This window comes from Ctenopharyngodon idella, chromosome 16, assembly GCF_019924925.1.
Source record: "Ctenopharyngodon idella isolate HZGC_01 chromosome 16, HZGC01, whole genome shotgun sequence".
NCBI classification, from domain to species: domain Eukaryota; kingdom Metazoa; phylum Chordata; class Actinopteri; order Cypriniformes; family Xenocyprididae; genus Ctenopharyngodon; species Ctenopharyngodon idella.
The window spans coordinates 18,172,414-18,316,592 of NC_067235.1; the positions used below are offsets into that span (position 1 = coordinate 18,172,414).

The window sequence follows — 144,179 nt, forward strand, 5'->3', positions numbered from 1 at the left end:
TTAATTTGTGTTCCAAAGATTAACGAAGGTCTTACGGGTGTGGAACGCCATGAGGGTGAGTAATAAATGACATTATTTTCATTTTTGGGTGAACTAACCCTTTAAGGCTGTATAACATGTTTATGTTTTGCGATTATATATAGAATGTTAATCCAGTTATTATTTTAACCTTTTCAGGTAACCTAATTATCTGTCCTGGCTTAACGACAAAAACATTTAGCAGTGAATTCCTGCTGAAGTAATGAAGAAAATACTATAAGAACATACTAGGGGCGTTTTCAGACCCAAGCTTCTCAAAGCAGTATGCATTACTATTTTTAAACTCTTAAGAAGGACTATGATGGTTTTAAGACGACAGGTGGACATGTTTGTATTGCTGCTGAGTTACATCACTTTATGGGAGCCTTATCCCAACACCTCACGGGCTGCTTGCTTTTGGAACTGCAAAAATGTTCCTTTTAGGTGAAAGAATTCATCATTTACCATATATGTTATATCAAAGAAATTAAAAATATAAATATATGAAATCATACATGTATTTATAAGTATATAATAAAAATAATATTACACTGTAAAAACTGAAATTGTGCAGTCATTACCTTCAGAGGCTTCCGTCAACTGAAACCTAAAGTTACTTCTGTCATATTAAATAATATTTATGCCTTATAAATCCATAAAAACAGTTCATTTAGATATTACCACAGTAGACTAATAATACTGCTAAAAAAAAAAAAAAAACTCTGAAAACACTTAATTTGTGAAGAAAACGCTTTTCTATTTTGCAGATTGAGAATTTTTTTCCCACTTAATTGACATTCAAGAAAAAAAAAATTATAACCATATAAATCATGTCATCCATTTTCTTTCAGGTCAGTTAGTTCAACAAATCCAGGAAGCAAATATTGCTCCTTAATAAAAAGGTAAGTTTTTGACACTACTGATGAACTATGTAGTAGGCCTATAATTATTTCTTAATTACACATTAATATTTTTATTATTATAATATCATATAATGATATATACAGCCTATATCATATTTTAGCTAATAATATAGGCAAATACTCTGTTTCACAATGTAAAATTATATCCAAATATTCCTTTCAGTACAGTAAGTCCCCCTGTCTGTCTTTCCAGTGACATCACTGTGGTGTCCATAGGTGGAGCTGTCGAGGACAAAGACAGGGACCACACAGCCTCAAGTTCTCCAGCTCACACAACTCCACGAAAGACACACATGACGGTAGGAGATCAACCCATACCAAACGATCATCATGCCACCATCACAGACTTATATGCTGCTATAGAAAGCACGTTTCTCAGATCTGTCTGCGTGACCACAGAGAAAAAGCCATTGGATGATAATCTGCGCGGATCTGGAGGACACGAGTAAATAGACAAGAGGCGTAAGAAACAAACGGGGAGCGACTCATTGAACACCGTGGTTTTCTTTGAGTGTAACGTTTCGAGTCCACACCAGGATTTTGTTTCGTTGTAGACAACACATTTTGCACGGAAGGACCTGGATTTACCGGAGGGAGAGTCGGAAAGCTCCGTTTTATTGAGCCATGAAGAAGAACAGTTCAACAAAGCGGGTAAGACATCGAGTCCACTCTATTGTCAGTGAGGAGCGCCGTGAGCCTTTGTGCACTAGTGTGAAACACTGCAGCATGAACACTTCAGTTTACTAAAACACAATGTTTAAGAACATTTTCCAACGCAGCACATGCATTATAATTATTTTATTCTTGCTGTAAATGTAAAAGTCGACGTTATATTCTTCTGCACGCCCTTTTTGGAAGTAGTTGACCAGGCTTATAATAGTCAAAGGAGTAAAGTTTACATACGCATTTCCAAACGAATATAAATGATTAATAAATCATCCATTCTAAAAGCCTTAAAGAAATTTCCCAAGGGAACCCATGGCTTGAAAATGCTAATTCTCATCTGGGTTTTAGAACTACAAAGTGAACACTTAACATGCACTATTAATGAGTTGATTAAATTGTTGTCCATAATGACTAAAAAGCATGATAAATGGCATCTCCAATATTTCCAGACTAGAACAGCAGGCAAAGAATGTGCATGTTTCATCTAGCATATGCTGATCACATGCATATATAGCTGAGGAGCATTTAAACATTTTTCAGAATAAAGGCGTAACCAGATTTTGGATGTAATGTTTGTTTTTGCACTCTTTGAGTTCATCACTATAGAAAAAAGCTTTTTCTTTCCATTATTTTGCCTTTTAATCTCATCATACTCAGTCCAGACGGCAAGATCCCAAGGCAAATATTGAGGAAAAACTGGTGTGTGTGTCTGTGAGAAAAGTGAGTGCCAGAAATGTGATCTACATGACAAAGACAATGTCTTTAAGAAAGTCTCCCCCTTGCTAGAGATTACGACTGTCTCAAAAACTTGTGAAATGGCTTTCAGCATATTGTGCAGCATATTGTGCATAATAGACTTATGAAGGCCAAAAAATGCTTTGAAACATGCAATCATATCATAACTCACTGGGAACCTGAAGTCTCACTAGCATGCCGCTGTTTTCTGTCTGTAAACGCAGGGCCCTCAGGAAGCCAATCAACAGCCCGCGCAGCCTGACAAAACTGGCTGGATTCGCAAGTTCTGTGGCAAAGGAATTTTCAGGGAAATTTGGAAAAACAGATTTGTTATACTGAAAGGAGACCAGCTCTACATTTCTGAAAAAGAGGTAAGTTGTGGACTAAACTTTTTTCCTGTTCATGCTTTTCTCCATATCATCATAATTTCACTGATGAGATGCTACTTGTATAACATGATTACAATAATGTTCAGGACTGCCTTTCAGTATAGTGTGTGAGAAAGTGTGTAAAATGTGTTCCAGTTGCTTGGAGGCATGGACGAGTTACATGACATGCCCTCATCCTCGAAAACCATGAACAAAACTACACAACGTAAAAGAAAATATGATCCAGACTACAAAATAAGGGTATACTTCCAATGCAGATAAATATGGTTTGTACTGACCACAATGCATTAAAACTCAGGAGACTTATAGAAACCCATCACTCAAACTAAACTGTCAGTTTTCAGTAAATGGAAATAATAATAAATGTAAGTGTTTTCTGATTACCGATGAAAGTAGGCAGATTACATAACTTTGAGTTCATGTGTGTAATGGGTCTGTGATAATTCATTTTTAAAACTAGTGAGGCTATTCAAAAAAAAAAAAAAAAAACTACTTTTTTTTTTACTATAAACAAATAATTTACAAATATCTAGAGTGATCCAAGTCAAACCACATGAGGTGCATCTACTATCTTTAGCATTGCATATGCAGAGGTAAAAATCATATTGATTGCCCTGATTGTAATGATGAATGTTCTGGTGATGAATAATCTATTGTGACATACAGGAAGTCAGTTGCCACATAAAAACAAGAGTTCCTCTTGTTGTTCCTCACAGGAGCAGCACATAAATAAAGATATAGTTCAGCCAAAAATAAAAGATTTGTCATCATTTGCTTATGTTATGTCTTTCGAAACCCACATGACTTTCTTAAATGGAAATGATAAATTTAGCAGAATGGAAGTTGATGGGACTTTCTACACTATAAAAAAAACCTTTTGTGTTCCATGTAAGGAAAAAGTCATACAGATTTGGAAAGACATGAGGGTGAGTAAATGATAGAATTGTGATTTTTGGGTGAACTATCCTTTCAATATCCTGATCTGTTCAGGGGTGCGTTTCCCAAAGCGAACTATGGTCACAAGTTCCATCATTACCAATAGAGTTCAGTGGGACTTACGACCATAGTTGACTAACGATGGTATCGGAAATGCACCCCTGGTCAGGCTATATCTTAGTGCTTAACACCTTTATCCAATTGCAGACATCATTCTGAAATTAGAGCTGCTGGATGTGATGAAAGGCTGAACATGACGATATAAACATGTAAACATTCAATTAGCAGACTGTCATTTCCAAGTCCAATGCAACACATACTGTCAAGCATTGACATTGTGGCTTCCATACAGCGGTCCCCTTCACTTCTGGATGAACTGTTTCCTCTGAGAGGTTTAACAAGTTCAGTAAGCATGAAGGAATAGGAAAATAAAGGGCCTTTATTCGGGAGCGAGGCCGATTTACTGCAGTGTGGGAGGACGAAGGGAAGGGAAGCAGGATTGAGGTTGAGTCATGGTCACGCAGAAGACTGTTTGCTGTGCTCAGCATCAGATCAAACAATGCCGAGGCAGCATATGGGCTCTGGCTCACAGCTCAGAGGGAGGATTGACCCTTTTAGTGCTTAACAGACTGAGGTTTCATCATGCTGTCGTCTAGATGTTTCTCTCCAGCTGTCTAGACAGACAACAGATTTTAATGATCTGATGCTGTTGTTTTGGTATCATGTTTCCTAAGAGATAAACGGCAAAAATGATTCCCATATTTATATGGCAATCTGAATATCCCAGCTTAAGGAGTTAAATATATTTCTAAGACATATATACCATAAGCTAACAGGGCATATACTATACAAAATATGTTTTTAGATTTTTTATGCTGTCTCCTAGGTGTTGAATGCACAGTTCACCCAAAAATGAAAATGTCTTCATTTACTCACATTCATTCCATTCCAAAAGCATGACTTTTCTTCTGCAGAACATAAATATTTGAAGAAATTGTACTGAATAGTTTCAATAACTATTTCTGTCATGACAACTCTCTGAGCGTTTGGCATGGTTACGACAGTGTAGATATGTTTGGTTTTGGCGGAATAGATCTGCTAAGCTGCCGCTGTTATTGCTGCTGCTGCAGAGCAAGTACGGAACTTGCTGCTGCCAATACTTACACAACATGTTGCTGCTGTACAATATAGCATATATGAATTACCCATAGCAGATTTATACAGGTGGAGCTGGGGAAGGTGGAGGGTTTCGGAAAGCGCACTTTTATAGCAAATGCTGACCAAGTATTTGAAGGTTGAGCAGCAAGCCCATTGGCTACTGATACAGCAGGAACCAATCAGCTGTGCCCTATAGAGAATGCCGTGATTGCTAGCAGATTGAGTTAAGGATGTATCAGCCTGTGCCATCTAGAGTTTCATGACAGAACTTTGAATTTTTTCAATGAATAGGAATTAAGACTTTGAAAGTACCATAAAAGTATCAAAAAAGGATTAATTGGAGACCATTTTCGAATACGTATCATGGAAATGTCAGTGATAGTTGCCTATGCAAAACTAGCTGCCATGCTACAAAGGAGCTGTAGGTGGTTGCCAGGGTGTTGATCAGGAACTCTGATTGTTTTTACTGCATTGATGTGTGGCTGCTTGGAGGTTACTTAAAGTTGCAAACTTGCAATGAAACAGAAGTATCAGCAGATCTTTTCTTCCATATTGTGAATGTGATGTACATACAAGTGAATGGATTGGACTTTTGGAAAAAAAAATGTACAGTCGGACTTGGTTCTTTCAATTGGTTACTGATTGGAGGGAGGCAGATGAGTTGACTGTAAGCGTGCTGTCGATAGTAAGAAAGGGGTGAATTTTAGGAGTAGAGAAGCCCAGAATACATCACAGAAGAAGTTGTTTCACTGGGAGATTGAGTTATTACTTTTGGATTAAGTAAAAATGAAACAGGTGGATGAACTGTTAACAACATGATCAATAACATGCATTTTAAAATAGATAGAATGTATTTTTCTTTTCATGCCGACTTCAATGGCCAAATTAGTCTCTTAATTCTCTACATATTGCTCAGGTCTCTCCTTTAATGTAATTAAGCACATTTTATCATCTACCAGGTATAAACTGTTAGTCAAATAGCTCTGAAAAGTATAAGCACATCTCTACTCAACTAACTGCACAATTTGAGGTATCTGCAGGGTTAGGTGGGTTGTTGAAATCCCTAAACCTAAGAATGAGCAATTGTAATTGCAAGCACCACTAATAACCCACTGGCCGTTCATTGTATGTGATTCTGCTTAAATCAAATTCACATATTTCAGTCAGATGATAGGAGACTGAATGGTGGCAGTAAGCTGAGAACATGTCCTGCAAATCTCTCCCAGAACAGATGTCATGCGAGTGTTGTTTGGGGTCAGATTCCTGGGCGCCGATGTGGCAGATGTAGGGAGAGTGCACAGATATTAGGAGAGCTTTGTCCCACTCACCCTGAACTGTCTTCGTGTTCACAAACGTATCCTGGTACATTTCTTTCTCACGATTGCTTGAGACAGCCAATCAACAAACTCTAAAAGCATAACTTCATGTCTCTGTAAAAATGTTTCTTCCTCTTACTCTAAATGGCATCTACCAGAGCTTCAGCATGAAAGTAGAAGAAGATAAAAGCTGCCTGTGTCTTTTGTTTGCCAAATCAAGCCCAAATAAGGAAGCTGTGGTCTTTGTCTTATATTGCTCTTCTGCTTTTTGGAGTCATATGTATAGATGATCGACGTGGGTGTAGTGGTCACAACCTGTTCTGGAACTGACACTTCCTTATTTACAAAGTGCTTTTCCCCTCATCTGGTTTGCTTTTCTTAAATGACGCCACTAAAACTGCATTGAAATCATAACCCTTCCACTTAGGTGATTCACAATCAGTATCCACCCTAAACGGATCAGATCATGTTATATTGGATTTACAGTTTGATTCAACTTTACTTAGTCAAGTGCTTGAATTAGTTTATGCATCCCATTTACTAACTTCAGTTTGCTTGTCATATTTGTATTGATCTGCAGATGTCAGATGGGCCGAATTATTCTAGCAGTGTGAATTGGTGTAAATAGAAAACAGATCATGCAGTGTAATAGTAAAAGAAACATGTCTACGGACGCATTATATGTCATACATGTATAAATACTCAAGGAAAGACATGTGAAGTTTTCCTTTTACAATCGCTGTCAACGTTCTCTAGGATAATGGGGTGCAGTCGTTCAGCTACATTAACACAAGTGGAGTCGCAAATGAAATCGACGGATGAATCATTTCACACATCAGGGCCTGGCACGGCTCTGACTCACTTACTGGAAAGTGAGATCAGTGGAGGTTGTCATGCCCTGTATAGTCATCAAACCATTTCTTCTACATCTGGTTTCTTTAGGTGGTTTCTTTAAGGGATCTTGGTCACACTGTCAGATAATTATCATTGCAATTGCAAGTTGTTCAAATTTTTTTGAAAGGGCAGCAGGGAGAAATTCCTGTTGCAGGCTGGTTTTACCCTGAAACAGAAGTTTACAAAATAGCATCAGGATGTTTAAAATGAGAAGCTTGTTGGACTGAAATTATAAACTCTACAACAGTGGTTCTCAACTGATGGGTCATGAACCAAATATCTGTTGTGGTCAGAAGAATCAAACTAGGGGGCCATTTACACGACACAGTTTTCAACTAAAAACGGAAAACTTTTTATGCGTTTTGGCCGATTATTTATATGGCAACAACGTTTTGGGGGCCTAAAAGCAAACTTTTGAAAACGGGTTTCAAAGTGCAAGTTTTGGAAAACGATAATGTTATAGTCTCTATGTAAACTACAAAAATGCAAATCTGTGAAAATGGTGAAGTGTTTAGTCTATAGGTATACGCATTTGGTGTGAGTTCTCTGTAAAAGAATGGTGTGTAGACTTTCTTTACAAAGTGACATCGCCAACTACTGGCCTGGCATGCATAATACAGCGATTTTAGCCATTTTCGTGGATCCGTGTGAACGGGATTGTTTTGACAATGTTGCCAACTGTACAAAGAAAAAAACTTATGTTTTTAGTACATCATTGTGTAAACATACCCTAAATGTTTAGGAAAAAATAAACATCAAAGTTCAACTTCAAAATCATCCACCTTTTTTCTTAAACGCGGAAGTCTCACCCGACTCATAGCGGCATTATCCTTTACATTTCCAGTCTCCAGTGTTTTGAGCTGATAATGTAAAGTTAAACTTATGAAAATGGTTTTAAAAAAAGCACATGGCTCCATAGGCTCCATAGTGCCATCACTTTACAGTGTCGCAATGACTGTCTTTTGTCAGTGCCCCACCCATTAAAGTTTAATGAGTGCTAATGGCATGAATCTGCCCAAAGATAACTACATTGAAAACAGATGGGCGCTCATATCCATACAGCTCTCGATCAGGTGAATTTCGGGGTTTTGTCCTAAGACCGCACAAATACCTTTTATGGAGAGTATGGAGTGCTGCAAGCCGTGCTCGTATTCTCTTGTCAGTCTTTGGTATAAAATGCAAAGCATATGGCACCGTAAATGGAATGGAGAAAGGAGCAAATCTTTTCAGATTTGCTAGTGCTCAAAACAAGTACTTTCCAGGAATTTCTTAAGTTTATTGCTGTTTTTATGGCAGTTAATAATAGCACAGCTTAACCCTGCGCTCCTTTGAAATTTTAGTAATGTTCAACAAGTTTAATCAATTCAGTTACTTTTTTTTTTTTACCCTGTTTTAACAATGGGTTCCTATGGAGACCTGAACAGGACAGCAGCACACAAACGGAAGTTAGGCTACGTTCAGACTTTCTCATGCCACGTAAAATGTAAACATTAGACGTTGTTATAAGAAGCATGCTGAAAGTCAATAATTTTAGATCAGATTCCAATCGGATAGACAAATAATCAGATTTGGACTGACAGTCTGAACATAGCCTTAGAATTCATCATGGTAGCGCTCATTGTTCGCTCAGGAAAAAGGTGAATAATACAGAAAAATAAATAGGTTCCCATATCTTTGGTTCCCATATCTTTTGTTCTTCATGTCAAAAGCCTTGCAATTTTGTTTGATGTAGTGGTGACATGTTTTGTTTACTTTTGTATGGTAAACTATTAAAAATAAAGGTTCCAAAAGGGTGGTTTGGCATAGAAGAACTATTTTTGGTTCCCCAAAGAACCTTTCAGTGAACAATTCTTAAAAGAACCATGTTTTTCTTAGCGCAAATAACATTTTAGTACACTCAAAAGAACCTTTTGTGTATCGGAAAGGTTCCATGGATGTTAAATGTTCTTCATGGATGGAACCATCTATGCCAATAAAGAACCTTTATTTTTAAGTGTGTAAACAATTTTGTGTTGAGTCACCACTTGTGAAGCAAAACCAGTTGAAAACAACTGTGCTAGAAGTCAGAGAAACATCTTCAGTCTATCTTTAGTTTGTTTGCATTCGCTGATGAGAATTTGCCAAGCAGCTTCCCCTTCTCTCACCTGACCAAGCCAACATGCTGCATTTAACCCTGTGAGGTCTCTCCTGCAGCTTTCATATCATAAAGCAGCATTGGCCGTACCATTCATATACAGTAGTTCCACTTAAACACTTTGCAATGAATTTTTCATGTGGGCCGATGGGACACATTGCTGGGGAGTATTCATTTCAAATTCCTCTTCAGGGCATTTGGCTTCTCTGATTCACCCTCTCAGCTGCAATGCTTTGTGACCCTGATGGACGTTTATGAAAGGTTAGACTGGTTAATGGAGAAAGTAAATAGCTAAATTCAATTCAGACGGTACTTTGAATGACAGTGAAACATGAAACTATGACTATTTGTCTCTGAATTATACACCTGGCCTCAAATCGAAACGAAAGGACACCTGAACAGGAAATGCTCCATAATACAGTTATTTGTTGAATAACATGACTATGAATACACTCTGGAAACAATGCTGGTGAGCAAATGTTTCATATAACAAAAACAGCAAAACTTAAAGTATTTTCAATACAAGTTAAGTTCTAACTTTCTGCAATGTTGTCGATAAACAGAAAATAATTTTAACTCATACTGCAATCTAAATCTGGGTCAGTACATTTAAAAAAAAAAAAAAAAAAGAAATCAGTGCTTTTATTCAGAATGCATTAAATTGATCAAAAGTGACAGTAAAGACTTTTACATCAATCAAAGAATCATGAAAAAACTGTATCAGTTTCCACAAAAATATTAAGCAGGACAACTGTTGTCAACATTGATAACAATAAGAAATGTTTCTTGAGCATCATATCAGCATATTAGAATGATTTCTGAAGGATCATGTGACACTCAAGAGTGGAGTAATGGCTGCTGACCCCAAACTTTTGAACTGTGTGTATACATATTTAAAAAAGAAATGACAATTATGAAATTACAATGGAAGTCTATGGAGAAATGAGAATATTTTATTTTACTTCTTTAGTATAAAAAAAATGCAGGTTACACTTTATTTTACAGTGCTGTAGTTACATTGTAATTACTCAAATAAGTACTGAGTACTATTAATTAACTACATGTACTTACTATAGAGTTACAGTTATGGTTAGGGTTAGGTTTAGGGTTAGTTACTTGTAATTATGCATAATTTACTGTTATTACTATAGTAAGAACATGTAGTAACGTGTAACTACTGCACTGTAAAATAAAGTGTTACCAAAATGCATACAGTTGTTACGCCTAATCATCCTTTTTTCTCTCGATATAATCGATTTCCTTCCTACATTGTTTTCATTGAAAATCTGGTTTTACTCTGAAACAGTTGTGAACAGCAATTTATTTTGACTGAGTTTTGTGGCAATACTTTAGAAACATGCCCTATCATGCATTACTGTAAACACCAATGCATCAAAATGATTTTCTGTGGCATTCAACAGCACGCCACCGATGCTGTTTGTAGAGCTTACATTTTTTTGAGCTCTCTAAAAATCACACACAACAAAAATATTGTTTATAGCTCCAGACAGCTTTAGTTACAAAACAAAAAGGTAGCTTGATTACAGAGTACATTTCAGACAGCCTGGCAAGACTGTGAAATTATTCTCACAGTAGTACTTCTTTTTTTCCCCCCTTTGTTCTTTCGTTTGGGTAAGTCAACTGATTTTCTCTAACTGTCTTTTGGTTGTTTAGGATGCCATTTTTTGGCTATTCACACTTTGGCTATTCCTCTTCAAAAAGATGTATCTGTTTAAAGCTTAATGTACACAGTATCTCTTAATTTGCAGATAAAAGGTCTGGCATCTGCCAGTTCCTTTTTTTTTAAATTGGTGGTTTCAAATGTTAAGAAGTCCAAATAGAGCATAAAGACATGGTGTTAGATTCATATACAATCACTCAATCAGACTCAGGAGAGCTGCGCCTACTCAGTTTAAAGGAGCATAGAGCTAAACTACAAAAGTAGTAGTCTAGTTCACATTCATTCAATGAATCTGACCACTGTGAAGTTTTTGTTTCAGTATGATCTTGGATTACAGACTTGTACTGTGCCAGATGTGTTGTCAGATATATCAGGGTCATTTTACAGGCAATGCCAGTGAAATAAATTTCCTTTAATGTGATTTCCAAATCATCTTCAGATGATTTCCACTTTTCTTCTATGCCTCCTTTTAATTCACTATATAGTGCATTAGAAGTCACTACAGCAAACTTCAGTATAATCTTGAATCTAGTTGTATTTAGGAGTTTTTAATGTCCGGTATTGAGTGCAAATGTACTGTGCTCCGACTGTCCTCTCCTGGAAAAAACGGATTGGATCAGATTTCTAGTTAATTGCTGCCTTTGTACTGCTGGAACAGTAGATGTACTATTTGTACAGCCATTCCCTGTCGTGACACCCCATAGTGCACTGGGTGTGATGCCAATACTCTTAAGTACTGCACTGTAGAGCAGCTCTGTAGTTCAGCACACAACCAGATGTGGGCTTGCGTGGACAGGCAGCTTTTTTTGTCTTCAGTAGAACACTAATGGAAATTGATTGTGACTTAATGAGATCGTTTGGCAGGTGATACCAAATCAGACCATGGTGTTCACTGTGAATCTAGGTTAAAAAGTTCTCTTCTTTCATTCCCAATGATGTTTTCGGGCTATGTTTTGATGTCTGTCCCAGTTAAAACTCATCGGTCATCCAGATGTCCTGAACTTTTGTGGCTGCACCAACTGGACTAAAACACTGAGCTCAAACACTGTATACTTTTAAAATGCTATGCCATTTTTTTTTAAAGTAACTTAAGCTGTAAATACTTTAAGTATAGACAATAATCAGTACATTTTGAGTAATGATGCACCAAAATGACAATTCTTGGTTGAAACTAAAAGTGCTAAACATCCAGTGCTGAAACCAAAAGTAAAAATGGTAATTTTAAATTTTTTTGGTAATGGTAATTTTAAATTTTAAATGCCTTTGTAAGCAAATTATATTGCAGTCTACGAAAGTCTACAAAAAGAGCACCACTACACATACAGAGACAGATTGTGCCACATCAACCTTGTCAATTTATCATCCATCAGTCATTCATAATTCTGAATTAGTGACTGATTTGTCACTTAAAAAAAAAAAAAAAAAAATACTGAAATTTTTCATATATTAAAAAAGTAAAAAATTTAATGTATAATAATAATGCTATTATTATTATTATACAATTACAAAATTATTGATTTTTAAAAAATATAATAATACTATTATTATTAAAAAGTATGAACGGCATTAATTAATTAGCCATTACATGAAACATTTTAAAAACTACTGTAATGGCTATGGTTGTTCTGGGGAGAAAAAAAAAAATCATCCTTTAAATCTATTTCAGAACAAATACATAAATATTGAGATGTATGTATCGAATATATATTTAAAGCACAATATTGAAACCAAATCTGTACTTTATCCCACAGGTCAAAGATGAGAAGAAAATCCAGGAGGTGGTTGATCTCACTGACTACGAGAGGTCTGAGGAACTTCGCAAGGCCAAAAGCAGGAGCAAAAAGAACCACAGCAAGTTCACGCTTCTGCGCTCACGGCAGCCAGGCAACACGGTCAGTCACTACAGGAAGTTGGGTTTCACAGTAGAGGATAATAGCTAATGGGTTTATGCCCCAGTCAGCACAGGAGCACTGCTGGGCCAGTTTATTAGTCAGTTTGCAGTCATGCTGTGAGACAGTGATCACCTGTTGCACAACTCAAATATATGTGTCTCTACATACATTCACACATATTTGAGTAAAAGGAGACTGAAAAAGGGACTGAAAAAGGGGGTCTTAGGCCGCGGTCACTCTAGACTTTGAGCATGCGAAATTTCTTCGGACACTGTAACGGTCGTGATATGACGTCACGCTCTGCAGCGTCTTTTTTATAAACATAAATTCAACATAAATAGTAATACATTCAAAATGTTAAAATATACAATCTACTTGACTTTACTGCAAAAAATATTGCTTTTTTAATTCAGCCAAGGGGTCACGCCATGATGCATCGATCTTCTACTGGTCACATGTCTTCACGTGATGCGAATTTGCAACTTTTCGCATGAGCTTGCATATGAATGGAAGTCGATGGAACGAAAAGTGCAGTGACCGCCCCTTTAACTGGTTATTCAGTCATACAGATGGTATTCAAACTGCTCCTGTAATTTGTTATATGAAAAGGATAATTCAAGAGTCAGTTTGTAAATGCGGCTGTCAGTACCAAACACTGACTTTTGTTAATGCAGCTATTTAGACTCAAGTCTAAGACATGTTGATGTTAGTCTAAGAAAATATTAGACAATAAATCGTACTCCAGCATAGTTGGCATGTTGGTCTCTAAGCACAAACTTGGACCGCCCTCTGTAGTCATCCTATCCTGTGTAATTGGCTTTCAATAAGAACGGCTCAGCTTATTGCTTTCACTAGCAAACCACAGGCCACCACGAATATCCTTTATCCTTTAGACCAACACAAATAGTACATCTTACCAACTGCGTTAAAGCTCCATGTTTCTTAAAGGTGAAGTGTGTACATCCATCCATCCATCCATCCATCCATCATCTTTGATGCATTTTGAGTTTTTTAAAACTTTCAAACAAGTCTTTGTCAAGCCAGCATTCAAAAAGACAAACTAAAAATGACAGTTCAATTCATTTGTATTCTGTTTCCTTACATTAATTTGAACTACAATTCACCATCCTGTTTGCCACCTCAATTTAAAGTCCATTCAAATTGAGGCATTGAATTGGAATTTAAATAGAATTCTCAGTTAATTTCAGAAACAAACATTTCTGTTCTCCTGGCTCAACCAATTGCGTATGGGGGCGGGACTATTGATTTGTCCAGACAGTGGAACTTTTAATAATTTTTGCAAATCTGTTTGGTGGAAAAAAAATGAAACTCTTACATTTTAATTTCACCTCTTCTGAAATGAGTCCCAGAAGTACTGTGATAAAAGTTTATAGTTCAAATATAAACACTGATATCTATGGTAGCGATTAAAATAGAGTAAATCACCAAGATTGTATCAATTACATCGTTACACCAGTAGGTGGCAACAAGTGACTGATAAAAAATGTATTTGTCATTGAATCATTCATTTAATTCATTCAAAAGATTCGTTAAAAAACACTGATTCATCCAGTAATGAAACAAGTGAAGTCTTTATGAGCGAGTCGTTGAATTATTCATTCAAACCTATTTTTTTTTTAAATAAAATAATTGAATTAATTTAAATGTTTTTAAACAAACTGCAGCAAATTAACATTTGTCAGAACTTCTAGTAAATTATGTTATTTTAAGTTTCTGTTTAGAATTGTAATAGAATCGTGATCTCTTTTAAACAAAAAAAAAAAAAAAAAAAAAATGTGATTCTCAATTTATTCACACTCGTGCAGCTCCAGTTATTGTTGATTTAAAGCTTTTTCTGGCTGTCTAGACTCTATAGCACATTTTCAGGATTTCTGACAGCTAGGAGAAAAATAAGGGGTTACGTCAGACAAATCCTTTAAAATCCAGCACTGAGACAAGGGGTTAATCCCTAGGAAGCAAACATGGAGGGTCTTAGGAATATCCAGCAGCACCCGCCCTCCCAAACGCACCCCTCCACACACAGAAACACACCACTACATGGTTAATAAGTCCCTCTGCCCCACATACAACAGCTGTTCCACATACAGCTCAACAGGGGAGACACCCTACTACATGACCTCATGAAAATCATCATCTTTGTGCTTTTTTCTCTCGCCTGCCTCTTTTTTCCACCCTTAAAAACAGGCTTCCACAAGTAAGATTCGGCACCTAATTTTAATTATTACCAAAGAATTTAAAAGTCTTACAGAAACAGTATTCATTGTTCAGTTTTGTAGTACAATGCTCTTTTGTAGCATTACATTTCCCCTGTGATCCACCTACGAAGCTAGTCATAGTTACAATTAGTTACAACCACCCAAAACACCCTTGCAACCACTTAGCAACACACTAAAACATTCTGAACACCTTAAAAATCACACAACAATGCCTGAGCAACCAACCACCACCACAGTGACGGCAAGTTTTGCACAGAAAAGTATCACCATTGTAAACAAATCTTGATTATTTTGAGTGTTTTTGTAAGTTATGTTTTTAAAGGGGTGGTTTTTTTAGCTTTAGTTAGTGTGTAATGTTGCTGTTAGAGCATAAACAACATCTGCAAAGTTACAACACTCAAAGTTCAATGCAAAGGGAGATATTTCCTTTTAAAGAATTCTCTGTTTAAGGATTACAACAAACGGCTGGTAGGGACTACAACATGCTTCTTCCCAGGTGAAATCACTAACCCTAAAATTTACATAAACCCTGTCCCCGAGAACACGCAACAAAGGGGTGAGGCCATGTTGGGATGCTTTAGAGAAGAGGAAGAGTTGTTGTAGTAAAGTGTTGTTGCCATGCCGTCATTTTACGCCAGACTGCTTCATAAACGAGGGTCAATTCACTGTTGGATTTGCACAAAAGATTAACATGACGGCACATGATAGTCGATGAGTTGAATCAACTCCACAGCAACTACATAAATTACATTATCCACTAACCATTCAGAAACGTCCAGTTGCATTCTAAAATTTGTAACTTCTCTTGACAGTCGTCATTTTGGGTGCGTGAGATTCTCCACCTTTGTTGTTGTTGAGCAAACGAAGCGCGAGTTGTTAAAGCTCCGCCATCTTTTGGAAAGCGGGCGGGAGCAGCAGCTCATTTGCATTTAAAGGGACACACACAAAAACGGCATGTTTTTGCTCACACCCAAATAGGGGCAAATATGACAAGTTATAATAAATTATCTGTAGGGTATTTTGAGCTAAAACTTCACAGACACGTTCTGGGGACACCAGAGACTTATATTACATTTTGTAAATTAAATTAAGACCTCAGCGATCAGACTGACAAGATGTTTTTCTTTTTCACATGATATGTCCCTTTTAATTGCCAAAGTGATTTGTCAACAACAATAAAAATACATAGCATTGGGTGCATAGCAGAGTCTTATCTACACAGCTGCAGCATCAACAGAAGGGCCGAGCCGCCTGTCACGGCTCCAGCAGACTGTGTTTGGAAGACTTGCAGTGTTGTTGCCTAATATGGTGGTTTCTGCCTCACACTGTTGCTGCATCAGCTGTCCACAGAAAGAGCCATATGGCTGTACCTGCTCATTTATGCTTGGCTCACTACATGTTTGTGTCCACCTAGCACAAGACTGAAGGAATTTTCACCATGTTTGTTGGTGTAAAATGAAAAGCCAGCAGGTTTCAGGGCAACACTGGTCATACATCAAACTGTACAGTTACTCTATAACCTGCACTGGCCTGTATGTTTGTATTTGGATAAATGATCTTCTCAAATAGGACACGTTTTAAAGTATTTTTCATCCACAACATGCAGGTTCCAAATCTGGTGTTTTTGGCCGTCAGTCCAGAAGAGAAGGAGTCATGGATCAATGCTTTAAATGCAGCGATCACTAGGGCCAAGAATCGCATATTGGATGAGGTAAGCTAGACATTCCCATATCTTTGCATATAACATTGCACATAACAACACTCTAGCAGTGATTAGCATGGGCAAGCACCACTCTTTTTTCTTCAAAAAATGTAAAAACTGAACACAGATTGTCATTCACAAGTCCTTGGAGAAGCCACTTTTATAAAAACTTCTAATCCTGCCCTCTCATTCCCTGATCTTTTCACAGTTTGTTTGCGAAAGGGATTTGCTCAATTTAAAAGTGGGTCTATAATCACGCTCGACACACAGTGGGAGAAAATGAATCACCACCAAAAATAGACGGCAGTCACGACTTTCAGCGTTAAAGCAGCCATAACAGAGCCTATCTTCACCTTCAGCTTCCGCTAATGAACGAGATTTAATCTGGCCTAACCATCCATGCTGTCTGCTTTTTCCAGATCAACACTTGACATGTCGTGGGAACAGGTCATTGCTTAGGACCATAAACATGCACACAGGCCGCCTAACCGTGACACAGCACACTCAATGTACTAGGGATTCATTTAAATAAATAAGAGAGAGCGTGTGCTTTCCCTTTCACATGCGATTGTGGTGTGATTCATACCCTACATCTTGCTGAGTTAAACAGGCGAGGTCTCCCATACCACAACAGGAGAGGAAACAGACTGAGTCAGCACACAATAACAGCCGGTTATGTTGAGAGTTCTTCTGTCGAACCTTTCTCATAACTAGTTTGTTGTCATAGCCATTCAGTATTAGGGGTGTAAGGAAATATCGATACATGTGAATATCACTATATTATTTTTGGCAATACACTGTATCGATTTAAAAAAAACACTATCGATATTTAGTTGTTTTAGATTTGTGTCAGAGGCTTTGTGTTCGGTTTAAACCCGACCGCTAGATGGCAGTATTATCTCAGAATGTAAACTGTGGCGCGGAGAAGCGCAAGGGTGTATCGTTAGCGTTAGCATTAGCAAACCCAGCTCACAAGATGATAGAATTATACCAGCTCCCGCTGCGATGGACTCGTTTTCGCTTTTCCACTATAATTAAACCACTAAGGAGATCAACAAGAGTAGTGTTGTTTGCAAAATAAGCCATGCTTAAATCCAATACTCGGGAAACATATTGATCCCGAGAGCTTACTTAACATCCCAACGGCATCCGCGCTGCTGAGAATGGTGTTTCGATAGAATATGTAAACATGTACTGCACGCTTTCCTCTCAATAACAAAATAAACACAACAAAAATGACAGTGGTGAGAAAACAGCAGCAAGAAAGTATCTGATCGTAGCGATGTGGATATGTTTACACGAGCTTTGCAATTCAGCACTCAAGTGAAGGTACGCTTATTTATATAGCACTTAATACAATTGATGTAGATGCTTTAAAGTATTGTATATGTATACATAAAGTATATGCCAGTATCGCCAGATTCTTTTCAATTCTATTCAATATACCAGTTTAAAAATGACAGAATGGTACTAAATCACATTGTTTTTTTAGGGTTGTCAGGATACCAACATTTCTATATTCCATAGTAATACTTGTATAATTTTACAATTCTTTTCAATTTCAAATACTTTATTTATCCCCGAAGGGCAATTCACAAGGTCACGCAGAGTAACAAGCAATATACGTCAAAAACACAACACAGTAAATAAATAACACAATGTACGCAACATATGTGTATTCTATGATATGACATATAAACATCTAAGAAGCAGATCCAGACCCTATAAAAATATAACAAAAAAGTTTTTTAAAAATATGTAATCACAACATGGTAAGCCTGGGGGTCAGAAATTATTGATAATTTAGAAGCTGAACCACTTTAGGAATGAAGGTTGCCTTCCTCCTTTGTGTCCTACAACCTGGACAACGAAGTCGTCGCCCTGAAGGGAGCCACACAAATTCAGAAAACAGAACATGTGATGGGTCGTGTAAAATCCTACCAGCCAACTTCAGCATTTGCTGTTCACTTATAGTGGAAAGAGTCCTGATAGGAAGTCCAATAATTTTCGAACAAACTTTAACTGTACGCTCCAAGCGATTTCTGTTCTGAAGGCTGATAGAATGAAACCAGCAGACAATAGAAAATGTAATGACACTTTCAATGTAAGAGTAATAGAACAACGAGAGAATATTCTTATTGACCACAAAAGAATTGAGCTTCCTTGAAAGATACTGCCGCTGCTGACATTTCCGAAGTATCTCCTCTGTGTTGGAAGTAAATTTCAACAGGTTATCAAATATTGTACCCAAGTACTTGTACTCCTCGACGATCTCTAATTCTTGATATTACCACAAAATGTAACATGCTACAGAAGACAATATTAAATATTAACAAATTAAAAACAATTGAATGTAGTCTTTAAATATGGATCAAATCATCAAGTAAATGTTGCTCTAAATAAGTAATGGCATAAAAATAAGTAAATTAAAACAACAGAACAAAAAAAAAAAAAAAGGTCTTTTGTATTTTCCATTTTTCCCAAAGCTGGGTATCTATTCAAAGTTGATTCGATTCCAGTTGACAAGTTTTTGATTCTATTTGATTTTGATGTGTTTCGATAATAATTCACTTGTGATTATTTCACTTATAATGTCAACAGGCATACGTCAATTATTTGTGGAACTGAAAGAGCTAGAGAAGCAGGATGCACAGCAGGATGACTCGACCGTCGCTGACAGTTGTTTTGCACAATTTTCTATGTATCTAATAAAAAAAGCATAGATTAAAAGAGCGATCAATTTTGACATTTTAAGAATCAATATCAGACGTATTCTTTTTCTGATCTGGATGGTTTGGTAATTTCAGGATCTCAATGCACTGCTTATCCGTTGCCAAGCACTGCTGCATGCTGCAAGTGTGGGAAATGTGTAGGCAGGTTTAGTGCTTAGACAAAGAGAATATGCATTCACCAGCCACAAACACCACCACACACAAATATATACTAGATCTTTATATATCATGAGCTTACTTGTTTTAAACTCACCACCACAAGTAGGGTAGAGGTAGGGTACATGAAGTAATCACCATGTTGTAGCTAAATTAAGAAACAAGATGCTAGATGCTAAGAAACAAAGGTAATCTTCTAAACAAATATTTTGTTTTGTTGTGTACCAACCCTCCCTTAGTCCATAAACCCTTACCAAACACAGTAGAGATTAGACAAACACTCCACTGGCCAACAAACACAAGTCATCTCAGAACACAAAGTCTTGGATGTTAGCATTTACAGCTTAAGCTTTCTCGTAAACAGCAGAAGTGTGCTGACACGTTTAATGCATGTTGTTACTGTTCAGTGTAACAAATCCTCAGATTATTCCCTTTAGCGTGTACAAGCATGAGCATTTTGCCCAGAAATCAAACATTCATCCACTCTTTTCAATTGGTCATATGTCATTATTTGTACATCACAAACAAATAATAAACAGACTCATTGATTGTCCGGTCAATATAATACCCCTCCTCCTGCAGGCTAGCGTGAAACATGTAGCTGCTGATAGTTTCCATGTGACTGATTTGTTCAGTTGGGCTTTATTCCAGTACTCTTTGTTCGACCCCTTTAGGTGACGGTGGAAGAGGACAGCTTGTTGGCCCATCCAACGCGTGACAGAGCTAAGATACCCCACACTCGCCGTCTGCCCACCCGCGGGCACCTCATGGCTGTGGTAAGCAGTCCATTTGCTCTGAATGTCACCTCATTAAACGTGAACAGCCTGCTGGGAAAAGGCTGGAATGATACATATGATAGTATGTACTTTTTTCAGTGATAAAATACTTTGTCTTAAAACTGATAGCATAAAGAATAATTTAGGGCCCACAGTAAGGATTTTTTTTCAGCTTTCCAGGTCAGACCAGTAGCTCAGATTTCTACTTACCCTGCCAACATTTTCACTAGCCCCAATGGAAAAAAAAAAAAAAAAAAAAAAAATCTGAATATATATATATAAATAATAAAAAATAAAAAAATCATCAAATGTTAAAGGGTTAGATCACCCAAAAATGAAAATTCTGTCATTAATTACTCACCCTCATGTCGTTCTACACCCGTAAGACCTTCGTTCATCTTCGGAACACAAATGAAGATATTTCTGATGAAATCCGATGGCTCAGTGAGGCCTCTATTGCCAGCAATGTCACCGAACCCCTCAAGATCCAGAAAGGTACTCAAAACATATTTAAAACAGTTCATGCAAGTACAGTGGTTCAACCTTAATAATATAAAGCTACGAGAATACATTTTGTGCGCCAAAAAGTTCACTGTAGTCACATGAACTGTTTAAAATATGTTTTGAGTATCTTTCTGGATCTTGAGGGGTTCGGTGACAATTTTTGGGTGATCTAACCCTTTAACATTTGATGATTTTTTTTTTAATTATATATATGTATATCAAAAATATCTTAATTTGTGTTCCGAAGATTAACGAAGGTCTTACGGGTGAGGCTGAGTAATAAATGACATAATTTTCATTTTTGGGTGAACTAACCCTTTAAACTTTCTTTACAAAGAAAATGTGCAATAATAGCTGAAAATTATAATAATAAAGATAATTACTTTTGCTGCAAAACGATGCATATATTGTAAAAGATTAATGATTAAAAGATTAAAAGAATCGGTTTGTGTTTTTAAACCCATTTTTACTGATGCAACCAAGACTATTACAATTCATACTGAAAATTTTGATAATACCTCATCTATGCCAGTCAGATAGATAATATTACATCCTTCTAGTTGAGCCCTGCTATTTAAAAAAGGCAAACTCGGAGAACAGTGTGGAAGTACTTTTTCACCTTTTAATTTAATTTCAAATGTCATCACAATGAATGAAGCGGTTCGATTTTTGCATTTGACCTACAGAAAGACTTTTGTCTAAAATCTCCTCACCCTTTTCAGGCTTCTACCACAAACTCGGATGGCATGCTGACACTTGACCTCATCCAGGAAGAAGATGTCCCCGCAGCACAGGGTCAGGACTCTCATGAGGATACCCTCGATAAAGCCGGTTCTCAGCGTACCCTAGATTCCCAGCGCTCCAATACAGACACCTCAAAGCTCTCAACATGTAACGAGACCCCCGGAAAGTCCCAGAGTCTGCCGCGGAAAAGCGAGAGTGCCTTTGACTGGTCGGAAAACCATCGGACACCGCAGCTCCGCAAAAAAACACCTACATCCGAGAAGAACCGTTGCGCTTCCATGGACGAGATCCTCACACACTGCGAAACGCGGGCCCTTCCACACTGCTCGACTTCAGCGCCAGTGCAGCCCATCAGCCAGCTCCAGGACCTCATCACCCAGAAGCTGGAGAGAACGCAAGAATTGCTGACAGAGGTGCGGGCACAGGGCAAGGGGAAGGGATCGCCGCCTGGAAAGAGCTCCAGCCCAGAGGGTCAACGGATGGAGGCGGAGAGGCTTCTGGAGGAAGCAGCGTCCACTTGGGGGCAGGCTCGTGACGTACTGGAAGAAGTGAAAGAACTCAGAGCTTTATACAAGCAGCTTGACTCAGCCTCTTCCGCCACACCCGGTCCTTCACAGAACGGCAAACTAAACAGCCCTCAACAAGAAAACCACCGGAAAAGCATGATGTGAGGACACAGAAAGTCCTCTACGGTTTAATGGCGTCGTTTTTCAACAGACTCTTCCTGTTGACTGCTTTAGTATTGCTGGAATCAAATAACATGAGCTATACGTGTATGTATGAATTGTTAAAGAGCTTCCTAATATCAGCGTCAGAGCAAAAATACGAGGGACCGGTGGTTTTACCAAACACAGTCTGTTGCGTTGTACCCTGCGGTATCGTTTTTCACAGTGATGTCAATAGGGACAGTAAACGCACGGAGTCACCGAGCGGCCCATCAGCGTAAGACAGGGTGAGAAACACCACATGGCGGTGATGTTGTTGTCATCTCCAGCCTATCACAATGTGAATGTTTTCCTTCTGTTTCATAATACACTGGAAGAGCTTTGTTTCGAAATGGTCACAGACCCCGAGGTCTATTTTACTCCCTGGGTCATTTTTTTATGTAATAATAATAATAGTAATTCCCAGCACACTTGCTCTGCTGTTAACAAAAACCAAGCTCATAATAAGATGCAATCAGGGTGCAGCCAAAGGCTATTGGCGGAAAGCTCATGGATAATGGAGCATGTGCTGTGTCCGGCAGTGCTCTGTATCCCATCAGATGGGCTCTAATTGTGAACAAAGCCATGAACATTAACACAGATGACGTCTGGTGCCAGAGTTGCTGCGGAAAGTGGAGGAAGAAACAGCTGCCATTAAAGACGAGACTCCATGCAGTAAAGGAAACGATTAATAATAATTACACATTTGCACTATGGAGAATGCTGTAAAACGAGAGTGACACTGGCAAGCTATCTTTTCAAACCTAAGAGGCAGAACAGACAATCTACTGTAGGTAGGGAAATATGGGTCGTGTAGCTCCAAGTCTTTACACCTAAGTGGTATTTCCGAAAATGTTGGTATCTTTCAAAATCAAAAGCTGCCTTAGCGTATTTTCATAAGGGCACATGCAAACTGCATTTTGAACTCGTCAAAGACTCTGAACGCTTGTATATTTTAATTTTCGAAAAGTTCGCCTACAAGTTGCCTGCACCTCAAGAGAAGCTTTTGAAGCATGATTTTATTTTGCTTTGCTTTGCAGGATTTTTGTCTTTGGGGAACTATGCAAGGTTGCATGGGTGAATCTCACGAAACCAGTCAAAATGTCATGTGTCATATTTCACCCCAAAATTTCTTTGAAAGAAACAAGAAATTATATTTTGCTTAAAGAAAATTAAGCTTATTTTTTTTTAAAATTTGGTTTAGTTTATTTTTATGACAATGAAGCACATATCCCCACCCAACTGACCATTCGCAAAGACCCGCCCCCTTTAGTTACTGTTGCTACGTCCGACAAGCCATGCTGCTCTCACACCACACTTCATGTTCTCACGCAGTGAAAAATACATCGCGGAGCAAAGAGGACACTGACAACTCGTCGACAGACAAGACAGAGCAGGTTATTTTTTATATGAAACAAGGTCTCAAATTTCACATGTTTTCATTTTTAAGGAAATTTAAACAGTGGATACCATTTTATAGCTCTTTAATGTGTCGTGACAGATCGCTGTAGTGCCTCAGTTCAAGCAGCTCGTGAACCGATCATCTCTTCCTACTAGTTCATTTATAGAGTCAAATAAACATGAATGAACATCATAAGGAATGTTGTTTCAACCGCGGAAAGATGTCAGTACACACAATTTTTCAAGTTCAAGTCCACCGGCGTTAATCTACTAACTCCCCTGACTGCTTTGTCGGACAAAATGGCGGATTCTGCGTTATGATTGGTTAGATCGCCTGTCAATCAAACTCCGGCGAAGGGTCAATTCTCATTATCGTAATGCAAAAAATTGTCAAGCAAGTACTGTCGAGCTTCCTTTTGCCATATTTGAGTGCTCTATGTATGTTCACTGATTAACATTTATATGAGAATAAAAGCCTAAATTAAATCAATCGTGTGTCTTCAGAAGACTTGAAACTGCTCGATTCATATGGATTTCTTTTAGAATCTCTTTATGAACAGTTTAAACCATCAAGAGTTTTGGGTGCATAGACTTTCAATGGAGGGACAGAAATCTCTCAGATTTCATTAAAAACATCTTAATTTGTGTTTTAAAGATGAATGAAAGTCTTGAGATTGAGGACACAATTTAAATTTTTGGGTAAACTAACCCTACAAACATCATAATGCATCCATTTATGCTTATAAAAAAAAAATAAAAATAACTTTATTGTTATACTATAAAACAATTAGAATATAATGAGAATTATAAGTAGGGAAATGTGCATAATTGTCAAAGACGAAAAGTAAAAAATCATGGTCATTTTAATTATGCAAAATAAAAAAAATTTGGGTGTAAAATGTGACTTGGACATGTTTCATGAGATTCCCCCACATATAAGTTTGAAATAATTCACAGGTATCAGGATTCACTGGCAGTGTGCAGTACGGTATTGCGTTAAACGACCAAAGGGTATGTCTTGCCAGTATAAAACACCTTGTTTTACAGTTAGTAGCTAAATAATGTGTTTGCACAATTCTATGGGTACAGGTCAACCTGTTCTGTTACGAAGACTTGATTATAAACAGTGTTATATTTTTTGTACATTTTATTGTAAAGTGCTTTTTTTGTAGAGAAAGACTTTGAGGAGAGTTTTTGCTTTTAAAACGCTTGATTTAGAAAACCACTTCCCTGGAAACGCAACTCCACTGAACATTCCTCACTTCTGGAATTTTGTCATAAAAAAAAACTGTAAATCTCCATTTCCAAAGGTAATAAAGCACAAAGCCTATGGCAGTCCTTAGCTTTTTTTTTTTTTTTTTTTAAAGTACAGGTAAATGATTCAGTTTTATTCACTACCCCTCACATTTTAAGTTCTATTCTTATCATATTATCGCCACACAGATGCCAAAGGTTTTCTGTACCTCATACGCTCGTATCTCAAACAGAGCAATGTTGTGTGATCTTTTCAGGTTTAATCAGATGAACTGGTTTTGTTTGGTCAGCTGGCTGTGTTATGATCTGATTTTTCTGACAGTGCCAGCGGAAGGTGAATCTAATTACCCGAGCATCTGTCAGGTAGCCAGGATCAGCAGGGCTCATATTAGATTACCTCAAAACCAATCCTGACATCTTTCCTATCCCACAGGTCCTATCACATAGGATAACAGAAACCCAGCCAAATTACTCCTGTACTTTGATAGTCATACATTAAATTTGTCATTTATGACACGTTTACTCTATGTTGACATCATAAACCATGTGACTGCTTAGAGCCGATGTTTCATTCATGCTTTTTTGAACTATTTATGTATGCCATAAGATTGTTCATCCGTTGTTTCTATTTTAACTTCACCAGACCTTTGATAAAATGTGAATGTGAATGAAGAGGAAAACCTCTCATTTGGTTCTTGACTGTGTTATTGTGGTCAGACTAGTAATTTTGCATAGGGATGTTGAATTTGTGTGAGCTAGTGCGTCAGTGCTACAACTGCCACTGGAAAAAAGACTTATGCAATCAGAAAGGAACAAACAATTAATTTCACCTACTTCAAATGACAGACTCTGGCTATTTTAAGATTTGAAATGCACATTTATACAGAAGAAAACCTGAATGTTTTTGGAATTTTGCGATTCCGTCATCCTCACAAACACAATCTCTCAGATGGACATTTCATTACAAGCTGCTGGTAAACAACTCAGATACTCAATTGTCTTTTCTGCTCTTGCTAATCACATTTATATGGAAAACTGTAAATCTCTGTGTACATTATTTCATATTTCTGTAGCTAATTGTAAATGGGGGTCAGTTTGCAATGTGGAGAGCAGAACCCTGTTAGTGGGTGTTTGTAAGCTCAGGACTGGCGAATCTCTGATGTACTTGAGACACAACCACTTGTGCAATTAAAGTGATCCTCACGTAACATCCCTGAATTCTGAGTGTTCATACCATAACACAATTTAGACTTTTTTTCTGTCTCATTCGGAGGTCGACCAATTGATCGGTTTTGCCGATTAATCGGTGCCGATAACCGATTGTTCCATGCAGCCAACAGAAACATAAATCAGAAACACATTCAGTTATTTTGATTAGATAATCAAGTGTTCTAAAACAAAAAAGCGTATAACATGTGAGAGTATACGTACAATATACATGTATGTATACTAATTTCAATGCTATGGCCTTTGTGTAGGTATTTAAAGATGGCCATCTTTAAGCATGACTTTTTGGATTTATATAAAATGTTAACACTTTACAATAAGAGTCCATTTGTAACATTAAGGTTGATAAAAGTATTGTTAATTTGTTAATTTCAACATTTACTAATAAATTTTTACATTTTAAAGTTGTGTCTCTTAACATTATAGTTAATGCACTATGAACTAACATGAATGATCAGGGTATAATTATTAAATCTTTTTTATAATTTAAAAGTACAGTACATTTTCATGGTTCAGTACTGTTTTTCAATTTTTGTAATAAAGTTCAGCACTATTTTATGTCTTATGTTTGTTCATTCAGTATCCATTTTAAAAACTATCAATTGATTAATCGGTTATTGGCCAGCGTGGTCCAAACTAGTTATCGTTATCTGTAAAATCCACTATCGGTCGACCTCTTGCCATTCTTAAATTAATCAGAATTATTCATCAAAATGGCCACAGTTTTCTGCTTAAATATCTACCAATTAATTGGCCTGGCTGACATATCAGTCTATCACACAATAAGCAATAAATTGACTCCAAAAATGTGTATTTTCAGTCCCTAAATAGATTCTCAATAGATTATTCTTTTATTCAAGCCAACCTAGAAAGGGCCTAAAAATGTTAAATTAATTATATATTGAATTAAAATTTAATTGAATATGAAGATGTTCTTTATTAATTTAATAATTAAATACTATTGTAAATGAACCATAAATATTTAATTACAACCACAGTCCATGTGTGGTTTACGCACTGAAATAAAGCAAGCAACAAGAAAAACTCAATTGGTCCAAATACGGTGTACTGAGGGAGCTGTAAGAACACAGCAAAACTCAAGCAGGTGCTGCGTGTGTTAAACCGCATGTGGCCTGAAACATAAGCAGTCTGACAGACTGGTGACAGTAGAAGCTACTGATTGGCTATAAGCCAAGTAGGGTGTGTTGCCATGGCAGTATAGAAACGTTTCACCTGGTTAGGACTGTGTCAAGAGGTGTCAATGCATTCCTCACACCCCAAACAGAAATGAGAAGGTGTTACCAGGCTCTTCCTAATCAGCCAGTCTATAGCTGTATATGAGCCCCAGGCGTGCTTCATCTCAGATCAGGGTTATTATAGTTAACCAAAACCATACTTAAAATAAACCTTAACTGAAATAATTATATAAAAAAACTAGTTATTTTATTTTAACTAGTTGTCATAACAAGATTTCTCTTTTTCCATTTAGCTTACTTTGATGAATAGTACAAAAATAACTAAATCGGAAATAAAATTATTAAAAATTATATTGACATTTAAAACTAATAGAAAGACAACAAAATTTCTAAAACTTTAACTTAAAATGAAAATGGAAAATTTGAAAAGCTCATTCAAACCTATAAAAGTATGTCTAATATTAAAATAACACTGTCTCAGACAAATCACTCCTGTTATAGGTTTGTAAAAGCAGTAAACTGATGTAAAATCCAGCTTAAAGTTAAACTAGTAGCTGTTTTTTAAAACACGGAAGCTGGTTTCTAGCTGGTCTAAACTGGTCCTTAGCTGGTTATTAGTTGCTCCAGTAGCTGGTTGACCATCAAACTTGTTCCAAAAATTGCCTTAGACCAGACAATGACCTTGATTTTGATTTGATTTTAATTTATTTGACAAGTTTACAGACTGTACAAAATAACAAGTATCCCATACACTTTAAAAAAGCCTTCTCAGACCAGCTAGAAAACAGCTAATGGCTTGATTTCACAGACTGGGCTTAGATTAAGCCAGGACTAGGCCTTAGTTAAATTAGTATATTTAAGTAATTTTTATAAATGTGTCTTAGAAAAAAACAAAACCATTAGCATCTTGTGATAAAACAATGGCACTGAGATATTTTGAGATATGTCATGTGCATGTTCCTTCCAGTTAAAACCGCCCAAACATGCATTTTAGTCTGGGCTTAAACCAGACAAACATGTTCTAAAACACAGCTACCATCTTAAAACAAATTTTACTGAGAGATAAAACTAAATAGTTTTTATTTTAGTTATAAAATCTTCAGTTATCAACATCACATACAGAAAAACAAATACAGATCTGCTACTATTTGTGGTACCAAAATGCTTAGTGAACAATGTCACTGAACAAATGAATAATAAAGCCAATAGTATAAAAACATCATTTATACAATTCTACTACCAAAACCAGCAAGCTGGCAAGAAGGGTTTCCATGGCTACTTCCATGGGAAGTGATGCATTGGTGGTACCAAGCAGTAATTAATCTCAAGGGTCCAGTAGGGCTGAACCCCACAGCTGTTGAGCTTGTCCATATGTTTCCATAAGACACTAGGGGGGGCTGCTGGAGGAGGACATCAACAAGCACAGAGAGGAGATACAGTCCAAGTACTCTTTTAATTCTTTTTTGTCCACATTAGAGACTGTTTATAAATATATTAATTATGAAAAATGATTTGTGATCTGGAAAGATTTAATATGGACAGTTGTCCACTAACCTGTGACCTCTGTACTACAGAATTAAGCATTAATATAAAACCACAAGGTGGTAATGAATTAAAGTCATTTGTTAAATAAACTATTAAATGAATGAAAACAAACTAGTTATCAAATGGTAAATTACTAAGAAATAATTGTAGCTAAATACTTTCTCCTCAGTAAGGTATCTATATAAGGCATGAACTCAATGGAGAGTTCTGATTTGCTGAGAGGGCGGAGTCAGTCTGAGAGGGCGGAGTCAGTTCTGCAGACAGAAGTGTCACTCATGGGAGAGGCTGCTCACTGCAGAGCAAATAGGTGAAGCTTGAGGTCCAGCCACACCCTAACCCTACCTATAACCCTATCTCTCCCTGAGTCCCAATGTGAATACTATCCATCCTAAATAGTATGTAATGTGTCCCAAAGCATAATATGTTGAAAAGAGCATGCCAAAAGTCCCCGGATGGTCTACTATTTCCGGTAGATTTTTCGAAGCGTGGATCTGCGCACACTTTAACGACTAATATTGCCCACAATCCATTGCGTTTGGAGGAGGTTTATGTGTTAAAGTGTTAAATAACTACAAACATGGTGGATGTTTGTGACCGATGGTTAAGTAGAAAGGTATAAATAAAGGGGTTTGAGTGACTAATAATCAACATTTAACCTGATAAAAAATATTTAATCTTATCTGTGTTATATTTCATCTGCAACAACAATGTGAACTTTTATAAAGATCAGTTTGGCCATAAACTTTTAAATGCATCATACTGCAAAAATATGAGGAGAGTTCTCCACATGAAAGACCCACGACTGGCAGATCAATGTGCTGCTTACTTTTCTCTTCAATATGGTAGGACAATAAATTAAATGAAATGTGGAGGATGATTGACAAGATGATTGACAGGCCTATTTATGATGACAGAACTACGCGACAGAGCGTCCGTTAAAGAAACAATTTTATGATGTGATAGTATGTCCCAAAGCTTGCCTACTCTTCTGCTCAAATGTATTTTTTCTTCACAAAAAGAGTGCATACTTTTAGGATGTAGTACAAGTTGGCAAATTGTAGGTCAAGCTCCACCCATTAGGGTTCACAGAGGTGGAGCTGGACTTGAACGAACTCCACCCGTGACGTCCAGAGAGGGTAAGCTGGGCGTCATATGGCTCTGTTGCAGTGAGCACCACTTGCACTAATGACCTGATGGTGGTGACACTAGGACATTTCATATGATTCATGTATTTTTTTTATACTTCTGTCTTTGTATATCTATGTAAAATGGAGGATAAGATATATGAGCATATTTCCACATCATTAAATACATGTTTATCTTTCATAGTACAGGACCACCATTTGCTTTTGAGAGATGTTATAAATACACTGACTGCTTAACAGGCAACATACTATCAAATAGGAAAATTAATGGTCTGCAAATGAGAAGTGTCAGCATTCAAGTTTTTAACAGCAAAATCTGATGCGGTTTTCTAAACCAGCAGTTTATGGGCCCTGCAATGAGTTTAGTTTAAGTAATCTTGGTTGACAACTTGGCACAACAGCACTGGTTTACTATGTCAAGGCATAGTATTCAAGCGAATGCATTATTATTCATACAGTTTAAGTACTTCAAAGCTACTTCAGAAAACAGAACAATTGCCACTTGGACAGTGATGGGCAAGGTACAACATTTTTTTTAAGCTAAAACAAGTATGACAGCTAGCAGTTAGTTACTGCAACACAACTTAATATTCTGTATAAATACTGAATATTAAAAAAATAACCTGCTGTAATTTGACTAAAATTACATTACCAATGCTGTGTGTGTATACTAAATGATTACCACGTTCATTAACAACTATATTTACAAGGTAGGCCTGCACGGTGCCATGGTAAGGGAACGCCTTTCTATTTCTAGTGCTTTCGTCTACTGTTCGTGTTTTGATTTTTTTTGTGACTGGGAAATGTTTTTACCTGCAGTACTTCAAGCTGCACGTGCTTGCAGGTGTTGTAGGAACTTTTTCATGGCTGGAAACTGGCAAACGCATTTGCAGATTGCAGGTTCACACACCGAATTTTACGAAGCAAGAACAAACAAATCGGTATACGACCGAAATTAATCAGACCGTTTTGATAAGCCGTGAAGTCGATTCGTTTAAAGCAATCGAATCGTAAGAATGAATCTTCTCGAATCGGTTCAGATAATTTTGATAACCGGTGACTGATTTATTGAAAGCAAATGACTCGTAAGAGTGCTAATCGGGCGTCGCCAGTTCTACTAAACAGCCTGCTAATGCTAATATTATATATTAATATATTTGTAGTAGTAAAGTGCTCCCCAAAACTGCACCTGGGTTTTGCATATTTAAAAACGCATCTCTCAAATATACTAGTTTAACACTTCAGTATTTTTGCCCCACATTATCAAGTTTTATGACTGCCTAAGAAACAAAAGCAGTAGCCTAAAACTATTACTTAGATCATTATTTAATAAAACAAAGACATACATTAATTAAATTAGTTTGACTAGTTATATTGTCTCGTTAAATCATTTGGGGAAGCTTGAGGAAAAAACTACTGAGGCTGTTTTAGCTGGTTCTGCAAGAAATTGTAGTATTTAGCGCCATCTTGTGGAAAGATTCTTCCTTGACAACCAACACAGGCCTTGATTTTGTGTGCACCAGACTGTTATGCTTGAGGGCCTATAATCCTATAAGACACTTTAGAATTTGACTTCACCTGATTATTTTTCATTAGCACATTTAGCATTGTTTTTGAATTCCTTGCATAACAGAATCCTGTCCTTGGCACTAACGCACTTATAACAAAGTCAAGTAAAGTCACCATTATTTATATAGTACTTTTTACAATGTAGATTGCTTCAAAGCAGTTTTACAGTGATAACAGGAAAATAATGTAACAAAGTTTGTTTTGGCTGTACAGCAGCTCTAGAAGAAAACAGTGTCATTGTCCAGCTTAAGTAAGTTCAGTATTGATTCATTTCCATTGTAAAAACCATTAGTTATTAATTTAGTTAATTTATCTACTACACAGCAGCTCTGGAGAAGACAGTGATGTCATCGTCCAGCTAAGTTCAGTTCGCATACAATGGTGTCAATGCAGGCAGATCAGTAATACTGTTGAATAATAGGTGAATAATAATACTTTGAATAATAATTCTTCAAACGTTTACACAGTATGTCCTACGCCTACCCTATTCAACTTACGGAAAAAATTTAACTGGCGCTGCGTTCGTTCCGTAAGTAGAATAGGGAAGGCGTAGGACATACAGCGTAAACTTTTTGGAGAATACGGAAATGCGGTTTTGGCGGAAGCACTTAGAAGGCGAATATTTGTTTATATAAAGCATATACATTTACATTTTTTTTTTCGAAAATTACTGATCGTTTCGCTAGATAAGACCCTTATTCCTTGTCTGGTATCGTTTAAAGCCCTTTAAAGCTGCACTGAAATTGTAATTTTGACCTTCAACCGTTTGGAGACCATTGAAGTCCACTATAAGGAGAATAATCCTGGAATGTTTTCATCAAAAACCTTCATTTCTTTTCGACTGAAGAAAGAAAGACATGAACATCTTGGATGACATGGGGGTGAGTAAATTATCAGGAAAAGTTTATTTAAAAGTGGACTAATCCTTTAAGTACAGCAGTTTAAGTACATTATAGAAGTATACTTTTTTCACCTGGGTTGTAATTTAGATATATTTTTAAGATGGAGGAAAGCGGTTTCACAAATGCTAGAGCACACCCAAGTTGACGACAACAAAGACTCAACAGAGCAGCCATCAAGTGTTAGACAGTATTCTAGCTTATTACGTGCAGAGGTTTTTGATCCAATATTTAGAATCACTCTTTTTTTCTGAATTTAGTAGTAGGAAATTACTAGCTATCGAATTTTTTATATTAGCTATGCATTCCGTTAATTTTGTGAATTGGTAAGTTTCATCAGGGCGCGAAGAAATATAGAGCTGAGTATCATCAGCGTAACAGTGAAAACTAACGCCATGCTTCCTAATGATATCTCCAAAGGGTAGCATGTACAGAGTGAAAAGCAACAATCCTAGTATTGATCCTTGCGGTACTCCATACTGAACTTGTGATCGGTATGACATCTCTTTGTTTACTGCTACAAACTGATAACGGTCAGATAAGTATGATTTGAACCATGCCAATGCAATTCCACTAATGCCAACATAATTTTCGAGTCTATTCAAAAGAATGTTGTGGTCGATATGTCAAATGCAGCACTAAGATCCAGCAACACTAATAAAGAGATACAACCACGATCTGATGATAAGAGCAAATCATTTGTAACTCTAATGAAAGCAGTCTCAGTACTATGGTACGGTCTAAATCCTGACTGGAAATCCTCACAGATACCATTTTTTTTCTAAAAAAAAAAAGAACATAGTCATGAGGATACTGTCTTTTCTAGTATTTTTGACAGAAAAGGTAGATTGGCCTGTAATTGACTAATTCTCTAGGATCAAGTTGTGTTTTTTTAATAAGAGGTTTAATAATAGCCAGCTTAAAAGTTGTTGGTATAGTTATCCTAGTGACAAAGATGAATTAACGATATTAAGAAGAGGACCTATGACCTCTGGAAGCATCTCTTTCAATAGCTTAGTCGGTACAGGGCCTAACATACATGTTGTCGATTTAGATGATTTAACAAGTTCAGACAATTCTTCCTCTCCTATAGCAATGGATGAATGGAATTTTTCCTCAGGGATACTACAATGCACCGTCTGACGCGATACTGTAGTAGACAGTTGCATAGTCTCTCTAATTTAATCAATCTTGCAAGTAAAGAAGTTCATAAAGTCATTGCTGCTGTGCTGTTTGGAAACATCAGAAGTTGAAGCTTTATTTCTCGTTAATTTAGCCACTGTATCAAATACCTAGGGTTGTGTTTGTTTTCTTCCAAGACAGTCGAAAAATAAGCAGATCTAGCAGTTTTTAAGGCCTTTCTGTATGCAATAATGCTTTCTTTCCACAAAATGCGAAAAACTTCTAGTTTTATTTTCTTCCAGCTGCACTCCATTTTTCTGGCTGCTCTCTTTAGGGCCCCCAGTGTGCTCTATGTACCACGGTGTTGGACTATTTTTCTTAATCTCCTTATATCACAAAGGAGCAATGGAAAAGAGAGAGTCAATAGTTTCTGTTGCAACATCGAGTTCTTCTAAGCTATCTGGTATGTTGAAGAGATTAAACTGATCAGGAAGATCTTTAGTAGTAGAAGTGATAGCTCTACCATATTTGTAACAGGAAGTTGGTTTTTCAACCTTGGCTAAATGTAGTACACAGAATTTAAATCTGGTTTTAGCCAGGTTTCTGTCAAACACAGCACATCTAGGTTATAATCTGTGATCATATCATTTACAATAAGTGCTTTTGAAGAAAGGGATCTAATATTCAGCAACCCAAGCTTTATCATTTGTTTATCTATATTATATTTGTTTTTTATTTGTTGAACATCAATTAAATTTTTACCCTTAAATGTTTTTTTTGTTTTTTTTTACTTAGTATTAGTATTTACTAATTCGGAGAGCAGACACAGTCTCTTTGTGATGATTTCTTGGTGAGAGTCTCTTTGTGGACTCACCATATGAAACCTGATCAGTCAACATGCTGGTTTTGGTTGTTTGCAGTATTTAAATGAAATCTATCACAAACTGAAGTCATGGTTGGCAAGTGAAAGTGGTGACTTCAGGATATTTGTCAGAACTTGTCCCGTAATAGTTTCTCGGATAAAGTTTGCTAACAGGTTCACTGTGTAACTGTTCACAGCTATGAAACTTGAAAAGCAAATAGATTGCATTTAGATTATTTGAAAATACAAACATTTGAACAATATAGTACAGTTGTATTAGAGAAAGAGATGAGGATAAAATGAGAATAAAAAAAATCATCCTATCTTCTTACAATAAAAATGTAAGAAAATCCTTTTAAAAATAGAATATAAAAGAAAAACAGGAAAACAGAAATGGCCTTAGAAGTGGGTATCATTTGTGAGATTGTGAAAACAATCTTTACAAACTAATACATTTGATAAAAAGCCACCTGAGTAGAGCCTTCTCACCTTCCCAGAATCTTTTATTTTCATTCCAATGGGTGATTCTAATGTTTGTGTTAAGACAGTAACGCTCAGTCCATAAAAGTGAAATCTCATTTAAATCAAGCAAAACATGTCAAGATGAAACTGCTGATAAATGTCTAGAGCATGTATGGATTTGTCAGTATGCAAACCTCATAGCTTCATATTCTTTTAGTGGTACAAAAACTCTCAAGACTATAACAATAAAGAACATAAAAACTGAAGCAATGGAAAATATTAACCTTAACTCATCTATAAAGAATTTGAAAATATGCTCTTCATACTTTAAGGGAAAATAGCAAAGAGAATAAATTAAATAGGTTAATACTTTTAGCCTGAAATGTTATGCAATTGTTATGTTATGCAAAAAATGAATGACCTGTCTAACAATACTTGTGCTGTCACTCAGGAGTTTCCCGTAACCGTTTTCAAGCCCTTCCTAGTCTTGTCTCCCACCCTTTCACTTCAGCACATGCTCATAAACATAGATAGTAAGATACACAGCACTCAGTTCTCCTGTCTCCTCCAGCATGTTCACACGGCTGCTCTTTTTCTGGTTGACTGGGGCTTTACTGCTGCCCCTGAACTGGGGTAAGTACAAAACTGCCCCCCTTAACCTGTCACAGACATTCATGCATATTATAGGATGCCATTTTGTCTCTACATTTCTTCTGCAGAGCAAAATACGTCTTTCCCTTTGTAGCTCTTCAGCTTGATTTGTTTTCCTTTCTAAATGGATTTGCCTTAAGCCTACTTGGGTTTACTTAGCAGAAAAGTAGGCTACCGAAGAAATGTCAGGATGCTTTTATGCTGTTTTACTGTTTCTCTTAGCAATTTGAGGAACAAAATGTGACAGGGTGATCTGAAAACATGTGGTGAGCAGAGACTTCCTTTCAGTCATGCCTAAGAAATGTTCTATTATCACATATAGGAACTAAAATTGATGACTACTATCCGTCAAAAGTCTGGTCAAAAGTGACTTTGATTTTGTTACAAAAAATGTATATTTCAAATAAATGCTGTTGTTTTGAACTTTCAATTCATTCTATTCAAGGATCCTGAAAAACTGTATCATGATTCCCTCAAAAATATTAAGCAGCACAACTGTTTACATTGGTAATAAAAAGAAATGTTTCTTGAGCACCAAATGATTTCTGAAAGATCATGTGACACTTAAGACTGGAGGAATGGCCATTACAGGAATATATTACATTTCAAAATATATTAAGATAGAAATCAATTAATAATATTTCATAATTTTACTGTTTTTTTGTTTTTTGTTTTTTTTTACTGTATTTTTGATCAAATAAATGCAGCCTTGGTGAGCAGAGACTTTTTCAAAAACATAAAAAAATGTTACTGACTCCAAACTTTGAACAGTACCCCATACATAAAAAAGTAAACATTTTTATTTATAAGTGCAATTCTATTCTACAGTTGCTTCTGATGTGATAAAAAAAAAGTAGGTCCATCGGAGGGGTAACAAATGAGCCAGCATTGGGCCTTATCTGTGGAGGGGGAAATGACTGGCATTGTTCACATAGCATTTGCGGGGAATTTCCACCGCAATATTGCGGACATTATCTTCATCCTTAAGAATTACAAAGGATTTGAGAATGCTTGAACCCTGTTCTTGGCACATCAGAACTGAAGCCAATATGCCAACAGCACTCAACAGCAGTGCCCGAGCATAACAAACATGATATTTAAAGGAATAGTTCCCCCCACAATTGTCATTGTTTTTTCATTATTCCTGTATGACTTTCTGGGAGAAGTTTTGTATATAAAATAAAATATAAAATAAAAGTGAAAGGTGAATTTGGAGCGACATGAGGGTGAGTAAATGATGACAGTTTTTTGGTTGAACTATTCCTTTAAAAGGTGTTAACAGAGGTTCTGCAATGACAGTGTACTGGCCTCTGATATAACCAAGAAAACATGAAGAAACATATCCTCACTGGCTTCATCTTACACTCAACAAACTATAGCCCAAGGTAGTGTGTCTTAATAACAAAAGAGGGAGGGAGAGAGGGAGGGGGAGATGGAGAAAAGGATATCGGGGAAAAAATCATTGTTTAATCTTCTTTTAGGTTAGAGCACATCTATATCGTGTTTCTGCCTGTTGTAAAATGTAGGTAAAAGTGAGCAATAGAGTTTGCCAAGGCCAGTCTCATTTGTTTCTGGTGGGACAGACATTGTAAAGAGGTCTCTTCTATGGGACCATGTGTGAAGGCCGGTTCCACTGAGGTGTCCTTCCAGGAATAATGTAGTCCTTTTCAGTAATGAAATTACTGACAGATTGTTCGAGCAAAGTATTGCTATAGCTTGAAATACAAAGAAATAGAATCCTTTTTAAATAAAAAAGTAATATCACTGTTGAGAATGATGGAATTTGACACAATGGACTTGCATTGGCATGCTTAAAGGGATAGTTCACCCAAAAATGAAAATTTGGTCATGATTTACTCATCAAGTTGTTCCAAACCTGTATGAATTTCTTTCTTCTGTTGAACACAAAAGAAGATATTTTGAAGAATGTCGGTACAAACAGTTGATGGGCCCCATTGACTTAGTATTTTTTTTTCATACTTTGGAACTAAATGATAACAGGATTTTTTTGGGGGGTGAACTATCCCTATCTTTTCCTGAATAAATAAAATGGAAAAGCATCAATAAATGAAAGAAAGAAAATTAGAAGGACACAAATGTTCATTACCACAGAAAAGTCCATACAATTAGGAAGGTCGAGACTGTCCTCCTCCAAAAAATGACCCTATAGGTCGTTTTTTCAAGCACCTTATTACGACCTATATTTACGTTTTAAAGTCATGTGCCATCTAGCTGGCGTAAAAATAATGACAGTGTTGTGTTACTTCTGTCGTCATGAAATGACGTATGACTGTCATTACCAATCAAAATGCGTGTTCATTTAAATGCAATGTGTGGACTTTTTACACGGACCCTTACCCGCAATTTGTCCTATTTCCATTTAGCAAAACTCATTTTTTATTAACAACTACACCTATGGGTCATATTTCAGGGAGGTGACAAACGACCTATATGGGCGTATTGGTTGGAGGACATGTTGGAGTCTACATCCCATAATCCTACCCAATACCTAAACTTAACATCTACCTTACTAACTATTAATAAATTAGGAGTTTAAAGTTGTAGTTAATAATTAGTTAATAGTGAGAACTGGACCCTAATCTAAAGTGTGACCAAAAAGCCAATTCTGGACAGAATCTGTTTTTTATCTTGTGGGTGACCTATAAATTACAGACTCTACAGGCTGTTGCCCTGGAACATCAATCCTCTATCTGTTTTGTTATCTGACTCTTATTCTCTCACTGATCATTCTTTGGAATGAATAATAGCATCACTTGAACACATGCCCAGAACAGAGAAATCATACATTTTCCATTCTTGGCTGAAGTTAAAGATGTTATCAACAAAATGAATAATAGTTACCCAACACCCAAATAGTTTTAATTAATAAAGTTACATTGACAATAACATAATTCAAATTCAAAGATGTATTTATTATTTTAATTTCATGGTTCTCTGAGTACTTGATTGGTCACTCTTAGTATTCTTCATTTAAAGCTAAAATTTCTAAGAGAGCTGTCTAATATATATATGTATATATATATTTTAATAATGACCTAAACTTTATAATTTATCTTTGCCCCATTCAGGGTTATTAAAGTTAACTAAAACTAAAACCATAAAACACTTTACACGTTAACTGAAATAAATAATAATAAAAAAAAACCTTAAATGTAAACGTTCATGTCAGCTATTTACTTGACATTTTTTTTTAATTAGTTTAACTTGATGTACTAAAATAACAAAAACTACAATTTTATAGACATTAAAAAAAAAAAAAAACTTTAAAAATAAACTGAAAACAAAAATAAATAAAATCATTTTATTAATCAAAATATGATTAAAAATTATAATAGTATCTCAATGATACTAAAATAACACTGGCCTCATTCAAACAATCTACTGACAGGGTTCATTTTGCTATAAAGAATGTTTAATTGTACATTATCCCTTACATATATGCTTATTGTTGTAAGATTCATTCAAAAGAATCAGAAAGGCATTGCAAAGAATTAAAGCTCTTTCAATAGACATTTCCCATCAAAATCAATGAAAGAGAAATGATTTTGTCAAATCCTCTCAGGTACTGCATTTGTCAATGAAGAGGATGAAGACATGATACCAACACCAGACTATGACTACAATAACTTTACGTTCGACTACTATTCGTACAGTAAGTTACCATGTTATTCTTAACTACTGGTGAGTGCATTTAGCCAACAAGTCTTCTGAGGTCATTTTCAATAAGATCTGAGATTGCGAGTCTATCTGATGTGATACGATCATACGAAGTGTGATACGAGATACGAAGTACCAGATAGATGGTCTGACAAACATTATTGCCATGGACAACAGAAATATCTGACCTCTCAATGCCACGATTTTGACCAATCAGAATCGAGCATTCCAGAAGTCTGTGTAATAAAAAATTACGGATATTATTAACCAATAGTCAAAACTATTTAGACGCTGTTTTAGCAAACTAAGTTTTGGTCTGGCTCGATTCTGGCATGTGACACTTCGTTTTTATGATCCAGTCCTATACAATTTGTACAATTCCCAATGGATAAAATTCTATGCCTTACATTTTAGCAAAATACATGTATTGCCAAAAATGTAACTGTTTTTTATGGCTTGTTTCCATTTCAGACGAAACATATGAATCGTATGAAATTCTCCGGAATACTGGAAATCAAGGGAATACGGTACAGTGGCACACTCTCTATTAATGTTATCCAGGCATCACATTTCTAAAAGCCTAATTAACCACCTTCTTTCTTTGGTACTTATGACAATCGAACTGAATAGAACTAAATTGGCTATGATTGCCACTGCATAAAGTGAAGGAATATATAATTAAACAGACACATAAAAGGAATGATGACAGGAAAAATGTAAAGATTTACCAGAACAAAAAAATGGGTCAGAGGAAACTTAAGAACATCTCTTGAACAAGCAACTGCTTGATGGCTTTGTTTTACCAAGAATGCTGCAGGCCAAATAGGAAATCAAAGAGCAAACTGTCTTAACTGCGAGAAAATATTCTTACTGACTCCCTATTGAACTCTTGCTGTGTTTTTTTAGAATTCAGTTTCAGTGTATAAACACTATGGAATATTAGCAGGATTGCTGGTGCTGCAGATCTGCCAGCAAACATAAAAATGACAGTTGACAATGGTGAGTTGAAACAACCAATCACAAGTGCACTGTAAAAGTAATGTTTCATTGGCTCTTATTTATCTCTATGATTCTTTACAGAACATTCACAGCCTGGAATGAAAGTTAGTCTAATAGAAATGCACTGTTCATGCACAAATCTACATTTAGTCAAAGCTATCTATCACAGAGATTGAGGAAACTGAGTGCACCGTTCTGCACTGTTAGTAGACCATGATAGTCTAGATACTAGCAGCAGTGTGATGATCCTTTATTATTGTGCTACATGTCAGATAAGATCCTCACAATCATGTTTTGTTTTATATTTCAAAGATATTATGCTGCTGATGTCATCTAAGAGGAAGGACTGGAACATCCTTTCACTGTCTGCACACTGTGGTATCAATACCGACATTTTCACTGAATTAAAGTCTGGAGCTTTGAAAAAAAAAAAAAAAAAAAAATCCATATAGGCCTACTAAAAATTTGTGTGTTGTTGAAACTTTTATATCTGAATTGAAATAATCACAGATTGTATACTATTTTAGATGTCTATTCATTATCTACATTTTTCTAACAAATGTAACCTTTATTCTCACACTGTCATGCTTTTGCAAAAAATGTTGAAATAAATAATTTTTAATACATGGTGGCCTGATTTACACGTCTGCAACTTTCAGCTCTAAGTGTGAACTTTATTTATATATTTCAAAAATTCTTAATGAAGTATCAAAATAATAATTGAAGAACAATGGAGGTTATTTGGGCTTTGTCAACATTTTTGCAAAACGCAAAATACGTACATATCACTGCAGTTTCTAACAGAAATGAACACTAGAGGCAGTAAAACAGCAAGCACTTTTAATCGTTTTCACACAATTATGATTACAGGACCAGACTATGGATTAATTAAGACTTGTTTTTACGTGGCTCCTTGTACAATAATGTTATGACCTCAAAACACTTTTTACCATAGTGTATGATTTGCAAACGAATATACTTTGGAGTTTGGATCACTTACCCAGCTCCAGATGTTCAGCTTTACTGACAAGCTTTCTCTGCTGCTCAGCTGGTACAGAATTGTATTTGCGATGCGAAGAGTTCAGGTACGAATTCCGTGAAAGACGAGTCACGGTAAAAGAGCTCAAAGACAAGAGTTCAAATACAAGCTAAAATACCATGGTTACGATTGTGTTTTTAGGTCACATTTGCTTTTGTTAACACTATCGGGTAGGTTTAGGGTTTAGTGTAGGTGTACGTTATTAAACGTGACGGAGCATTAAGCTTTTGGCGCCACTCACTGGACAACCCGGAAGCAAGTTAGCATTTTAGGACTTCCGGTTCCATCGCACTAAAGTCTATGGGTTTTTTGAATGGGTTTTTGCTAAATCGCCTGAAATAAAGTCTGTGGTTAACAAAGCCTCTAAATATTTTCACGTTTTGATCTATGACATAAAACACACCAGTTATAACCTGCTTGTGATTTTTTTAAAACCTTTATTGTGTCTTAAAAACAGCGTTTCCTAACAAATTGCTAAAAGGGACTACTTCCTTTGTCGGGGACTTTAGACGTCATCATGACAAACAGGACATTTGGACAGCATTTCTCATGAAAAAGTGGATAAGTATTCATACACAGCGCAGATCATAATCAGCGAGCATGTTTTTTTAAATAAAGTTGTTTTTTTAATAAAGTTTGAGGAAGCTTAGTGGTGGTTACGTTGGTCCGCGACCATGCTGTGCTGTAGTCCGTTTATAGCCTAGCTTTTTATATCTAACGACTTTATTTAGGCTTCGAAATGTATAAATGTTGTGTTAACTTGTAAAGATTATCTTGATAGACAAAACGTGTCAGTGTCATAACCCTTTGTTAAACACAGAGCTTATTTTTTGCGATTTTCCAAAAGTCTGTGGGAAAAATGCATAGTCTTTCGATCGAGAGAACCCCGCTAACTTCGGGGTTGGCCTACAAAAACACATCATCCCTGAGGTACTCTATAAAACATTGTCATATTCACGTTCATCTGTTCTGGAGACACGATTTTAGCGCCACTCACTAGACATTTCACTTTGAAACTGTCGCGCAACGTGCACGACGCAACGTATGTTGCGTTTTGCAAAAACGTTGACACAGGTACGTTTTTTAATGAGCCTGGGCTGTATTATTTACATTTAATCATTTAGCAGAGGCTTTTATCCAAAGTGACTCACAAATAACAATGTGCAAGTTGACTCCCAGTTAGTCTAGCACAGTAGGCTACACGTTTTTTTTTTTAAACAAACAAAAAAAAAATAGAAAAGAAATATAATAGAATAGTATGTGGCAGTATTAACAGGTCAAGTGTTGACGAAAAGATGTGTCTTTAGCCATTTCTTGAAAGTGGATAAAGATTCAGCTGCTCGGGTGGAGTTAGGCAAGTCATTCCACAAGCAGGGAACAGTCCAGGTAAAGGTCTGTGAAAGTGATTTTGTGCCTCTTTGGGATGGAACCACAAGGCACTGTTCACTTGAAGAACGCAGGATTCTTGAGGGCACATAAGTCTGAAGTAGTGAGTTTAGGTATGAGGGTGCAGAGCCAATGGTCAATCTGTAGGCAAATATCAGTGCCTTCAATTTGATGCAAGTGGCAACCAGTGCAGATTTATGAAGAGAGGTGTGACATGCGCTTTCTTCGGCTCGTTAAAGACCACTCTCACTGCCACATTATTTATTAGTTGCAGAGGTTTGCCAGTACATGCTGGAAGGCCTGCCAAAAGAGCATTACAATAGTCCAGTCTGGATAGAACAAGAGATTGGACAAGGAGTTGTGTAGCATGCTCAGACAGAAGGAAAGGCCTGATCTTCCTAATGTTGTATAAGGCAAATCTGCAGGACCAGGCAGTTCTAGCAAAGTGGTCTGTGAAGTTTAACTGATCATCATTCAAAATCTGTTCCTGGCTGTCCTGGAAGGAGTTTTGGCAAAACTATAGCTGAATGGAGAAGTTGTGATGAAGTGCTGGGTTGGCCGAGATCACAAGCACTTCTGTCTTTGCAAGCTTGAGTTGAAGGTGGTGATCCTTCAACCAGTCAGAAATGTTTGTCAAAAATGGTAGATGCGAGCAGCTACCGTCGGATCATCTGGCTGGAATGAGAGGTATAGAGTTGTGTGTCATCAGCATAGCAGTGATAGGAAAAGCCTCGTTTCTGAACGATAGATCCTAGCGATGTCATGTAGATGGAGAAGAAAAGTGGTCCAAGCACTGAGCCCTGAGGCACCCCAGTAGCTGTTACGACTTAGACACCTGACACCCTCCAAGACCCTCTCAGGCCATACCTGAGAGGTAAAACTTGAACCACTGGAGTGCGGTTGATGCCCATTGTCATGAGGGTTGACAGGAGGATTTGGTGGTTAACTGTGTCAAAAGCAAGATGAGAACTATATTTAATGTAGCGTAATTAAAATAATGTATTCAACATCAACAATAATAATAATGTGAGATGTGAATATTTGTGATTTTTGTAAATTGTAACCATTATTGATTATTGGGTGCAGTTTATTAAACAAAACTAAATGTCTGACCTCTGACCTTTAGATGAGACTGTAGACTCTGCTTTAATTAGCATGCATCATAAAGAACATTTGTCTCAATTACTGTGAGACAAGTCCCAGAGCTCCAGTCCCAGGATTCTCATTAAGCATCAGTCTGCCTGCTGCACTAATGCACAAATATGCCTGACAGTTTCCTGAACAGGGTGCAGTATTCTCTATGTTCTTGTCTCAGCAACATAAAACAGGGTCACCTTGCATTTTCAATCAATAATTGATGCAGGAACAGCACACAGGTTCTTTAGATAATTAAAATGTTCTTCACATTAAAAAAAAAATGTGGTTCTTTTTGCAACTGTCCAATGAAAGGTTCTTTGGGGAACCAAATATGGTTCTACTTTGGCATCATAGTGAAAACTCTTTTGGAACCTATATTTTTAAATGTTGTAAAAAGTGTTGTAATTTTATGCCCGTTCAGGCCAGTGGTTCAAATTTTTACTTGCTCTGCCAAAATTTTCATTGGTCCCACAATAATATTAATAATAAAATAAAGTAAAAGAAAAGAAAAGAAAATAGGCCTATAAAATAAGCCTAGTTATTGTTTTTGAGACATGTAACCTTAATAAATAAGGTTATGACACCAAAATCTACTAGATTAACTCAATTAAATGTTAAATATTGTTAGACAAGTAAACAGTAAGTAATAAAATAGGAACAAATAATCAAATTACAAATAATAGCACAAATAAATACAACAGAATAAACATAAATGAAATAAACTGTGCTTTTCAGGTTATGTAGGCTTAAACAGGAGATTTTCAGGTACAGAAATTGTAATCTAATGTAAAACTATATAACTATAGATTAAACTTTATTAAAGTTTATCAGTCAAGAGCAGTTACAGATGCATAAATAATGTTTTGAAATGTTGAAAATATAAAACGTTAAATATTGTTATTTGAAATTATTTATAAAACGAAAAGATACTTTAAATGCGAAATTAAACCCGCCAGGAGGTGGCAGCGAATCACTGTTAATGAGCGAGTCATTGAGATTCAACCGATTCATTCAGGAAGTGTTGCTTAGAGACGCAAAACAATTCTGTGCACTTTGTTTGGAACTATTTTCGTTGGCGAAATAGAGCGAAACAAGCGATTTGGTGACTAAAATGTAAGTCACAATATAAACTGCTTGTTTAATAAACTGTATGTTGTATTAAATCAATATCACATTTGTAATCATGCTTATATTTAGATAAAAATGGCGCTCTTCGTGTAATATCAAGAATTACGATATCATAGACGATATGTAACGCACACCCTACAGCACTGGCCCGATCGTGCAAGTGACAGTTCCGTCAACTGCCCCGAGCGTCGTTCACACTGGCCCAGGTCCATCGGGCAGTCCTTATTGTCGAGCCCTGTAATTTGTGAATTAATCTGTAGTTTATATTGCCCAAAACACTGATTTGATATTTATATTAGCTTTTTCTTTTTGCATGATTTGTTTTGTATTTCTTTAAAAATTGTTGCCAAAGCACTCAAAAAAGACAACAATGGTGGAAATGTAAGTAGATTTTTATTTCTTACTGTTAAAAAGACTAAGGTATGTGACTAGAAAGAAAGAAAGAAAGAAAGAACCGCTCTCGGATGCCCCCCGAGGCGCGTGAAATCTCTCCATTCACACGCGAGCTCATGGATGAGAGAAATGCGTGATCTCATCATATATTCATTAGATTCTCTCGAGACCACAGAATAGGGGTGATACTTACAGAACGCCCACCTATACCTCATTTTTGTCTTGGAGCACGGAGACGCGAGAGGTTCGCAGGATAAGGATGAACTCATTGTCAGTATCGGTGTTAAAACAGCTGGTTTTGTTCTCAGCTCTGGATGCAATAGATAATTGCTGCGCTCGCGCGGACCGCACACTGACTGCTGTGAGGAACTGCAATGTTTCTTTCCCGAAGAGCTGTTATTATCAATTCTGACCTGTGATTTAGGATGCCGAGGTTCCAGTTTTTAAACAGTACTAGTATGCCAAATCATAATTATGAATGGAGCTACGAATACTACGACGACGAAGAGCCCGTGTCTTTTGAAGGACTCAAAGCACATCGATGTAAGTCTGTTTCTCTGCAGCTTTAAGTCCATTATAGCTTGATGTGTTTTATCCTGTTTTTTTTTTGTCATCTTTTTGTTAATTATGAAACAAGGATAAGATATAGGCTATGCTTAGAAACAAAAATGGCAAATAATGAGTAACAAAAGTTTTTCCAGCATACAGTGACAGACATAAAATAATGTAATGTTAATATATAGCATATATATATATATATATATACACACACACTGTGTGTATATATATATATATATATATATATATATAAATAAATATATACACACACACACACATATATATATATATATATATATATGTATATATATATATATATATACACACACACACAGTATGTATGTATGTGTGTATATATATTTTATAAAGCGTATACTGTATATATATATATATATAATTTTATTTATTATTTTATTATTTGTATTAACATTTGTATTTTAGCATTTCCATCTCATTTTTACACGCCTCGGCTTTGTTTCCTCCTGCAGATTCCATTGTGATCGGCTTCTGGGTGGGTCTTGCAGTTTTTGTCATATTTATGTTTTTTGTTCTGACTCTTCTGACCAAAACAGGAGCTCCACACCCAGAGTAAGTATCTTTAAGCACTAAACTGTGAAATACAAGCTTTGTGAATCAGCTGTGGCAAGGACAGAACAGAACAAACAAATGTCAATGCAGTACAAATTCCCAGTGGAATAATCTCTCTCACATCTGCACCACAAGCACGATGTACTAGAGCGAGTCAGCGTTTCAGCATGGTTTTTCTGTTTCCCGCTGCCTGCGCTTTGGCCACCTAGCTGCCTCATTATCCTTTGCTTCAGAGAGCCGTGTGTGTGTGTTTGTGCGTGTTTGCGGCCTCCCTCGCTCTCATTAGCTCTCTGCTAGGTCAGTGTCTCCGATGTTGCACTCCTTTAGACCAACAAAGAATCTTTTCAGAAACTTTGATTAAACCAACAACGATCTGCAATCTTGGCCCAATTAGCATGAAGTCTGGCAACTTTATCCTCGATAAACTCAAACATACAGCCATTTTATTTCATGCAATTTTAATCCAATCTATTCTTCCATTGGTGCATGCTCATGTTTATTAATGCGCACAAATGTACCCATATGCATGCACATACACAAACAACAATTAACTCTGTCTGTGTTCTGGTAGCTAACCAGAATTCATTTAATGATTAGTCCACTTTCAAATAAAAATTTCCTGATAATTTACTCACCCCCATGTCATCCAAGATGTCCATGTCCTTCTTTCTTCAGTCGAAAAGAAATTAGGGTTTTTGATGAAAACATTCCAGGATTATTCTCCTTACAGTGGACTTCAATGGCCTCCAAACGGTTGAAAGTCAAAATTACAGTTTCAGTGCAGCTTCAAAGGGCTTTAAATGATACCAGACGAGGAATAAGGGTCTTATCTAGCGAAACGATCGGTCATTTTCTAAAAAAAAAAAAATCAAAATGTATATGTTTTATAGGCCTTCCTTATTCAACTTAGGGAACGAACGCGGCGTAGGACATTTAGTGTAAGCTTTTTGAAGAATCTGGTGGAAGCACTTGTGATACGATCATTTGTACCTATAAAGCATATACATTTCTATTTTTTTTTTTTTTTTTTAGAAAATGACCGATCGTTTCGCTAGATAAGACCCTTATTCCTCGTCTGGTATCGTTTAAAGCCCTTTGAAGCTGCACTAAAATTGTTATTTTGACCTTCAACCGTTTGGAGGCCATTGAAGTCCACTATAAGGAGAATAATCCTGGAATGTTTTCATTAAAAACCTTAATTTCTTTTCGACTGAAGAAAGAAGGACATGGACATCTTGGATGACATGGGGGTGAGTAAATTATCAGGAAATTTTTATTTGAAAGTGAACTATTCCTTTAAAAGCAAATTAATGTCCAATAATGCCCTCTTTTTACACTCAAATATATTGGACAAATAATTTTGCAGGCGTTTATTGTTTATTGCATATAATTACACTTGGTTATAATAGTAAAGCACTATTAGTCCCCATCCTCTGGTCTAATGGAGCAGTGAGGAAGCTCATGGGTCGGACTCAGAGTCTGTTTAGAGCTCTTTTAATTAAACTGCTCTATAGATGTGAGTCATCCATTAACACAGCCAGCAGAAACCTCTTACACTCCAGATCATTGAAAAGAGGAAAGTGCGCTCTCACACACACACACACACACACACACACACACAGGGATTATTGAATTTAAGATGAGGGTACTCCCACTCTCCAGAAGCACCGTTGCTCATTCCACCTCTATATTAGAAAAGGGAAATAAAGCTCTTTAAACTTTGCTGATGAAGCTTTGAGTTCAATATTCCTCTCAATCCCACAGGGCCGCGGAGCCTTACGAAAAACGGATGCGTCTTACCAGCTGCGCCGAGGGTCTGGGACGCCAACGTGAGGCGGACACCCGAACGGGTCTCTCCCGCCCACTGCTGGAGGAGTCCCGGTCTCTTTTTCACTGTTATATTAATGAAGAAGAGCGAGATGGAGGCCGGGCAACGAGCAACGCTGGCGGTGCCGCCCACGGACGTATGGGCAGCGGCGACTCAAGAGGGCAGGTGGAAGCGGTCGGCCTTGTCGTCCAAAGCATGGGTATGGAGACCAGGGAGGAACGAGAGGCAGCGCTCCTGGCGCATTTCAATATTCCCAACTTTGTGAACTCAGAACTGAGCTCCGCTCTTGGAGACGAAGATTTACTACTGGGCGATCCACCGATCATAATGGAGGAGGCCCGTCCGCGCTGTACCCATCACATCATTGACTAAACCACCAGTTTGAAGATGGTCAGATGCCTTTAGTTACTCATTAGGGCTCCATCACTCTCCTCAACTCAGTCTATTATCCCTAAAAGTGGAGAGTGATGGGTTTCGCTTCAAAAGTGGAGCTTTTGAAGAGTGAGCTTTAAGGCTGAACTATTTTCTGACAACTGGGGTCTACAGTGAGGCAAGACGTCAGCCTAAGAGATGAAAAAGATTGGATGACACGAATGGGATTTAGCGAATGTGCTCTCGACAGCATGTTCAAAGACTGTGGGGGAGCCTGTGGTTAGATAGGAAGTGATATTTAAAGAGGTTTTCTGGTTGTAGGAAGACATTCCAGCAGATTGCAATGCCTTATTGGTTCATACTTCATTCCTATTATTAGCATTAATAAAAAAAATCTCTTTATGTGCAGTAGGAAGACGTTGACGCAGCATTGTACTTGTGTAGCCTAATGACAAAATTGCAGCAATTTGGTATCGCACTGCCTGGTTCTCTGGGCTTGTTGTGTGAGCAAATGCCTGAGTAGAAAATAGCTCGCTATCAGCACCTGTCAGCCGAATCACTGGCTTTCTGCAGAATATCTGCAGTATACTTGCATACTAACTCTCCGTAATTGTCTGAATACAGCTGCCTGAGCTGCTAGAGTAATTCAATACTTCAGTTCTGTCTCTCTTGTTTTATTGAACACCTATATGCCAATAAAATTCAGTGCAAAGTTTCCTGTGGTGATATTGGCTGACGCAAACAAACCCCTAACCTTAAGACCAAACATGAATGAAACCTGAAATCATTCAGCTTGTGTTATTACTTTTTTAACCTGGCGATTTTCAGCTGACAGATGATAAAATAGACCATATATACATTGAAGGATCATATATAGAGGCCAGAATGTCATAAAGACATTTTTTGATTTGGACCAAAAAGTTGCTACCTAGCAACCACTCAGAAACCATAGCAACCACATAGCAATGTCCTGGCAACCACTGAGAACACTCATGTGATTAAAAGTGTAAAATTTAGCTGAAAATACTGTTGTAGTTTATAGTGTAGAATTATGGGATCACTTACAATGTTTTAACCTTTAAAGACCCATAATATTATTATTATTACTACAGTATATAGCATTAGCAAATATAAAAATGAGCACTGATGAAAACTTTGCCTGAGGAAAAATTCTAATAGAAATGACTCCAGACCTACAGAGTGACATTATTAAACATTCAAACTTGCAGACAAACAATTCATAATTTAGACAGGTGACAGCTAAGGAGAGCTTTGAACAAAGTGACACTAGCTGAAGTTTAGGTTAGGTTCAGTACTGCATTTATTTTGACTCATTACTAAACTGCCTTTTTTTGTGATTATGCAAATCTATTTTTTGAAAAGCAATGATTTTGTAAATTTCCCGTTTAAATTTCTTTAAACTTAATGGCCTCTCCGCAAATGTATCCTATGTGCCCAATTAAATTATATTTTTGTCAGGACCCTTGGTGTTTATAAACAGTTCTGCATGCTGATCAGCTCTTAATAATCGTCACACAATGCAGCAGCTCCATCTCCAGCCACTTACTCAATTTATGTTCTTTTAGTAGTTCATTAGCATTCAGACCGTGTCCTCTGAGGCCAGCTCTAAGGCAAGTAATAAATCGTGACGTCTGCAATATCTGTTGTGTAAACATACTTTTAGGTTAAGCTTTTGAGATGCACATTTTTATAACTCTTATGTGGGTGGTGTATCAACAACTGCTGTTTGTTCAGGGGTTTTGGATTCTGCTCAATGTTGGATGTTGTAAAAACAACAGAGCAGCAAAACAGGACAAATATTTGTTCACATAATAATTAACTTTAATACAAAATAACATTTGGATTTATGCTACAATTACTAACATGTTACATACCCAGCATGTTCCTTGACAATAAATAATCTTTACAAAAAAGTGTTGCAAAGGCAGCTCAGGACTGTAGGGGCAGGTATGTGTGGGTGGTGGAGGATGTGTGTTCGGGGAGGGGGATGACTACACCCTGTCTCTGGAGTTCTCGGAGCACGTCCAGTATAGAGTCCAGCTCCAGTCTGAAGGCATCCAGCTCTTTAGCCCTGCTGTGAGCGAGTCTCCTCCAGCGCTCCACCTCACCCTGCTGCTCCTGTTCCACCACCCGCCGTGTGTCCGCAATCACCTGCAACACATCTAACATCAGTGTACTTTATCACAATATAGTGCAGAGGTTGTCAATCAGCAGACTGCTGCTGAGATCCATTATGAACAACTATATACTGTACAGCAACTGAAAAACAGACATGCACTGGTTGTTTTCTCTGTGTATGTGTCAAACTGCCAGTTAGTACACTACCTTTCAAAAGTTTAGGGGAATATTTTTGTGGAAACCATGATACACTATATTGCCAAAAGTTTTGGGACGCCTGCGTTTATGTGCACATGAACTTTAATGACATCCCATTCTTAATCCGTAGGGTTTAATATGGAGTTGGCCCACCCTTTGCAGCTATAACAGCCTCAACTCTTCTGGGAAGGCTTTCCACAAGGTTTAGGAGTGTGTTTATGGGAATTTTTGACCATTCTTCTAGAAGAGCATTTGTGAGGTCAGGCACTGATATTGGATGAGAAGGCCTCCGCTCTAATCATCCCAAAGGTGTTCTATCGGGTTGAGGTCAGGACTCTGTGCAGGCCAGTCAAGTTCCTCCACACCAAACTCGCTCATCCATGTCTTTATGGACCTTGCTTTGTGCACTGGTGCGCAGTCATGTTGGAACAGGAAGGGGCCATCCCCAAACTGTTCCCACAAAGTTGGGAGCATGAAATTGTCCAAAAAGTCTTGGTATGCTGAAGCATTAAGAGTTCCTTTCACTGGAACTAAGGGGCCAAGCCCAACCCCTAAAAAACAACCCCACACCATAATCCCCCCTCCACCAAACTTTACACTTGGCACAATGCAGTCAGGCAAGTACCGTTCTCCTGGAAATTGCCAAACCCAGACTCATCCATCGGATTACCAGACAGAGAAGCGGGATTCGTCACTCCAGAGAACACGTCTCCACTGCTCTAGAGTCCAGTGGCGGCGTGCTTTACACCACTGCATCCGACACTTTGCATTGCACTTGGTGATGTAAGGCTTGGATGCAGCTGCTCGGCCATGGAAACCCATTCCATGAAGCTCTCTACGCACTGTTCTTGAGCTAATCTGAAGACCACAAGAAGTCTGGAGGTCTGTAGCTATTGACGCTGCAGAAAGTTGGCGACTTCTGCGCACTGTGCGCCTCAGCATGCACTGACCCCGCTCTGTGATTTTAAGTGGCCTACCACTTCGTGACTGAGTTGCTGTTGTTCCCAATTGCTTCCACTTTGTTATGATACCACTAACAGTTGACCGTGGAATATTTAGTCGTGAGGAAATGTCACGAATGGACTTACTGCACAGGTGGGAACGGTACCACGGTTGAATTCACTGAGCTCCTGAGAGCGACCCATTCTTTCACAAATATTTGTAGAAGCAGTCTGCATGCCTAGTGCTTGATTTTATACACCTGTGGCCATGGAAGTGATTGGAACACCTGAATTCAGTGATTTGGAGGGGTGTCCCAATACTTTTGGCAATATAGTGTACATTTTTTTCAGGTTTCTTTGATGAATATAAAGCTCAAAATAACAGCATTTATTTGAAACAGAAATCTTTTGTAACATTAAAAATGTCTTTACTGTCACATTTGATCAATTTAATGGGTCTTTGCAGAATAAAAGTATTAATTTCTTTAAAGCTTAAAACTAGAGCTGTTGATTTAACCCGTTAATTTAATTGAGTAGTTATGGAAAAATAATGCGAATAAAATGATTTAACGCAATTAATGCACCTGCCTCACCCCAGCCCTACATAGGTCATCTTACATTTCATACAGTTGACTGGTGACATGAATCAGGGCAAAAACTCACTGAGTTATGAAGCCTATAGAATGCAATTATAATGCCTCTAAAATTCAAGATATCAGGGCAAAAACACCCCTGTATGAGTTTTTGTCTCATATTTATATCATGTGATAAAGTTAAGCAATATCACACTAGTGCTGTTTTTATCCTGAATAGCACAAGTGCAAATGTGATAGGCCTATTGATTTTATACAAGTTCAATAAATAAGAAGTTAATACTGTGTTCTATTTTAGACACAACATTGACTGTATTACCTGTAAAGCCAAAGCAGAACTGTTGTGCATCTCCGAGCAACACAATGAATCCGCGTTTTGAGCGAATCAGTCAGGTGAAAAATGATTCAATGGCCCATTCATAAAGAGAGCCATTTATTTCATTACTGAATGAATCAGCATTTTAAACTAATCGAATGAATGAATGAATGAATCAATGACTTACTCATTTAGAGTAATCACTTAAAGGGTTAGTTTACCCAAAAATGAAATTTCTGTCATGAATTACTCACCCTCATGTCATCCCAAACCCATAAGATCTTCGTTCATCTTTGGAACACAAATTAAGATATTTTTGATGAAATTCAAGGGTATCTGATCCACACATAGGCAGCAACGACATTGCAACTTTTGAGGTCCAGAGAAGTACTAAAGACATTGTTAAAACCGTCAACGTGACTACAGTGGTTCAATCTTAATGTTATGAAGCAATGAGAATACTTTTTGTGTGCAAAAACAAAACAAAAATAACAACTTTATTCAACAAATTTGTCTGTCCCCTGTCATAGTGCTGTGCTATTTTCGTTGCAGAGCTTCAGTGTTTATGTCTGAACGTGGGCTCACGCACGCGTCGTGCTGCTCACGTGACTAGAGCTGGCCAATACTGAGCCGCCGTATGGACATAAACACTGAAGCTCTGCAACGAAAATAGCATAGCAGTATGACAGGGGATAGACGAATTTGTTGAATAAAGTTATTTTTGTTTTCGCACACAAAAAGTATTCTCGTCGCTTCATCTAGTCACGTCAATGGTTTTAACAATGTCTTTAGTACCTTTCTGGACCTCAAAAGATGCAGTGTCATTGCTGCCTATGTGTGGATCAGATACCCTTGGATTTCATCAAAAATATCTTAATTTGTGTTCCGAAGATGAACGAAGGTCTTACAGGTTTGGGATGACATGAGGGTGAGTACTTAATGACAGAAATGTCATTTTGATGCTTTTCTTATTTAAAGGTGCAATATGTAAGATTTTCTGTCCGCTAGAGGCCTATTCAAAACAAAGGCGTTGCTTGATGACGCCAAGTTTAAGCGCAGAATCTTGGGACATGTGGTCTTCACATCACAGCTAGTGGAAATAATCGGGATAGGACTCGGGAAGAAATCAAGTTCATGGATGCGATTATTAACATTACTGTAGTATGAAGCAGAGCAGGACTGAGTGTTGTGGGAGCTGAACGAGGCCGCTGGAGCGATTGTGCAACACATGCCGCGAGCAGTGGAACTTTTATTATGCCACAGTCGCTGCAAATCAAATCAAAATATTCAGGTAGATGTGCACATCCCAAAAAAAAAAAAAACCCAAACTGGGCTCAGGTGCAGGACAACAAAAAAACTAATTAAAAAAGAAATGTGAAGTCCGCACACTGAAAATAACTGTTCCAATAAATAATTTATTAAATAATGCAACGTTTCGACCAACAGGTCTTCATCAGGCACAAACATGTGGCATACACTCAACTCTTTATAGACATCGGGTGTTCAGCTTAATCAACCTGACTCAAGAAACAGGTGACACCCAAAGGCTCATGTGGGAAAAAAAAAAAAAAAAAAAAAAAAAGTACAAATGAACCTCATAAGAATATACAAAGTCGAGAGAAAACTCTAGATACAATATATATATATATATATATATATATATATATATATATATCTTTTTTCCTCCCACATGAGCCTTTGGGTGTCACCTGTTTCTTGAGTCAGGTTGATTAAGCTGAACACCTGATGTCTATAAAGAGTTGAGTGTATGCCACATGTTTGTGCCTGATGAAGACCTGTTGGTCGAAACGTTGCATTATTTATTGGAGCAGTTATTTTCAGTGTGCGGACTTCACATTTCTTTTTTCTACAAATTTAAACCAGAAATCGAGGGTAAGGCGGGTGTGACACAATTGACAGGCGACTCCTCACACGTCCTGGAGCCTTGGTTAAAACTGCAATTTCCTCACGCTTTTCAAATAGTTGGAAAGATTTGGGATATTGTAAGTACTCAGGTGAACAAAATATATAACACTGGCCTAGTGGTTTTTGGATATTTTACTGCAAAATTCTTACATATTGCACCTTTAACACAATAATGACTTTAAATGATCTTTTGGGGGTCATTTCCCAGCCAAATTTAAGTGTGATTAATTTGCGAATAATTAGATTAATTAATCGGCACATCATGTAATTAATTATATTAAAAAATGTAATTGCTTGACATCCCTACTTAAAACTTTTGAATGGTAGGGTATATATATATATATATATATATATATTGTGTGTAGGTGTGTTACCTGCTGAAGCTGTTTCTCACGCTGATTGTAGCGGAGCTCCATGGACTGAATCTTCTGCTCCAGGCTAGTGAAGTGTCTTAGTTCAGGACTGTGGGCTTCTTTGGCCTGTTTCAGCTCTTCCAGAAGCTTTGATAGCTATTTATAACAGGAAATATGGAGAGAAAATTAAAAATCCTGTGTTTAAAGAAGAACGGTAACTGAATAACTGATTCACTACCTGATTCTGCAGGGTCTCCTCTCTGATTTTAGACACAGCCAGAGCATCTTTGGTTCCCTGGAGCTCCTTTATTTGCCCCTGTAAATGCTGCACTATAATCTAAATAGAAAAGTTACATGAATCCAGAATCCAGAATACACAAAGCTTTTATGTAAAATGACTTACAATGCAAGCAAAGTATTTAATTTTCTTCCCATGACCTTGGTGTTTCTAGTGCCAAGGAAACACTTGGCAGCAAATAAATGCACACAGCCATATAAATAGATATGTTGGAGAGACATAAACAGCTACAAATTAATTTGTTTAAGGACCAACCTCTTGTGTGTTCACTTGATTGGTGAGTTCAGCCACCTTGGAGGAGGAATGCTCAAGGGCATGGCAAGCTAGAAGGCGTTCAATCTCTTTTCGATGCTCAGCCTTGACCGAGGTGAGTTGCTCAGCATTCTGCTCCTGAATCCTGAAAAAAGTAATATTTGATAACGTTATTAATTTATATACGATTACACTGAATCATCATGTTAACTCTTTCCCCGCCATTTATGACACAACGCTTCCCCGCCATTGACATAATTTTCTGGCAATCCTTGTTTTTACTGTTATACGGTAGGGGGGCGCCATTACACATCTTCTGAAAGAGTACAGAATCTCCGGATCAAAACACAGGCGAAAAGCAGAAACAAGCAATAGAACTGCCTAACGTTACTAAATTAAATGTCAACCCAGGACGAGGTATAGGACTCATTCTACTCCATCTATGTTTTGATCATCTTTCTGAATCCGATCCAAATATAGTCTTGACAAAAACGTGATTTTCTCAGCTTAATGAAACTTACCTATAGTCAAGTGTTGATTAAAAAAAAGAATGCATTAAGCTAGAATAAAAGGGTTTAAATTACATCTTTTTTGTTTAAAAGCAGAGGCTGTGTTCTTTCTTTTGATATATTGCATGTTCAGATATTCATAAAACAAAATATTCTGGGGGCTGATCAAAAATACTGGCTCTGGCTGGCAACTTTTTAAAAAAAATGCTGGCGGGAAAAGAGTTAATGAAAATTATTTAAATGCTGTACATCCCACAGTGCAATACAATTCTTCAGTTTTTATTTCATTTTACATATATATTTTTTTATTATTGTATGTTAATAAAAAAAAAAAAAAAAAAAAAAAAAAATATATATATATATATATATATATATATACTGTATTACTGTAAAGTATGGAAAATTATATATTTTCTCATGATCACTTGTTGTACTGAATTTAATTGATGCTGATTATAATAATAATAATTCATAAGTAAGCAATAAAGTACGAGAGGCTGTGCTGTGTCATGAATAAGTCACGGCTGAAGGGGTTGCAATGCCCTTCAGCCGTGACTTATTCACGATATAGCACTAGCCTTGAGTACCTTATTGCTATTGTTATAAAATGGTTACCACACAATACAAATATTAAAGCCAAAAATATTTATCAATGCAACTTTCATGAAGTAAACTTTCACTAAAGCCTTCCTTCTGCCGGAAAAAATAGTCCCTGACCGTGAACAGCAACAGAAGTTACATTATTACGCCATTAGGTGGTGGCAAAGACTGTGTTGTTGTGAACACGGAACAAGACGCAACTGAATTGTTGTGAACATGGAACAAGACGCAAGTGACAAATGCTTTGACTAGCGCTGTCAGTCACGGGAAAAACCCCTAACTGTTAAAAGGACAGGATAATACATCGGACATTTAAACAGATCTTTTATTATGAACATAGGACTGACCTGAAGGAAAATGCTAAATCTGAATGCAGGTAATAAACTCGCTCATTCGTTCTCTTTCTCACAATACTCTTCTACATAATACAGTACGTTTCAATGAACAATATCTATTGAGAACATACAGTTTACGTTGCTAAGAGTGGTTGCTAAGGGTGTTGTGTAGTGATACACAGAACTGTTGGGTGAAGCGGTCATAGCCGTGTTTTATCATGAATAAAACTCAGCTATTGACCAATCAGAATCAAGGACAGGAACTAACCGTTTTATAATAATTCAATAATTCATTGTCATTGATAATTTTCATTACTGTTACAGTGGCCGACATTTTCATTATGAAAAATATAATTTCTCATTTCTTTCGATTGTTGGTTTGACAGGCAATCATGTGAAGAGAATTATAGGACTGTTTTAAGGTATCACTTCATAGTAGGGCCACTGTTGTTTATCTGTTGTTTAGAACATTTCAAGGGTGCTTAAAATGGTTTATAAAAACATGACTGAACCACTCCAAAAGACTTTACCTGAGGAGCTGATTCTGTGCATGTGTGACTGCAGCCTGCAAGGAAGCTTTTTCTTGATCTCTCTGTATCTCTAGTTGTTCCAACCTCATCTTCAAACTATCGTTCTCCAGTTGCACCTCTGAGATGTGTGATCCCGAGAACGCTCCGGGATGGTAGTCTTTCTCATCTTGGGTAGGGGGGAAAGTCTCGGCTGTGGGTTTTTTGGGCTCTTTGGCTGCACCCAAATGTCGCTTGGGCTCATCACGATCGAAGCCAGGACCTGACAGCATTGTTCTCCTCTCCCTCTGCAGACGCTCTACAGTGCGACTCAGCTCCTGAATGGTGCGGCTCTTTGAGCTCAGCTCCTGGGTTAGTCTCTCGATGCGTGCTGCTTGTGCCGCCTCTGCATTGAGCTGGTGGCGTGAGGGGCTGCGGGCAGGTTTGTCTGTTTGCGTCAGAGCTTGGGCCTGGCGGAGCTGTACTTGCAGAGAGGCCACCTCTGCCTGGAGGGTGCTCTCCTGCTTCTGACGGGCCATCTTCACTTCCTCCAGCTCCGCCTTTAACCTCTGAGTTTGTGATTCAGACAATTCTGATGAGGTGGCCTCATTGTTCTGATTTTTCTCAGCCAAACGCTGCTCCAGATCTGCGATATGCTGTTCATATTGGAGCTGAAAAAGAAGAGAACACCACATATGAAATGCAAACATTGTTAATTGAGCTGGCTCAAAATAGCATTTAATTGCATCAGTCTTTAAAGTCTGACTGCATCAGGGCTGGGTAATATAGCTTAAAAAAATGAATAAAAACAAAAATAAAATGTATATTACATTTAATTAATAAATAATGTTTATTATTTGTATATTTATTTGTTATATATGTTATTAATTATATTATAATATTATTATAATTATAATATATATTTATATAGTTGAATGAGTTTTGAACCAATTCACCTTATGAACTGATTCATCATAATGAATCAAACTTACTGCCTTGAGAGTCTTAATGAGTCTTGAGAGTCTTAAGCAAACTTAATGGACTAATAAAAGATGCATTAAAACAATTGCAATGTTCACATTCACAATATTGCTTTATTTTATATTACCATTTAAAAGTTTGGGGTCAAAACATTTTTTCAAGAAACGTATAATTATATTCAGCAAGGATGCACTGAAGTTATGAAAAAGCAACAGTAAAACTTTTATATTGTTACAAAAGATTTCTATTTCAAATAAATGCTGTTCTTTTGAACTTTCTATTCATCAAGGAATCCTGAAAACATGTATCACAGTTTCCACAAAAATATTAAGGAGCACAACTGTTTTCAGCATTAATAATATGAAATGTTTCTTGAGCACCAAATCAGCATGTTAGAATGATTTCTGAAGGATCTGGTGTAATGATGCTGAAAATTCAGCTTTGCCATCACAGGAATATATTTAAATATTTAAAATGCATTATGAAAGAAAACAGTCATTTTCAATTGTAATAATATTTCACAGTATTACTGTTTTTACTGTATTTTTGATCAAATAAAGTAATAAAATACAGCCTTGGTGAGAATAAGATGCTCATTTCAAAATATTAAAAAAAATCGTATTGACCCCAAACTTTTGAAGGGTTGTGTATATCAGCAAATATATAGTGAATTTTCAATATATCACCCAGCCTTACTTTGCTTCAGTTTCTATTTCTATTTCTATTTCTATTTCCAACATTCAAGTCATGCAGGGTTTAGAAATGAAAGAAATGCTGCCACTCTGAAAACATATTAAAAGCCCTGTGCACTTAAGACTTAAAATAGAAACCTCATTTTCTTGGCAAACTTGTTTTTCTGGAAATAGATTGATCCAGCTGTGGTCTCTGGTAAATAACATGCTTTGAAAAAAGAAAAGTAGCTTGAGTTGCTTTTTTCCCCATACTAATTAAGCACTTCAGTCAGTGAGCTCAGAGCCAACAAGTTCCAATAGTTCAAACTTGTTTCGTAACCTGGTCTCAATTTTAGATTAGATGTAACGTTCAATGCTTTTACACTAGGGGTGTAATGGTACACAAACATGACGGTTCTATACGTACCTCGGTATTGAAGTCACGGTTTGGTACGGGTTCAGTATAGCAGGGGGGAGAAAACTAAACATAAAATTGCTTTTTTTTTTATTTTTATTAAACAGTGGTTTATTGAACAAACTGGGTCTCTCTTTTTAAATAAATAATTATAATTAACATTTTCTTAAGGATAAAAGAATAATCTATTTTAGCTAATGCTGTAAACTATATACAGGGAGTCATTTCTTGCATATTACTATAATATTAAAGTTTACAATTAACAACAGAGCCCAAACTATTAAATTCAGTCGCTATTTATTTTTAGATATAATAATCACTATCACATAAACACTCAAAAAAAATAAAAAAATAAATAAAAAATAAAAATGTAAATTGCACAAAGGAGGTTTTGCAACTTCTAAATCTAATTATAAAATTATTTTTATACTCCAATTCATTTTTGAAAAAATAATCATTTAAAAAATAATAAATAATTAAAAAATAATAATCATACTGTCATAATTTGTTTTCATAAAAAATTAAACATTAAATAATTAAGACATTACTAACAGGTAAAGTAAATATAATGAATATATAAACTAACATAGTGTATATATTTTTAGTGATAAGCTCCCCTCTGGAGTGAACTAACATGTTGTGGACACTAAATGACTAGCCTGAGGTAAATGTAATGCTACGTGAGATATTATTCTCCAAATGTTTTATTGATGTCTTTCCGCGGTTGAAACACTGGTTGAGAGATTACACATAAACATATCTACGCATACTGTAGATCGTCTGTTCTTCTTCTTCTTTGACTTTTCCTGTTGTGGCAGTTAGCAAACAGCGGTGCATTACCGCGGGTGCCACCATCTGGTCTGGAGCGTGAATCACCTGTGACTGGCTGTATTCGTCATCTGACTGTATGCACTAAACCGTGACGGTTCGGGATGAATACATGTACCGTTACACCCCTATTTTACACAAAATTCCCTGTGACTTATTCAGTACTGAATCTGAAATAAGTACTTTGATTCTGTGATACTGTTGTTCCATTGCTCTGAGACTGCGTTTGGCTGCTTCATCGCGGCCCTCTAGCTCCGCCTCCAGTCGATGTATACGTCTCTCCAAAAGAGCCGCTGTCTGGGAGGACTGAGGGGCAGTTGGGGGATGGACATCCAATCCATCAACATCTGCGCCAGCAGATGCAGCAGCCAAAATCAGGGAGGGCAGGGAGTTTGGATGCCTGCATTTCAAGAGCTCTTCCATCTGTTTAAGCTGAGAGAGGAAATGGGAAAATGAGTGATAGATGGTACAGAATCTAAGAAGTTTACAAACAAATATTACAAAACACTCAGGAGGTGGAACTCAAAATCCAGTCATGAATTTTTTTAACATTATTTTTGTTGCTTTATTTTTAGATTGAGAAACAGTGACGGGAAACTATTAAGGGTTTGTGAGAACCAAACTCAAAGCTACATGTGCAACATGGCTCACACTGAATAGAAAATGTACGCTAACCACTGAGCCACTTCAATACAAAGTTGTTCATTTAGTTAATTAATGTACAATCTGTCAAAGAAAGGAGTTTAACATGAAGAGGAGGTGGTAAGGAGAAGGTGGTTGGAAAACTGACTATCCAGACAGATGGTCTGTTACTCACAGACACGGTTGGATAATTCCAGCTCTCAGGAAATAGAGCACAAAAAAGAACGTGCCCTGAATGAGATGTACCTGCAGAACAAGGCAACAAGAATATGTGGAGAGGGAGAAAGTTGTGTCTGACCTGTCGTTCCAGGTCCTGGATTCTTTTAGCTTCACCCGCCCTTTCCTTTGCCTTTCTCTGTTGCTCATTGGCCTTCCTGCTGACCTCCATTTTTAGCTTTTCCACCTGCTCAGTGAGCCTTTGAGTCTCAGCGGTGGCGGCTCGGAGTCTGGATGCATCTTTGTCCAGTAGCTCCTGATTCTCGGCATACCACTGCAGTCTCTTCTTCATCTCTGCAACCTCCTCCCGATGTTTTTCCTGGAGCATCTTTAGCTCGAAACCTTTATCACCTGTCAGATGCTTATTTCTGTCAATATGACAATTACATCGCCAAAAATAGACTGTCGCCATAACATTTCCATATCTGAAGCTCTTACCTGAAGTACAGACAGCCTGAACTCTGGCAAGGTCTCGCTCTTTCTTCATCATCTCCAGGTCTACATGCAGGGCTTGTTTCTCCTGTTTTAACCTGTGGATTTCGTCTTGCAGTCGTTCCTCCTTTTTCTAAACAGAAAGACTTTGCATCAGGAGTGCACCTAAAATGCTGTCTAAGTAGGCAGCTCACTAACAGAGCTGTTGATATTATGTAGTTCTCTTACCTGTGCAGCTTGTACCTGACTTGTCAACTCTGCAATGCTGAAGCTTTGGTCAGCAATGCTTCTCCCTCCGACGGTTCTTTGAATGCCGTTCATGTTCAATCGGTCCCTGGGAAATGAATATTCATTGCTTTTATATCAGCTGCTGCAAAGAACAGCATGAATAGTAAAAACCCACTGTGATATGTATTATAACACTACTGACAGACTTTTAGAGCACTGACCTGGTGAGAGCAAGCTCAGTGAGAAGTCTCTGGTTTTCCATGAACAAAGCCTCCTCGTTTTGTTTGCTTTGAGCTTGGAGTGCTTTCATTTGCAGATATAGCTTCTCATTCTCCTGTTAAAACCATCGGAAAGAAGTTTCACACATTTTGCTCTGAACCTATTTGTAGCATATATATACTAATGACCAAAATGCAAATATATCCAGTGCATGTATTACACTGAATATAGTTCCAGATAAGAATTAATTGGATTTGTTTTCTGGAAAGGCCACGAGTTCTTCTGTAATTCCAGGAAATGCGAGAAGTAATTACTAAGGTTATTCTAAATTCTGAGTGGTAATAGTGTCATTTTAAAAGAGCTGTGTTTAATTATGCACCTCATTATGCTGAAATGGTGTATAATGATCTAAAAAATGAGAGGCTACAGAGTCTTGTGTTGTATCATTCATTCATTGACATTTGTAAGGTCTCACCATAAGAAAAGAGATATAGGGCAAGGGATAAAAAAATAAAACCTAATTATAACAAATGCACATTCATGCCAGCCATGTTTCAGCATGCCTCATTTTAATATATGCCAGAAAATGAGCAAAGATAAGAGAGAGAGACTCACCTGATGGTAACCCTGAATCAGAGTCTCCTGTTCCTTCATCTCTTTCTCTATGAGCTTGAGTTTCTCTTCAGTCACAGGGTCCGAAGTTTCGCCAAAATTCCACTTTCGTCTGTTACTCGCCTCTTCGGCACGGTGTAGCTATGGAATTAGCATGTAACAGGTCAGAACCTAACTTTGATAAATGGCATGGATGCTACTAACTTAAATGCATTTTTCAGTAGTATGTAAATAGTTGTGTTTTTTATAATAGTGTAGCTTTTCCATTTAAAGCTTTTCTTTTTGTGACATTGCTAAATTGTTTTTTTTTTTGTTTTTTGTTTTTATGTAACAATTGCATAAGCCTTTCAACAGAGTGGGCTGTACTCCTCTCAGTCAATCTCAAGTAGCTTTGACAAATCCAAATCAGTAAGCCATGAAAATGAACTGGTTACAAAACAAAACAAATTTACTTGAATCATAATGTGTTTGTGTAGCAAATAAAATCTTTAGTTACAGGTAAATATGGTTGTTTATCACAATGATTTCACTATGTCAGGTAATTGTCATGAAAATAATTGTGATTAATGAAGGATTTTTTGTTCATGTCAGTTAGAATGTAAGGCTTATTTCACACAAAGGAAGAAAGCTGGAAAAGTCGTTTATTTTTCCCCTTATTCCAAATGTGAAGAAACAATTTCATCACCTCCTTTGAAGTTGGTAACCTGGCAAAAACAACTATGTGAATGTAAAACTGAACACAAAGCTTGTTGTTCTCTAAGACCATATCTAGAAAATCCAAGACAGTCAATTATGGGGCATTCACATAGCACACTACAGCACTGCAAAGGGCACATAACTCAAAGAATAGAGTGATGAACTAGCAAAGCCAGGTTCGTGGGTTTGATTCACAGGAAATGTATGAACTAATAAAACATCTAGTGAAAATGTAAGATGATTTCCATAAAAGCATTTGCCAAATACATAAATATAAATGGAAAGACATAAAAATGGTCTGTGTACAAATGCAGCACAAAGTACAAAGTTCTTTTTTTTATTTTGAATTACAATAATGTAATTGGAAATTAAAGTGCATAATGATTATGGCTATTTTAAATAGGTCTGATTAGATGTAATAGTCATGATTAGGTGGTTATTTAACAATTCTGAAAGGTCTAATGGTGTGGTTAAGTGGCTCTGGGCACCCTGTAAGGAGTAAGGAGTCATCTCTATTGTAAACACAGGTTGCTCGAGGCCAATTAACCATATGCATGGAACGTTCTTAAGAAGTTCCGCAATAATATAATGCCAGCTGTAAAACAGTGAAATGTCACTTGTTGGTGATTCGTTATCTTCAATGTCCTGAAGTAGCTTTAACAGCATCAGTAGTGTAATACTTAGTTTATAATCAGAATATAGTCACTTAAATAGTCAGGCCTAGTGTTTATTTTAGTTATTCAAATGTAAGACAACATAAAAAAAGAGACGTGTCTCAGTGTTCCTCCTCAGCAAAATTTAATTCGGCCATCAGTTTTCACACTTTTGTGTGAAAAAAAAAACGTCAACACACTGTAAATTAAAGATTTATTGTGCACTTTAGTTATTCACTGAACAAAATGTGAGTTTTCACAAGTGTGGAATAATCATTGAGCTTGCGCTGCACTGACTGACAGCTTCTGTGATTATAAAGGGAGACTATAGTGCTTGCTTTCTTTTTCATTCACAAAAAAAGTTATTGTTTTCCATGAGATTTTCTGAGTACTTCATACTTCACCTTGACAAAATGTATATTTAAACCTAGTGATTTTATAATGTTTAATATTCATTCAAAAGTGAAACTATTACAGCAAATGGCTAATATATGCGCAAATAAATGCTCCTCTGCTGCCATCTGCTGGTTATAGTGTTAATTAATGTCTTTTTTTATTTTTAAATAAAAGTGTTTTTTCCATCAAATGCTGGATTTCCTACATCTTGAAACATTCAGTTTTTACAAATGGGGACAATCTCAGAAGGATGATGAACAAAAAATATTTTTGGTCATCACATTAAAAATAACATTTGAAGTGCTGGAAAAATGTTGCCATCTTAGTAGTGTCAAAAAACAAAAAAAATTTGTGTCTAATTACAGACAATGCATTTTTTCAAACATTCCCATTAGCTTCGCCTTTATTGCAATCAATAAAACTGGTTTATTGGCAAATTGTGATAAAATTGGCAAAGTGTGATAACTGCATTAAAATATAAATACAACATTAAAAAGTCAACCATTGATGTTTTTGTGTTGATGTACAGCAAGTACAGAATGACAGCTAAAAGATCACCGGAAATGCCAAAGCTGGCTTAACGAAAACCAGGAAGTAACTATGCATATGGTCAATTGTGCTTGGAATATGTTTATGGTGCCATTGTATGGCAACACTATGTATAAATCATGAAAACAAATTCAGCCTCGGTCATGTGGTGAGAAATATTCTATGGTAATTAGTTCAAATGTAATTAATACTTCCTGTTTTCTGCTGTCAATAATCAATACTTCACCAGAAGGAATAAAATGTTGCATGCCCCCATGTGCCCTGTTTTACATTCATTTCCTGTTGAAAAGTTTAATTTTAAAAAGCAGACTAATTATTTGCCAGTACAACAAAAAGCACTTTCCAAATTAAAATCACAGCATGGCTTTTAAAAAAGTTTTTTTCTTTTTTTTTTTTATATATAAAACTTTGAGGGTATTCAAACAAATAACTAGAATAAACCTTACATAATGCACCTATACTAAAAGCACAATTAATCATCTCTAAGTGTATTTAAACGGCATACAAGTAAAATCTACAGTATGTACATAGGCAGAGCAGCCATTAAAATATACGACTGCCATAGACGTTTATGACTGCATTATCATTCACCTGCAAGTTCAGACGGCCCTTTTTACCAAACGTACTTACGCAGCATGTTACAAAACAATCAATTTATCCTACATTCATACTTAAGGAGAGCTACCAGACAGCAGAAGGTTTTCTATTGATCTTTAACAAGAAGCTCCCATGTGCTTTAAGGCTGGTTAAATAGGCCATGAAAATAGATTCACCCAAAAATGAAAATCGTGTCATCAATTACTCTTATGTTGTTCCAAACCCTTAAGACTTTTGTTCATCTTCGAAACACAAATTAAGATATTTCAGTGAAATCTTAGAGAGAAGTCTATTCACCCAAAAGTCTGATTTAAAAGGTTTATAAAGAGTAAATAAATAAATCCATATTAATCAAGCAGTTTAATCCAACTCTTCTTACTATCGCTTTATACGATAAACAGATTTAATTCAGCTTCTCTTTACCAAATTTGAGTGCTCTATGTACATTCGCTGAGCAATAAATGTTTATATGTGAATAAAAGTCTGTTAAATTATTAATAAAATAAAAAGTCTATTATAAATAAAAGTCTATTAAATCTGTTCATCATATAAAGCAATAGTGTTTCTTGGATTAAACTGATCAATTCATATGGATTTATTTTACAATCTCTTTATTAACATTTTGAAGCGTATTTTATTTTATTTTTTTATTAAAAATATCTTAATTTGTGTTCCGAAAGTCTTGTGAATGAAACGAAAGTCTTGTGGGTTTGAAATGGCATGAGGGTAGGGGTGGGTGATATGGCAAAAATATCATATCACGATTTTTTTCAGAAAAATCACGATTCATGATTTTTATCACAATTCTTCATGTTGTTTTTACTATTTTGCAAGTGACTGAGCATTACAGCCAAACTAATTTCCCTATTTTAAAAACAAAGCCTTACAAAATAACAAAATATAAAATAAAATTAAAAATGGCAGACATTTAGGCCAAAGTGGCGAAGATAAAAATCTTTGTCATTATTTTTTGTTATTTGTTATTAATTTTATCTTTGTTATAAAAAAAGAAGAAAAACATAGGCTACACATTATACAAATTAAATTAATAAAATGATTTATTTTTTCAGCTACAGTAGATGTATTTAACAGTAGCATTCAAGTAAAAAATTGAATGAACAAATATAAAAATATAACACTAGACTTCACTGTATAAATTATACATTGATTCTTAATAAAGCTAATGTATTAAAGTTCTCAGTCAAGAGCAAAAAGTTATTTTGAAGAATGTGACCAGACAGTTGCTGGTCCATAGTGACTATGTTTTTCCTACCATGGAAGTCAATAGAGACCAGCAACTGTCCAGCTAACCCACATTCTCCAAAATATTTTATTTTGTGTTCTACACAAGAAAGAAATTAATACAGTTTTGTAAACAACATTACAGTGAACTATCCCTTTAAGGACAAACAACCGCATGGTTAATATTAGGCTGCTCTGTCACTTTAAAGACCTGCACGTATATCTAATATACAGCCACGCATCCAATTTTCTCTCAAATGTTTACTTTCACTTTAGACATAACCAACTGTGTTTATGTAAACTTTGTGCGTATTTGACAGTATTAGAGCAATCGGACTCTAAAGATAACTTAGTAATCAGGCGCTGTTTGACAGGCTTTTAGTGCCGGTGCGCTTCGCGTGAACGCGCTCTGAAAAACGCATGTCAGAACAGCACATCAGCACGCGAAAGAAAAGTTTAACCGGCAAGGCACATGAAATAATGAACTTTTGTGGATTGAAGTGTCCCGCGAATATTACTCTCTACCGCTGCGTTAAAATGTGACGTGAATGTACGTCACGTTGAACAGTACGCTGAGACGGAGGCGCTGAAACTGCAACTAACAGAAAGCACTGTAGCACGATACTACGATATTTCTTCATAAGCAGATCGTGGAGACATTTTAATCGTCCACGATCAAAAATCGTTATATCGCACACCCCTACATGAGGGTGAGTAATTGATGTCAGAATTTTCATTTTTGTGTGAAGTAACACTTGAAGTCCTCAGTCATAATTATGAAGAGAGGTAGAACAGACAGCTCCCTGAGGTTTGAACCTAGTCTGAACACAAAATTACCCGCTGGTGATGTAGAGCCATGGCAAAACTATCCAACAAAGTACAAAACTTTCTTATATTAAAAAAAATTCTAAAAATATCATCTAAGCTTTACAACTACACAAGAGCTTACCTTGCTCTGTAACACATAATTCTCCTGCCTGAGTGCTGCCAGCTCTTGCTTGTGCTCCTCTTGTAACTGGTTTTCCCTCAGATGGAGCTCTCTTTCTTTTTGGGCGAGCTGAAGACGGAAACACTCCAGTGATGAGCGCTCCTGCTGAAAGGACGTGCCACCATCCATATTCTCTTGCATCACTTCAAGCTGACAGACAAACAGAACAGGTGGTTAATGAGCTGGAGGATTTGATCCAATGCTCTGATTCAGTCCCAATTAACTCACTCCTGTCACTGATTTGGGTGTGATCCTGTCTGCTCGGAGATGGCCATTATCCTTTAGACTGCTGGCTTGTACCTGATGCTGTAGGAATGTAGCAAAGGACTGCACAGATGTAACCAGTTCACTGCTTAGCCTTAAACTTGTGTCTAAACCTGTAAGGGATGCAAAACAGTAAAAAAAGACAGATGACCATTTATTATCAAGCACGCAAATATGGCTTTGAATTTACAAATAGTCAGATTTTGCATATTTTTAGGACCATTCTTTTCGATTTTTTTTCGCATTGTGACATTATTTGCATAAAAATGAAGACTATTTAAAGGCACAATATGTAAGACTTTTTTGGATTAAAATATCCCAAAACCACTTGAACAATGTTATATATTTTGTATTTGTACGAGTACCATGTTTTACCATGCCTAATACTGATCTAGCTTACTGCAGTGTGCAACAAGTGTCTCATAGAAGCCTCCGAGCAAATGTACAGAGTAGCATTATAACAACTTTCAACACACAAAATTATCTAATATGATAAAACAGCTCTGCGTTACCCCACATATGCATCACCAAAAGAAGCGGAAGTGGCGACTGCGGCATAATAAAAACTGTCGCATGTGTCGCGCTCGTCTCCCATTAGCAATCGCTCCAGCGGCCTCGTTCTGCTCCAGCGGCTTTCAGCCACACCCTACTTCATACTACAGTAATGTTAATACATCTTTAATACATTAGCTCATCCATGAATATGATTTCTGCCTGAGTCTCGTTGGATTTGTTTCCACTGGCTGTAGACGTGAAGACAACACCTACCATGATTCCGCAAAATCAAGGCGTCATTAAGCTACGCCTTAGTTTTCAATAAGCGACCTCTAGCAAAAATTACATATTGTGCCTTTAAAGTAATTATTTTCTCCCTTATTTGTCATTACATCACAAAACTCCAATAACTCAATAATTATCTTGTTATTGAGTTATTGTTATTGATAATAATTATCATTTTGGAAAATATAATTAAAATTGCCATATATATTATATATATATATATATATATGTTTGTATATTTATTACATTAAAGTAATGATCAGGAGTTTTTTGCATTATAGTAGACAGTATTTTAGTCATGTCAACTGTCATGAAAATGTAATAATTTTATGAAAATAATGAAAATGTATCAAACAAATGATAATAAAAAATAAATGAAAATCAGTTAAATTTTCTTTATGTTTGCACGTTTATGTTATTTTTTCTTCTCACAGTTTTGGTGAGGTTACCAGGTACCTTTGACTGCTTGTGTTTGACTGAGGTTGTGAGTCTTTTTTAGGGTCTGGTTCTGAGTTTTCCTCTGTGTTAGTGGAGATGGAGGTTTAGCAGCTTGGCTGGTTCTGCTGGATGCAGGTCCTCTGGGTATCAGCCTGCTCTCAGGTTTTTTGGCCCTTGATGGAACAGGAGTTTTTCTAGATGAAGCAGATGCAAATGCATTGGTTCTAACAGGAACCTGAGAGAGAAAGAAGTTAATATTCCATCATTATCTTCATAAATTTGACTATCATCACCATGTGAATAAAGAAGGCACTTAGTTACCCACAAAAATTATACCTCATTTACTTCGCAGAGTCTGTGCCTCTATCTTTCGATTTTCATTTCTCAAAACCCCAGAAATAACAGGATCTAATTTACAGAGAAAAAACATGAGGCAAATGACTCATAATAGCAGAGTCTCTGACCTGGTGTTTCTTGGGTTTGACAGGAGGTGGTTCCACAGAGGAGCTGTCCTGTTCCTGCATAAGCCGTTTGATCTCCTCAGCGATGCTCTTCTGAGTGTACTGAAGGGAGGCTGGATGTTCCCCTCCTGTAAGACTAGCTGTATTACCCCCTCCACATTCCTCATTAGTGAAACTGAAAGGGCTCTCATCTGAACATATCCTTAATGGACTATGATTTTCGCTGCCTCGAGGCACAGCCTCACTGAAAGACAAATACTTTGTTTAACGCTGCTGTACTGAGAATATATGACTCATAGTGTGTGAAGGCAAAAAGTGAGCTCACTTTATAGGCTGGAGAGAGAAGCCACGGGTGAAACCAGAGTCTGGTCCAATTGGCCGCATCAGTTCCTCAGCAGTGGGTAAATCTACAGTACATAAATGAGACCCTGGTGACAAAATTTCACTAAGGCTGGAGTTACACTGGCCGATTTACAGTCATAAGCTTTATTTAGAATTATAGGGAATGGTGTGATCAGATACAAACTTCCTCAGCAAATGCAAAGCCAATTATCACAGATTTTGTTTGTCATCCATGGCAAATTTAAAATCAAGCTTCTGATTGTGATTCACTTGAACTTAAATAACTAACAAATTGAGCATGAGTCATTGTATGGATGAACTGATTTTGTCCCATAGTCAATAAATGGATATTATAAATCCATCCTAGTGCTGTCAAAAAAGGAAATTAAAAACACACGAAAAACTCAAATAAACATTTTTTTTAAGCTGGAAAAAATATTTCAGACATCACAGCATTATAATGTAGAGTATGAAAAATCTATTCAAACATTTACACTTTTGTTCAAAAGTTTTTTTAATGATTTTCAATGTTTTTGAAAGTATTTTATGCTCAGCAAGGTTACATTTCTTTATCAAAAATGATTAAAAACTGTAAAATATTGAATATTATTACAATTTAAAATAACTGTTTTCTACTTTAATATATTTTAAAATGTAATTTATTCCTGTGATGGCAAAGCTGAATTTTTATCAGCCATTACTTCAGTCTTCAGTGTCACATGATCCTTCAGAAATCATTCTAATACGCTGATTTGGTGCTCAAGACACACTTATTGTTACAATCAATGTTGAAAATAGTTGTGCTGCTTAATAGTTTTGTGGAAACTGTGATACTTTTTTAATCAGGATTCTTTGATGTATAGAACATTCAAAAGAACAGCATTTATTTTAAATATATATATATTGTTGTATTGTACATCCTTGCAGAATAAAAGCATTGAAAAATCTTAATGACCCCAAACTTTTGAACAGTAGTAAATAGTTTATGAAGTAAGTAACGTTAATAAAGGTTGTTGTACTTTTTTTTTTTTTTTTTTCCAGAAAAGGAGCTCATTTAATGCTCTAATATTTGCTTTTTTAAAAGTAAAGACGTCTTTTCCAAGCCATCCACCCCCACCAGCCCACAAAGACAGCTGTTTAAGTCCATCACCCCCTTCCATTCTTATTCAGTCAGGGTGACAGACTTCCAACAGAAGACAGTGAGATTTCAGGAAAAACAGCTGGTGTGACACCAAAATAGAGTTGTTTAGAGTCGGCTTGCAGGGCTTCACCTAAACCGACAGCGCAAACAAAGTGGCTGGTAAAAACCTCACGTATTTGGTTTAAAGCAAAACTGGAAGCATTTGTGGGGGGGAAAGCTGCAAATCAAAAGGTTTGAAGTGCAGGCATGCCCACAGTGACTGGCAAAAATTAGCTAGGTGCTGAATCTGACCTGACTCCACAGTGGAGACAGGTTGGAGTGTAGTGAGAGAGAGGGGAGTCCTGCTGCCCTCGGCTCGTCCGTCCTCACACTCTCCCGCTGAGTTGCTGATCTGCCTGTACGCCTCCTGCAGCGCCTCCATCTCACTCCCTCCACTCTGACCGTATGATTGGACTTCAAAGATATGGAGGAGAGAATGTGTCACATCACCTGTTGGAAGTTTACTTTAACAATACAAGCTTTAAGAAAAGAAACTGGTTCTCAAACCTGCAGGTTCCAGTGCTGGCGTCACTGTTTGTTTGGTTTCTGGACATTTTTCTTTACCACCTGCCAAATTGGGAACTGCAAGAGGCAATGCTCCATCCGTAGAATTTAGAGAGTCATGCAGTGACACTGGGACATAAGAAGAGTTTTTCACTTCCTGATCTAAACTTTTACAACATTATACACTGTAAACTGGGATGCCGTTTACCTTTGGCCAGCATCCCATGTCTTTCAGGTTTCTGAAACAAAGAGGATAAAGGAATGGTTAAAATTAGGGACTAAGATTTTGCCATAAAATCAAACTATATTTATTTTGACACATATTGTGATTGAGGTGTAGGGTGTGCAAAAAACAGAACAAAAAACAAAACAAACAAATAACAACAACAACAACAACAACAACAACAAAAAAACAGCAAAGACAACAACAAAAAAAACAGCAAAGACAACATTTAGAGAAACTTTTGACTCCAGATACCTAGGGACCTGAGATGCAAATTAGCATGTGCTATAATCTTTAGTTTTTCAGCCAAGACTGTTTTTGTTCTCTCCCTTATACAGCAGATAATAATAATAATAATAATAATAGTCATCATAATTAATTTATTCTACAAAACATCTCCAGCAGCCCCCCATAAGAGAGTGACAGACAAAATGTAAAACAAAACAACTTTTCTTGGCCACTAATTTCAGTATTCATCTTGTGAATTTGTCAAATTTACTATTAATTTAGTGAATGATTAATTTAGTGAATCTTGTTAACATTAGTTAATGCACTGTGAACTAACATGAACAAACAGTGAACTCTGTATTTTAATTTACAACTGTATTTTAATTAACTAACATTAACGAAGATTAGTAAATACAGTAACAAATGTATTGCTCATGGCCAGTTCATGTAAGGTTCACTAATGAACCTTATTGTAAAGTGTTACCACATAATTTAATAATAATAATAATAATAATAATAATGTTATATTATGTATTAAAGGTGGACTCAGTAGAATTTCAAATCCACTGTTTGGAAGTTAGTTAGGCCGATACCAACAACAAACGTCTAACCAATCAGCATTAGGGGGCATATGACGGTCGAGGAGAGAGAACGAGCAAGAGGGAGATTTGAAAACAAGAAAAAAAACAAAAAACTGCAGAACGAGAAATGGGAGACAATACAAAAGAGCTCAAAATGAATATCACTGGAGTGAAGGTTTATGCCTGGGCAAAATGCTTTAGTACCCGCGTTTATATTAGAAAAACTTTCCAGCGCTGGAGAGAGCTAAGTGGGAAGGCCTGAAAACAGACGCAGAGATTGCTTTGATCCCGCTTCTCATGTGAGTACACTGGGTTTTGATTGTCTGGAGCTGCTGTGCTGTTGGCGACTAACAAACAAACACTTTGTATTTACTCTTGTGTACTGTATGTTCATTTTTTGTGCTTTCTTGTCATCCGTTCATCAACTGCGCTTTATTTTCCGTGAAGCATTTTGTTGCACGTCAGCTGTGATAAACAGACATCCACTCGGATTGCGTGTGTAACAGAGGCTAGATAGTGAGAGTTGTGCAGGTAAACCACTGCACACTGACGACCGCTAGAGAATGAGGCGTTTAGCATCATGTTAGTGCACTCGCCTCGCCTGCCAGCAGCGATCGGGCTGGGGTTCGAGACCGACTCTGAGCAGCGTGGTTAGGATTGGAGAGTGAGTTTTGGAGGTGGACCAATGAAGAGAGGGGTGGGTTTATTTGGGTTGATTTCAAATATCAACAATGTCCAACAGCATAGTTCAAATTCTACTTACAGCACCTTTAATTTATACATTTTTATAGTAATTAAATATATAAACCATATTAATTAATATAATAGTAACAACAACAATAATAATAATAATGTAATAAATTAATAAATACTTCTACAAATAACAAAGACCAACAGCCAAGGCCAGGATTTCCATTAAATAATACATTCAATTTCTGTTTTTTTTTTTTTTTTTTTTTTTAACAAAACCTTTGGTATTCCCCCAGAATACCTAGAATATATGACATGTGTCACATGGGATAATTCTGTGATACTTTTGCTTCTTCTTCTGCTGGTCACAATTCACTGCCATTATACAGACCAGCATGAGTGGGAGATTTTTTTCTAATTTCTCCTTTTGTGGTCCATTTGTATATGGCAAATGATGACTTAATTTTCATTTTAGGGTGAACTAACACTTTAACAGTAAACCCCATTGAAAACATTTGGAAAAACTGACTTTAAATTGCAGTCTTTTGCAATTTAATTATAGCAATTTTGTCAATTAAAAATATTACAATTTTGATTCTACTTTGATTAGTTGTCTAGTGCTCTTTAAAATATTGCTTAATATTAACACTATATTTCCCAACCAGCATGATGCAAAATGCAGATAGAGACCTTCATTTGTTTCCATGCATCGCTACATAACTCACTACTCAATTCACCATTTTTTAAGGCAGGGCTCATATTATAACCTTAAAGTGCATTAAAAATTTATATTCACCTTCTCTTGAAGCTCCTCATCACTTTTCTCACTTGCCTCTTCCTCAAAATCTTCACTATATGAAGGAGATGCTGACAGAGAAGCAATATACAAGTGTTTTATTGCTTCAGAAAGTAATAACAACAAAACACATCCCTTTCAAATTCTTATTCTCTCTGCTCTGCTCTTACCAGCGGTGTCTTTATTTTTCTTCTGTTCTTCTTCATTTGTTGAATCCATTTCTTCTCTTCTGAAAGGAGCACAGTAAAACTAAATTTAAAGAAGGACACTATGCAAATGCTCCTTTGCAAAGAGCATCCTTGTAATTCATTGTGTCTTTAAGTCACTTAAAGCTTTTTTCAGGCACCTTTGTGTTCTGGTGGGGGTGGATGGCTCCTTTTCTTGATTCGGCCTGGAATAGTCAATGGAGGATGAGGACTCTTTCTTTAGATTGGATAAAAACCTGGTATTGTCATCTTCATCCAACAGGTCCAGATTTAGAGAAGCTGCAGTTGGTACTGTTCCAGAAACAATCACAGAATTTGTAAAGAAGAAATAACAGATGCTGATGGTCAAACAAACAGAGCATATTTGGATGTTATGGATTCAGAGGTAGGCTGAATTGAAGGAAAATGGGTTAGACTGACCTTCAGGCTCAAGACTGTCTCTGCTAAAGATGACTAGGTCTCTATTCCCTTCGTCGTCCAAGAGTAGCTCATTCGGCTGCTCTTCATCCACCTCCTTAATGGACGGAGTCTTCCTCAGAGACTTTAGGAAGGACTTCCCGGTTGACGACATCCCTGCATGTCAAGCAAATTTAAGTATTGTAAGTATTAAACAAACCATTTATCCACACCAGACCAAACTTATTTTGATTAAAGGCTCATTCACATATAATGATTACTATAAGTGTAAAGTTGTAATAATTATTAAAAATGCTTGAAGTCCCAATGATAATTAGGTAATGATAACACCACAACCTCAACACTAACAACACTGAGGAATGATATTGTTGGAGTCACTCTCAGAACTATATTTTCTAGCTGATGAATGAAAAACCATTGACAGCCAATCAGAATCCACCCGACTTCAATAAGGCAGAGCATTTAATGAGCCACATGGCTTAACCGCAGAGCGTGCTTGTAATGAACAGAACGTTATCATCTGTTGACATGGACGCTAATATAGTTAGCGTTCTTGGTGTGAACAGGTCTTAAATCCACTGTTTCATGTACTGGCCCTCTGTGTGGTACATTATCATTCTGAGCTGCACATATTTAATTAACTAGACAGCAGAGAAATTACTAACTGGCACAGCACATGTTCCTCAAACAGGCACTATTCCAGGGAATTAGTTTGCAGCAAAAAATGGTGCTGAAAACACTGCGGCTGCAATTACATATAACCCCACAACAACAGCTGTGATCTGTTGTGTTTAAGTACTGCATATAATTTTACCTTAATATATAATTATAAGGAAGAAAACAAAAAGATTGGTTCCCAACTAAAATCCCAGTGAGAGAGTTCATTCTCAAAAACTATATACTATATATCAATGGTGAGTAAATATCCACAAAACATCATGTTAAAAATCAAAATAACACAATCTTCTGGTTCTTAACATGCTGAATCTTTACCATCTTCTCTCTCGACTGAATCACTAGCATTGCTTTCCACAGAAAACTCATTAGAATCAGTGTGAATGGGACTCTTCTGTCCTGATGTACAGGAGGAGTTATCAGGTGCTGGACTTGGTACACAGCAAGAGTCTTCCTCTGAGACCCTCTGTTCCTCTGAACAGTAACTATGTTGTTCAGGTGATGGCATCTTCTCATCGACTGCATCATATTCAGGACTCTTCTGATGGCTTGTGTAGTGGGATGCCCTCTGATTGGACAGCTGGCTCACCCTATCAAGAGCTTTGCTACGAGGTTTAGGGGTGGGTTTAATAGGGACTACGGTGTATAAGAGTGACAGACAAAGAAACAACACAAAAAAGTTAAACAGGTAGGCCTAATTACACACAAAAAAGTCATACAGTGCTCAGCAATAGGAAAAATGACACTTGAAGATTTAGACAACTAATCTAGATTCTTTTTTTCAATTGGGAAACAAAATATTCAGAATATGTCTACTGTAAGTTAGGGACACACACCTGACACACAATATAAGGGAACAGCCTAGTAATACTGTGGAATGAAGTGTGTAGTTTTGCAATGTTACAATACTTTCAGGAAACCTGTTTGAAACCAATTCTCTGGTGCAGAAATTACACACTTCATTGAATAATGAGCGAGATGTACCCAGAGGGGGGCTTTCTTTCTGTCTGGATCCCACCTGAGTGTCCACAGCTTGGGGCTTTTGAATTTTAGCAAAACGACGTTTAGTGGCTTTTTCTGCAATATTGATGGACAAAGAGAAAAGCAGAATAAAGAGAGAGAGAGAGTACAAAAAAGACGATTATGTCAAATACAAAGAAAAAGTGAAACACTACAGCTTGACGGATAAAACGTGAAATTGGACGAATTACATAATAACTGGTGCCTGCGGGGCAGACTTTTTCATCCATTGAATTGCTGAACAGTAATAGCAGTAAATAACACATCTCTGTGAGCAGTGCTTCAGAAGTTCAAGGAACAGTGTACAAAAAACATTCTTGGAATTATTACTATTTATCAGACACAATACTTGTACCCACAATGTTCTGTTATCAGTAGTAAACAACACACTTGCTGAACAGAAATACAGTATATACATAGAGAATTTATAAATGTATAACATAAATCTTCCATAGTTCTCACTATGAAGCTATTTTTGATTAAAGAAGCAGATTCATATTATATATATATATATATATATATATATATATATATACACACACATAACCATTCAAAGTGTTTAGGGTCGTTAAGTTTTTTTAATTTTTTTTTATGTTATTAAGTGTCTTATGTAGAAATCTCTCGTGCTCAACCAAGGCTGCATTTATTTGACACAGTAAAAACAGTAATTATTACAGGCTGCTGTGTATAATCCAAGGAACAAGGAGTGGGGCACAGAATGAATGACTAGATGCTTTTTAATTACCACAGAGTGAGAGCATACACCAAACAACTAGCATAACAATAAATACTGGACAAGGAACTAACTCAGGGCTTAAATACACAAGGGAGGCTAATTAACAGAAACTGAAACAGGTGCATAACATAATCAGTAACCAAAGAAACTATGACAGGTAACACTGGCAAACAGGAACAGAACAAAAACAAAACAAAACGAGACTGTTAATATTGTGAAATATTATTATTGTTATAATAATTTAAAAAAATTGTTTTGCATTTTAATAGATTTTAAAATTGAATCCTATGATGGCAAAGCTGAATTTTCAGCATCATTACACCAGTCTTCAGTGTCACATGATCCTGATTCTAATAGGCTGATTTAGCGCTCAAGAAACATTTCTTTTTTTTTATTATAAATCAATATTAAAAACAATTTCTTTCCAAAAACTAAAAAAATTCACTGGCCTCAAACTTTTGAACAGTAGGCTTTAGGCAAATTCAGTATAACTTAAGTATAAAAAGAAAAGTAATGTTTATGTAGTAAACACCCAAATCACTGAGGGACATAGCAGCAAGCCTTTATGGCAGAACAATGTACAATTAGTTAAAAATATTTTCCTATTATTTTATTATGCCACACTGCTTTACTGTTGTTTAGTTATAAATGCACTTGTGACATTCAATAGACCTTCCCACAATATTGTGTGTTAAGTGTTGATAGGCACCTATGATAAATAGCTTCATGTTCCTTATTTGCTAAGTCAGATAAAAGCATCGGCTAAATAAATGACTAAATGCAAATCCAATTTACAGACACGCAAGTGCAAAAGCACTGGGAAACCCAAATCCCAAAAAACAAAATAAGTACTTTATGAGCAGAGCATAATGAGAAAATGGCAATTCCTCAACCGCAGAAGAGAAAGTAATTAGGCTGCCTAGATGAATAACATCAGGTGAAGACTAAATCAGGTTTAATCAAAACAAACATGCATCAGTTCATATCTAGAATGATGTGCTGAACAAAAAAACACCAGTCAGCTTTGTTTGTGTTATAATGTGCAAGCCAACAACATAAGACAACAACAGCTCTAATCAGCCATCCTATTCAACTGATTCTATTCAGAAAAATTAATAAAATTTGCTGATGAAATTGCTAAAAACCGAATCAATCAAGTTACAGATTTGGATAATTCAAGTGATTTAGAAACAAAGCAAGTGCAATTCATAGTTGCGATCATAGATCCGATCTGAATCTTGAACTGATTGTGCATAATTTATTTTGTCAACTGCTTTGTGCTTGCTGCCCTCAAGTGGACAAACACCTAAACTACAATATTGTTGTTCAAGACAGTTAGACTATGTTCAGACTGCAAGCAAATTGTATTTTTTCTTTTCAGGCAGACTGTCCGCACTATTAATTGCAAGTGGTCGAATAAGATTTGTGTGTCTAGACATAACAAATCTAACTGCATGGGTTGCTTTGATAACGACGTAGGCGTTCCCACGTACGTGACGAGGCTTACAAAATGGATGCAGGACAAATGGAGGCACATCATCTCACTCTCAAAATATGCACCCTGTCGAGTTGCATTGCAGAACTCCTCTGTCACAGAGGAAAATGCAGAAATCTTTGGACATATCATTTGAACACCATACTTCCGGTGTGGGGACAAATCAGGTCCTTCTCATAATCGGGTCTCTATTAGGACCCCAAGTGATCCTATTGGCTCAAATTAATTTTAATATGCACTCTCTTTAGTGCCTGATTACAATTCCAACAAAATCATGTTAATGCTGTTTGAACTATGTTATTATGACCATTAATGTCTGTATTAGTTAGCTTATATACTAGCATAGAATACAGAGCCTGATAGCTGAGTTTATACACGCATTTGCACTTGCTCTACATGTATTCACAATCATCTTTAATGTAATTACGTGTTAAATGGACTGTTAAATGTCCAATTATTTCCATTATAAAAAGAATGTAATTATGGTCATTTATTCATTTAATAGGATATTATTATTAATTAATTAATTAACAGTTATCAAGTCAAAGAAACCTTCACTTTGTTTTATTATGCACTATATAGTAACCTATACATATTTTAAATTAATATTGTTTGTATTTACCCAGTATAATCATTAACTGATAGTTGATACAGACCCGATTTATCATGACGACACCGGCATTTCCGTCACTAGTTTTGACGTTATCGTTGTGTTTTGCGTTAAGAGTGATGCAAAAGACAATTTGAGCAGCCAGAGCGTCCAGACTGAGACACATCAGAAAAAATCTGACTGGAATAGCATTTCAAACTACCTCTATATGTGGTTTGAATCAGAGTTGGAAAAAATCCAATTTCATGTGTTTTTTTGCTGTCCAGATTCTCAAAAAACCCATCTGGATAAAATCTGGATATGCAAACAATCTGATTTTTGAACATGGCCTTAGATATATGCGCTGACACCTTCTTTTCTCAAAAGTACTTACAATACACTTATTACAAGAACAGCATGCATCCCTGGAAGTCTAGGATAAAGTGTCTTTCTAAAGGGCACAATAGTGTTAGTGGATCTCAAAAACTTTCCAGAATGTAAACCTTTGGCTTTCAAGCCCATAACAAAGATTATGCTAAAGCTTTCAGCCAGGCTGGAGATTTTAGCCAAGCTCTCTTTTTAATTTAGGTAACACCAGCTCTCACCTGTTCCCTCTTCACTGTCGTCATCATTCTGCCACCACGGCACAGACACTGAAGCCTTCTTCACTGGCCTGACAGGTACTTTTCCCAAGCTGTCAAGGACACTAGGGTGCTTGGTGCTGGAGCCCAAATCAATAGAGTCATCAGAGACAGACTGGAAAAAAGCAGAGATACACAACAATATAAAGTTTACCTGCAATATTGGACTTAATTTGTCTTTCAATTAATACACTGCATATAGAAGAATTATAAAAAAAATTGCAGAATAAACCTGTTTAAAATCATTTTAGATGGAGTACAGTATGTCACACCTCAAGAAGCATATCAAAGCATATACAAAAGTAATTAAACAAAAAATTGTCAGAAGTAGTAAACAAAAGACTATAAACAGTAGCTTACCTCTTTCAAGAATTGCTCAAACTGTTGATCCAACTCCTCTTTAGTCAGTCTATGAGCCATAATTCACCGACAAACTGTGAGACAAACGTATTAGAATTAGACCTATACGTTTTATATAAACGTGTTATTATAATAATAACTCCTTTAAAACAAACAAAATTTATGTTAAACATCTGCTAAATATTACAATCTAAAACAGAAAGATTCTGGGAGAGTCTGCTCGTGCTGCATTATAAACAAACAGGTTGTTGTTTGATTTGTTAGATGAAATCAAACAAAATGATGTTGTTTATATGCTGTGTTGTGATTATAGAGGTTTTGTTATTAGCTCGCTAACTCGTTTGTCATGGTAACCGAGAGAAACAGTCAATATGTTAGCTAAACTGGAGAAAACGCAGGACGCAAAAGACTCACCAATACAGAACGAGCTGGAATATGAATATACAGTAAGTACTTTAATGTTCACATTGTGTTTAAAATGATAGAGTTTATCATAAAGTTTCCCGCTACAATAACCGGGGGATTACTGACAGCTTATTGGCCGTGTCACGTCACATGGGTACGGAGATTTGATTGGGTGGTTCAGTTCCGTGTGTTTTTGGGTTGCCATGTTGGAGAAATGCACTCAACACAGGTGATGCTTAGAGAGTTTTCTCTTTAAAGCTCAGGGCCTTTCTCACCCTAATGCTTTTAAGTGTAGCTTTTTTTTAACTGATGGGATTTGTTTATAATATTATAAGTGATTTTATTTATTTATAAGTTTATTTAATTTTAATAGGGACAGTAAAGAAACATGATTCCAGTCAACACTGGAAAATATGTATTGTACATCGAGAGTATAGCATAAGCTAATTTGCATCTCGGGTCCCGTTCAAGGTACAGTATTCAAGCCTTCTTTTGACATTGTGATAGTTATGATGTTTTTGAAACACTAAAATCTTTATATATATATATATATATATATATATATATATATATATATATATATATATATATATATACACTACCAGTCTACCAGTCAGTGGAATCGGTAAGATTTTTAATGTTTTTAAAAGAAGTGTCATCTGCTCACCAAGGCTGCATTTATTTAATTAAAAATACAGTAAAAACAGTAATATTGTGAAATATTATTACAATTTAAAATAACTGTTTTCTGTTTGAATATATTTTATAATGTAATTTATTCCTGTGATCAAAGCTGAATTTTCAGCATCATTACTCCAGTCTTCAGTGTCACATGATCCTTCAGAAATCATTCTAATATGCTGGTCTGCTGCTCAAGAAACATTTTGTACAATTGTACAAAATATTTGTGTACATTTTTTTTTTTTCAGGATTCTGATGAATAGAAAGTTCAAAAGAACAGCATTTATTTGAAATGTAATCTTTTGTAACATAAATGTCTTTACTGTCACTTTTGATCGATTTAATGCATCCTTGCTGAATAAAGTATTAATTTATTTAATTTCTTTAAAATAAATAAATAAAAATTCTTACTGACCCCAAACTTTTGAATGGTAGTGTATAATGTTACAAAAGCTTTGTATTTCAGATAAATGCTGTTCTTTTGAACTTTCTATTCATCAAGGAATCCTGAAAAAAAAAGTACACAACTGTTTTCAACATTGATAATAATCATAAATGTTTCTTGAGCAGCAAATCAGCATATTAGAATGATTTCTGAAGGATCATGTGACACTGAAGACTGGAGTAATGATGCTGAAAATTCAACTTTACCATCACAGGAATAAATTACTTTATAAAATATATTCAAACAGAAAACAGTTATTTTAAATTGTAATAATATTTCACAATATTACTGTTTTTACTGTATTTTTAATTAAATAAATGCAGCCTTGGTGAGCAGACGAAACTTCTTTTAAAAACATTAAAAATCTTACCGATTCCAAACTTTTGACTGGCAGTGTATATACAGAATAAACACAAATTACATCTTTTATTTCCATTTATTCCAAACAAAATATAAATCTTTGCTAATACAATGATGAAGAAAAAGCATCACCATAAAAAAAAAACAAGATAAAAAAAGTGTAAAAACATTTTTTGTTGTAGCCTATGAAAATGCCTATAATTACACATAAAAGTCAACTTTTCATTATTCAATTCATTAAAGTCATATATATGCATAAGGGACACAAAAAGGCACTTTATTTATTTATTTATTTTTTTGTTTAAATGACCCTGCAGATTTAAAAAAAAAAAAAAAATATATATATATATATATATATATAGATGTTTTATGGGTGTTTTATCTGTTCAGAACCCCCTGTATACATAACCAAGTGATTTAACCTAATCCAGTGATGTAAATGTCATCACTTCACAATTTTTTTTTTTTTTTTTTTTACTTGATTTGCTGGACAGATGATCAAACTCCTCCCTCCTTCTCAATAAAACTTCCACACACAATATGACTAATCAAAACCTTTTTCAAGGTACAGTATTCAATCCTTCTTCTGACATTGTGTACAGCACTGACTGTAAGTGACCTCGAGGGGCAGTATTGCTCCACAGATTAGTCACTCTTGCCTGTTCAAATTTTTTTTGCATAGGCTACAAATATAGGCTACAACATTTGCAGATAACAAATAATAAGTCTCCCCCACACCATACTGTTGCAACTGCTGCTGCTACTGACACCATCTGAAATGTGACAGAATTAAGCATGCAATATGAATTTCTGAACCTTAAGTGAGTGAAATCATAAAACCCTTAATTTTTTTTTAGCTCCATCCATCGCACATCGTTTGCCTTGTCATTTCTGTTGCATTAGCCCCCTGATGGGTGCCTGAATGGGACAATCAGCAAATCACTGCCGGGAATACAGAAAAACGAACATCTAAGCGTGTGGTTCATGCTCATCTTTGTCTCCAATTTCTCTAAATGAATGCTTAATGCATTCTAATCGTGACCCTGGTGTCATCAGAGCTCTATCTGACTCTGTCTGAATGAGATAAGTGAATGAGTGATTAGGATGTGAATGCTTCCCTCCTCCCTCGTTTCTCATGTAAATGCGCCCCCATCGCCCACCAGACGCACCCCATACCTTAATGAAGGCAGTGTCCTCTCCCGTCGACTTGACATTGGGATGCTGGTGTACTCGCTGATAGGAGCCGGACAGGATCACCCTTTCTACCCCACCCTCACTGTAATTCATATTCATGCAAGGCCCTGTTAATATTTTGGTGGGGTGGACATCTTGTAAGGGAGGGGCTCCATTACAGATAATTGGACTGACCTTCAGATGTATTTCAGCGTCATTCAGTACACTGTCATTGACTGTCCTTTAGCAGACTTATACATTTAAAAGCCACATGGAATACATTTCATCAGGCTCAGCTTTTTTGGAGATTGCAGTGGCTCTGAGTTTAATTTGTCAGGCAACTTTGAATAAATCCAACGGATTGATAACCAATTCTTCAGATGCTACAGCAATGTGTAGTGCTGTCCTTCTAAGGTACACAAACTTTGTCATACTGATATATTTAAATGTTTTTAGGGAGATTATTTCAACCAAAAAATGATTTTGTCCTAGAGTAGATTCATAAAGACGATCAAAACATTAGCACTATCTGTTTTGATGTTCAGTTATAGTGTGATTAAATGTAATATATTATTACAAATATTTTAAAAACAATAATATATAATACATTTCTAGTCAACTCTCCGGTCTTAAATGTAAAGAAAAGAGGGCTATAAACATAGATTCCTCTTTAAATGCGGCTCAGATAGATTGAGAAGTGGTGAAGAAAAATGAGCCCGCATGTGTGAGAAGAGATGAGGCCCATTAGACACTAAGGCTGGCAGTCTCTCCAGACATCATCTCCTTCACTCGTGCTCTTCTCCTGGCCGATCAATTACTACTGCCTCCTGAAACACTTTGGCGGCGGACACTCAAGCCTGGCAGCCTGCTTCATCATCAGCTTTCTGGGCTCGTTGCCTCAGGCCCATTTCTGCCACATAGAGCAGGAAAAGAAGCTGTTTATGATGGTATGAGTGTGGACTTTGGCTATTGAGATGTGTGTGACTGCTCCTGACTGACATGAGGTCTGCGATGCTGAGGCCACACATACACACACACTTGTAGGGCTTCTTCACTGTAATTCCTTCCTGAACAGACTCTTATTATCTATAATTGTGATTCATGACCTAAATTTTACTAGGTTTCAGGCTCTTTTGTTCAGTTTTGTTGACCTGTCATAACATCTGTTGACAAAAATGTCTGAATTCATGTTTAAGAGCACTTACTATTGTATTTATTTAAAATATTAATGTAAAATACAATATTGAAGCATTAATATTTAATATCAGCCAACTCCCAAAGTCAAATGGTCACAATTTAATAGGCAGTTCTCTAGAGAAAAGGTTTTCAATTAATAACAATATATATACAAAATTAAATATAAAATATAGCTGCAAGCAGCAATTATTGGGGTTCAAGCATTTTAAGGCCTTTAAGCACTTGCGCAAAAAGATTTTACATTTTATTTAGTAAGCATGTAACCACTTAAATTATAAAAGTAAAAGACCATTTACAGCCAATACAAGCAATTTACCATTGAAAATATATGGTTTTTAAAGCTTTTTAAGAGTTCTTGAGGTTGAGCCAAAAACCTAAGACTAGTTCGCCAAAGTTGGTTTTTGAAATAATCTCCAATATTTAACGATTCGATGGACAACGGCGGTCCTAGAGGCAAAGTTGCTCAGAGTGAGGAGTTCTACCAAATGTGTGAGACATGATGCTTTATGCACTTGAAAAACACGATGGCGCCCCCGTGGCCAATTTCTCACAGGCCTCTAGGGCCGTGAGTCAAACAGGCCCAGTAAGTTTAATTCTGATCGGCCTCCGTTAACCTTGTCTGATAGCTGCTCAAACTTCAGTGGCCGACGGTAGACATGTTTTTCAAGATGAGTCAATGTCCTCATATACAATAGTGGCCCCTTGGACGAAGACGCTGCATGGCAATTTTCAAGTCGCTCGGACTAATGGTGAAGTAGTTATAGCCGTTTTCATGTCTTTTTACTGTTATAGCGCCACCAAGTGGCCAGTCGCCACATCCTTTTTTAACGTGACCACAGAATGAGCTCTTACATAGGTGTGCTGAGTTTGGTGAAAGTATCTCATTCCATTCACAAGTGATAGCAGTTTTAGTAAAAGTAACTCCACCCACCTCGAACGTTTTGGCGGCCCTTGGGGACTGTGAATCGGAATTTCAACTTTTTTTTGATAACTATTGACAACCAGTCTCCAGAGCCAAGGATTCCAATGATATAAGACAATTGAGCCTAGGCCTAACGGTTCAGGAGTTATGAGCCATTTCATACTTTTGACTGCTGTAGCGCCCCCGTCAGGCCAATCGGGGTGAGCCTTGGTGACGTTGTGGCGGTATGAGTACTACCAGCCCTCAAAGTTTCAAGTCTCTATGACTTATGGTTTGGTCTGCCCGACCACTTTTAGGGGAGAATGCTGATCCTTGGAAAATTTAACAATTACAATAGGGTTTCAGCGCTACACGCTTGAACCCCTAATAAGTAAATAAATAAATAATATTAATAAAATAATATTAATAAAATAAATAAAACAGTATAGCACTATAATGAGTAAAAAACAATGTAATAAACTTAATAGAAACAAACTATTTTCTAAATAATTTTTTGACATATTTATAGTATTAATTTATACAAGAAACGATATAGATGCTTGTTCAGTTTTAGGATGGGGGTCCTTCGCATGAGGATGATCATATTTGGGGGTTCGTGGCATCTAAAAAATTAAAAAAACCCTGCTCTAGGGAATAAAAAATCTAACACTGAATTTGAAAGTTGCAATGTTAGTATGTGTACTCTCTAGGAATCAAACCCATAACCTTGGTGTTGCTACCACGATGCTTTTACTGTGAATTCGCACACTGTTTTCACATTCTGTTTTTACCTGCATATTTGCATTTATATGCCTATTTGATGCAGTCATAGTTTTAGTCTGCTATTAAGAAATATTTGCACATCCACCATCTTCCAGAAGGGGGCAGGATTGCTCTATGCAAGTGTTTTTAGCGGTAACGTCCCCTGACCACTAGAAACAGTCACACTTGGCTTCTGTTCATCTTTCTGCCCATCTCTATCTGTGGGATTTAGGTGTAATCCCCTAAGCATACAAACCTGCCCTTCAAACTCCTCCTTAACCGACCAAAGCCCATTGATCACCAAGTGTATCTGTTTCAAGACCACTACAAAGGTGTCAAAATATGACCCTCTATGAGAAAACAGAACTGGAATGTTTAATATTGCTCATTATCTTCACAGAATCACTTCATCTCTCAGAGGCCCTTCACCTAAAACCCTGTCAGCTGTCTCCAATGAGCTATCCTGCCCTCAACGTTCACAAGCGTTGGATTTTCAGATGGCACATTATCGTGTCTCTCAATTGACCGGCTCTTTGCAGCTCACCTTCCCATCATCCCTCGGTTAAGAGTGAAACGGGCAGCGAGACGCAGAGCTGGAGGGTGGCCCTGACTCTGGGGGACGGGAGGGAGGGACTCTGCACAGTAACTCTGGAAAGGAGGGTGCAAGAGGCACAGACTCACTGCTCTTCAGCGGAGAGGAGGAGAGGCACATTAATCATCCCAAGACATCTGTTCTTTCTGCTGCTTTAGAATTCTGTCAAAGCTCTCCTGACTTCCCCCCTATAGCCGCACAGAAAAATGGGGGAAAAAAAGAGAACTGGCAGAAAAAGCTAAAAATTGTCATCTCTTTGTCATGGACAGACTGAGTGAAACATTAGCTTTAAGTCTATGATCTTCACATCTCATTAAATTCCAATTCATTTTTACTTGAGTCATTTAAAGTTGGCATGAAACGGAAGTTGCGAAAGTCTTTTCTTCCCTACAGAGTGATGCAGGGATGACATCAAATTGTATGTTGTAGACAGAGCTGAGTAGTAACGGATTACATGTAATCTGGATTATGTAATCAGATTCCAAAAATCAAGTACTTGTAATTAGAGTAAACTACTTTTTAAAATACACGTAATCAGACTACAGTTACTTTTTTATGAATTACATGATTACATATTATTTACACAATGGCAGTAAGTTGTTCACAATTCATTGATTCTCCTAATTTTTCATTTTTTTTTTACATTTATATTTTTTTCATAATAAACCTGCCGCTTAATATATGTTTGTGATTCTTCAAGTTTTTCCGGCGGTGAGGGGGAGGGGTGTGGAATCGTGCAGAGAAATCAGCAACAACAAGAATATTTGTTTTTGTAATTTTGCTGTTTTCTAAATTTACTTAATTTCAAGTAAATATGTTTTAAAATCATAAGATGTGATTTTGTTTTATTCAGTGTTACTATCAGCAAACACTAACAGGTACATTAGTGTTAGTATTTTTAAGTATTAACTGTCCATACATTGCACTTTAAAAAGAATCTGTTGAGGCTCTTGTTGGTGAATAGAATATATTTTTTGGACTATATTTTTTCTTTGTCAAAATAGTACAAGATTATCCTACAATATATGTGACATCAAATAAGGGTTAGCACAAAAGTAATCTAAATGTAATCCAAAAGTAGTCAGATTACGTTACCAAAAATGTGTAATCTAAGAGATTATATTACTGATTACAAATTTTGTCATGCAATTTGTAATCAGTAACTGATTACAATTAATAAGGAATCTACCCAGCTCTGGTTGTAGAACAAAACGTCATAGTATAGTCAAGTTATGTTTACAGCAAGCTTAATTTTACTCATTTTACTCTATTGTGACATATATCTGAGTGAAACTGTTTATTGAACAAGAAAAAATGTAAGAATAAAATAAGAGTTACTTAATTATAATAATTTATAAAATTATAGACTTTAAAAGTGTACTGATTAAAATGATTAGTTGAAAATGCATTTAATACGGTATGTAAATGATAACAGGATTTACAATTTACATAAACTATAAATAAAAATAAAGTTTTACACATAAAGAAGACAATATAAACACTGATGCCACACAATATTTTTAATATTATGGGGAAAATTGTTATTTTTTTAATGAAATAAAATAAAAGTCTAAAGTGAATAAAATTGTGATTGACTGGTATGACGAACTGCGCACAGAAATAGTTGTTGGATTCTGAGCATATTATCACACTATTCATTAGAGGGAACGCCCCCGATTGATAAGCATCCAATCGCTGCGTTGTCCAATATGGAAGCGCGCGGGCACAGCGAGCGAGGAATTCGAAAATTACAGTGGACGATGGGAGCGTTTTATGCGTACCGCGTTAAGTTGAATATTATTATTCACGGGCCACAACGGATCACATCCGGAGCCGGGTGATCATGTTTAATTGTTCTCTGGACATATAATTTACTCTAGTAAATTACGCACATACTCCATCGAGTCTTCTCCATTTTAAATATATATGTTATGTAAATAACGCAGTTGAAACAGAGGAATTTTAATCTTAACATGATGGAATACGTAAATAAACTGAAGGCATTATGCGTGTTATTGGTTCTATATAGATTTTGACAAAGAAACGGGCTGTGGTGTTTTTACAGTTGTTAACAGTTGTTAGATTTCTTGGGAGTCAGGGGCACGGGAAGTGTTTTCAGTTACATTTATTCATTTTTTTAGCATTTAATAATTAGTTTGTAATAAGCACTTTAAAAAGGCTATAATTTTTTTTTTTTTTTTTTTTAAAGAACAACTAAGATCAAATAAAAAACACTTTACGGGCTCAAGCATCGGCATAGTTTCTAATAACGTGTTTTTGCTGCGCTGAGCAATGTAGCCAATCACAGACAAATCTGTTGATTCCACTCACCGCTCAAAACGCCAGAGTTTTTGCTCAGCGCTGAATGCTTTGCATGCTGGAAAATCCTCTGATTAAAACAAAGTGTAGACATTATTATTAAACATTCATTGTGCAGTCACTGAGGCGTTGTGAGATCTTTCATCTTGTCTAATGGCCATGTATTTTAAATTGCAGAAGCACATTAGACAGTGATGAGCTATCATTGACACTAAAGATATTTCAGAGTATATATTCTGATTTCTGACTATACAGTATGTCCATAAACACTCTTTGTTTTTGGTGGCAGTGCTGCTTTGTTCATGTTCTTACTTCATTAGTTTAATCCCAATATCCAAATCTTTGATTTGCAAACTATTGTAATGTCCACTCTTGACATGTTCACACTTTTGTCCCATGATTTATATCAACTGTCCACTCACATTTTAATGCTTATCCAGCTCTTTAGCAAATGTCTTAGTTCTTGAAGCAAGTGAGGTTGAGAGGTTGAAAAACGAATGAAACACTTGGGTTCCATTATGAGAAACTTTAAACATTTCTTTAAGTGTGGTGTGTGTGACAATCTTTAATATTCCCAGATTGGATACATTTACATCTGTCACATTACATTACATCACAATAAACACTTTCTTTTGTCCATTAGTAAGCATTACATTAATCGGTCACTATCTGTTTTAGGCATATACATAGGCAGATGTTTACATTATGCAAAATTCTGTATAATGTTTTATTGTCAGAGGTTCTTTTTTTTAGATTCATAGAAGGGAAAATTGTCTTGCATTTGCATTAATAAACAGAATTAATGAATAATGCAACCCTTTATCCCTTCTTCAAAGAATGATTTTGAATTACATCAGAATTAAAGGTGAAATATGTAATTTTTCCACTTCTACAATCATCAAATGCAATTGCCGACATTATAAATGTGTAAAAGACATTTTAATGGTTCCTGATACCCAATTTGTTGGACATACAAATAGTCCTGCCCCAAATTCAAACCATAAATAATATAAAGGAGGAATACAGATTTGTACATTTTTGTAAATACTTTTATGCTTATGATGCTGTCAATTTTTTATTGTATTTTTCAGTATTTAAGTGTATATTTAAACTTACAAAAACGTACATGTAAATGCTAAGAATACCTATGAATACTATGAGATCAGACTGCATATTAAGCTGGGATAGAAGAAAACTTATTAACAAAGAAAAAATTGCACAGAATCCACCCTTCACCTTTAAAGCCTATATTTACAATAGATATGACCAAAGGTAGGCAAATGTTAATCACTGCAGTAAACAGTAAACCCACCCAGGTTCAAAGTCCACATTCAGCTTCATGGAGGAAGTTACTAAATTGTTTTGTGGCATGTGATGGATAGAAGGAAGTTGAGAAGTGGTATAAAATGGGCTAGTAGAGAAGAAAAACTCAGAAGTGAAAGTTGTATTTAGTAAACTGAAAGCGCAAAAGGCACCTGCTGTGGGGAAATAGTGGAAGCTAATGTGGTAATAAAGTTATTTTTGTAATAGAACATCTCAGGTAAAAATGTTTTGAGAGATTATTGGGAAAACCTTCTGCATTGAGTTCTGATGCCATCGTAAGTCATCGATGAGAGAGGCTCCTAACTGAAAAGTTCTAGGAGGATTATAGTGCTCTGATATGTAGATCTCCTCGATTTTGTTCTTGTTCATGTTGAGTTTAACAATGACTCTGTCCATGTTGCTCTGTTTATTATGTGGATCATAGTACTTTCTCACTTCATAGGGAAGATCCTCAGAGTGCGGGGAGTGAAGGTTTCCTATGGTGAAATACGTATATGTCCGTTTGTCCTTCAGTGGAGGGAGCAGGAACCCTCTGTTATGAAACACATGGAACCCAAACTCTCCAGCCACAGGATTACAGAGAGCCACCATGTTATTGTCAATGCACTTGTTCACATACCACTTAAGTAGAGCGAGTCCGTGTCGGGGTGGTGGATATCCAAACCCAGTCTCCTTCAGCTCCTCTTCAGTGTTTAATGTTTTAATGGCGATGACCAAGATGGCAAGCAAAATGCTGAAATGTTTTATCATTTCTGTATGCAGTCTGCAGGGAGAATGAGATGAGACAATGAGACAGCGGGAAAAGATGACTACAAGCCTTAAAGTCAACATGAAATCACAATTCACCTTATTTACTTTCTTAATGCACATTTCCAGCTAACAGGGAATGTTCTCAGAACTTTGGCTAAAGTTTTGGCAAGGTTTTCTCAAAGTTATGAACAAACATTATTCCAGTAATGTTAATAGAACGTTCATTCACAAAAACATTATATATAGTACTGTGCAAAAGTCTTAGGCACATCAGTATTTTCACCCCATGAAAAGGTTTTAAGCCAGTTATTTATATCTTTTGCTGTAGTGTGTCCGTAGGAAATATCAGTTCACATTTTCAGACATTCATTTTGCCATTAATTGTAATAATCCAGTGAGATTTTTGAATACACAAGGAGTCTGACAACAGCCGGTGCTCCACACGGAGATCTGATCTCACCATCATTGAATCTGTCTGTGATTACATGAAGAAACAGATGACAAACTAAATCCAGAAGAACTGTGGCCGTGTCTCTTGAAGAAACTGACCGAATTAATGTCAAAATGAATGTTTGGAAATGTGAACTGATATTTCCTACTGACGCACTACAGCAAAAGATATAAATAACTGGCTTAAAACCTTTTTTGGGGGTGAAAATACTGACGTGCCTAAGACTTTTGCACAGTACTGTACATCATTGGAGCGTTTTTTGTATTTTTTTGAAATTTACTTGTTTAGAGAACATTTAAAATGTTTGCAAAATAATAAAATGGAATGTTACCTTAATGTTTGTATAACCATGAAAAAACATTTTTAAAACATTTAAAAAAAACTGATCGTTTTGAACGTTCAGAAAACATTCAGAAATAACATTTTCATAACTTAATGGGAATGTTAGCAAAAAATTTTTAGAACATATTTTGTTAGCTGTATTCCTGGTCTTATCCAACCACAAAGACATTTTTATGATTTAACCAATTCCTAAAGAAAGTCTACATTTTTAGGGATGCACCAACAATATTGAAAGTAGTAAGATTCTATGCTGGATAATTCTACAAGTAAATTCAAGCACAACATTATATGTACCATATCCAAAAGGGATATTTAGTTTGTGGATGGCTAAAGATTACATTTAACATTGTAATTAAATTATTAGTGTTTTTAAAGATTAGCCTGTAAGTGGCAAAGCTAATTTAAATGTAAATAAAGAGCACGCACAATTAAATATGCAATTTTGGCTGATATATACATATGTTATATAACATTGACAGTTACTGAAAAGTTCTCTGATATCATCCGATAATTGATGTGATACCTATGTTGTGCATCCCATGCGCATTTTTGAATATCCTGTTTCACACTGAAATATGTCATAATATGGAAATAATATTATTTGCAAATAATTATTTGTAATTGCTGTTTCTTATCGACTTTAATGTACTTGTTTTAAAATCTCTTGACATTTATACTGTAAGCAATCATTTTCCCGTTTCTATTCTATCACAGATTTTTTTTTAATCATTTTTGGCATGAAAAGGATGTCTTGTACCTGCTTTACCTGTTGGTATTGTTATATATCTAGACAGAAACTTGTTTAACTTAAACAGGAACAGACACTTTCACTTGCATCTCATTTACAGGTTTTGGAACCTGTGCTGAGCTTTTTTAAGCAAAGAATAACAGCAAAAATAGCATACTCTATTAAGACGTATTCATGTTAATTTACCTGGATGACTCAGCAGAACGTGGGTGTGGAATGTCTTGAGGAGGCTGTGGATATTTTGTGAGGTTAACTGCGTTCGTATAGAGTCTTTTCAGAGTGTTGGCCCTTTGTTTGCGAGCTCCGTTTTCTGGCTTATTTTCTCACACTATCTATTAAGAGGAAGTGGTTAAATATGTGAAGTCTACATGACAGATGTGTTCTGCCCTGTTGCCTGGTCTCAGTTCCGGATTATAAATTATCAAAATGCATTCATCTTAATCCTAACAGCTCTGATTCAATTCAAAACATGACAGCTGTGAAATTAAAACACATAATGTGGTGACTGAAAAGAGAAAAAAACACATTTCTTCTTCCCTAGAGAAAAGCAAATATGGCATGTAATAGCCTACAGGATCTGTGCTTTGAGATTTTTCTCAAAGAACGCAGGTGGAAGTACAGTTTCTGCTCACAGATTATGTCTAAACTCCCTTTAAGGCAATTCAGTTCACTCGTGGCTGTTTTGGAACCCCCCCCAGGCAGCTATTTTCTGTGTAGGCAATAGACATGAAAGTACAATCTGCTTGAAAGAGTAAAATGTCCATAACTTTTTCAAGATAATATTTTAATAACAATTTTCAAATGAACTATAGAATCTGACAACAATCGTATCAAATTTTAGCTTAAAAACTGCATTTTTTTTCAAGAAGGTCCAACTAAAGTGCTTTCTATATGCATCCTTGAGTAAATAAACTATTCAAAAGCTGAGTGTCTTTTATATTGCAGCCTGTTATTTTCATCAACATTTTGCAGTTTAGATTCCATGTTTATGACATAAATGGCATATTCCACACTTTCCCTTCACTTTCACCATATTTCACCACAAATTAATAGGTTTAGCACATGCCTTTAGGTGGGCAGAGAAAGTGACAGTTACTTTCCTGTACACATTTCATGTAATACAGAAATGTGGCTTTTCTCTTCACTGTTCGCTCATTCCAACTCACAGTGTCATATCAAAGCTTCTCAACTTCATTACAAATAAATTATACTTTTAAATGATCCCAGCATGGCAAACAAGCCCAGCTTTTAGAGGAAGGTATGAATAAGAGAGAGAGAGAGAGAGAGAGAGAGAGAGCAGGCATTAGCATTTCATTTCTACAGATTTAACACCAAATAATGTTCCATTTTGCCGCATTTATTTATTTATTTTGCCATCTTCCTGCTTACATTGATGCGCGCATAAAAGCTTGCTGGGCTAATCTCCCTGGCAACGCGGCCGCTCTTGCTGTTGGGTAGTTTCTTTAATTCCTCTGGTGTATGTATACACGACTTTAGGGTCACACCGTATTAGTTCCCCCTGCCTCTGGGTGCTATAAGCCATCCAGAGCTGCACTGAGTATAAAGATCAGTTTCTTCCATTCCATGCCGAGTGTGACCTGAAGTTAACCAGCTGAGCCCTACTGAAAACGACTTGCTGGAATACAAACTCTGGGATGAAGTCTCCTAAAAAAAGAACTGTTTCCACTAATAACATTGTTTATTTTTGTGTATTGTTTTAGTGGCCAACTCATTAATGAAATAATTGAAATAAAGTAATGATAGAAAAAAATTGCATGCTGATTTTGAGTGCTTGTTGTAGAGGATGCAGCAGACTACCATGATCTAGTGTACTTTATTGCTACTGTACAGCCTCACTCCATCACTGCGTTCCAGGCAACTGAACTGGCTCTTCAAAATGCATTTAATTCATGTTTAACGGGGAAATGTATCATTATAATGTATTATAGTTTATTTAAAAGCTCAGAAACCACCCTAATGTCATGTTCTTATGAACAAAATGAGTGTCCTTTTTTGAAGTGATTGGACATTGTCTTCCCATTCTGTCAGTACTGCTCTGGGGTGCGTTTTCTGTACAACGACGTAACTCGCTGCTTAACTACCATAGTACAATGTATCGTTGAAGAAATCATCCAGCTTTCCCTACTTTCCTGAAACCGTACTGTAAAAAATTTGTCGTTCAACCACTTTGGTTAATGATGTCACGTAGACGCGAGTAGTAACTTGAGATAAAGTTAATGCCAGATTTTTTTGCTATAAATTATGGACATGGCATCTGAGGACTAATTCTCATTTTTCTCAGTTATTTTGCTTTATTTCCATATTCAGTCATAGGCTCTTTCTTCCGTACTAGAGCACATACGCACATGCGCACTTTTCAAAAACGGCGCTTTAAATCTCTTGACAAACTAAAAGATGTAAAATAATTAGTATATATTCGAATTGAAAGATATAGATTGTACTGAATGTCAACTTGTGGTAACACTTTAGTATAGGGAACACATACAAACTATTAACTACTACTTTTCCCTCAATAAACTCCTAATTTACTGCTTATTAATAGTAAGTAGAGTAGTTGTTTAGTTTAGGTATTGGGTAGGATTAAGAATGTAGAATAAGGTCATGCAGAACAAGGCATTAATATGTGCTTAATAAGTACTAATAAATAGCCAATATTCTAGTAATATGCATGCTAATAAGCAACCAGTTAAAAGACCCTAAAATAAAGTGTTACCCAGCTTGCTTATTTTGCTCAAGATGAGGATTAATTATGTACACATCATGCAAACAAGAAACTATGCTTCTAACCACAACTCAAGTGCTGTCGTTCCAACCACACAACTTTGCAATGCTGTTTACGAATGTTCGTTAATTGGAACTATAGTTTGTAGATGTCGTTTAAGACAGCCAGTCAAGCAAACGTGCTCGGTAGAGCAGTTTGTCCGTTTAGGGCTACTGTAAAAACATGCCAGCGCAAAATGGCGACTTAACATGTTGCCATGTTAAGTCCCGCAGTGGACCCACAGTGTAGATAGAAATGTCTCATTCTAAGGTAATAAGAACATAACAGTTCATTATGTAAGGTCTTTATACACCACTGAAAACATATGTATATTATATTGCATTTCTGTCAATAGATCCTCCTAAAAATTTCACATTGCACCTTTAATAGAAATGTGGCTTTGCTGTGTTTTTGTTGCACATAGTCTCATATATAATAATTTTATTCATATTTGCTGTATACTTTTAACATTTTTGAACTCATTGTTCATTACTTTGATTCATTTGAAATAATGAAGAACTGCAACGATTTTACTTTGGATGTCATTTTTAGGCTCACATTTAAAAAAAAAAAAAAAAAAATGTGGGTGTTACTGCTTCTCCATTATTTGATTAGCACGGTTAGCACTCGGTTAGCAGGGAATATAAAAGTTAGTTTAGATCATCACAGAGTTCAAGAGTTTGATGCAGAAGTAATGAAGTGATATTAAGAAGATGTATGTTGTGAACTCAGCCACCTAATGTATTTCCAACCAGCTACGCCTTCATCTGACGAATCCACGGAGGCCACTTCTTGTTGCACTTTTATGAATGTATATTTATATCTCTGATGAATTGACAGCCGAGTCCCACTGAGCCACAATAGGAACACAAGCTGGTGGATCCTTTAGCGTCTGTCTGCATTGACTGCGGGGGCTAGAGAGGCAGTAAAAACTCTCTCATAAGCGTGTTTGACACTTCTATCGCAGTGCTGCCAAGCGCTCCAGGGTCCGCTTTATATTTTATCCTCTCACTGCAGTGTCAGCCTGCACGAGAAGGCACTTTTTAAATTGCTCTGCACACTCGATTTACACTGTGTTTCCCCCCAATGAAACGGGTCTCCATCAAACCCACAGCAGAAGCCACGTTTAATCACTCTTACATGTAGTTGCATGTAATGAATCTGGAGTGCCTCATCATATTGCATGTCTGATGTGTGCTTGCTTGAGTGGTTGTAGGTGGTTCTGCTTATAATATTTATGCAACATGTCTTGTATGTAGATATGTAAGTGTAGGGGACTTGAGGGACTAGAGAAACTTCAGCTTGGGTTCAGGTCAAGAAGGTTTATATTTTGTGAAGTAAGATATGTTAGCAATCCCATTTATTAAGCCATTACTCCAGTCTCAGGTCACATTATAATTCAGAAATCATTCTAATATTCTGATTTGAACTGATCATTTCTTAATATTTTTGTGGAAACAGTGATAATTTTTTTCAGGATTCTTTGATGAATAGAAAATTTAAATAAACAGCATATATTTGACATAGAAATCTTTTGTAACATCGGCGTCGATAGCCTAGTGGTTAGTGCACCGACATATGGCGCAAATGCGTTCATGGTGACCCGAGTTTGATTCCCACCTCGAGGTCCTTTGCCGATCCTACCCCCCCTTTGCCCAATGCTTTCCTGTCTGCTCTCCAAATAAAGGCACAAAAAGCCCATAAATATAACTTATATATATATATATTAAAAAAAAAAAAAAAATCTTTTGTAACATTACAAATGTCTTTTACCATCACTTTTGTCACTTAATTTTGAATTTAATGTGTCCTTACTGAATAAAAGTAATATTTCTTTCCAAAAAAAAAAAAAAAAACCTGACTCAAACTTTTGAACATTAGTGTAGTTTAGATGGCATATTTCGTTCCATTTTAAGTTCTTTCTACCAAGAATAGAATTTTGGGGTACTAGGTAAACTCAATTCAACTGGAGCAACGCATTGTCCATAAGCTACACGCTTTGGGTTTAGGTCAGTTTTTGATTTTGAGTTTGTAATTATAGGCAAAATAAATTAAATAGATAAACAAAAAGAAAAGTGATTGGAGCGTTTTCAGGTTTTGGTCAGGTTCGATCTAATGCTGCCTTTGCTTCTGACAAAAAACAGGTCAGAAGGAATTTGTTTCCATACAGTGACTGTGAAGAGTGTATGTGTGATTTTCGGTAACACTTTATTTTAGGGTCTTTTAACTAGTTGCTTATTAGCTTGCATATTACTAGAATATTGGCTGTTTATTAGTACTTAATAAGCACATATTTTAATGCCTTATTCTACATGACCTGATTCTACATTCTTAATCCTATACCCAATACCTAAACTTAACAACTATCTTACTAACTATTAATAAGCAGTAAATTAGGAGTTTATTGAGGGAAAAGTCATAGTTAATAGTGAATATGTGTTCCTCATACTAAAGTTTTACCCGATTTTCTAATCCAAGCATATGAAAAGACAGAGAAACATGTCTGAAGAGCCAAAGTCTGTCTGGCATGTTTACATGAACCAAACTTGAAAAAAAAAAAACAGATAAACCAACGCAATCTCATGAGAAAAACCTATTTCGCCAGATGTCGATTTCGCATGAACTTGTACAATGTAATTAGTATGAAAATGTATCTTTAGAAAAAAAAAGTAAGCACTCCTAAACCACTCCTAAACCAAACTGTGTTGGGGAGTAAGTAGATCATGTAAAAAGATTAGAATGAGAGCTTACAAATATATACCAATTCACCAAAATGTAAAATAGTTACAAACTGCCATGAGATTGTGTTTGATAAATCCACGAAAGTGTCTTGCGTGTATGACGCCTAACATCACAACTAAACAAGCCATACATATGTTACAAATTCTAACAAAACTGAAAGTGCATTATGACTGCCACTAGGTGCTAATTGCGACAGGAAATATCTTCTATTCAGCAAATTGGGGTGATTGGTATCGCTTATATTACGGTATGAGTAGATTTATCTTAAAGAAATGGTATACACAGCCATACCACACATATTCTTAATTTTGCATAAAATGATCTATTTATGTGAAGTGTTGTCACCTGTGAACGTTAAGTGGCTTGTAATTTCTTGTACAAACTCCCACTTATTAAGCAGCAAGACAACAACTTTAGATGAAGTATACTCAATCTGATCCGTTTAATTGTCCTTCTATTCTTCTTCTTCACTTTCTTTCTACTTGAGCAGAAGCCATCAATCAGAAATAAAGCTGTCACTTGCAGATTGGAAAAAAGTGTGTCCGTATGAAGGCTAGTTTCACACCCAGATGAAACACAAAGACAGAAAATGAACTTTAACAACAGGGGGATGTTTGATTAGTTTAAATGAAACCAGGTGCGCTGCCCAAAAACAATCATCTAGAAACTCCAAAAACATCTTTGTCACACGGCAGTGTTTTTAGGGACGGAAAGTAGGTTTTGCAATCATTTAATCCAAAAGAATGCTCAATCGACATGTGATTTCTATTCATCAAACCGTGCTTTGGAACAGGCCAGGGTGCCGCCACAAAAAAAAACAAAAAAAACAAAAACCTATCATTTGAAGAACAATTTCACCGTCTGCGTAATCAAAGGAATACTATAATCTGTGCCATTTTTTCAAATAACAATTAGCGTATCAAGCCGGTGAACATGTGTTAGCAAAATTAAGTCACAGCAAAATAAATAAATAAAGTATATGGATGACACATGCCAATTATATTCCTTTATATGGTGGGAGAGTACCTGTCCGTGTTGGTTCATCCCTGTGCCAGCAGATTATTAATTGATAGGCTTTTACTGTGTGTGTTGGTGAGAGAGAGATGTGGCGGAGTGGCAGGTTGCCAAGCATGTCGATGTGGGCAGATAAAAAACAATGGGAGAAAGATGGGAGCGAGACCTCCCTGAGGCCAAGAGGGAGTAAGCTATAAAGAGATAAATGAATACTAATGGGACACAAATGGAAGGGCACGAGGACAGGGCAAGGATGACGAGTGATCACATAAAAAATGCTACAGCTCTGCCCTTGTAGAGGTCAGTGTAAAAACACTACACATTTTGACTCTGATTTGACCATGGTAGCTTGAATAACAAGGTATTTTAGGATAAGAATAAGAAACCCCGTGAGTCTTGGCTCACCCACCTGGAAAGATGCCAAGCCGACATGAGAACAATGCATGAGATTATTTTCATGATCTTTTTTATTGATTAGCCATTGCAGTTTTAATTTATTCACAATGCATCTGTTAGAAATACACTATGCAAATACTTTTTTTTTTTTTGTTCTTATTGTCCGCACATGATTAGGCAGTATTTGAAATGTTATGTGTGAGATGGCGTATTACTGAATCTAGAATTTCAAGGCAGTTACATTCAATCATTTTCCCACTATTTCCCAATTAATTTCCACTGAAGGGTCATCTAAACCGTGGGGTCATTTTTAATGGCTGTTTGAATGCTGGGGCTTTTCCGAGCACTTTGTTCTGATGGCTTGAGTAGAGCTCCGTGGTATTTTAATATTTCTTTAAGAGGAAATTTATTACAGTGGATAAAGGGGTCAACCATAAGAACTCGAGTGCCCGTTCAAGTGCCAGCTTTTTGTTTGTGATATTCATGAGCTCTTAAGTATTCCAATCTTTATTATGAATTAGCACTAAGACTCAAAATTCATTATGGAACTGCCCAGTTGTCTGATGAAAATGAAATCTGCTGCATTAATTAATGCCATAGTTACCTGTCAACATGAATAAAACTGGTGAGATTTGAGGTTCGTAATAGCAAATGGTTGTGTAATGGTGGCTTTACAGCCTGGACCTTTTTATGCAAACTTGAGAAAATTATTGAAATGTTGTGGCTAGGGTCCATTTTTCCCCCCATATTGGGGATGATTGTTGTTAAACTCATCAAACATCAAATTGAGTCATCTAATGTGCCATCTTTTACCTCCAGGTCATTTAAAATCTGAGCCATTTTGTAACTTGCAAATGTTTCATTCTACTGAATATGGCTTAATCAAAGCAAACTCAACTGCAAAGATGTGATGCAGCAAGTGATTATTTAATTGTTGACCGTTTTGAATGGTTTAGAAGACCGTGCAAATGCAAATGACCAAATCATTCTAACATAGTTGTCAGTGTTAATTACATTCAGTGTTTGTGACAATAGTGGATAACACAGGATGAAATGACCTAACTGTAAATCAAATCAATTGTAAATCAAACCAATCAAGAGTCAAGAGGTTTCTTCATAAACTCAGACAGATGGTCTGAAATGGGATCAGGTGCAGTGAGTTTGTCCTATAAAGCAACACATTTGGTTTGGTATTTATGGTGTATATAATGCTGTTTCCTTATTATATAATTAGCAAAAAAAAATAAATAAATAAATTGTTGCTTTAGAGCACAAGCCCCAAAAAAGTTTTGTGACTTTAAGGGCCAGATTTACAATAGCTTGCACCAGCGCAAACGCTCTTTTGGCATTAAAAAACTACTGTCAGGATTTACTAACTTATTGCATATGCAGTTGTTAAGAGTTTCACTTTCATATGCAAAATTTATGGGAGGAGAGTATTTAAATGAATCACTAAACGTGATTTACTAAAGGCTGGCCCACACTAAACAATTTTTAAAATCTTTTTTGATTTTCAAAATGTGAGAGACCATGAACACGACGATAAAAAAACCCCATAGATTAAAAGGATTAGTTCACTTCTGAATGAAAATTTGCTGATAATTTACTCACCCCCATGTCATCCAAGATGTTCATGTCTTTCTTTCTTCAGTCGAAAAGAAATTAAGGTTTTTGATGAAAACATTCCAGGATTATTCTCCTTAAAGTGGACTTCAATGGCCTCCAAACGGTTGAAGGTCAAAATTACAGTTTCAGTGCAGCTTCAAAGGGCTTTAAACGATACCAGACGAGGAATAAGGGTCTTATCTAGCGAAATGATCGGTCATTTTCTAAAAAAATACAACTGTATATGCTTTATATAAACAAACGTTCGCCTTCTAAGTGCCTCCGCCAAAACCTCATTTCTGTATTCTTCAAAAAGCTTACGCTGTATGTCCTACGCCTTCCCTATTCAACTTACGGATCGAACGCAGCGCCAGTTACATTTTTTCCGTAAGTAGAATAGGGAAGGTGTAGGACATACAGCGTAAGGATTTTGGAGAATGTGGAAATGCGGTTTTGGCGGAGGCACTTAGAAGGCGAACGTTTGTTTATATAAAACATATACAGTTGTATTTTTTTTCGAAAATGACCAATCGTTTCGCTAGATAAGACCCTTATTCCTCGTCTGGTATCGTTTAAAGCCCTTTGAAGCTGCACTGAAACTGTATTTTTGACCTTCAACCGTTTGGAGGCCATTGAAGTCCACTATAAGGAGAATAATCCTGGAATGTTTTCATCAAAAACCTTAATTTCTTTTCGACTGAAGAAAGAAAGACATGAACATCTTGGATGACATGGGGGTGAGTAAATTATCAGCAAAAGTTTATTTGAAAGTGGACTAATCCTTTAACTGTTTTTGTTCCTATAGTGTGTGAAGTGCCGTGATGCGACCAAGACAGCACACCACACTAACAGATCCCGTTCACAATCACAAACAACCTGACTGTGAACACGGGAAATCTCGCAAAATCTCTCATGGTCAATCTACAGAGAGTATGCGTGTTTGTCCTCGGTGTTCCCCCCACACAACAGGATTTCATTTTCCAACATATGGAAATATTTGGAATATTTGCGATTTGAGATCGGTGCGGTCCTGAAGTTCTTCCACACACCACACCACAACACAGGAAAATCTGATAAGATAATACGTAGAACCATCAAGATAATCGGGACTTTAACTATTGTTGGAAGGGGAAAATTGGGCCCAAAATAGGCCTGATTATCTTGTAGTGTGTGGGTGTGTTAAGGTTTGTGGTTGTAAATTTACTGGTATTTGCGCCATGATTTAACACCCCAAAAAAGCATGTCTCAACGCATTTTTCACTTTACATGGCTGCGATAGTTGCAGCTAGGAGGAGGCATCGCGGAGAACAGATAAAGCACGTGGTAGAGGGTAGAGCATTTTCTCCACTTGTGTTGATTTATTTTGAATGCCAGAGGAAGACATTATCCGAACATATCGATTGCCAAGCCACGTTATTTTTAATTTGCTGTGACCCTTCACTAATTTGCGTTGCTCTTGGTAGATTGCTTTGGTCGTTATGGAAATGAGCTGCTTCTGTGTTCTTTAATTTGTGCATTGTCAGTAGATCAGCCGCAGAACTTCCCACTCCCACCGGTGCTTTTATGGGATTGCGGTCTCACACTATTTTGTTCTGTTTTGTAAATCTGGCCCTAAGACATTTAAAGACCAGGACTGTCATGTTAAAGGGTTAGTTCACCCAAAAATGAAAATTTTGTCATTAATTATGTCGTTCCACACCTGTAAGACCTTCGTTCATCTTTGGAACAAAAATTAAAATCTGATGGCTCAGTGAGGCCTCCATTGGCAGCAAGATAATTAACACTTTCAGATGCCCAGAAAGCTACTAAAGACGTATTTAAAACAGTTCATGTGACTACAGTGGTTCAACCTTGATGTTATGAAGTGACGAGAATACTGTTTGTGTGCCAAAATAAACAAAATAATGATTTTATTCAACAATATCTAGCGATGGGCGATTTCAAAACACTGTTTCATGAAGCTTTGAAGCTTTACAAACCTTTTGTTTCGAATCAGTGGTTCGGAGCGTGTATCAAACTGCCAAAGACACGTGATTTCAGTAAATGAGGCTTCGTTATGTCATAAGTGTTTCGAAATTTCAATGGTTTACCACTGGGATCTGACTTTGGCAGTTTGATACACGCTCTGAACCACTGATTCGAAACATTTTTGTGTATGATATTGGTGTTGGGTCACTAATTGATGTCCAATATAAATGTGTGTCCTGAAGCAAAACCAGCTAAGCCTCTGCACTAAAATATGAGAAACTCAAAATGTATTCAAACCGCCCCCAGTTTTACTTAAATAAAATGGCATTTCCAGAGTTTCCAGCTAAATTACAAGAGTCTATTTTAGACTCTCACGTCGGTGGTGAATATCAAAGGCAGATGAAAAGGAGACGAGCTCAGTCCCACTCGCCCAATGAAATCCAGCACAGCTTAATGATCCAGGAATCCCATCAAAACTAAACGGCCTCATCCATCGCCTGCTCTTTCAACACATTCCACGCACTTTTTAACATTAGATTAAGCGATAGCTTTCCGAACAAAGTCTGAATTTACTGTCCAATATGAGAAACACATTGATTTGTTCCTGTCGCTGAGCCTGGGCTTTGAGTTGAATTTATTTTTGGAGAGAAGAAAAGAAATGATGGTGGGGGGAAATATGAAAAAGCATGAACAAGCGACAAGATAATAAATTGTGTCTATCAACGGGGCTGAGACCACAGACGAGGGCTTCTATCTTCTGATTCAAGGTTAAATGAAGATAAGGAAAGGAAATGTGTGAATTGGGAGGAGGGATGGGGGTTGCCGCTAGGAAAACTGGAGCATTGAACATTTGAACTCCATCTTTATATCTTGCTTCTGGACCATCAATTACTGTTTGGACTCTGAGTTCCACTGACCTCTGGGCAGAAGTGACCTTAAGTTTTAAAATGACATTTTCAGAGAGAACCAAACATGGTTTTGATTGGATTAATAAAACAAAAGTGAAGCAAAGCAATGGGTGAGAAAATAAACATGCAGTGTAGTGTACACTATAATGAAACATCAGCCCTAGAGGTGAGAAATGGTTTCTCGGACCAGTGCTGGGCTGTTAGTTATGGCTTTGTGTGCTAACTTTGTTCTCATCTCCCAGCCATGGCCAGTTTTGGGTCTGAGACCTTTTGGGAGATTAACTGAATCCCTGCAAATGAACGATGCAGAAATTGTCAAAATATGCAAATAAGTACCAGAATGTATAGGCTCAAATATGGGCAACCTTTGTTTATTATCTAACATTGGATGCAAAATTCAGTCTGATACCTGACTTTAAAAATTAAGAATTGGAAACACATATAAATGGAACTGTCATTTTCATTATTATTTTGCATGCAGAAAATGGCAATATATAACCACACTGGGAATAAAAACTCTTAGTAATGTTGTAATAATAAAATTCCAACAGAGCAGAAATAATAAAATACTTAAAGAGAGAACCGTAATTGAAGCATTTTACGTAATATAGAACAAAACCCTGTTGCTAGACCTCATGCTTCGGTATATAATGACGCTAATGTTTTTGTTGTGCTTGAAGAATGAAAAGCAAAAATGAAAATGAAATGCCTGATGAATGAAAAGTGCTTCTCATCGCTCTGAACGTCTCCAATGTATTGTAGAAGTTCGCACAAAATCAATTTGGCCAATGTTCCGAGCTGGTTTAAGGTGAGGAGTAGGAGAGAAGAGTTTGAGCGGTGGGTGATGAACGACTTGTGTGGGCTAAATTTCAGATCGGGTCTGTTTATCAGGGCAACATAATGTACCATAAATTCCACTTCCATTTTCTGGCTCTTGGATAACGTTTTATTCAATTTAGTTGTGCTTCTTTCTTTTGATTAAAAGCTACTCAGCACAGTTTGACTTGTGGAGAACGGCTCTCCTTCTTTTAATGTCTATAAAGTTTGATTTGTCTCACATCCTCCTGTAGAATTAGGAGCAATGTTCCCCGTGGCTTGGCAAATTGCCTGTCTGTAGACTTCATTATGGTTAGTTTAACCTCACATGACAGGATATCTCTCAGAGGTAATATAGTGAAATTAAAATCAACGTTAGTAGATGTCAACAAACTCTGAATGCAAGCTATCTCCAAGAAACAGCACTCTGGAGGTGTCTGATAAAGTTGAAGAAATATGGTGAAGTGGTTCTGCTGAATCTAGTTTTACCTTTCCAGATGTTTGATTTCTGGCAAAAGAGCTCCAGAATATGACAAAAACAAATCGGGAACCAATTATTGTGATGTGTATTTTAGATTTGTGAGACTTACATCAGTTTATTAACTTGCTGATTGTTCATATGATGTAATTTGATATATATTCACAACAGTTTTATTGTATAAATTAATGGTATTTTGTAATAATTTCAATAATGCTTATTGAAATTGGTAATCATTTCAGTAGCTTATGACTCATTATTTATGTTTTTTTGAGAATAGTACTTTTTAGCCTGAAAAGCTGTTCTGGTTCTGATCAGATGAAACAAATATTTATGCTTGACAGAGTCAATTTTGATTCATGCAATGCAAAAGTTCTCATGATAATTTGAAATCTAGTCACTAATTCTGGTCCCTACTGTGTAAAGGAAGCGAGAGCACACATAGTCAAAGACATAAAGGAAAGTAGCGATTTTCCTTCCGCAAAGCCGCAGTATAATAATTAGTGGAAAGAATTAACGGGTGCAGCTATAGATGTGAAACATTCACATTTATCGTGAGGCACACCTGGTAAAATGAAACATGTTATTAAAGCTTCAATGGATTGAATGAGTAGCGGAGAAAAGTGCGCAAGAAGAATAGACTCAATGAAAGGGTACAGATATAAGAGGCTCTGGATGTATTCCAACTCAAGGACCACAATGATAAATTCAAATAGTTGCTCATTTTTAAGAACTTAAATTAAACTAGGAATGTTCGTTGCTGTGTAGTTAACAAGGCCAGGTGTTTGCAGGCTGACTTGGGAGGCAGAAAAAAAAAATACCATTGAAAAAATGCAATGAATGGAGCTGGAGTTTGGTGGGTATTTATGCTTGAACCTTTTTAACAATCTGAGGTACCCTCAATCAGAGAGGTATCCTCAGCTGATAAAGAGTCAGAATTGGCATCGTGTGAGCCTGGCGCAGGTGTGCCTGTCAAACTCTAATGCTAACCTGCCATCATTAGAGAGCACAGACTTCCAGAGCAGACAGTCTCAGCAGCTTCATCTGAGGGACCCAGCAAACCCACAGAACAGCAGGCAAATAATCGAGTTCAGCTTAAGGGATATCACAGAGTCAATCTGTCTGTCTGTCTGTCTGTCTGACTGTCTGTCTGTCTGTCCGTCTGTCTATCTATCTATCTATCTATCTATCTATCTATCTATCTATCTATCTATCTATATGTCTGTCTGTAGTGTCTATAGAAAATCATCATACCCCTTTGAAATTGTTACTTTATTTGCAGTACAGCCTGAAATCAAAACCCATTAAAAAAAAAAAAAAAAAAAACTTTTCCAGCTTTATTTACAAATTTTGCCTTACAACATCAAAGTAATGAAAGAAAAAGAAACAGAAACAGTTCTGAAAATTAAAAAAAAAATGAAAACCTAGAATAACAGGGTCAGAAAAGTCATCAGTTCCCTGATTTAATACTTGTTAGAGCCACCTTTTACTTTAATTACAGCCATTAATCTTTTTGGATATGTCTGTAGTAGCTTTGCACACCTAGATTGTGAAATATTTGCCCATTCTTCCTTGCAGAATTGCTTTAGTTCAGTCAAATTCTACGTTGAGCAGCGGTAGGCTGCTCTCTTCAAGTCCATCCACAGATTTTCGGATTTGACTCAGGACTCTGACTTGGCCACTCAAGGACATTCACTTTCCTATCCTTAAGCCTTTGCGTTGTTCTTTTGCCGGTATGGTTAGGAGCTGTCCATCTTCAACTGTCTAGCAGAGGGACGCGGGTTTTCCTCAAGAATTTAGATATGTACTTAGCAGTACATCCAAACATAGTGCTTGGACTTCAGTTAAAAAAAAAGGTCAGTTTTGGTCTCATCTTCAGTGGATCTGCTTTCACAGCGCAGAAAACAGCATATTCTCGAAATGTCACTAATGGCGCTTTTCCACTGCATGATATGGCTCGGTACAATACGGCTCGGTACGACTTATATTTTGCTGCTTTTACATTGCATGGTACAGCTCGGTATGGCACGGTACAGCTCACTTAAATAGTACCACCTCGGTGGAGGTTCCAAGCGTGCCGTACCGATACTAAATGTGATGTGTAAACACTGCAGATCACTGATTGGTCAGAGAGAATCGTCACTACCAGCGTCATTGGATTTGAAGCACGAGACACCAAACCCGCTAGATTTCAAATAGTCAGTAAATGCCACTGCAGTATCATTTGTTCGCGCAACTTTTTTTTAAACGACTTGCTTTAAACGACCGTCGCACACTTGAAAAAAGAAATGGCTGTATCGTGGTCAGTAGACGAGGTGCGGATCCACGGCAGTAGAGGTGGCGCAGCTATGATCTGTCTAATCCAACCCACTTTGAAGCGGTACTAAACTGCAGTGGAAAAGCAAACCAAAACTAAAGCGCGCCCAGCCGAGTCGTACCACACAGTGGAAAAGCACCAATGGGCAGCCAATGAAAGTTGGCATTATGCAAATTTGTTACAAACCTACGTAGGTTGTGCATGAAAAGGCCTGTTCACATCAACCACAATAACTATAAAGGTAACTATGACGATAATTATATTAGCGTCCACACCAGCAGATGATATTGTGCTGTTTATTCTAAGTGCGTGCAGCAGTTATGTCTTCAGGCACTTTAAATACTTGAGCTCTTTAAAGCAGAAAGGATTCTGTCAATGTTTTTATCGTTCATCAGCTGAAATTGTTCTGAAAGTGTTCCCAGTTATATGTCTTCTCTGTGCTGTTATTGTTATAGTTGTGGTATGGACTCTGCTTATATTTAGAATGATTTTTTATAGTTATCGTCCTTGGTGTGAACGGGCCTTAAGACAGGAATTACTGTAAGCAGTAGACCAATCACAACAAACTTTGACATCTGACCAATCAGAGCAGAGTAGGCTCTGAAGGAGGTGTTTATAGAGATTGAATCCTTTATCGAACCCTTTCAGACAAGGTGAGAAATGCGGTGCTGCTGCAATGTATATAATGAGAAAATTAAAGTGTTTTTTGACCTTGGATGCAAGTAAATCTATTGTAGGAGACCTTCAAAACAAAATTAGGAACCTTTAAAATGGCATTTAACTTTACAAATAAGCCACCTTTCAAAGTTTGTTTTAAAAAGTTTGTCTAGTTAAAATTAGTCAAATATAATTACATTTCTTTAAATTTAAATTAATTTACTTTCTACTTGTATTCATAATTCCGCATCCTGTGCGTTACTTTAAATTCCTTAAAAAATACTTTAAATGACTTAATTGAATTGGAATTTAAAAGGGCATTATCAATTCACTGGTGAATGGTGCACAACCCTGTTTAGCATAAGGAAAAAACCTTCACCTTTAAAAACACACTTCACCTTTTTTTTGAACTCTACTGTTAATACACTTATTGCCCTAGCTGACATGCTTTCATTAACAGCTCTTCTTGGTTTCTAACTGATCTTTGCCTTACTTCCACAGGCAGCATAAGAACAGAGTGCAGGAAGTTGATCTGTTGGTGTGTGTGTTTATGTCACAGTGCTTTGAGGCTGCAAGCTTCACAAGTCTTTTTGTCTTGTATCAGCTGCCTTGTGGGCCCAATATTGCTCTGTGTTGTGTAGTAATCTTAAACTGTGTATTTGATAGATCATAAAATCAAACAGGAGTTTTTGATGAGCGGTGTCTAAACGGTTTCACGGTGTAACTTTGTTAAATGGAGAGACTGATTTAGATGGGCAATAAAACCCAGTTTACCATATGTAATATACAAGTACACATGATAACTGAATCTCCAAGGATTTATCGATCCGTCCATGACAGACAATCAAGACAGATATTGTTCAGTATGTATTTAGTGATATACTGAAACACCATTAAGCAGTTTTAAGTTGTGATGAGCCAACAGCAACTGTCAGCATTAGTTTCTGAAACTGCCTTTTCAGACTTATCACTTGATGCAATCGATGAGCTGAATAAGAGGAGATTAATTGGCTTTTCTATGCTTTAGGAAACTTAAGTAACCTCACTTATTCACAGTCATCACAGCAGGGCTCTTGAATACAGGCAGTGACGGCCATTATAAATGTGTTTGTGCTGCAAGTGGACCACCGGGATGCACCACTTATCAGTCACAATTAGGAGAGAATGGAGATCTAAGCCTATCCACTGGGAGTTTTTCTTTTTTCTTTATAAAAAAACTCATTTTTTTTTTTTATATGGTCTTGTCTTTTGGACCCTACTGTATATGAGTGTACAATGTGAGACCGTGACACTCATTTATAAAGAGAAGCTTCATTTAATTAATTTTCTCAAGCTATAAGGTCCACATTTCAACGATGGCAAATTTCTTCTCATGGCTGATTCCCCTCTGCGCAAGGCGTATCATTTGAATAAAACTTCCATCTGAGCTCTCCATGAAGGCCATCATCAGTTTGAATGCAGGCAGGATGCAGTGATGTCACAGTAATGATAGATTTGCTCTGTTTCTATGGCGCTCTGGAGAGGGAAGGAAGCTGTTTGTGTCGCAAGTCTTAGCTATTCTCTTGGTTTATCATCTGCGGTCATGCCGATCTGCTTATTAATAAGGAAAGGAGCGCACTTAACAAGTGCAATCAGTGCGCATGGGTGGAGCTGAATGGTTGTAAGTAGTGGGTCAAGTATCTTTTAAAGACCTATGATTCATTTTGGTAATTATTTAATCTCCTTCCTCATACATCTCTGACATCTCAAAACCTCCAAGAAATATTACCTAAAATTACTGTAAAATTAATCAACAGCCTGGCCACTTATCAAGGAGGCCATATAAGGTCACAAATGTGCAGTAATGGGTGCAAAGATAAGCTAAATGGCTAGTTTCTGTTAAGTAAAACATGGTTAAAAGGCCCTTTCGGTGTTTTTTTTTTTTTTTGTCTCCAAACCCAACACTGATGAAACCTTTCCTAGACACTTGTGTGTTAAAATTCAAGAAGTCATCACATCCAAACATTTATTTATTTATTTTAAATGCTATTTTGGTTGCTAACGATTTAAGCTAACTTAAATCGCTAACACTTTAGTTTGGGTCCAATTCTCACTATCAACTAGTTGCTTGTTAGCTTGCATATTACTAGCATTTTGGCTGTTTATTAGTACTTATAAAGCACATATTTATGCCTTATTCTGAATGACCATATTCTACATCCCTTAATCTTACCCCATACCTAAACATAACCACTATAACAACTACCTTATAACTGTTAATAAGCAGTATATTAGGAGTTTATTGATGGAAAAGTCGTATTTAATAGTCAATATGTGTTCCCAAAACTGAAGTGTGACCGCTATCCTTAATTATAATTATCTTGCTTATAAAGAAAAGATGTCAGGGACTTATTTTTAGTCCTGTTGTACACCACTGGGACAAGAAGTCCAACATGACATTGTTGAGAACTGAAAGAAGACAGTTGGCTTAGTTTGCTGGAATGTTGCAAACCAGTTTTTGTCAGAGAGAAAGACACTGTTGAGCTGTCCAAACTATTTTAGAGGTCCAAATGGTGACGCAAAAGCAGACAATGTTGTTGGGACTGACAAGTGATCAGAAATCCATTTCTCTGATCCTGAACAATAAAAAAAACATACCCGTCATTGTTTTGTCATGGAAATAAACTCTTTTTATTGTGCTTGGACAGATATGAGTCTCTGTTGCTCCAGACTGACAGGATAACTTTGGGATTTTGAATTTTGTCATGTTGACTCTTGGGACTTTGAATGCTTTAAGCAACTGGAAAGAAAAAGAGGGTCTGTCTGAACAAACCATTTAATAGATTCACATGAGTAATGGCAAAATGTTTTCTCTTACAGATGCTGTTCTCTGTGGAGATTTAATTTATCATTTGTTTGTATGTAATAAGCTTTCGCTCAACCCTCCTGTTAATATTTTTATTGCCACTTTGTTTCTGTTTTTATCCTGATCTACCTGCCACAGTAATGTCATCAGCTTCGGTTTAGTAAGAAGCATCTGCCAAGAGAATATATGCAAATACATATGAATATTTACCAGTAGGGAGTGTCTCATTAAGGGACCCTGCTGCTGTCTGTCTGTCAGTGGAACTGATTCCCAGATCCCACTCGGTGTGGTGGTTGGGAGCTTCGTCTTTCATTGTAATCTCTTTTAAGGACTAATCATTATCCTTTTTAATTTATATTTGGGGCGAATGTAGTCATCAATCACAGCAGCCTCCTCGTTCTCAGAGCCATTTTCAGCCTTTGAGGAAAGGCACAAGATATTCACAGCTGACTGGCCAAGCCAAATATGCACTGTCTCAACTGACAATGACAAATGCAGACGATACAGAGCTATTCCTGATCAAAGCCATCACAGGACTTGGAAGTGACAACAAAGATGCAGTAGTTTCATTGGGTAGGAATCTCTTACCTGACCTAAGCCTGAAAAGATTCGAGAAACTGTTGAGCATTGGACAAAACTGACGGGTCAGAGGTCACCCATCTGTCGAAACTCGACTATCCTGTGAACGCTCGTATACGGCTGTTGCTGGAAGCCAGTGATTATAGTTTATAAAGTTTTAAATATGGATATTTTTCTTACAAAAACCCATCACTTCGCTTCAGAAGGCATTTATTAACCCACTGGAGTGGGTTTTTAACATTTTAAGATGGATGGATGCACTTTTTAGAGCTTCAAAAACTCGGACAATATTCAATCCCATTACAAAGCTGGGAAGAGCCAGGATATTATTTAATATAACTATGATTGTGTTCAGCTGAAAGAAGAACTTAGTCATATATACAGATGGCTTGAGGGTGAGCAAATTATGGGATAATTTTCATTTTTGGGTGAACTATTCCTTTAAGTATGTAGGCCAAAAACCTTTTCATGGCTTTAACAAGTTGAAATCTTTGAAATCTTTTGGGTTGAATGGCAAATCTTCCACTGGGTTAAGTGCTGCCTAGTGCCGCTCACCCATGTAAATAGGCAAATGCATACTTAATATGTAAAAGAGTTAGACCTTCCTGGGCAATGTTGCTTGATCTCATTTGCCTCAGAGAGAGCAAATTAAATGACAAGCCTGTTTTAATCCTGAAATAACCTCTCTAATCCTCCTTCAGTGGTCCACTGAATCCAGCCAACAAATCTCCTTGAAATCAAATCAAAGCAGCCTCTGTAGGGACCTCTGGGGCACTGCTATGTCGTGCTCATTTGATAGGCAATTAGGTAACATAATGTTATGATTGTAAGGTTGAGAAAAATAATACCTGTGTGTGAGAATAGATGCAATCTCGCACCATTATATTTCACAGTTGAAACTGTCCTTTAAAAATTATTCTTGTGTTGACAGTATGATTTGTTTTCCTGTTTTTTTCCTCCATTATGAGTAACTTAGATGCTTGAAGAAACGTCAACATTTATTTGCAAAATGACACCTTAGACATCAAGATCGGACTGACATGAGTGTAAAGAGCCTGAGACCAAATGAAGAAAAATGGCAGAGACTTTAAAAGAGGAGGAAAGAGAAATGGGAATGGTACTGCGGGGGAGTGAAGGCATCAGAGAGACCGTGGGGATGTCAAAATGCTCTTATTTGTAGTATCAGATGTGAATAATAGTTGGAGGCTGACATGAATCAAGAGAAATGTGTGTGTGTGTGTGTGTGTGACAACAAAAGTAAAAGTGACAGAGAGAGAGAGAGAGAGAGCGAGAGTGAGAGAAAGAACACACCTGCTGAATACTGACTGAAGAACAGTTTTTACACATAATGTTGTAATTCACTGCAATAACAATAATTTTCTTATTTGTCTTACTTTTACAACAGTTGGCCAAGCAGTGTTCTCAGAGTCTTGATAAACAGTTAACCAGCACCAGTGTTAACTTAATATAATTTATATGCTATTATAGTTTTATTAATATTTGGAATTAGTAATATTATTAACTAGTAACTATTATTTATATTTTATACATTTCAGTTTTATTTCTGTTAACAAAAAATGCTTTCAATAATTTTAGTTTTAGCTAACGATGATAACGCTGAAAAACACTGGGACTTTCACAGTTTGTGTCTGCGTTTGTGTGTGTTCCAGACCACATTAATAAGTGACGTGGAATGGAGGCGGGGTTTGTCGTTTATATATTTATCACATGACAATTATTCAAAGCTAATCTTTGTTGATTTGACACCATTATAGTGGTTTATGGTTTAAGAGTAAAGCTCAGTATCAATATTTTGGGCCTTTTTTTTCCCAGAGGAGAAAGTGTATCAATTTTAAGTGTATGTTTGTTAAAAGTGAGATTGTCAGGTTTTAGGAACACACTAGCATATACAGTTAACTTTCATGATCTCTTAGCTAGACATGGTCTGAAAAGTCCAATTTATTTTCAGGGGGTCTGATTATTAAAGGGTTAGTTTACCCAAAAATGTCTGTCATTAATTACCCTCATGTCGTTCCACACCTGTAAGACCTTCGTTCATCTTCGAGAACACAAATTAAGATATTTTTGATAAAAATCGATGGCTCAGTGAGGCCTGCATTGCCAGCAAGACAATTAACACTTTCAAAGCCCAGAAAAGCTACTAAAGACAAATTTAAAACAGTTCATGTGACTACAGTGGTTCAACCTTAATGTTTTGAAGTGACGAGAATACTTTTTGTGCAGCAAAAGTATGGAGCGTGTATCAAACTGCCAAAGTCACGCCCCCCAGTGGTAAACCATTGAAATTTCGAAACACTTATGACATAACAAAGCCTCGTTTACTAAAATCACATGAATTTGGCAGTTTGATACACGCTCTGAACCACTGATTTGAAACAGAAGATTCGTAAAGCTTCGAAGCTTCATGAAGCAGTGTTTTGAAATTGGCCATCACTAGATATTGTTGAATAAAGTCGTCCTCGTTTTTTTTTTTTTTTTTTTGGCGCACAAAAAGTATTCTCGTCGCTTCATAACATTAAGGTTTAATTACTTAAAACCCTTTTTCATGTTGACGTTTTACTTAGTGAAAGAAGTTTTGGTGGGACAAATTGAAGGGTTTGTCATGGTAAGTCATGGCCACATGGTACTAATTTGTTTGCAGCCATGATTAAACCATAGTAGTCAACATTTGAAGTGGATCAAAAATGTCCATCAAAGTTGTCCTAAGAAGAAGGTTTTAGGACAACTTTGATGAAAGATTTTGATCCACTTCACATGTTGACTAGTGTAAATTAAAATGAATTTCATGTCATGTGCAGGGCCACTAAAATGAGAGAATAAATTAGTACAATGTGGCCACAATTTAACTAAAATGTGGAAACAAACAAATAAAACATAGTCATGAATAAGTTGTGGAGGTGAATTCTTAAATCGTGGCCATGATATCTATTGTTTCTTTCATCATGTGTGGGGCTCCATCATAGTCGTGAGCTATAATATTGGCTATTTGCTTGTCATTTGCAGGTGGGAGGGACATTCTCATTGTAGAGGTTGTAGGATGTCATCAATATTTTGATCTGTGTTTAATGGATAAAAGAGACTGTACATTTGTGTATACATGCTTAAAATAAATAGTCAATTTTTAGGAGTACACTTGCATATAAATGACCTTAAAGCTAACACTCATGGACTATAAATAAACACTGAAGTAACATTCATTGAATTTGAACAATCCTGAGAACTAAATTTATGTAAATGTATTCTGGATACACTGTGAAAACGTAACAGACTCTCCACTGAGATCATCTAGATTGCAAAGAGGTCATGATGAACACTGCCACGCGTGAAATAAACAAAAACCAGATCAGCTAAAAATGATTTTTTTTTTCGTACCACTGCCCTTCTGTTCATAACCGTTCAGTGCGTCTGCATGTACTGTTATTTTCATGCTTGTGAATTCTGCGGTATCCTAGAGCCTCCAGCAGCTTGTCTGACTCCTCTGAAGTGTGAACAACCGCTTTTGAAAGATGAGGCATGAATTTCCGCCATGGAAAGGGCCACAGACTGCTGGATTATGATTGCTGTGGGCCTGCTTTACCACACTTTGTTACTGAAAAAACAAACTCAGAGGCCTTCAGCAAGAGAAAGAGAGAGCAGGAAAACACTCACAAACCAAGTGCTCCAGAGGGAAGAACCTGTGCTTTTTACTTCACACATTTTTGAAAAGGTTAAATAGGATCAAATCCCAACATATTTTTATTTATATTAGTTTAATAAATCAACAAAAAATCAAACTTGACATCCAATCATAAATATATAACTCCTTTGTTTCAACTGCAAATTGTCACAAGAATTTAGAGTGACATTGTGGGTAAGATGGTGAAACAAGGTTTAACTCAATTGGACTAACTTTAGACATGTATAGGTGATTTGTGCCACTGCATTTTAAGTTGCATTTAAAATCCACTCAGCTCCAAAATTTGATGTGGCACGTTTGAATGGGCATGACGCTCCTGAGCATGGATGATCAAATATCTTGAGTTCAACCTTGAGCTTGTACTATTTAAATGTGCAGTATTTTTGTTCTTTTGTAAACTCAGTTTTTCAATTGTTTATCTTTCCAATGAATGATGTCTGAGATTTCCAGGCAGGCAAGGACACAGCGTCTGCAATTCATTGATGGAGATGAGAAGTAGGCACATACTAGTTTGATGTGCTTTATTGTTTAAGATAAGCACTGCTAAGAGAGGGAAAAGGGTAAATACAGAGATGTTATTATAGACGCTTTCGTCCTCTCTAATTCAAATTGTCAGGTCGGTGTCAACTCAAAGGGTCTGTTTCGCCCCTCTGTTAGGGCTGATAATTTGTTTTGCTGTTGCATTTATATTTACACATACATATGAGCAATATCACGAGTAGCCATGCGATATGGATGCATATCTGTATTACTGTTGTATAAATATATTTATACAACAGTTCTTTCTGGTTCTCAAATCTGATTGGCTGAGAGCCGTGCAATATTCTAGTGCTAACAGCACTCCTACCTTTTCACTGTTTACTCCGCTTGAAGCGACTGTCATGGCCTCCGAGCAAATCCGCCATATTTTTTATAAATACTAAATTTGCTATATTTTTAGGCGAGAATGTAGTTGTTTAGACCTGAAATATGTGACTCATATTTAATCATAGCACCTATTTTACAATTTGTTTAGAGGCGAGCTCCAGGCCATCAGCGGCCGCTCAGCGCTTGTGTACCCGCAGAGAACAGCTTTATCTCGACCAGTCCTTCGGGGATTTGCCGCTGTCTCTCTCTCTCTCTCTCTCTCTCTCTCTCTCTCTCTCTCTCTCTCTCTATATATATATGGGTTATTGACGAATAAGTGTTAACAATGAGATTATGTGGTTTTTATAATCAATTAACACTGCTTTTGTCATTTTTTACAAGATGGACAAAATTTGTCACCAAAAAAGTAATTCAGTTTAACCAAAATTTTGGTTTTACTGAATGACATATATAGACATAGATATTTTCAAACAATGCTAACAGGCTAATATCTAGCTAGCCAGGTAGTTAGCTTGCTAAGTACAATCAAATATTTTATATTTAGAACAAGTTTTTAAAAGATTACAACATTTTCCATGTTTTATAGCGGTTGTACCGAATGACCTGTTTCGGGACATGTGTATGAGCAAGTGAAAACATGAATTTTTCAAATAGTTAAGAGAGAGTTAGTTACTTTGCTTCATGACCATGTGGTCCTTTGCAGGTGTCTGAATGATGTCACATCCTGTCACATGATATTGATCGCATGACTTGAACCAAAATGGTCCCTTTATATTGGTTACTCCGATCAATGAAATTAATCTTTCTGGACATTCTTTCTCATTACAAAACCACTTTTACAAAAAAAAAAAAAAAAAGAGGCCATGTTGCACTATGTTAATATATGATGTTATAAAATCATGATATTTCAAGATATTTTAATCACAAATGAAATGGCTGTATTGGCCTTTGGACGGTTAAACCGAATGACCTTTTGACACCTCAAAATCTTTAAAATACCTTTATATGTAGCAAAATATAATTAAAACCATTTGGATTCAATAAAAGAGATCTAGTTGTACTACCTTACATACTTTGTATGTCATATCTTGGTGTTTTATTATTATTAAGGCCTTTGGACAAAAAAAATGACCCATCACGTCATTGACCCATATACAATCACACACCTTTTTTCCAATTACAATTATATATATATTCCTTCATGCTCCAGTCCAGTTTTTGCTAACACCACACACACTGGATATGGCTGGCTTCTTATTTACATGCATATGTAGATTACTGTTGCAGATAATCCCTGTCCCCTGTTTTACTCCCAGCACCACAGAGCTAGTCGAATCAGTCCAGAGTCATTTCTTCATTTCACTCTCGATCAGTGCCTCAAGGAGGAGGATTTGTTTTATTCTGCACAGAAAACCTCTTATCTGATCTGCTCACTACACTCTGTTTAAGACTCACACTGAGCTGCTGTTATTTTAAGGAGAGCCCTACACGATTTTCACCCTGTGGTTGGTGTTGTGTTGTGATGCAGCCTGGAAAACAAAGGCAATGTGCTCCTGACCTGAAAACAACGAGTGTGTTTACATGTACAACTAAAGTGATAACTATCAAAAATGAGCTTCACAATGCAAGAAATGATAAATGCAAGACAAATTGTGTTTTCAAGACATTTCATGAAATTGTCAGATTTTTCTCTGCTTTTGACATCAAAATGCAAACTACCAGAACGCCAGTACAAGCATTTACCTACAGAGCGAAATCAAAGTAATGGGAACAAATCTTTGTGTGTTTCGGTCTTGAAGTAAACACACTCATTTTGAGCTCATTTGTATTTGGGCAGTGAAATAATTCTCCTTTCTCTTCTTTTTTTATGTGATTGTTGTTCCCATAGTTCAAACAGTAGAGCATGGCATTAGCAACATGAGTTTGATAGGGTGCTACAGGGATGAACCTGGAAAAGTTCCATCGTCCTGAAGCCAATGGGTTTATTTAATAGGTTTTTGGTTAAATGCCTGAAAAAAGTTGTGTGGTTAACACAAGCTCGGATTTTTTCACAGTTTATTCTACAACATCAGTACAGTATCATCCTTGTGATTTTTTTAAAAGCTTTTACTTGTCTTGAAAAAGGTGGTAGCTAACAAGTGGCTAAATTGGACTACAGAGGTCATTAAACATCCTCATGCCGATCATGTAAACACATCTGCTAACTACTGCAGTCCGCTTTTACAGTCTCATAATCATGCTCTTGCAAACTACTCTAATTCAAATTTTTCAGGAAAATGTTTTTTAAATAAAGCCTGAAGAGATGTCAGAAGCTTAATGGTGGTCAAGTTGTGGTGATGTAGTCATGCGACCGTGGTGTAGTTTGTTTATAGCCTACGTTTAGCTTTTTACTTCTGCCGATTGTATTTGGGCTTTAAAATTCATAAGTTGGGTTCATTTGTGAAGATTATCATGTTGAACAAAACCTAATTATTAACTTTTGTTGGTCACAGTGCTTATTTTCTGCAATAATCCAAAAGCCAATGGAAAAATCCTATAGGTTTTTGTAGAGGGAACCAGGGTGATGCTAACTAGCACTTTATTCCCTGGGAATGTATGAACTGATTTAACATATACTTCGTATAAGTGTCTGGTAAACAAACAGAATAGTTTTTACTACATACTAACTTAATTCACAGTGAGCTTATTGATACTGAAAATGATTAAATGAAAATGATTAAAACAGAATTCAGCATTTCAGCAATGAAGGTTTAACTATTTTAATTTGGCAAGAGCCCTATGAAACTTATCATTTGGATATATTTTAAATACAGGAAACATAATCCTTCAATATTTGGAGGATAAGTGGGGGTAACATTTTCACTAATAGATAACATCATTGAGCACCTGTAAAGGCCTAATGGATCATATTATGCTCCGTCACCTGCTATTGCATCAAGTTGTTTCAATACGACAGAGTACTGTGGGCGTAACAATTAATGTGCACTTACGGTGATTACAGCGCATTACATTTGCCAAGCAACTCAAATGATTCTCACTTCTTTGCTCTATTATTATTATTATAACTTTAAGTAATTGATTTTTAATAAGTAAATTTCTTTTTAAACGTACACTCTCATTGGCTTTTCTCTGTAATTGAAATTCAATAATCTAACATATTAACCTTCTGCAAAAAACAAAGAAAAGTGAAAACAAACCAGAAAAGATTGGTTGCTTTAGAAGAGATTTATCCAGGCTCGATAATGATTGCAGCATTACAGTAAATCAATAAACCAGATGCGACTCCCGCTGAACAAAACAAATGTGTTTGTCCTTACTTAAGAATGCTTAAGTCTCTCAGCAGCCTGGGCTTCAGTGAGAGTAGCTGTGTTCTTCTTTTTCTCTTTCTGCTGTAGGCTCTCCGTCCTGTTTCGATTATACAGATTATAGAGAAAAAAGAGGCCAGGAGATGAGGGCTCTGGAGATGAGTTCTTCGCTCCACAATTCAGCTGGTCACGTCGATTAAGATGTGAACTTTTAGAGTTCCAGCAGTTCACATTCAGCTCAGAGGGCCTTATCTGAAATTAAAAAAACCCTCCCTTTTCCTTCCGCTTTGAAGTTTCTCCGAGCCACTCAAACAGTTTCAGTCAGAGGATTGGAAAGCTGAATGAAGACTTTGATTTCTGGAGCTGGTTTTGGTCGTCGCTTTGAGTTATGCACAGGATGATCTGACGGAAACACGCGTTTCACCGTTGCTTTAGGAGCCCCACCTCTTTATTACTGTCCACAGCCTCCGCTATTGGTTGAATTAATAGCCACATGCTAGTTAAAAGAGGTTACTGTAGTTCAGATGTCAGAGTTGTATCTTGGTCAAGAACACGAACAGTTGCTCTTCTCAGAAATATTATGTCATTTTTGATCAGTTATTGTATAAATATAAAAAATGGCTTGTGATCAGGGTTCAAAATTTACTTTTTTGCTATACCTACCAATGGTGAGTAAACTGAGAAAATGTAATATGTCTTACCTGCCATTTTTAATTAGACTGGATTAGATTTGATAGCCGATATCATGGTATTTGTCTTGTCCCGGCCTCCATCTTCCAGTGAAACTGGTCTGTCCTAATAAAGCTCAAACTGCACAGAAACAGTTTTATTTACTCACCAAAGCCAGTTTTTGCTCACATTTGGTTCTTGGCATGCGTATATTTACAGATCAGAAGTTCCTTGATCCTTGAATTTAAAATTGATTAATTCAAGAAGATTAATTCCTCTAAACACATCCATTAACCAGCTGCCAATAACTAGTCTCAGATGACACTGACTCACAAACTGCCAGTGGACAGTTTACAGGTAGTCTATTGCATATTGCTAAAAGTGCAAAAGTGTCACTGATTAATGATAGTTTTAGCATTGATTTTAGATTCACCTACCCCTAAAGTAAAAATTTAAATGTGTTTGGTTACTTTAAATGTAAGTGTGATGGCTCATCTTATTATATCCTTCAAAGTACAAGAAAAAACCCTCTTGAACATCTTGATTGTGTGTGTGTGCATCCATCCTTCTGTCTGTCTACACATAAAGTCTATACATAAAACCTTCAAACAACTTCAACTTTACAATTAAGGCTTTTTTAGCCAAAATTCAAAGTTTGTCTAGTTGAAAATTGGTTGAAATTTATTAAAAAAAAATAAAATAAAATTGATTGATCTATCCGTCTAGGCTTATAAACTTTTAAAACTTCAAGGCTTTTTAAAACTTTCTATTACAACTTTGTCAAGCCAATATTCAAAGTTTGTCTTGACAAGTTTGCTTTTTTAGTTAAACATTACAACTATTCATTTTTAATATCTCTTTCCCCGCCATTGACTGAAGTTTTCATCAATCCATGGTTTCTCTGTTATACGGTAGGGGGGCACTATTACACATCTTCTGAAAGAGTACAGAATATCCAGATCAAAACACAGGCGAAAAAGAAGCAGAAACAAGCGATAAAAGCATTGGTTTTGCACATGCAAAATAATGCGATCATTAAACATTAAACAGCATATAAATCAAAACTGCTTAACATTACTGAATGAAATGTGGACCCAGGATGAGATATAGTACTGTGCAGGCTTTGAGGGTGCTGATGGAAGCGATCTACTCCATCTGTTTTGATCATCATTCTGAATCTGATCTGGACGTAGTCTTTGAGAAAAACGGGATTTTCTCAGCTTTTTGTTTGAAATTTTGCCCTTTTTTTTTTTTTTTTTTTTAAATCAAAGGCTCTGCTCTTTTTTTTGATAACTTGCATGTTCAGATCATATTAAAAAATATTCTCCGGGCTGTGAAAGGTTTGTGAAATGATCAAAAATACTGGCTGTGGCTGGCAACTTTTTTTTTTCTTCTTTTTAAAAAAAAAAAAAAAAAAACACTGGCAGGGAAAGATTTAATATAAATATTAATTCTATTTCCCTACATTTGATTTTGAATTGAATATTTGCATCCTGTTTGCTATGCCAATTCAAATTTAGTAATTTAATTGAAATTTAAAAGGCATTCTCAATTCACTTCTGAGTGGCAGACAACTCTGCTGGTCTGACCCTGTTTGATTCCACCCCTCTCCCCTTGAGGGTCTCTTTTCACATTGTACTTTTGGATACTTTTAGGTTTGCACCATCAGCTTGAGTGCCACCATGAGTACAACCTGAATCTCTTAGAGTCTTATACAGTAGAGAGTAGGAGATCAACACACAGACAGCAATATGGCCTCTATCACAGCATATCGCAGGCCTTGGCAGAACACCAGGTACAGAAAATGTATCCTAGTGGAAAACCTCAGTGTGTGAATGCAGGAAACAGATTCTTTCCCAATTTTTTATTTTCTATTTCATCACCTCTTTCAAAGATACCAATCTGTCTGGAATGGTGTGAGATGCTATTTTGAGAAATAGGAGAGAGAAATTGGACAGATTGGTTTAAGTAGATCTGCCACAGCCTGGGGGACGAAAAAACACACCAGGCAATTGGTAGCCTATGGAACCCATGCAAGATGGCGCAAGATTTTTGGCTGGTGTTTGAGTTGTACAGTGCATTTGATTTGTTGGGGACTAGACTATTGGAAAGCAATGTCCACCACATCTCAAGGACATGGAGTTCGCTAATTACAGTTAACCACCTCATTTGGCACCATCCAATAAGAATATGGTGGCATCAAGCCACCCTCCCAGACAACAGGAGGCGTCGGTCTCTGAATGGCTGATGTCTCTGTGTTCAAAGGGGAGTGCATTTGGATTGAAGATGTCTATTGGGACCTCCTCTAATTATGGGCAGGCTGCCCTTAATCGGTGGTGGTATGCTGGCTGTCCTTGCTTTGATAGCTTGGCTGGGTGAACTCTCGATAAGCAGGGCCAAATCCAAATGTCCAGCTGTGCTTGTAAGAGGATATTAGCATTAGCAGTAGCTTATGCTCTTTGGGGATGTCGGTTCCATTTCATGCTCTGTGTTTTGAATCGGTGGAGGTGTGTACAATGATGGACACAGCACCTGCCACATGGCTGGAGATAATCAAATATGACATATGTCAGTCACACATGATATGACCTAAATAAATCGCAATTGCCAAGAGTGTGTATGCAGAAGGTGGAAGACGGCAATTAAAGCATATCATTAGGAGGTTGTCTCATTGCATCTCCAAATGCATCCAAAAAATGTTGTTCAGTTACATTTATTACCTGGGTCACTGGCATAAGTGTGCCTATGATAAATATTTTTTTAATATAGTTGTGCCATGTTCTTAGGTCTAGGATTGTTAAATTCTATGTGATGTAACTATTAATACGAATTTATAAAACAGTTAGTTCCTGTCCTTGATTCTGATTGATCAATAGCTGTGTTTTATTCAACGATAAAACACGGCTATGGCGCTTCACCCAACGGTTCTGTGTATCACTACACAGCACCCTTAGCAACCACTCTTAGCAATGTAAACTGTATGTTCTCAATAGATATTGTTCATTGAAACGTACTGTATTATTTAGAAGAGTATTGTGATAAAGAGATCGAGTGAGCGAGTTTATTACCTGCATTCAGATTTAGCATTTTTTTTCCTTCAGGTCAGTCCTATGTTCATAATAAAAAATCTGTTTAAATGTCTGATGTATTATCTTGTCCTTTTAACAGTTAAGGGGTTTTCCCGTGACCGACAGCGCTAGTCAAAGCATTTGTCAGTTGCGTCTTGTTCCGTGTTCACAACAGTTCAATCTTTTCAATGTAAAAGTCTTCGCTACTGACTGACACACTCATAAAGACAGCCTTTGCCGCCATCTAATGGCGTAATAATGTAACTTCTGTTGCTGTTTACGGTCAGGGACTATTTTTTCCAGCGGAAGGAAGGCTTTTAGTGAAAGTTTACTTCATGAAAGTTGCATTGATACATATTTTTGGCTTTAATATTTGTATTGTGTGGTAACCGTTTTATAAAAGCAATAAGGCACTCGAGACTAGTGCTATATCGTGAATAAGTCACGGCTGAAGGGATTGCAGGCACTAACAAAGCCCTTCAGCCGTGACTTATTCACGATACAGCATGGCCTCTCGTACCTTATTGCTTACATATTACTTATTTTTTATTGCATCTTGAATACATTTGAGTGTACATTTGAGCATAATCTTTTTTTTAATATATTTTATATTTTTACTAACAATTTGTACACATGTATTTAAATTAGTTATCTTTTTTACTTTTTTGTTGATTTTTATTAAACTAAAAAGTGTTTGTGGCGTTTCACCATATGACATCATATAACTTCAATTTATCATAAGGTCAAATTATATGATTTTTTTTTTTTTTTTTTTAAAGAGACTTATTGTTCTTGACACAGTCATGCAGGTCTGCAAGGCTGCTCTATGATCTAATTTCCTGTTTTATGTTTTTTTTTCTGATTTTTTTTTTCTAAGAAATAATAACATTGTCAAACTACTTTTGTTTTTTAATGAGGCTTTTTTTCCTCACCATGACATTAAGAGAGCTGTATTACCCTGACATTTTTGTCTTAAAAGATTTTTCATTCAAAAATTAAAAAATGCCCATCATAGAGTCAAGTCATTATATTTAAAATTTGCATTTTTAATCTATTCTTCTAATAAATTATTAGGTAGGACAGAAGCATGAGCATCACATCATTGGCCCACCTCTCATATACGTCTGAATGCTGAGAGCACGTTAAGATGGTGTCTTCGGGTCCGTCAGCGAATATAACAGGCAGAATGAGATCCGATGAATATTAATAAACGTCTGGGGCTTGCACCTAATGCCAATTCCAAACCGAAGCATCATGGGGTAGTGCGGGTGCTCCAAAGCAGATGGAGACACTATCTGTTTGTATGGCAGATTTCATGAATAAAGGGAGAGACACAAACAGTTCTCTTTTTCCAGGTACTGAATGTAGCCTTACATTAGTTCAGACTATCAGAACTCTACGGACCAACAAGTCATTAATGGGCGAGTTTATAGTCACTCTGCATTAAGGAAGTGTGGGAGAGGAGAGCATCTAGAAAGTAGCAGTCTTAACCCTCTAATCAGAGCCCGAGTCAGACGCACACACTCGCTCATGTTTATCGGACATGCCGTGAGCAGGCTTGGGCCCCCTGGACATGTAGATATGCTCAGGTAATTAAAGGAGCGGGGGGCCGCAGGCTCCGACTCAGCCTTCATTAACATTCTCTCATACCGTCCTCCAATCTCGGAGCCTCTCCAGCCAGAACAATCAATCCCTAATCACTCCTCCCTCCCTCTGCCCGCCAGCCAGACAACTCAATCCATGCTAAGATATGCTAATGGCATTCCCAGCGATGATTACACTGTGCAGTCAACATCGATTTTCAGTGACCTCCCAAAATGATCTATCTTCAAAAGCAAAGCTAAAAGATACTGTGATCTCTCTACTATGCAGTTAGATCCAAACTGTGTTATTGTCATGCGTGTGTGCTTCCTTGTTAAGTAGTCACTTCTCACACTGTTTTATGGAAAGCAAATTACGGTACACTTAAGGGACAATCCTTCTAGAGCAAAATGAGGTTAAGAGTCTTGTTTAAGAGTGCAGTTGTGATGGATCTTGTAGGAATCAAACCAGCAACCTTCTGGTTTCCATTGAGGAGCTTTAACCATACAACTTCAGGTCTGATTCACTCTTTCTGGCTCTTTTATTGTCGGTTTCATTCTTCTCGATGTGTTGATCATCGCAAAGTTGTGAGCTAGCTTTCTTGAAGGGATAGTTCACCCCAAAATGAAAATTCTGATGTTGTTCCAAACCTGTATGACTTTGTTTCTTCTGTTGAAAAAAGATCTTTTGAAAAATGTCTCTCTCTCTTTTTTTTTTTTGGTTCATACAATGCAGGCCATTGTTGTATTTGTATCAAAACATCTTTTTCACAAAACTTTCTTTTTTGTTTGAACTATCGCTTTAAGCATTGGACTTGTTCTCTATAAATACTATGATAGAAAGAGTTATAGAAGAAAAAAGATGTCCACCCACTCTAACTTTCAGCTTCCTCTCACCAATAGATGGCACTGTGCTGCCAATATTGGCTATAGAGAGCGGAGGAGCCCATTTAATGAAATGTCAAGACATGGTAGTATCTTAGTGTGTCGTTTGAAATACACAATGAGTCTCAGCAAAACAGTTCTCAAAGAAAACCTGTGTTTTTGTCTCTCTCTCTTTTTTTTTTTTTTGCAAGCAGGAAGTTGGAGTAATCCAGTCTTTAATACATTGTGTGCTTGGATGAACTAAACTCTCTCTTTTGTCATTCAAAGCATTTTAAATAAAGACGTGGCTCAACAAGGTTCCTTTCCTGGGTTTAATGGCAAGGATTCATCTTCATTCTTAGAGTGACTTCCTGCCTGTTTGCGCTTTGACAGTATGAATGTACGTAAGTTTGACTTGACTAGCTCATTAGTGCTAAGGCTTTAGTCTCCTTGTGGGAAAGAGGTCACCGCTAAATCGCCCTGACTGCCATTCAGTGTCTCTCATGTCTTTCACACTCTCTCTTATGCACTCTTAATGGCTAATCAACTACGTTGCTGAATGATCCTTTGTTCTGCTTTAGTGTGTCAGAGACCTGGCTTGATTCCTCTTTTGACCTCAGTAATTGAGGTTATGTACTGGTAAATATGTGTGTTTTGGAGAGAGGGAATTTGTGTTGCTGTGCTGTGCTGTTCTGTAGTGCAAATATGTGGTTCTGTAAGTAAAGAATTCCATTCATTTTCTCCAAAGAGAAATTGATTGTTAATGATTCTGTATAAACCTTTCAAGATAGATCCACTATGAGCCCAGAGGTTATTAATCAATGGTACAGTCCATGTAATTTCAGCTTATTTTTAAAAGTTCTACATTAGAAGAACTATAGTACATATAGTATAGTACACTCATGAAGATTAATAATGAAGAGATTTATGTAGTTCAAAATATAATAATATAAAAGTCTGTAGGCATTGCTTATTAAAAAAACATTCTTTCCACAAAAATATAAAGCAGCACAACTGTTTTTAACACTAATATATTAATAAGAAACGTTTCTTGAGCACCAAATCAGCAAGTTAGAATGATTTTTGAAGGATCATATGACAATGAAGACTAGAGTAATGGTGCTGAAAATACATTTTAAAATATATTAAAATAGAAAACGGTAACAATATTACTGTTTTTACTGTGTTTTTGAACATTATATAGCACAATATTGTTTTGTTTGTAATAATGTGATTCATTTTGATGCTGGTTTGTTTAGTTCATGACATAAAGCTTTGTTAAAGAATTTTTTAAATCACTGTGGAGAAAAAATAATGAAAACAATACTTCCAGAACCAAGACTACCAAATAGGTAGGCGGGTGCGCTCTATTATATTTAATAGTGTGTTATATTTCAGCATACATCACACATGTTTAGCAGAGCTGAATCACAAGCAGCTGTATGTGTTTTTCCATTTATTTCGACACCTGCGAGTGGCTTTATTAGTTGTCTGATTGTAAGGATTTGCTGGCATTTAACCTCACGCACACTGAAGAAGATATGGTCAGCAATTTCAATGGTTTGTCACCTTGCCCTTTCTTTAAAGGACAAACATTGCACCAAGATTGACCCTCAGTGATGTCCTGGCCACCATGACCACACACAGATCATATCTTATATCATGGCAAAACCCTACTATTGACTATTTAATTGTTGTTATGCTAAGCTAATTTTAACTATACATACTACAGAGAACTTTTAGCATTTTGCATGATAAATAAGACATTATTTAGTCTCTTTATGATGCTTGCCACAAGGTCCTCACAAAGTAGATAGTATGGGATATAGGACGGTCATTGTGGGATATTTGGTCACTACTCAGTTCCCACACACACAGTGGCCTGAACTTCAGCAAGTCGAGCACAATCCCAGACCTTTATCTCTTTCCATCATGATTTCCTCTTATATCTCTATCCAAACAGACAGGTACCTCCTATTATCATTGCTCCACTGCTGCTCCTGTGTGTATTTAATGTCTGCTCAACTGTACCCTCGACTGCATTTTCACTCATATTTCATGAGCACATTACTCAAGCTTCTGCCTTATTCGACGTTCTGAAGCACCACTCATTCGGTTAATGAACCATGCAATCAATTCCCACAAAGGAGGAGGGAGAGCCAAGTAAAAAAAAAAAAGATACGGTCACCGATAGTATCTGTGACCATTTTGGTCCAAGACTTCCTGTATCACTCCTGCAAATGATGCTTCGGTGGGTCACAAACCCTTTTGAGAAATACTGGGATCAATAAGAGGCCATTGTGTTTGTTATGTGAGCTTCACATCTAATCCCGGAGGACATCAGAGCCGTCCATTGTCTCAGGAGCTTTGTATAGGTGCTCTCTGGATAACGGAGATATCACTCGCTCACAGTGTTGGACTCATGACCCCGGGTCAGAAGTCTGTATGTGTATGTGTACACATATCGCTGTCCGTGTCCATTTCTGTCAGACTGTGCTGTAGGATATCGCATATGTTTCTGTATCTCTCTGCCTGTTGGACAAAACTTGATGAATGTTCAACATCATATGTTGCACAACGATGTAATCACTCTGAGCTTGGCTCACTGAAAAGATAAAATTATATTTCTACCACTAATCCCACAACTGATTTAGATAAATGATACCAGTCTGTCATACCTTCGGGCACCATGTTCCTCAGACTCTCTGCGACAGTTGGTTTACTTTTTGCCCTTGGCGCTTAAGTGCGTTTCCCATTGTGTGCGTGTTGGTGGAATGAGTGTGTGTGCTGTATGCATGCATGATTTATTCAGCAGATATGCAGCTGCTTTGGCCCCACTGCTTTTTATAGATAGACTGAAGCCAATAAAGAAATGCAGGCACTGCAAGACGGTTGTGAGGCAGTTAAAGCCGAGTCAATAAAAATGATGAGCTTTTGCAGAGAGGGAGTGGCCCCATAAATGCCTCACCTTCTTCTTCTTCCGCATTGATTTTTATTGTGCTGGATGCACCTGATTAATCGCCGGTGACCCCTTAGTGGTTGGGGCTGCGGACGGCAGTGCAAAAGGTCTCCAAAGCGCTGCCACTCATTCAAGCAAGATCATCATGTGCTGTCTGGAAAAGTGAGAGACGCTATCAGGAACGGCTAAATGGGTTTGATATGAACCGTGTAGAGTTGAGAGGTCAGGACGGAAGCACTAACAATCCCATCATCCGTTTATCTAGACCAGAGGTGTCCAATCCTGCTCTTGGAGGGCCACTGTCCTGCAAAGTTTAGCTCCAGCCCCAATTAAATGCACCTAAACCAGCCAATCAAAGTCTTACTAGGCATACTAGAAACTTTCAGGCAGGTGTATTGAGACAAGTTGGAGCTAAACTCTGCAGGACAGTGGCCCTCTAGGACCGGGTTTGGAAACCCCTGATCTAAACCAATGGGTTTTTAAACAGGGCTTCTGGGACCTCCAGGGGGCGCAAACGGGTTCTAGAGGGGAATTTTTGGGGTTGTTCTAGTGCAGTGGTTCCCAACCACATTCCTGGAGATCCCCCAACACTGCACATTGCATGTCTCCTTGATCAAGTACACCTGAATAAAGTCATCAGCTCATTAGTAGAGACTCCAAGACCAGAAATGGGTGTGTCAGACAAAGAAGACATGGAAAATGTGCAGTGTTGGGGGGCCTCCAGGAACATGGTTGGAAACCACTGTTCTAGTGTATATTTTTAAATATTTGATTAATATCTTAACATATTTATCAAGAGATATATTGGTTTTTGGTAACAATTTATTTCGATAGTCTACTTTAGACATTCTGCTAACTAAAAGTAACTTTGCAACTACATGTCAACTAATTCTCATTGGAGTTGCTCATTGGATCTGCTTAATATCTGCTAACACTTTATTTTGATGGTCCCCCAATAGTCATTCTACTGACTAAGTAACTTTGCAACTACATGTCAACTTATTCTACTAACCCTAACCTAACACTCTACTAATACTCTAACGAGAGTTAGTTGACATGTAGTTGCAAAGTTACTTATAGAATGTCTAAAGTGGACTACCGACATAAAGTGTAACCTGTTTATATTATTTTCTAGTTTGAAATTGTGAGATTACTTATATATATTTTTTTATTTAATTTTTTATTTTATATCTCTTATTTGTTTTATATTTTATATCTCTAGTTTTTGAAGAGTAGTCGGGAAAGAGTAGTCAGGAAGTCCAAATGAGGTACGTAGACAAAAATATCCAAATAATGAATCATTTCAAAAGAGTCCGCACACTCCACCAAAGAAGAAAAAACTTCAAATGCGAGACAGAAAACAAAATTTACTGAATTTGCTGAAAATTTACTGAAAAAAAAAAAAAAAAAAGAGCAAATGTTTCGGTCACATGTGACCTTTGTCAATGCCAAACTTGCAAAAGGTCACATGTGCCCGAAACGTTTGCTCTTTTTTTTTTTTTTTTTTTTTACAGTAAATTTTGTTGTCTGTCTCACATTTGAGTTTTTTTCTTCTTTGGTGTGGACTCTTTTGAAATGATTCAATATCTCTAGTTTTAACAGAAACCCATAAATAAAATAAACCTATTAATAGAAGCCATATGGTTTATATCTCGCTTTCATATCTCCCTTTCACTGCTGTGAACATATGTTCATATTTGTTGCCAATATCTGTGACTGTGAATATTAAACTTTTTATTTTTATTTTTATTTACTGGTATTGGTAAATATTGGATATTTAATCTTGCATGCTCAGTTTGCCTAATTTAAAAAAAAAAAAAAAAAAAAAAATTAGATTTGCCATCATCTAAAGTTCACTAAAGTTAATTTACTAACACTGTTAAGGGGACCTATTATGCAAAATTCACTTTTACATGGTGTTTGAACATAAATGCGTGTCGGCAGTGTGTACACAACCACCCTATAATGGTAAAAATCCACCCACTCTTTTTTTTTTTTTTTAATCCCCATAAATCATAAGCAATGTCTCAGAATAAGCCGTTTGCAGTTTCCATGCAATGTGAGCATTTAACAGCAGAATTCAACAGCAGAATTTAACAGCAGCATTCAAGTAAGAAATGTAGATGCAGATATAAACTTTCATTGTGATGAAAAAATGAAAGCTCTAGCGTAAGTTCTGCCAGGAAGACTCAATGTTATATCACCTATTAGTTTAGATCTAACCAATCATTATCTTAAACTTGGATTATAAAAAATCGGTACTTACACATGTCTGAGTTCGCAGATGCTGACGCCAACCTTCACCTCCATCCTCCCCACCACCACCAGGATGGTCCCTGTCCATACCTCCCAGGGGGTCGGCTACGCCCCTGCCTTCATCTTCAGGCAGGAAATGCAGAGTCCGCAACCCTTTAGGATGTGAGCTACGGAAGGGGCCTACGCCAAAGAAGTTTATCTTACAATATTTTGCTTGGTGATTGTTAATAAATATCATTGTTACGTTATCTTGTCTCCTGAGTCTTTCTGGTAGAACTGCAATGCCACACGAGAGTGACCGCGATAGAGATGATAATCAAAACCAAACAGATGTTTAATTTTTGGCAGCGTATCCAAGGCATGAGTTGTACAGAGGTGGGGGAGCAGCAGCTCATTTGCATTTAAAGATACATGCACGAAAACAGCATGTTTTTCCTTCCACTAAAAATGGGCATATACAACATAGTATAATTAGTATTTTGAGCTGAAATTTCACAGACACATTCTGGGGACCCTTGAGACTTATATTACATCTTGTAAAAAGGGGCATAATAGGTCCCCTTAAAATGTAATCTTAGCAAATCTCAAAGTAATTATCCATTTTATTTTATTTTTATATTGTACATTGTAATGTTGTGATGCCTAAATTCACTTGTAGCATTTAAAATGTTTTGTTTTTTTGTGTTTTACAGTATTTTTTATTTATTTAGATGGAAATAAATGGTAGTGAATTTTTCAGTTACGTGTATCAGCCAGAATTTTAACCTTGGTGCATTCCTATTGGAAAGAAAATATATTTCCCTATATATGAATGATCAATATATTACGTGATTTAACAGTATATTTGAAAATATACAGAAAAATATATTGCGTAAATATATTACAATATATTGAATAATACATAATGAATTGCCACTTTTCATTTATTGAAAAATATGTGATAATATATTTACTAATATATCATAATGTATGTAATTTTATATTCAGTAATATACTTCATAATATATAGATTTATATGTGATCAGATATGGTACTGCATGCATAATATATTGCAGATATATTTACTCATGCAGTATAAACACATATGGTACAATATATTATGTAACACACTTCTTATATTTATAATATAATAATTTACATTTTTAATGTTCCATATTTTCAAGTTAGTTAACAAAAGCACACCTGCATGTACTAAAGCTTCTACCAAAGAGACTATCACTGTGCTATAGCGTGCACAGCCGTTACCTTTTAAATAAAGTTATTATAGTCTTAACAGTCAGAGTTAACAGTCAGAAACAAAGCATGCTGGGAACTAGAATTCTATTGTAACCACTGATTATAACTCATTCCATGAATGTGTGTATATATGTGTGTACAATACATTCACATTTATATGGGAACATGTATGTGCAATATATGTACACAATAAAGGATAAAACTTTATGAATGTAATGCTATTTATGTCTTCATTTATAAATATTTTATATGTATCAATATATAGCCATTCATGGCCAATGCATATACTGCAGTATATTGAAAAATATAAGCACTAGTTTCCCAGATATGGAAATGTATTATGTAATATACTGCATTATATTTTGCAGTATATTCCCATATATTTTTGTTCTGTAAGGGCATTCTGTGTTTATAATATCACATTTAATTCTTTAAAAAAGTAAGGAATTATTGTATTTGGGGGTGGCTTGGTATCAAAAAGTTTTCCAGCAAATGCTGACAATAGGAAGTCACCGCTAAGGGCTTAAGTCACGGACAACTCAGGATGTTTCAGCAGGGAAGATTGGAAATCTAAAGTGAAAATAACAATGGTCTCTGGAGTGCTTCTGGCTTCCTGAGGGGAAAAATGCCTTCGTATTAGTGGCAAAAATGAAAGAAATAAGCCAATTAGCGCCGATGGGTGCCGGTAATCAAGAATAACAAATGGCTGAAATTAGCTACCCTCCATTCATCTATGTCTAAACATCTCTATTGTGCAGCAAATGCAGGTTGTATGGCCAGCAAATTTAGTTGCAAGCTTTAAAGAGATTCGACACTCAGAGGTGGCGACCCTGCTGGTTTTTCTCACAAAGCATGCATGCACAAAAAACACAAACACGTACATAGGAACTGTGGAGTGATTTATCTTTTGTGTTCATAAATGAATGGGTAGCTTTTATGTTTTCAGTGTTTTCAACCTCGTTCTTTTAATGACCAGTGTTAAAGTAGCTCCATTTATCGACTGCTCCTAAAACCTCAGTGCGCGAAACGACCACCGTTAACAAGAATGTGGGGAGAGACAGGCTTTTAGATAAAAATGAGCGGATAAAGGGAAACTGTATCTTGCTTTCGCTCTCTCTCGCTCTCCCCCTGTGCACCACACAACTCTGGCATCAGATCAGACACCATGTTCTTTTGGTAGATAAAGGGAAGCTCTTACCATTGTAGCAAACACACCATCTTTTGTGACTGGCAACACCCATATGGATGATTACAGACTTCTCCTCTACAAAGCCACTCTGCTGCCAGAGATCACAAAAACGTTGCACGTCACAATCGTTCTTGGTGTGACTTATAAATAAACCAGGATCATTTCAATGAAAGCAATAACACAGATTGCTTAAATAGTAATTAAATCATCACACACTCGTGAAACCATCAATTCTGCAAAGTACAGTAACTATACTTAATATAACTGTGGTGTTTATGTGTGATACGAACCACAGTGACCTCAAAAACAAAGAAAACTTATCAACATGTTTACAGCAATAAAACTAGGGTTTCTAAGATCTATGATATTTATCATAAACAATAGATTTTCCCTTATTCACACATGCTACATTCAAAATCGTGTTTAAGTGAATAAGAACAAGCTTGCGAAACCTAAAATTACTGTACTCAAACCTGAGTTGGTTTCATTGCATTCATGCAGATGGCTTTATTTAAAGAAATTTACTTTGCAATCAAAGTATATTTGCAGTTCACACGTTCCCTGAAGATTGAACCCATGGCCTTGTTGTTACTAGCACCATGTGCTACTGTTTGCGCTACAGGAAAGCTTTTATACATCAGGCCATGTCTCCGATGCTTAATAGACTATTCTGCATGAACCTACACTATTCCTGCCGAGATACTGTAATTGCAGACCCTTTTACAGGGGACATTCAGCCCTCTGTGATTAACTCAGTTGTTTGCTCTCTTAACAATCTATGATTATTTGTTTTATCCATTTTTTACTGAAAACTTGAACATAGATTTTATATATATACACACAGACACACACACACATGCATATACACCGATCAGCATATGACCACCTTCCTAATATTGTGTTGGTCCCCCTTTTGCTGCCAAAACAGCCCTGACCCGTCAAGGCATTGACTCCACTAGACCCCTGAAGGTGTGCTGCGGTATCTGGCACAGTTGTGAGTTGAGGCCTCCATGGATCGGACTTGTTTGTTCAGTACATCCCACAGATGCTCGATTGGATTGAGATCTGGGGAATTTGGAGGCCAAGTCAACACCTCATTGTGCTCCTCAAACCATTCCTGAACCATTTTTGCTTTGTGGCAGGACGGATTATCCTGCTGAAAGAGGCCACAGCCACCAGGGAATACCCTTTCCATGAAAGGGTGTACATGGTCTGCAACAATACTTAGGCAGGTGGTACGTGTCAAAGTAACATCCACATGGATGGCAGGTCCCAAGGTTTCCCAGCAGAACATTGTCCAAAGCATCACACTGCCTCCGCCAGCTTGCCTTCTTCCCATAGTGCATCCTGGTGCCATGTGTTCCCCAGGTAAGTGACGTACACGCACCCGGCCATCCACGTGATGTAAAAGAAAACGTGATTCATCAGACCAGGCACCTTCTTCCATTGCTCCGTGGTCCAGTTCTGATGCTCACGTTCCCACTGTTGGTGCTTTCAGCGGTGGAGAGGGGTCAGTATAGGCACCCTGACTGGTCTGCGGCTATGCAGCCCCATACACAACAAACTGCAATGCACTGTGTATTCTGACACCTTTCTATCAGAACCAACATTAACTTCTTGAGCAATTTGAGCAACAGTAGCTCATCTGTTGGATCGGACCACATGAGCCAGCCTTCGCTCCCCACGTGCATCAATGAGCCTTGTTCACTTCACCTTGCACTTCACCTTCAGCCTTGTTCACTTCACCTGTCAGGTTCTGATCGGTCAGATGACCCAAGGCCAACTTGGCATGCCAATTTTGCAAATGGAGCTTGAGGTAAGTAGTTTTAAGTTTCAGTGCCATGTCGCGTTGATCAATTCGCCTTTTCATGATGCATTTTTATTAGCAGCAAGCAGCAAACACACTGTGAGATGATCACGCTAAATTTCTAACACAGAAAATTATTCCAGGCTATCTTTGGTCGCAAGACCGTGACAACGGCCATCTTTGAACCTCTCTTTACTGTACAAAGTAGGACAACCATTTAGGAGCCACAACCACAGAAATCGCCACAATTGGTCATCTTTCGTCTGGGACAGGCCAAAATCGTACAATGCGTACCAGGCATTAAAGCACATTTTGTATACAATTAAACAATTTTGGTATTATGTTGAGCTGCAATTTGATGTCAGTTGTAAAATCCTGGTCCTGAAGTAAACCATTTGAGAACCTAACATTGTTGAGGACTTTCTAGAACATTGTTATTAAAGTAAAGCCCTTATAAAGAGAAAAACTAGTCGTTTCCAAAAGGAGCTCTGAGAAGCCGCTCGCCATGGACAGAATGGGTTTCTCCACGGCTGATGTCGTGTATGAGGGAGACAAGAAGCAGATGCTGTGCTTATCGCTCATGCTCGATGCTCGAGTTTGGCCGCTGGCATTTAAATTTCCAGAGTGATGAGTGGCTGTTTTTTTTTCATGCCTCATTCAGAGGGCACAAACAGAAGAGCATTTGAATATTTCATCCTGCCCTTCCCCCCACAATGGTACGCCAATTCTCTCTGTGCCCACCTCGGGTGTGTCACTTCCTATTACTCTCTCATTCTTCTGTGTTCCTTACTTCCTCTAAATTCATACATTTATGATCCTTTCATTTCCACATTACTCAAAAATGAAGGCACCAGAGGTTAATGTACTCCCTCTGTACACCATCACCACAGAGGGGGTTCCATAAGATGTCTTTGTTTGGATCATTAAATGTTTGAGAAGGTGCATTGTGTTTCAGATGCTATTGAAACTTGAAGTTGGAGCGCTCTGACAGAGTCACGCACCGAGGCTGCAGTGGTTGTTTTAGCGCAGGCTGGCCTGTTCTATTAGTGGATGGTGTTGTGGAGAGTGTCCTTGCTTTTGTGTGGGAAAGACAGACGCAGTCCAAACAAGCATCTTCCATGTGTAGGCATAATCAAAGTGCTGTGGGCGGACAAGGAAAAATCACAGAGGTAGCTACTCTCTACGAGGCTCTTTTAGCTCATAAGATTGTATTTGTATATGTGTATGCGGGAATGAGAGATGGAGACAGAATTACCGAGGAGACAGTGTGAACATGTGGAGAAGATTGTCTACTAATTATCTGATTTAAACCTGATGATGATCAGTTTGTGTTGATCTAGTAAATGTGGATAATATTAAAAACAGATGCTGCACTGCACTACAACATGTTTTCTTGAATAAAGAAAACTGAAGAGAAATGAGTGAAATCTGTAAATTTGTATATTTTGAAGTGTCAAAACAGACACACACAACCTTTTGGTTTTTACACCACATTTCTCTTAAAAAACAAACAAAAAAACAACCACTACTGTATAGACAAGATGATATGGAAAGCCTGTTGAATCACATCTGACCATGTACATTTCTGTATAAGTAAAAGAAATACATTCAGTCTTGTTTTAGTCCCCAGCATATGATGCATTGTTACTGTAACAATGAGAATGAATTGAACAAAATATTGATCATATGACGTCATATAACACTAAAGGACAATAGAAAACATGAAATGCTTGGACTGTAACCTTCAGCTGTATTTCAGTCTTTTTGTACTATTTATACACTAGATGACAATGTGCGGATGTTGTCCTGTCTTAGGTAAAATCAGGAATGGATTTCATTCGCCCAGTTTTAAAAATGCAGGTTAGTGAAGCTTTGCGAATATGAAAATTAATATTTCTCTGGCCATAGTTAGATCTGTGACTGGTTGACATATGTTGTTTTAGGAACAACAAATGATGTTGATCAAAGAGTATGTCATACTTGTGTAAATCATGTTGTGCATGCATGCACAAAGATGAGTTTAGATGTGGGAGGGGCTTTCCTGCCTTATGTCTTTCTTGCATTCTGTCCTGAAGTAAAACTGTGGATTACAAGGAGGCCAAAGCTCTCTAACTTGCAATTAATATCACCCCAGTGCTGGCTGTCTATCTGTCTCTCTCTCTCTTGCCCGCTGTCTGTCTGATGCTGGTCTGCAGTGGGCGGTGTCAGGTTTTGTTGAGGAATAGACTTAATGATGAGATGAGATCCGTTCCAGTGGGGTGGGGTTGAACCCCTCGCAGCATGGAGCACATAACTAATCAAGAAACACGTTCTGACACAACAGTAACAATTAACCCTCATTAGGGGCAATACACTCTTCTCGTCTAATCAGACACACATGCATTGATACAGATGTGTTGCACGCACAAACAGGCACAGTTGGTGGTATGGGCGAATCTGATAGGGTCTTTGATAATCATGTTGACTCTTATGCCCACAATCCTCTGCATACACAATATTTGAAACAGTAATGCAGCAAGTGGAGTTGGAAATATATACACTACCATTCAAAGGTATTTGATACTGAAAGTTTTCTATTTTAATGTATTTTAATTCCTGTGATTACTCCAGTTTTACACAATCCTTCAGACATTATGCTACGAGAGAGGTAGGCTATGTGAGCCCAACGCTTTTTTCTGTTTCAGTTTCACTTTAAATGGATTCGTTTTGGCTTGATGTTTCTACTTTTCATTCTTGTTCTGTCTTGAATACCATTCAATTTAAAGGATTTGTTGTGAAGCGAGGGGAACTAAAATAGCTTATAGCTATGTTGTTTATAGTGTTTATAATGGTTGTAAACATTTCGCTTTATTTACCAGTATTTTACATTAATGTACTAATAAAATGCGACTTATATGCAACTTATTTGTTTTGTTTTCTCTCTCTCAAAAACTTAATTTTAAATGTATAGCATATTTTTTAACCATGCAGCAAATGTTTTCAGAATATCTTGAAAAACTACTTTAAAAATGAAAAAAAAAAAAAAAAAAAAACCCAAACAAACAAAAAAACGTTTAACCGATAGTATTAATTGGTCAAAATTCAGTTAATTATGTGCATCCCTAATCCCAAACATCTGAAGTTTAGGTGACTTTGTGAAGTTTTAAAATTTCACAGTCACCTAATTTTCCCAAAATACTAAGCATTTTTTTTCTGCCAGTTTTGCTTTAAAGGGGACCTATTATGCAAAATTCACTTTTATAAGGTGTTTGAACACAGATGTGAGTCCACAGTGTGTGTAAACAACCAACCTATAACGGTAAAAATCTACCCACTCCTTTTTTAATAAATCCCATAAATCATAAACATTCTTTCCAAACGTGCAGTTCCAGATTTCCCTCTACTCTTATGTAAGAGTCGGGAAGCCCAGTCCATGACTGGTGATGATCTGCCCTGAGTGAGTCTCAACAGTCCGCCATTTCTGTTTACTCGCTGTAGCAAGTGGAAATGTACAATGTCTGCACCAAAAAACATTACAAATGTTCTGTTATTGGATGTACTAACGAACATAAGAGTCTCCATATAGACTCTCTGCATCTGAATCACTGAGAACACTGTGGTTGAATTTCAATTATGAAGGAAATGTGCTGAAGAAAGTTGGTAAAGTATTTGCGCAAATCATTTTACGATGGACTGCTTCACAAATGAGGGTCAGTTCAACGCTGGATTTGCACAAAATATTAACATGACGGTACATGCTAGTCGATGAGTTGAATCAACTCCACAACAACTCTATAAATTTATTCACTAAACATTCAGAAACGTCAAACTGCATTCTAAAAGTTGTAACTTCTTCCTGAGTCTCTCCATCAGTGTCCGGCTCTGGTTTGAACAATGTAAGGCTGAACACCGCTACTGACAATCTTCATTTTGGCTGTGTGAGATTCTCCAGCTTTTTTGTTGTTGAGTATCTGAAGCGTGAGCTGTTAAAGCTCCTCCCCCTTCTGGAAAGGGGGCCGGCAGCAACAGCTCATTTGCACTTAAAGGGGGACACACAAAAACAGTGTGTTTTTGCTCACACCCAAATAGGGGCGAATTTGACAAGCTGTAATAAATGATCTCTGGGGTATTTTAAGCTGAAACTTCACAAACACATTCTGGGGACACCAGAGATTTATATTACATCTTGTGAAAAAGGGCATAATATGTCCTCTTTAGAGTTTTCTTTTTTTTTTTTTTATTTGATCTTATTGCAACAATACTGAACTACACAAAACAACAAAAACACAGTATTGCAAATTGGAATCTCTGTCTTGTCCAAATGCTAAACAAAGACTGCAAGTTCAATTACTCGGCTGTAAAAAAGAAATGTTTACTACAATTTCAGTCTTTGTGGACAGAACAAGACTGCAAAATAGCTTAAACCGCTGGCCCAGTGACCTCATAAATCTAAAAACCTCGAGAGACATATGTGGTGCTGGTAGAATCAGTTTGAATCGAGTGATAATATCTGTCAATCAAAGCTTGTTTGTGTCGTATAACAGAAATAAAATGATTGCAGTCAACAAACACTATTTAAGAGGATTACGCCTCTAAATTTGTTCCAGCTGTCATCATCGAACATAAAAACCTAAGCATTTACTAAAGCGAGAGAGATTTCCTTTCCAATATTTGCTATATCTCACACATAATCTCTGTCATACAGCACAATGATGTTAAACACCATGCAGGACCATTCATAAGCAAACGTGTATTCTGCATGCTGGTATGTAGTGTGGAAACACAGGAATGAGTACAGTATGTGTTCCTGTCATGAGTTGCCCTTGTGACACCGCTGTGTCCCTGGCTAACATACGCATGAAGAAGACCAAAACAAGAAACCAGCCAAGGGGATGTTTAGGGTGAAAGATTTGTGAACTTTCATTTTTAGAGAAAGCTGTGTATGGTTATAGCACATGTATGTGTGTGTATATCAGTGTTGGGAAAGCTACTTTTAAACTGTAGCTAAAAAAAAAAAAAAAAAAAAAAAAAAAAAATACTCTTTTTAAAAAAAAAACAAACAAACAGTTTTTCTTGATCTTTTTTGACATATAAAAGGCCATTATACTATAAAAATATTCTGTAAATTTGAGAACTCAAAACTTTCTTGTTAGTCCAAAAACAGCTTTTGTTGAAACCAAGCACCCAAAACCACTCATTTCAGATTTTGCCTCAGTATGACATAATTTGGCAACAAAAGACCGCCTCTGCAGAAGAAGATCAATGCCTATTTCTACATCATTCTCTTTAGCCCCGCCCACCGATTCACGCATGCCATGCAGCAGTAAGTATGAGAGACATGCAGAATTACTTGAGCAACAAAACGATAAGAGATGCCTAAGGTTTTGCAGCGCCAAGTTGTGGAAAAATAGTCTTTGCATTGCCATCCTTGTGATCCTAACATTAAGAAAGAGTAGATAAACTTCCAGAATGCGTCAGTAAAACACTGTTCGTTTGTTCACTTCATTTTACTGCTGATTCTTTTTTAAACAAGACACAGTTTGACACAGGCTTTTCAGAGAGACTGAAAATAAAAGACGATGCAGTGCAGACTAGAGCCCTGCATGGGCCTCAAATCTAGGCCCTAGCCTGGCCCGTGTCTGACAGCTTATCAGAAGTGACGACCAAGCGGCTAGTGGCTGAAAGTGAGTTAACCACATGTTTGATCAATTTAGCCCCTCAAATCAACACTTGACTTGCCTACAATAAAATCCATAGATATGAAACACTTCAAGCATATCACAATGTTAGTTTAAACATTTAGCCTATTATCATCACCACAGTAAAAAAGGCATTTTTGACAAGCTGAGACAGGCTGCTCTGCTGCTCGGAACGAATATAAATTCGATCTTTAATTCCCGCACTAAATGCAAATTCACATCAAGGAAAGCAACATATGAGCTGCATTTTATTTGTCATCAGCTAATTTCAAGATCAAAGATAGCAATAGGAGAGAGCGTGGTAGGGTTGGACGATCAATCGAAAAGTAATCGAAACCGAAATTCAGAACCTTTAACTGACGTAATTTTCCCATGTCGGTTATTTCGTTTTTTTAATCCTGTTAATACTTTCCCCTTAAAAACATACTATAGCGTGTGTAGCCACGTGACTCCGCCCCGTCCAGTCAGTGGAATAAATGCAACACGGATGTGAACGCCGGTTCAATAGTGATGGCGCGCGAGCGGTGAGACTGGTGTGTTCACTAAACTTTCAGTTGTATTTGTTTTAAGGTTTGCCAGTTTGGACATTCAAGCGATTTTAGACGATTGGATGTAGATATTATTTCGAGCTACCGTGCTCGCGCAGCTGCATTGTGGCATGAACACTCATACAAACAGTAGCTGTACAAAATGTGAAGATCGCGCGCACTGAGAGGAGCAGAAACTAGTTGTCAGCGCTGCCCTGTGATTTATCACTAAAGTAGTTTAGAAACTCAAAACTTATTATAGCACTTTTTTTTCTACTTTTGAAGGAACTATTTACAACCGACAGCTTCACAATTAATAGAGAGACAGTATGACTAATTCACACACAGTCGCTCTCATTATGTACTGGTACTGTGCTAATTTATCTTTATCTGATTTACAACGAGCAGAAATCTGTAAGAAATGTTACGAACCATAGATAAAATAACTGCTGAAAGTGAGCTGTTATGTCAGATCACTCTTTCAATAGGAAAAAATATCCCATCTTTAATAGTCAATCATATTTACAGTACAAACCTTGTCAGTGAACTATGAGGGCAAAAAAACAAACAAACAAAAAAAAAAAAAAACCCACCAAACAAAATAATCGTTCATTAATCGTAATCAAGGTAAAATGTTCAGTTAATCAAGGTTTTGATTTTAGGCCATAATCGTCCAGGCCCTAGAGCGCAGCATAAGCACTGGTAAGATCATTTAGTCATATTAGCCTACTTTTAATGAAGATGATTGTGTTTTGAGCATCTGCGACTTACTTTCAGTTTTATTTGCGGTAGTTTGCACATTGGATTGCTTAAGAGATACTTAGCTACTCATCTGCCTGTATTTCATACAGTAGCCTATGTGTGCTCTGCCCGTATATGGGCACAATGAAAGAAGAGAAGCTAAATGTGCCCGAGTCCAACCCGAGCCCGATCTGTAAAAAAAAAAAAAAATTGGCCCTGAGCCCGGCCTGAATGGACTCAGTGGGACCCGACGGGCTTGCAGACCTCTAGTGCAGACTACATTGGATCCGACCGTACACACAAGTGTGACCTCGAAGAACATTATACATTTTTTTTTAACTCTTAAATGCATGAATTTTTCGCCAATCATTATTACATATTCGGGTCTTTAGCGACCAGATCTATATCCAATGCAGATGGTTCTCTAACTGCTATAATAGTATAAAACTCTCTTGATATTTTAATAACAATTACAAAAGAATAAAATAAAACATAATTTCTTACCTTCTGGAGTTTGGAAGGGTTTAGTTTAAACAGATCTTTTATACCATCATCACTGTCCTTGTCAGAGCTCATTTCCCAGTATATGCAGCATCTGGCTCATATATATCGCAAACATATTCTCAAAACTATAAATTCAACATCTTCAAAATCAATATTTTGATTGCTGAAAGCTTCTTCACCACATCCACCATCATGTGACAGTGACACTAATATTTGATTGTATTCTGCACTTGCTCTGTAGTAAATCACTGAGCCATTTTAAGTTTTGCTGATGATACTTGCTATTCTTTTGTTTTCTGCCTGCAGTAACTATGAGTGAAACGTCACTTCATCATTGTGTATCAGACATCGCCACTTTGTGGAATAAATGTGAATTGCACTTATTCAGTCATCAAAGATTCAATTGTTGTTGTGCAGAAAAAAATATACTTACACTGTTACAAACCTCGGGTTGTTAGCGACCCTATACAGTTTTCACAAAAATGAATGGGAAAACAGGCATTCTTTTATAATTTTATTATTTTTTTCTTGTTATATTGTTTATAATCAATTGATGTCTAACTTTAAAAAAAATGAATGAGGAGGAGGGTAGTGAATGACATCCCGGGTCACTAAAGCCCTGAGGTATGCGTTTAAGGGTTTCTTTCTTTCTTTCTTTCTTTAATATGAACCAGCCAAATTAACCAATTGACAGGAATTAATCAAAATTTCCAGTGCTATTGCTAGTAAATTTATTTTTGTCAGTACTTTTAGTTAGTCACTTCTGAACACTTCTCTATATGTGTGAGCACAGGTTTGTGTGTTTTAGAGAAGGAAATTATTTGGAAGTCAGCATGGAAGTGGGTTACTGTAGCATGCCAAGAAGCCTCATTAAATTTTCATGGAGGTTCAATCATGCTGAGAGACGCAGTCATTACGGCTTGTTTTTAATTTCGTTACACCTATAAAAACTTTATGACGAAAAATAGAATAAGATACAATAA

At 36.8% G+C, this 144,179-nt stretch overlaps 4 protein-coding genes across 5 annotated transcripts; 2 read left to right on the forward strand and 2 right to left on the reverse strand.

Moving 5' to 3' along the window:
- Positions 1-1,171: 1,171 nt before the first annotated feature.
- On the forward strand, positions 1,172-26,160 carry plekho1b (pleckstrin homology domain containing, family O member 1b). 2 transcript variants are annotated; one of them, XM_051865770.1, is made up of 7 exons: positions 1,172-1,592; positions 2,567-2,713; positions 2,867-2,971; positions 12,602-12,742; positions 16,586-16,690; positions 20,244-20,345; positions 21,572-26,160. In XM_051865770.1, the coding sequence occupies exons 1-7, from the start codon at positions 1,566-1,568 to the stop codon at positions 22,262-22,264; spliced, it is 1,320 nt and encodes a 439-aa protein (XP_051721730.1). In that variant the 5' UTR covers positions 1,172-1,565; the 3' UTR covers positions 22,265-26,160. The 2 variants fall into 2 exon arrangements, with proteins under 2 accessions (XP_051721730.1, XP_051721731.1); XM_051865771.1 differs by lacking the exon at positions 2,867-2,971.
- An 18,707-nt stretch (positions 26,161-44,867) lies between these two features.
- On the forward strand, positions 44,868-49,451 carry mrap2a (melanocortin 2 receptor accessory protein 2a). The gene is made up of 3 exons (XM_051865842.1): positions 44,868-45,933; positions 46,437-46,536; positions 48,301-49,451. Exons 1-3 carry the CDS (start codon positions 45,816-45,818, stop codon positions 48,734-48,736), a joined length of 654 nt encoding a protein of 217 aa, XP_051721802.1. The 5' UTR covers positions 44,868-45,815; the 3' UTR covers positions 48,737-49,451.
- A 1,105-nt stretch (positions 49,452-50,556) lies between these two features.
- On the reverse strand, positions 50,557-81,259 carry cep162 (centrosomal protein 162). The gene is made up of 26 exons (XM_051865841.1): positions 81,108-81,259; positions 80,694-80,767; positions 80,298-80,448; positions 75,181-75,333; positions 74,901-75,051; positions 74,725-74,783; positions 74,555-74,625; positions 72,245-72,275; positions 72,040-72,165; positions 71,785-71,946; positions 70,336-70,417; positions 70,014-70,254; positions 69,568-69,784; positions 68,296-68,444; positions 68,029-68,217; positions 62,950-63,087; positions 62,337-62,449; positions 62,116-62,221; positions 61,894-62,020; positions 61,538-61,806; positions 60,781-61,029; positions 57,727-58,373; positions 55,756-55,897; positions 55,441-55,539; positions 55,224-55,358; positions 50,557-50,908 (listed from the first exon to the last, which is right to left on the reverse strand). Exons 2-26 carry the CDS (start codon positions 80,751-80,753, stop codon positions 50,687-50,689), a joined length of 4,089 nt encoding a protein of 1,362 aa, XP_051721801.1. The 5' UTR covers positions 80,754-80,767; positions 81,108-81,259; the 3' UTR covers positions 50,557-50,686.
- An 8,804-nt stretch (positions 81,260-90,063) lies between these two features.
- On the reverse strand, positions 90,064-93,488 carry si:ch211-198c19.1 (uncharacterized protein LOC100151013 homolog). The gene is made up of 2 exons (XM_051866542.1): positions 93,329-93,488; positions 90,064-91,614 (listed from the first exon to the last, which is right to left on the reverse strand). The coding sequence occupies exon 2, from the start codon at positions 91,599-91,601 to the stop codon at positions 91,065-91,067; it is 537 nt and encodes a 178-aa protein (XP_051722502.1). The 5' UTR covers positions 91,602-91,614; positions 93,329-93,488; the 3' UTR covers positions 90,064-91,064.
- Between the last annotated feature and the right edge of the window lie 50,691 nt (positions 93,489-144,179).

What these genes read in the sequence shown, in the direction of transcription:
- plekho1b (XM_051865770.1), top strand. Translation starts at nt 1,566, where the DNA reads ATGAAGAAGAACAGTTCAACAAAGCGG. An exon ending in ATCCAGACTACAAAATAAGG is followed by an intron (nt 2,972 to 12,601) that starts GTATACTTCCAA and finishes TTTATCCCACAG; the next exon opens with GTCAAAGATGAGAAGAAAAT. An exon ending in GCGGGCACCTCATGGCTGTG is followed by an intron (nt 20,346 to 21,571) that starts GTAAGCAGTCCA and finishes CACCCTTTTCAG; the next exon opens with GCTTCTACCACAAACTCGGA.
- mrap2a (XM_051865842.1), top strand. Translation starts at nt 45,816, where the DNA reads ATGCCGAGGTTCCAGTTTTTAAACAGTACTAGTATGCCAAATCATAAT. An exon ending in AGGACTCAAAGCACATCGAT is followed by an intron (nt 45,934 to 46,436) that starts GTAAGTCTGTTT and finishes TTCCTCCTGCAG; the next exon opens with ATTCCATTGTGATCGGCTTC. An exon ending in ACAGGAGCTCCACACCCAGA is followed by an intron (nt 46,537 to 48,300) that starts GTAAGTATCTTT and finishes TCAATCCCACAG; the next exon opens with GGCCGCGGAGCCTTACGAAA.
- cep162 (XM_051865841.1), bottom strand. Translation starts at nt 80,753, where the DNA reads ATGGCTCATAGACTGACTAAAGAGGAGTTGGATCAACAGTTTGAGCAA. An exon ending in TTGAGCAATTCTTGAAAGAG is followed by an intron (nt 80,449 to 80,693) that starts GTAAGCTACTGT and finishes GCTTTTTTCCAG; the next exon opens with TCTGTCTCTGATGACTCTAT. An exon ending in CGACAGTGAAGAGGGAACAG is followed by an intron (nt 75,334 to 80,297) that starts GTGAGAGCTGGT and finishes CTTGACATGCAG; the next exon opens with GGATGTCGTCAACCGGGAAG.
- si:ch211-198c19.1 (XM_051866542.1), bottom strand. Translation starts at nt 91,601, where the DNA reads ATGATAAAACATTTCAGCATTTTGCTTGCCATCTTGGTCATCGCCATT.